The following is a 144,179-nucleotide window of genomic DNA, read 5'->3' on the forward strand; positions in this document are numbered from 1 at the left end:
TGCAAAACTGTAAACACAACTCATTGCTTTACACTCAGTATGTCCTTCATCATCATGCAATCCTAGGCCCGTACAACACTGCACACATCATCACATTTCTGGACACCCTCCACACCATACTAATCCATAATGACCAGGGGCCAGAGCAGCCCAAGTACGTCATCATCTGGGACAATGTTAGTTTCCACCGGGCTGCTGTGGTTGGTTCACAGATCACCCACTTTCCATCGCACTCAATTTCCCCCCATACTCTCCATTCTTGAATCCTATTGAAGAATTCTTCTCTGTATGGCATCGGAAGGTGTATGATCGCCAGACGCACCAATGCAGACCCCTTCTACAGGCAATGGAGGAGGAATGTGGAGACGTCAATCAGGGGTCATGCCAGGCCTGGATATAGCACTCCAGGCCATACTTTCCACCCTGCCTAGCTCAAGACAACATTGCATGTGATGTGGATGAAGTCTTATGGCCAGACCAACAAAGAAGGAGAGATGTAGCCTAATTTTTTTCTGTTCATTTTTCCCAGCACAAATGTTTTGTTTTTGTTTTGTTTTGGCGTTGGAAGGTGTATGATCGCCAGACGCATTTCCCTCATTAACATACAAATCAATTTATAACTTTTTTGAAATGCATTTTTCTGGATTTGTTTGTTGTTATTCTGTCTCTCACTGTTAAAATACACCTACCATTAAAATTATAGACTGATCATTTCTTTGTCAGTGGGCAAACGTACAAAATCAGCAGGGGATCAAATACTTTTTTCCCTCACTGTATGTACTGCAACCCAACTCACATCCTGCATTGACATCCCCAGTCAGCTGGGAAAGAGTTGCTCTTCCGTTTTTCCTTACATATCGCAGTAATGCACGAGCATCACGGTCATCAAATGTGCGCTTTTGAACACAATTTCCAACCCTATTTACTGGTGTCTTTCCCATAGATCTAAATGCAGATGTAACTTTGTGACTGAAGCTCCTGCCATTCATGCCCCAATAATGACCCCCTCTTTCAAAGTCACTTAGATCCTTTCCTCTTGCCATCTTGATCCAAAATCGAAGTCAACTGGGCCTGCTCAGCATTTTTAAACATACCACAGAGCATGATAGGATGTTAATTGCTTAATTGTATCATTCAGTACACCTGTTTGGAGACATCTGCATTCGTTATGTTCCTTCATTTATTTATTCAGGTTTTTCCTTTAATTTGTCACCCGTCTGTATATACACAATAATAGACGAACATATACACAACCCAAAGAGAAGAAAAGCTGTAGGAATCTCCTATAAAGTACTTCAATTACAAAAAAAACAAGCATGGGTAAGACTAAAGCTGAACTTTATTACAGTATCCATAATGTCAAGAAAAACACACTTTTACACTTACAGAAGAGTGTTGCAAGTGTTGGTGTGACAGCAGTTTGTGTTAGTATGCAGTTTTGCCTCTGCTATGCATAGTGAAAACAATACAGTACATCATGTACACAAAGAACGGCAGCAACAATACAATGTGTAACTGTACAGGATTTGGACTGGTGATATATTCGGGTATAATTTCCCCATACGATACCATGAGATTCAGTAGGCTCATATGGGCATTATTCCCACAACAAGCACACCCACACACACATCCTTCACTGAAGTGGTGTACAGAACACAGTTGTATATAATTGCATTACAGGTGAAAGTGCAATTGCACATCTCAGATTCCTCGCTTGGGTTCTGTTTTGAGATTTTTATTTTATGTAATTCATGCAGTATAACCCAGCACCAATGATAATAGTCAATTTAAAACATCAGCATACCATAGTATAATTATGAATTGAAGATTATAAATATGGCAGTATGGTCAGATTAAGAATGGTTCTTTTTGCTTCTTAGTAAATTGCATAAGCAGTGAAAACAATTTGCTTCCTTTTTTTAACCACTCCACCTCCAGAAAGACATGAGGCTTCTTGCAGCGGTACACTCCCTGACAGTGTTTTTAAGACACTATCTTCTCAAGATCATTGATACATTAAACAAAAGGAGAAACAATCACTTCAAAAGTCTTATCAGCATCAGTTTTAGTTCATTTGTGCCCTAGATAGCAGGAGTCAAAGCCTGTCTGCCTTGCGTTTTCTTTACATAAGCTCTTCAGACGCATTGTTAGCATTTATGCTTGATAGAAGTCGTGACCAAAATGATACACAAAGGGACCAAAGGGAAAAGCCCTGTTATTTTTTTAGAATTAGGCTAAAAATATGTCAATGTACAATTTAAAAAAACAATCCTTCTAACGTAACAGACAGGAAACAACCATAGACTCGTGACAAACTCTTTCACACTAGGCATCACACATTCCACCTTTGCACCCGACACAAGGGATTTGCAGGGCGGAAATCAGATTTGCCATTGCATAACAGTCAGAGCCATTCTCAATTATCCAACTCCCAGGCTCCCATATATGAGTCAGTACCAGGTGCTGGATATTTTATGCTCCTTTACTCAGAGAACAAATGCCCAGAAGGACAAGATGAGTTGAAGATACGCTGCACAAAAGCAAAAATTAATCAAACCATGCACTATTCTCCTTTTTTGTGCAGCATAAACCAGTGGCTATGTTTGAACGTTGGTAAATAATCATGCACGTACCCTAACTAGCATGACTTGAAAGCACAGCCATTGGTAGTAGAGATAGATATCGTTTTTTTGAAAATTATATGGTTGGCACAAAATCAGAATGAATGACCCAACAGGTAAGTGGTGTGAACAGCATAGGTACAGATGATCTTAAACATGCTTGTCCTTGTTATATGTTTAACACTTTTAACTTGAAATCAGTTTCTTTTGGAATCTGTAATACAAAACCCAGTCTTATCATTGCAGCAGGCTGTGCCGAATACCCACGTGGAATCACTAGCTGTTCTCTTATCCGAACTGTCTTTCCCCCCCAGGGGAACGAGTGAAGCAGCATTACCTCATCATTTCCTGTGCCTTGCCTGCACTGCAACATTAAAGACATCCTCTGTTCTCACTCAACTCAAGAGAATCTATTCAATTTGATTTGGTAAGGAACATGCAATATAAAAGAGCTTTAAGTTGCCTTTTGTTTGGTTTTTTCTCTTCAGCAGCTCGCCTTGTGATGTCTGATGACAGCCTCAATTGGAAAGCAAAATGTTCTGTAAACAACCAGACGCTCAAGAGGGCAAAGGGGAATAATGACTTCACATCGCTATTTAAATCCCAACCGATTAGTGTTTGTTGCGACTGATGGGCGTACAGGACTGTGTTCATTATTAAAAGGTCTTCAGGGCAACAAAGTTGTATCATATTGTTTAGATCAGATTCTGCTGAGAACTGAAACTTGCAATGAAGTTTATAATCATACAAAATCTGTTCAGAGGCATTAAAGACACAGAGGTGGTGAAGCCAGAAAACAGCATAACATATCTTATTGTACAAAGCCATGCAGTACAGCCGTTGTATAGAGAGCTCTTCTCACAGCTGCTACTTCCACAAGGAGTTAGTTTACACCATGTTTCAAATTGTTTTTCTAGGGAATATCTTTTCTGATAAGAATGTTAAAGGCGGAATGTAAGAACACAAGCTAGGAAGTATCTCAGGCCTCTGGGCAACGTTTTACTGTGGGAATTATATTTTTGGCCCAACTGAATTTTCTTGCCACCAACTTGTTTTTTTATTTAACCCTTCAAATGTTTTCTAAGATGACTTTTGACAGAATCAAATAGAAAACATAACAGCATAAACAAATTTTTAAAAAGGGCAAAGTTAGTATCAACAGGTGCTTTACAGGGCCAGGAGTTTTCTATTGTCCTTTGCTCCTCAAAAATCTAAAATCTGACATGTTCAGAAACACTGTTCTTGGGTTTCCCTCAATTCAAGCATGAAGACATAATTATCTTGTGCTCATTTGTTTTTCCATTATTCACACATAATGTGGGATTGTTTATGGGAAAAGCCAAAGTTCTGAAAGTTACAGTGCAAGGGGAACCTCAGCGAGGCCAGAGCTATAACCAGACCTTTGTGGGAGTTGATGGGTCAGGTTTTAAATCGACGGTAAGGGAACACTAATAGCCAACAAGAACAAAGTGCTTTCAGTGGTCCTTAAAGACTTATATTACACCTTCAATTTGACCTCACAGTACAATCAATGGAAATGAACTGGAGGTTTTCCTTACATATGCACTGCAATTATGGAATGATTATTAACCCATCGGTCTTATCAATCAGGACATTCACAGAAAAGACTCCAGTGAGTCTGCACAATCATTCCTCTCACATCAATCCCTCCGCTCAGACTGAATGTCAATCTGTAAAGGACACTGTCCGCAGTTCAGCCAAGCCCAGCCCAAGCAGGCTTCAAAAGAAACCAGTTCCTGTATCACACAAAGGGTACATGGGAGCCAAACCTAAAGAAATAAAGGTGCATTAAGCTGCCGAAGTGCATTTTTGTTTTTGGTTAATTTGTTTGCTTCACATTTTTCATGACTTGCTTATCATTTTATTAGATAATACATAAGCACAAAATGTTACGAAAAGAATAGAGATTTGAATATAAATAAATAAAACCATGAGGAGAAATATAAAACCACAACACACAAATACAAAAGCAAGACAACAGCTTTGGGTTAAAGTATCAGGGTAGAGAGGGGTTTATTTCAGGGGCTCCAGTGGGGTGGGTCTGGTTAGTGTGTTTTTTCTTCTGTAGCGGGGTTTGCATGTGTGACCACCCTGTTGTAATGTGCACCTCAAATTCAATTGCTCTTCCTGTTACCTTGCCATTAAAGTGAATGTGCAGTAAATTATTCATGCAGTAAGCAGTTATTCACATACAGCAGAGGGGCTACTCAGCTCAAGAGCAGTTTCAGCTGTAAGACCCACTCCAGTCCCTTGCACTTCATAGCACAATGTAAAACTCTGCTCGGGCACTCTTAAGATCTTTAGACAGAGTTTTACAAATAGGAGAAACACAAATACTCAAAAGATACAAATAAATTAATAAATAGGTTAAATAAACAGTAATGGTGGAAAAAATAGCTGCAAACAGTGCTCACTACACAGCAAAGATCGTTTTTAGAAGCTGTATTCCCGGCTTCATGTAGAAACATAGGAGTTCCTTCATGTTCTTGTTCAAGTTCTTGAAGCCCTAAGATGGAAAGACTAACCAAGTTATTTGGTCATGAAATGCAGAACCTTATCCAGTTATGCTTTTGTGCATTTGGTAAAAATCCGGACTTTCCTTCATTCGCCTTTCTTGTGACGACCGCCTTTGACAAACAGCCTGAAGATCTCAGTTCCAAACCAAGTCCAAGTGAGTTGCCGGAGTGAGCGGTGAAGTAGCACACAAGGGATACAGTAAAAATACAAAATAATACCATAAATTATAGATTCGTAAAGGAAAGTGGCTCAAAAAGGAGCAGTCAGTCTAAAAGCAGGACGCAAAAGTGCTTTCAATTTTAAAACAAGGCGTCCATATGCTCACTGTCCACATGTCTTACAATTACAATTTCTGTCATAAAATGTCCATTTACATGTGATATTCCACATCCTTTGACATCAGTGTTTGATTTAGATTTTTTACCTGGAATATATAACTATTCTGAGCATTAATCACTATGTATGTATACATCTTATATCGAAAGAGAAAAAATAAAAGTTAACCTCAAAAAATAATTTTGTAGCAAACGTTTTGTTTTTGTCAGCCTCAATAGCACCATAGTGCTCCACAATGACACCTAATTACCTTCATTTATTTGGATTTTGTGAATCCACTCCCTTCCCCCACTGCCTCACATCCCCACATCTTTCCAAACACAGTTGCAGGAGTGTGAGGAATGAGAAGAATGGATGATGCTTCCAAAAAAGGGGACTACTAATGATAAAGACCATGAATGGTACTACAGAGCTTGTTTACAGAAGTTGAGGCCTAGTCCATAGTTCTAGACAAACATGAATCAGTATATGAAATCTTGAAATATCAAACGTAAAGGAGATGACCTCAATTCTGGCCTATATATTTCATTATAGGGAGAACTTTTAACTGAGAAGTAAAAAATGTTGCTTTGGACACTGCAGAATACTAAAAAAATCTTGATTTGGCTCCCTGTTTCAAGGCCTTGTTTGATGTTGCCTGGGTGCAGCTGATAAGAAACAAAGCCCCAGCTGAAATGTACCCTGAATTTATATGTTATGTTTCAGTGTCACTTGCCACAAGGAGTGAGATAAAGGCCACCTCAAATAACTAAATTTAATGAGCACCGTAGTAACCTAAAGCAGAGTGGCAGTGGGAGATCAACTGTGTTGTGCATGGGGATAAAGGGAAAACAATAATGTGGTTATTCTGATTAGGAGGCAGTAAAATCAGTTTGTTTCTACTTTTGGTCGAAGAAGATAATGCAAAACTGCACTCTGTTAGAATATGTATTTTCATGGATGCTATACATCCTCTGCCCTTTTCAGAACGCAGAGTGTAAACATGGTCAATCATCAAAATGAAGGCCAACAGTTTTGAGAGTCACCACCGCGATTGAACACAAAGCAGGAGCTGGCCAGGCCCCCGTCACACGGATGAGGTCTGGAGGCTCTGGTCAGGGCCCTTGCCCTGCAGGCTTCCCGAGATGTTGTCGGAGTCCAGCAGTTCCACAATGCTGTACGGAGAGCAGTCCTCCAGGCCCAGCTTCCCGCAGGCCCAGCCGCAGAATCCCTTCTCCAGGTCGCGCACGGCCAGCCACCATTCGGCAAAGGCCCAGGACACCTGCGTGATGGCGGAGTAGAGCCCCAGGGACAGGGACACGGCCATGATGAGGATGGGGTAGAAGATGATGAGGAAGGGGCAGACGGTGATCTTGTGCCAGAACGTCCGCTCCTCGTTGTAGACCAGGAACACGTTGTACCAGGTGATGGTGCCATAGTAGAAGGAGGTGACAAAAGAGAGCAGGAAGACCACGGGGGCACAGGACAGGCTCCACAGCACCACGTGCGGGCCATGCCCAGCCCCCAGCCGGCAGGACCGCTTCGCCCCATCGGCGTCCTCGCCCACCTCCTGCAGCTGTTCTTTGGAGCGGTTCAGTTCCCGCAGCTCCTTCTCGGTCAGCGTGACGTGGATGTCCACCATCTGGCCTTTCTTCTTGCCCCGGGTGATGGTGCCGGTCAGAGTAACATAGCGGCTGTCAGGTGGCACGCTCCAGCCTCCTGTTGAGACACGCCACACAATCACAGTAGGCCCTGGACTTCTCAAGGCTAAATCTCCACCACCCTCCTGTTTTGACTGAAACTGCATGTTTTTATTTATGGACATTTCATTTGAGGCTTCTGCTATGATAACAGGTGATGAAGGATAAGAACTTACACATTAAAGGAGATGTAAAACAACAAGTTAATATAAAACAGTATACATTTTCATTAAATTATAAACTGCAGAAGAATTAAACATTCATGTGGGAGAGATGCCCTGCCACCTGTATTATTGTGTCTGTAGCAATCTGTACACATCTTAAACGTAATCCTCATTGTTTTTTCTCCTAATACATGCAGGTCTAGGAGCATCGAGCACTGCATCAGGAAGACATCAATAATTCACACATGAAAAAACAGGCACATGGTTATTGAATTACATGAGCCACTGTACTCGGATCACTATTATGGATGTCTTTATTAAAGTGTTGGGGAAATGGCAAACCACAAGAGTGGGGATGCGAGCGCAGATCATTTATAATTCTCAATCCTCTCCATTTTCCGAGATATAAAAGGGACTAATAGGCCAGTGGTAGGCTGTGTAGCTGCTGGGTGTAATGTTCTGCTTGCAAGTGAGAGAGAATCAAGACCAATTAGTGGCTTAGAAAGTGCAGTACATTAATGACTGGCTGTTGGCAGGAAAACCAATTTTGTAAAAAAAACTATATATCTGGGCGTGCAGGTGTAAGCTGGGTCCTCCTGTTTCTCTCAAATCCTCAATGTGTTCAGCTGTATTGAGATTTTAAATATGAATGATAGAAAAGAGAAGGTTTAGATTCAAAATGTCTGCAAAATATAGTAGAGCCCATTGTGTATTATGAACACAGTGTACCATGGATATTATTCTGTGTCTGTTTTTCATCTTCCCGACGGTCCAGTGAAAGGAAAAAGCTCCTCAAATTCCCGCCAGTGTTTGCTGGGACCTCCTACATCAATACAGTGTCTGTATTATTTTCAAAAGCATAAGGTCTCCTGCTCTCACCTTCTCCGGTGGGGGTACTGAGGAATTTGGCCCCCTCCTCGGAGCTCTTCTCCGCACCGTCCTCGCCCCCCTGGTCCTCTCCGTTGCCCCTCTCTGTGTCAGACCGGTACACGATGATGGACTCCGGCCGAGGCTCCTTCTTCCTCCTCTTCCTCCGCGTCGTGCCGGTTTCCTCGTCCTCCAGAGGGCCGCTGGCGACCTCTGACCTCCGCAGTGAGGCCAGCCTGGGGCTCTCGGCCCCCCGGCGACTCACCTGCTCCATGCCGAGTGCCCCCTGGGACACCTCCTCTCGCATTCGCGTCACCTTTCAACCTCCCTCAGGCAGCGCGAAGGACAGCAGTGAACTCCATGCTGCTGGAGCACAATACACACAGCTTCTGATAAAAAGAGGAGAGAAACGATTACTGTCGAGACCACCACAGTCGAACGGGTGCATGTTCAATGCCACTGAAGAAAAGATAAGAAAAGAAAAAAACGGAACTTACAGTTACTGGCTCAAAACTATTTGCAGGACAATCTGTGAAAAACCCCAATGCATCTGGTATATCAGTATCAACAAATCTCTGGAAGCAGCATCCATTACTGCATTACACAATTGTCTGTTTCTTGTCATTCAGTCAGGCTGCCTCAAATAAGACTCAGGATTATTTTCTCAGATGTGGTACAAGTTATTACAAGATTTAAACCTCAGGATGGTGGCTGTGCAGGAGCGATCGCAATAATATGGTACTACTACAATGCTAAAACAGCTAGACTATCCCTCTATAGACAAAACATGTCTGGTTTTGACCAAAACATAGATAATATGAAATGAAAAATTGGCCACATTGTTAAGTCTGGGGTGGTGGTGGGTGGAATGCAGAATATTCTGTAAAATTGAATGAAATCTACTAGAATATATTCAAATGTGGTTTTTTTCCTCTCTCTCTCTCTGTTCAGCTCACATTTTAATCTCACCCACTGAACCACTTCCAGAATGGTTTGGTTTTGGCCTATGCAATTATGCGGTGAGCAAATCGGAGTTAATGGGGAAAAAGGGGTCGATTCGCTCCTCCTCTTCCAGTCAACCGCTCATTGTGCAGCCCATCTTTCCCCCCCAGTCCCCAGCAGCCTGTGACACATGACATCCACGCCACTCGTCGCCCTCCGTGTGAAATGACTCATGTAAACGCTGAACAGCTGCAATTACACAAAAACCCACAGAAGGATGCGTTGTTTTATATGACATACAACATGCATGAATGCATACAGGTTACATTGGGATTTAGTGCCCGTTACTTCAATGTCCAGCTGTTTGATGCATGCAATCCTTTAAATGTCAAGGAATCATGGGAGTGTGTTTGCAGATGTGTTATTTAGTATCACATTTGCTCTACTTGTTACATGCACTTAGCAACAGCAATGAACTAAAATAGCAGCCGATGTTAAAAAAAAAAAAAAAGATGAAATTAATATCGGGTTTATATTATATAAGGTATTAAAGCAGCTGTAGGGGATAAACACACCAATGCTGATTTAAGCTGGCTAAGGTTAAAACACCTAGACAGGGGGGGAAACATTTATATTTCAGAAAAACACGATTTATTTCTAATTATTTTGTTTCGCATTGGCTGTGAAATTTGCAAATACCGACTCAATCACAGCGGATCCATCATCACACCCAAACATCCCATCTTTTGTTTCGGGTGCATGCAGAAGGGGGCAGATGTTGCTTTTCTTTTGTGGGGAAAGCGTGCCCTCTTACCTTAAAAAAGGGGCCACGGGTCCGGGTTATTCAAAATCCAAGTGTAACGGCGTTGTGCTCAATCTTTCACAAATCAATCTGCTGTGGAAGAAACCGAAATCAATACCCAGCTCCTTCCCCGGCCGAGCTTCTGCGAGTTGCCGCACAAAGGAGCCCGAGAGTCGGATTCCAGGGTCCTGTTCGCCCCGCCCCGCTGCTCTCCAACCCCAGGACCTGGCCAATCCGAGAGGGCGGCGCCGAGCGCACACAGCCGGCCTGCCTCCACAGCGAGGCTCGGGGATGGCTCTGCCCGGAGATTAGACGAAAAACGGATCTTTTGGGAGCTGGGTTATTTTTAAACACAGGAGCTGTCTATCCCCCCCTTATTTGGCATTCAAAGGCATACCCGCAACTCAATTCAAATAAATCAGGATGAATAATGCATGTTTTTGTTAACAAGATCTAATGTCTCAAAGAATATTGAATGACTGTCATGGTATAATCTATACCAAAATATGGCCCGCATTATTATATTTTATTGGTGGATGTAAAAACATGTGTTGTGCATTGATAGTGTGTATTGAATTATTGCATATTACATGGATTGTAGTCTTCAAGCCAACATAATTGTACATGAGCAATGGGCATGTCCCACACTTCAAAACCTCTGTACGCATGTATGGGTTTGACACAATCTAGGCTCATTTTAAAGTGAGCCAAGTCATCTGTTAATGACAAAACAAACAATGAACTTTTAAGATATACAAAAAAGGCTATAGACTGGTCTTTCAACCCAGCCTTCAAATGCAATTTCATTGAACCAAAGAAATGCCCGCCCTCCCCCCCAGACTCAGGGCTCCACGAAATCAGGTCAGCCCCCCCACAGGAGAATAATTCTCCACATAAAGGGCAATAACACACCATCCACCTATTCTGATTCTAAAGCCAACTGTGCCGTTTTCACATTTATTTACATTATATATGTCTAATCATTAATCATTATATTACTCGACATGTACTGTATTTAGGACTACTTTTTTATAGCGTGATATATTCAGAATACATTCTAATTTAAACTATACCTGTAACCCCCAATGACAATTTAATACAAGACAAATTATAGATTTTTATTTTATTGTCTCTTGGCAAGTGTGGTAATTTCTATCATGTGGGGTTTTAGTGTATATATAATTAAATAGTAAATACAGTTATGCCTCTTGATGTATCAAAAAGTATAATTACAGAAAAAAACTAAGATAATTTAAACAAATCAGTATAATTAACATAACATAACATACAATTAAACACACACACACAACACTTGAGAACTGGACAGCCTTCAAGCCTTCAATCAACATGGGAAGAAGGGTGTTTTTCAGGACAGCGTCACAGCTTGCTCTTCGTGATCTCTTTCAACGTGTCGGTGTTCTCTCCCTCTGGTGGCGGGGGCCAGGCGCTGTGCTCTGCTCAGAGAAAACATGATGTTCACATCAGATGAACGTTATGGCTTTCCTCACGTGGGGCTGAATTACACCTTTAACAACCACTGAACTACGACTGAAGCTCATTGCTCACAGTACCGTAAGATCAGATCAGTGTCTGGCTGAAGGTAACAGGTAACCTTCTTCCCCAGGAAGCCCTATCGTGGAGATTATGAGGCATTGTTAACGGACTCCTAATCCTTGCTGGTAATGAATTTACCCTGGAACGTGTGTGGAGTGTGTAACACTCGCTCAGAAAGCTCTCCTTCAGCGTTGACAAGCATTTTTAATTGTCCTTGCCCTAATAGTGACTTATCAGAGGAGGATAAGTAATCAAAGCCCCTGTTATGGCATTTGACAACAATGAGGAACAAAATCCCCTTTAAGAACAATTCGTTATTGCACTAACTGAGCCTTCAAACACCTTTAATGGCTCAGTGCTTTCCTCTCCTCCTGTGAATGAACTGCACAATCGTCTGAAGCCGAGCACAGATGTTAAGCCAGCAAAACACAAAATTATTTACAAAACAAAACAAAAAAAAACATTTATTCTCTAGCCAACTGATGTAGCTGCAGCCAGGAGAACAGGGAAAACAAGTGTTTACCTGGGATCTCCCATATTGATCTGTACAGACTCTGACCGGCGTCCACTTTCAGGGTCTCCCCAGAGATAAAAGAGGCAGCCGGTGACAGCAGGAAGCACACAGCAGGGGAGATCTACGGAGACAAAACACGGCACTGAGGACAGGCTGTTCAGCCCATTCCTCCTATGATCATTTACCAAGTGGTTTACATATCTATGTGTCCGTTGCTATTCAACACATGTATTCTCGAAGGCTTGTGTAACCTGTACTGCAATTTGTAAAGCCAATAAACTGCTTAGCACGGATATCTATCAAGAAACACCTCCCAGGGCACCTGACTGGAGTTCAGCCCTACTGTAATCTTCGACTTCTATCACATCCCTAAGCTAGTGAAGGCAATCAGTTATTTTTACCTTTGCCTGTCAAAGCATCAAGCATATAATACCCATTGATTCTTAAGGCATATTTCACAGTTAACCATTAACTTTGCATGAGAGATCCCAGAACAAAATGGGGTCCTCAATACCTTGAATGATAGGTGTCATAAACACTAAAAGAAACATGAAAATGCATGAAATACTAAGACAAATGTGTTGATAATAAGAACACTGGTTTCATAACGTCACAATAATACAAATAATAATAATAAACTCACCACATTTATTGGAACTTTAATCTACTCAAGTTCCTGGCTCCTGACTGATGCTCTTTGACTTGAAGTTACAGAACATAATTGAACATTTTTGTAAACAGCTATCTATCTAAGCAAGTTGAGTGTCGCATTTTTGTTTTGCTAAAGTAATTTTAATGATTTTTAAAATCCGTGCATAGCAGGGTAGGGCAAAGCGGGTTCACGTGTATTCACGTTACTCACCTCCTCTGGGACTCCCACTCTTTTAGCGGGACTGAAGGCAGCAGACATCTGAAAAAGCTGTGGCCCGTGCTTATAATTGGCCATGGCAGTTTTGGAAATGATGGTCCCCTGTGGAGAATCGAGAAATATTAAATAGCTTGATTGTTGTGCACATTTAATTTCTGTCTTTGTTGTCGAGAAAATTGCTGTGATTTATTATTACAGAACCGATCCATTTTGTTTTTATTTTTATTTTTTAAAGGCTTTAATGTAATGCAGCAGGAAGGTAAGTTTCTACACTATACTGTCAAAAAGTATGACTTCTATATAAGAGTTGACTGAATAAACAGTAAAAACACCAAAAAGACAACTGAATTATATCTAAATATGTATATATTAAATACAAATCCATTCAAACAATGTAAATCTTTCATAATGTACATTCAATTGTGTTTTTTGTACTGACAAGAATAAAGTGTTTTAAATAATGGAGATGTTTGCTGTAAAACACCTAACCTGATCATGCAATAGAAATAGTACACACTTATTTGAACTGCTTAAACAAGTGCTTTTTCACTGGTGATGACACACTGGCCTGTGGAGGCAACGTTATGGCAGCCCACTCACCGGTGCCACCGAATTGACCCGCACCCCGCTGGATGCCCATTCAATGGCCAGACTCTTGGTTAGATTGTCCACACCTGCCCTGGCTGCTCCAGTGTGGCTTTAGAGACAGAGACAGAGACAGAAGTTTAATCAAACCCATTGTGATATGGTAACCATGATCAAGAACAAAACATTGTGCACTGAGCTTTTGACAACAGATCGTTACTGACTCACAAGAATAAGGACAATTAATCAGAAGCTAGGAAAGTGTCCCAAGGCCGCTTGAAAGCTACAGTCTTTGTATCCATGATAAATGCCTTTTACACCACCTTGGATGTAGTGGCTTTTGCTTTTCAGGTTATACACTGCTGTCAACTGAGAAAAGAGTCTGAGTATGTGCAATACAATGATGTCTATTTCAACAAAGCACAATTCATGACCACAAAGCATTACAGCCTGTCTATAAACCATGAATGCGCTGGTTTACGTAAAAAACAATTAGTTGAAAAAATGAGTTTTAAATCACGGGACAGCTGGATAACTGATTTTCAGCTAGATCAATGATTTACTCAAGAGTAACACCAATAGTCTGAATTCAGTTTATTACATTTGGCAGTTTTTTAAATTAAGATCATTTATTAAGGCTCTCTGCAACCATTTTATGATGGTAAATAAACTAATAAATATATGCACTTCCCTAACTCAATAGTAAATCCTTTACCAACTTTAAACCATTTGACCAAAGCACACGGCTCCTGAAGTGGCTTGTGTAAGACCACCATCGCAGTAGTACTAGCTTTCACAATCCTGAACTCACGCCATTCCAGGGAAGCCCCTCCACATGTCCGCAATAATGTTCACAATGGCCCCTCCGTGCTCCTTCATCCAGGCACTGTACACTGCAGAGAAAGAGGTCAGGGGCTTTCACCGTTTCCTTCTCCTCAAAGTGTTGTGTGGGTTTTTTCTCCCAGAACTCTGAACTCTGCCAGGTTAACTTCTGCACTGAAACATATGACACGTGGGGACAATGCAAGACTAGCACCGACTTCCCTCAACTCATGCCGTACCTTCGCGGCAGCAGTAGAAAGTTCCGGTGAGATTGGTGTCAATGACAGCATTCCAGCCCTTGGCGCTAATGCTCTCCACTGGACTGGAGAACTGCCCACCACCATTGTTGACCAGGAAGTCGATCTGTCCGTGCAGTTTCAATGTAGATGCAACTAGATTCTTCACCTGCAAAAAGGACCACGAACGCTGACTGGAAACAACAGAATTCCCCTTTTTTTTTTCATCTTGGATACTCATGCAAAGGTACATTAAATTGTGTCAACAAACCGTGTAAAAAAACTAAAACAACATGATGAGTCTTTGCGTTCTGTGTGGAATCAACCTTTCTTCCCCGTAAAATAAATAGATTAGTATAAGTTTGTTCATTTTCCCTGCTTATTCTGGTCAGGGTTCTCCTAATATACCTGACATTTCTAGCAAAAGATAACAAATGTGCCCCAGATCAAACTGTTCCTCAATGCAGCCCACGTGGTGCCGGGTGCACAGCTCTCACTGCGTACCTCCTCTTCTTTGCGGATGTTGCACTGAATGGGGGTCACTTTGGCAGGACTGGAGGACGGAAGTCTCTCTGCCAACTCCTTCGCTGCTGCTTCCAGGCGCTCCATCTTTCTTGATGAAATGACAACATTGCATCCTGGGAGGCACAAAAAGAGATTTGTTTTACTATCAGAGATCTGTCACTGACCTTGCAAAGCTTTTTGACATTGGTTTTCCCTTTTCTATATTGTAAAATATGATTATTAGTGTTATTAGTAGTGGTAATATAAAATGCGATTTCTTTAAATCTGAAGCTGACTTTGAGAGTTAAGTAAAATCGAAGGTGAAATCAATAAATTATATTAATGATTTACAGGTTGCACAAAGGTCCGTGACAGACTATTTTGTTAATAGTTATCTATTTTTCATGCATTTGTCTCGTTAGAGGATTTTAATTATAACATAATGCACAAAGCACAAAATTAATACAGACTTAATTAAAGTGACACAAATATTGCCTGTGCATGACAGTACTGTACTTGTAGATAAAAGTTGACAGTACCCAACTTCTCTCTCTCGTCCCCGAAGGAAATGCATTTGCGCATAATCAGCCAATAATTAATAAAAAACATTTAATACAGCGACACTTACCTAAGTGCAACAACTCAGACGTAATCGCCTTTCCAATGCCACTCCCGCCGCCAGTAACAATTGCTACTTTGTTATTGAACAAGCCAGACTTGAACACACTGGAGGCAGCCATGTCTGAATCAGCTGAAGACGGGCTGATCACGTGATTCACGTCCCCAGTTTTCATTGGTCCTGAGCAGCAGCCGGAGCAAGACCACTCGCACAAGAGTTCAGCAACAAAGCGCATGTACGTTTCTCGTCATTCGGATTGCTGAATTTTAAACTTGAGGGAGGAATGGAAAAAAAAAAGGTGCAATATGTAGTGCAAAATGACATTACCGGACCTAACAATATAATTGCAAGCCTGCAGCTTGTTAAATAAATAACTTATCCTAAATGTAGTTTATCGTTTGAGCTAAGGAAGCATATTATAGCATAAGTATATCTAAAGACAAATACAGACATCTACAGTTTCTAAGATTGTTCTAATATATACAACTACCATGTAATTTATTAAGAAAAACTCAACTGTGATGTTTATGTCCAGTGTAACCAATTCTTTTAACTGGATTAACAGGGGTTCCAAAACACAAACCCCAAAACCAACCTTTACGATCTTTTTAGTTTCATAACATTTTCTGTTCTGTTGTTGTTAAATTGCACATGTAATCTGGGGGAAAATAACAACAATTAAAGTTCATAACAATATATGATTTGGGACATTTAATTTTCATTGGCGGTTGATTTTTTTTTTTTTTTATAATTCAGCCCCCCTCCATCCCATGCAACTTCTGGAAATTGGCCCTCCACCACCAGACATTGGGAACCCCTGTTCTAGAACAAACTTGCCATTACAAACCAAAATAGTTAAGATGGCCACTGAAGTCCTCTTGCTTTTAGAGTCTTATTTCCATAGGCTACACTTGCAAAACAAATATTTAATTCTAATTTTTCCAACAAAACTTGGAGAAACTATTGGTATGAACATACTTTACCCACCAAGTCCACTTGTTTTCAGATGGAGAACCAATTAAAAGAATAGAAGCCTACTCCCATTTTTAGGTAAATATCCCAGGAGGTTAACTAAGCATATACACCTGTATTACTAATGTTAAATTTAGGGCACCCGTTTTCAAAAGTTAAACCAGTAACTTGCACATATTGCATCAATGCACTAGTTTTTCAACAGATAAATCACACCCACACATCTTTATAAGAACCCAGTAATTGACAATATTTACATAAGCATACATTTGCATTTCAGAATTAAATTCTGAAAATATTGCCTTTGATATACTGCATCTCCATCAGTTGCCGTTTGATCTGCTGCTTCCCATGAGTATGTGCTGACCTAAAACCATTACTTTGCATTAATGATATATTCAGACATTGCCAGTTCTTCTGGCCATAACCAATTAGGGGCCCTCAAGAAAGAAAAAAACTCCACGAGCAGATAACACTTCACGAGTTTAAGACAAAAAACAAAAATCACAGAAAAGTGACACTTTACAACTCCTTTTATTGGATGGTGTTTTAGCCAAGATACACGGCTTAGAGTCCATGTCAGTGAAATCCCAAGGAAACTGTACAGAACAAGTTGCTTTTTGAAGAGAGGATCACAGAAGTTTACTGGTCCTTCAGCTCCTTCAGTCTTCTGATGGCAGACTTGACTGTAACTGCAGACGTTGTGCTAAGGAACAGAAAACAAATCCACTTACAACTGTAGCATTCCTCAAATATAAACTCTTTTACACTTTCAGACCATTTATTAATCTGCCCCTACATCCAAATTCACTGGCATGTTAGATGTGCAAGGGTTCATAATAAGTCTACTTTCTGGCGGTGATATTTTTAATAAAACCTTTAGAATTGCTGCTAATTTTATACAAATGTAACCTTTGTGAAAAACACTGACAGATTATGCAGTCTGCCTTTCACGTAAGCTATCAAATACCTGATGCTTTTTTCCCTTCCTTCTAGGATTTGCAGTTTCAGTACACAAAGCAACAAGAAAAGCACAGAACACATTTGTATCAATTATTCCACATACTTGTATGTCCAAGCGCCTCCAGCAACAGTCTTCATGCAGGACCCACAGTTCCAGATGCCAACAGCCTTTCTCTTCATCTTGGTCTGGAACAGAAGGTGCAAAATAAGACCACTGCTTTACTGAGATGAAGAACAGTGTGCAACCTTTGCCCTGCTGTCGTTTCTAATAGACTTTTTACTCCTTTATAATGTTCAAAAAATTCTATAAATACCAAAATATCAAGCAAGAAATGCATATTTATGAGAACGGGCATGTTTGTACAAATAAGACTATCAAGTAATGTATGCTAGTACAAACTTACAGCACAGCATTTATACAAAGACCACCCTTGATCTATGGTGACCACAGTTCAGAAATTCCAGTGTGGACTGAAAAGGGACCAGTGTGGACCAGTAGAGGACTCGTTCAGGCCCAAGATGTCCCCTCTCTGAACACCACACTTGCCCAGCACTACAGTGCTTACCTTGCCACAGAAGGAGCAGGTGTACTTGGCGTGCTGGGTGATTTCAATCTTCTTCACCATCTTCCTGAGCGAGGCACCATAACGGGTACCGTACTTCCCGACAATCCCAACCTTCTTGGTGCGCTTGGCCTGGGCAAAAATAATACGAAGAGTCAATTCAACTAATATTGTCCCGGTTTTCACACCACCAACCTCATAAAGGCCACAAACATAACTTGAGAAAGCAGGGAGCTAACACTTTTTCCATAAATCTCTTAAAAACTGGTCTAGATCTCCCCCATAGACCATTGTTATTTGCTGTAATACTAGTTTTGTTTATACTGCGGTTGCAATCCCTAAAATATTGTATATATATACATAACATCAGTCATCTTGGATAAAGGCACTGGTTTAATTAAAAAAAAAAAATGCCTTACTAAAATTTAATTATGGGCATGTATTTTTTTTCAAAGGTTTCCTACTGTAGATACTAGGCATAATACTTATATTTATGATTAATGTATATCCCCCGTGTGTAATTACACACAAAATAATAACGTCGCTATTGAAACAGGATTACATCTAACACTAGTTGTAGAGACGTGATCCTTAAATCATAAGTACATCTGTGGCTTATCTTACAATATTGTGGATGTTAATACAGGTCCAACATCATACAACAACTGGACATACATTTAAATAATGTCCTGGTTTTAGAAACACTACAGGTATCACACCGAGTATAATGACGTGCAGTCTTGCTAAACATCATGCTTGTCCAGTTTCAATGTCTTTTCACACTGCAACTAATAGCTACACAAAACCCAAATAACACTTTTAGTGGGAATTGTTCATATTTACACTGAAAACCATCACGACTCTCTCCAATTACATCGAAGGGGAAATAACTATGCATCTGCCGGTGATCGGTCGTTAGCATTCAAGTCAGACAACACAGAACATAAAAGGGATGAAAAACATAATACAAAATGCACATGCTGTCTGCCAGATTATTTGTAATAGTCCGGTTGACGTTTAAACAGAGAAAGTGCACAGCATGTCGTTACAACCCTGTCCTCTGCGGGAGAGACAAGCCGCCATTGCTCTGGAGTACGAACATTTCAGTAACCCGTCGGTTTTTCAACTAAATATCAAATTATTCATACAATTGCGTGGAAATAAGTGACATCCTAGGTCTATATAATCAATCTTTATCTTTATCCAATTTATTGGTGTGTAATTTGCCAGGATGGTGTAGGATTAATGGTGATGTTTTCATTCAGCTGAATCTCCACTCACCATTATTGGAAGAGGTTTGGGTCCAAAAGAGGGAAGTACCCACTGCGCAGTCGCGCTTTAGCAGTGTCGACTAGGGCATTCTGGGATGTTGGAGGATTAACTCTTTCGAGGATTATTGTTAGTTTAACATTTCAGGCTATAATTAACCTATATATTTTATAATTTAAAATAATATTAACACAAATGATAATGATAATAATAATAATACAATTATATATAGGCCTACAACCATAACATAAGGGGAACAGTAGCCACAACGTATAGGCTAACCAAGTCTCCAAATACTACTCATAATGTTTCTCTTTTCTCCTTCCTTTAAATTTGTCTTATGTACTTTTTAAAATAATAATAACAACAATAATGTATTCATTATAACATATATTTTCTTGTAATGATTATTCTTGAAAATCTGTATGTTGTATGATTTTTTTATACTTAAATCTGTTACCTTTAGCTGTTGGCTGCAATATTTTTCTAACCTTGCATGCAAATAAAGCTCTTTATTCAGTTCAATCAAGTTTAGACATATCGCTTTGTAATAAAGATAACGGTGGATAACGTTTTTTTATAGATAATATTAACAACAATTCCCCCAAAATGGTAATTGCTATTAACATGCGAGATTGAGCGCAGTTCGGCGGGGGTGACTCTTACGTCATCTTGTCGCGATGACATCTGTAACTGATGACGCACTTTGTATATATAAATATATATAAATAACGTTTATCGGCGAATCCTACGTTTCGGTCACCAGGTATGCTGTACAAAACAACATTTAATAATTAGTCATTTAGTTCAGCTTGTGTGGATATGTATTCAGAATATGTCTATTATTCTCACAACATAGTTTAAATTCGTCGTGGTTAGGTCTAAATATTGAAAATACACACCTAGCACCTGCCTCCTCATTGGCAGGTGTGAACATCTGCATTCTGCACTGAACATGGGGGACTCGATCGCTTTGACATACATGGACAACCTTTTACTGCGTCTGGGTGAGTCTGTGTGCAACTGGGACGTTTGTTGATATGTGTTTTGACAAACTAAGTATTAATAAATTTTATAGCTTTGCAATGATTCATTGGATCCCCCCGCCCGCCCAGCCCATGAACAGCTGCATGCAAGCAACCGCACCTCAGCTCAGGGGAATTGTGACTTCATGGGCACTTCATCTGTTTTCCGAAATTGAGATCTCTGCAGTCATTATACAGTTGTTTTTAATATGTACAAAACACACAAATTGAACTTCACTGTTGTTGTGCTTTAGTACATTGAGAGATTTAAGTTATAGAAATATATTGTTTAATTATAGCTCTTCAGACACAGGAGTTGTTCCAGAAAAAGGAGGATGTAAAACATGAGATTCAAAGTGAGTGTTTAGCATTATCATAATTTTTATTATATTTATTATTGACATACTTAACATTCCCAAGGTCTTCTGTCTCTGCTTTCTTTTTAATGTGAAAACAACTGTAGTGTAATATGCAATTCCTTGCAGTTTGTCTACTTTTGTATTGACTTGGACAAGTACAATTTGCAGTGGCTGATAGGCTAACTATTATATCTGAATTGGTAAAATGTGATGAAATAAATAGTTTTGCTTTGTGTGCTAGACAATAAACGCTATAGAGAAAGCCATTTATTTGTATGTATGCATCTTTTGTTTTTATTTAAAGTATAATTCAATTATTTTTACAAGCGTTCTCAGCAAATATCAGTGAGAAGAAGACGCATCTCCAAGAGATCAAGAAAAAAATTGATACATTTGACGAGGAACTAATACACAGAGGCAAGCTTGTTAAGCACTATAAAGACAATATTAAAAGGTGAGAGCTTCAGAACAGGGTTCAGAGAGGTCAGAGGTTTCACAACTGTGTCTGATCCACAAAGTGGTTTTGAAAACCATTGTATATAGTCAACAATGTTGTCTTCACTCGTCTTTTACCTTGTCTCAAATTCCCATCTTTAGTATGAAGGCAACCAACTGTATTCTGCTTCAGTATGAGAAAACACTACAGGCTGAATTAGAAAGATATCAAGTAAACACCAATGAAGACACGTACGTATAACTTTGGAACTTACATTAGCTGGGAGAGGCATCGAATGCAGTGCTTGCAATCTGTGTAGCATTTTATAAAGAAAACACCAATGGTTAGATTTAAGTAATTTGTGATTCACTTTACTTGATTTAAATTGTGATTTGTTTAAATATACTTATATTTCTTATATTTGTATTTTGATGGTAAGGGTAATATATTAGAAAATGAATAATCAAATGCTTAGTTTCCAACATTGAGACTCATATATTTACAATTCCCTGTCTGTCAAATGCAGGAAGATGTATCAGGAGAGAACTGAAAGTTACAAGGAGGTGTTTCAACAGCACAAAGCCCGTTACTGTCAAAACCCTCTAGCCCAGCAGCTTCTGCAAAAACAGTCTGAGCGAGATGAGATTGAACAGAGGTTGAGGACAATTGATCAACAGATAGCAGAGAGAGAGAGGGAGCTGCAGGCTCTCAGAGGTAACCCAGTTTCACCTTCTGTGACTAAGATGATTTAAACCTAAAATCTTTGTAATAGATGGTTCTCATTACATTTATACTTTTGGAATATACAGCTTTGTATTTAACATATTGTTTCCTTTTTGTTGACATGGGTTAGCATATTCAATACAATTAATACATACAACTTATATAGAGTTTAATTAGCATTTTAATACAGTTTTACCTCTGCATTCAATTACATTATTTGTTTCTATTTCAGGTAGCCCTCCTACTGCGTCACAGTACGCATCCCAGTTGTATCCTTTGACAAGGCTGGCCATCAATGTAGTATTTTGCTAATGACACCCTATGCAATGCTGGTATAATTACATATTTCTTGAACTACAACTGAATGTTATGATGAAGTACAGCATATGTGCGAATACATTTTCTCATTTTGTTTTTCCTGTGGTATATTCAATAAGCAAGTTTGTAATAGTAATGATTTGAATCCATGATTTGCTTGATCCAACACTGAAGAGAACCCACTGTAATGAAGGTGTATCTGTCTAAAATTATAAGTTACAATACAGAAAACAGTATTTCTGCATTGTAGTTATGTACTGTATTTATTGTTAATTATACCTCACCCTAGAAGTATTCATCAAACAGATGTGAGGCACTTATTAGTATTATATCTGCTGTTTTAGTGACCTGTATTTCTCTTAACTCCCCCTCTGCTCAGCGCTCCAATGAATCTGAGCACAGCTGGGGTTCAGACTGAGACAGATTCAAAATGTGAAGACGACTCGCAGCTGGAGGCGGCCATTTCCACCATGGAAGTGACACACCAGCAGGTGGCGCACAAGTGTCTGGGTGATAGAGGCTGCTTTATTATGATCAGCTTGGCTCGCATGAATAAATATTCCTCCATTTGCCCTTTTCTTAGTAATATTTATTGTCACAGTCAAAGGTATGAACCCCCACATTATTTTCACCAGCTGAGTTTGACCAGAAGAGAATCTGATTACAAAAAATGCTGTCATAATGCTTAAAAGTATTATGCAGTACTGCGATATAAATTTAGATTTGCTTAATTTCCATTGAATCAGAGCACTGCGTCTGTGGAACAGGAGGATGGGAAGGCAGGAAATGCTGAGGAACTGGAAATTGAGGAGAAAGAGGCTAATGAAAAACACAGAGAAGAACAGTAGGTTTTGTTGATGTGATGCATTCATAATCTGTAGAAAGATTTCTGATCATTGATGCCATTTCCCAAACATACTGCAAAGTGAATTTCATATTAGCATTGCTTTATTTGAACGAGTAATTGTGTTTAAGTGGCTCCTCTGGAGTGAACTTAGAATCTCCATCTAACAATATTCTTTAGCCTTTGAAGGGAGACACAGTCTCTTGCCTGCTTCAGTCTGTGGCTTGTTTCCTCCCCAGTGTTCTCCCTGGTTCCTCTTTGCCTCTTGTGGGTTTAAACAAAATGCGGACAAATTCAGAAATGCATGGTAAGTAACAAAAACTTCTACGAACAAATACATCAAATACTACTGGAGTGAAACATGAAAAAAAAAAAAACTCTTTACACGTTGTATCTTTACCAAGGTTTTTCTGTGGCAGTTTTTACCATCTTTCATCAAGTATTGATGCTATGAACAGAGAAACCGCTCGGATGAAAGTTAAACAAACTCTCAGGACTTTGTGCTGTCAGCGTGAAAAGGCTGTAACATGCTGAGCTCTCAGAAAAGCTTCAGCTCAAATGATGTTTTACAAGAAACATATTCATTTTCCAGGGCAGCTTATGAATACAAACCAGGAACAAGCTCTGCATCAAAGTGTTTTACAAGAAACACACTCTTTTATCAATGTAGCAATTCAGGAGCAGAGACCTGAGGCTGGAACAAAGGTAATATATTATTTAATTTAATATATTTGTAAGCACATTACTTATGGTCCTGTACATTTAATATAAGTAGAATTGCCTACTTTGCCTACTGACTCTGTTCTGCTTAGCAGGGGTGTTAGAAATCCTAACATAAAAACACATTCTTACACGTGTTAATCTTTAGTCTACACTCAGATGTTACAGCACAGAAGAGGGATGAATAATGACAAACAAATAAACCTCCCAGCAGGAGCATCATCCTCACCTGCCTGGTAATGCCGAGAGTGACGACCTTCAGGAGAGTGGGGCAGGAGTGGAGGAGCCAGCCCTGCCGTACACACAGCAGGGAGAAAAGAAGGAAGACAGACCCCCTCCGTTCTCCTCCACTCCCCCAGCCAGAATGAAAATCTCAGCAAGCACACCGACCTTCACGCTAAAGTAGGCCACCTTCGCATCGGAGTAATCTACCCTTTTTATACAATTGTGTGGTTTGAGTTCCTCTGCCTTAATCACTCTACCTGACTGCTCTAACTGTCTGCCAGCCTGCAGATCAGAACCCCAGCATGACAAACACTTATTTTTTTCCATTTTATGAATGTATGCCCACAGGAAATACCATCAGGTGTTTTCATTTCCACAGGAGCTCCAGTGACCCTGAAGGTTCACACTCCCCAGCCTTTGTCTTCTCAATGAGTCCTGGTCCTCAGGAAGCTTCGGCTCTGAGCTCATTCTCTGGGTTCGACTGTGATGTGTTTGGGACAGGGTCGTCCCACGAGCAGGTGAGAAACAAAAACGACCAATACAGTCACAGCAAGCACAAGATATTGGTGGCGATGAGATCTAGGCATCGCTGCTTGGTGAAGAGGTGGTCAGGAAGTCAAAACTAAAATATATATTTGTCTCATTTTAGGACAACCCATTTTCTTTCAGCAGCTCTTACTTCGGCGAAAAGGTAATTGAAATACTTCCAATGCCAACATATGCCTTGTTTTATAGAGCCATCAAAGGACAAACACAAAAAAAAACATTAAAAGGAATGGTCATTAAAAGAAAACTTTCTTCTTCTTGGTTTTCAGAATAAAAAATCAACTTCAACTTCAGGCTGCAAACAGTCTGGTAAGTTAAGATGCCGTGTTTCGGAATTTGTGTTTCCACTCATTCAAATAGTCATTTTACTATATGCATTTTCCTTGTGTTCATGTTATAACAGTGTAGAATTCACAAAGTACAACAGAATGTATTAGAGAAAAATATTATACCACAGAAGACTCAGTGTAAGAGCCTCATACCATTAAACATCCCATAGTATTACCTGAAAGGAAAATATCCAACCAAAGCAAAGGTAACAAAGAATTCCCTGGTTTTCCTAAGGCTTCCTATTCGAGCAGCTGGAGAGCGGGGGAGAGGAAGAGGAGTTCCAATTCTCCTTTCCCTCCAAGAGCTCCACCCACAATTCTCACCGAAAGGAGCAGGGCAGTGGTGACGATCCCTTTTCTTTCTCCCTCAACTTCGGGAAGTTTTAGCGAGGGCACCATTTCTCTACTGGCACAAACACTGAAACTGATCAATACAGGACAGAAACATCATTGTAAGTTTAAACAGACAGCAGTAGTGCACTGTAATATTTGGTCTTTGGACACCATTGATTTAGGAGTTAGTTCAGGTTTTAATATTCATTAGTTTTATGTATACAAATACATTTTAAATGACCGTAAAGCATATTTATGCTTATAGTCTCCCGATTTTCACTGTTCTAGAAATCTTGAATCAATTAAATTGAAATGATTGAAATGGTTTATACATTTCCTTCAATGCTGTTAACTTAATATTTGTTTTTCTTACGGTTGTAAGAGAAAAAAAAAAAAACTGGGATGTTTTTTGCAATTCATGTGTTATAGAAATGTTGCATAGTATTCCATTAGAAAATGTTTTGATGAAGATGTTCAGTTGGTAATCTAGTCAGTCAAACAGGGTGGGGTCAGTTCCTTTTTCAGATCCATTCCAATTCTCTTTCCATTGACATGAGGGTCTCTACTGGAATTGGAACCAAATTGAAAAAGGAATTACAAATGGAATTCGAATGGAAAGACTGGAACCCCAACCCTGCCATCAAAGGTTTACACACCTGATGTTTTACCTCACTTTAGTTCGCTGGAATCCTTCATTTTCACTTTGTTAAACCAGTGTTCTTAAAATTGTGAGAAGACTCATTGATAAATACATAGTTTAATTAATGATATTTATTGAAGTAAATGAATCAGCAAATAACTTTCAACTTCCTATTTTTTGTTTTCGGGAAAGGTTGAAATTGTAGGATCTTTCTTGAAAATGTCCAGAGAGATAATACTCCATTATACCAATATTAAATTTATAAAGCATTTTATACACAATATTATCTATGAAAGGTGTTTATTGGTCCCAGTGAGTGTGTCGTCTCCATAAAAAAATGTCAACCTTTCCATTTAGGATGCAGCACATAAGGTATCATAATAATACTTCTCATAAGGACTTATGGCTGAAATTGTAAAGAATATATATATTTGAATTCACCCTACAAAACAAACCCCCCAGAAAACACAGCCTTTAACACCACTGAGAGGAAACAACAGAAGCTCACTTTAAACAGTTAATCATTTTATACCTGTATCCAGGAAATATATCCACATGGGTCAACTGTGTCTTCAGTTAAAACGGTTTAATAGCTTTAATGCAATTTCTCAGTTTCTCCCCGGCTCATCAGAATAAAATAGCATTCCAGGTTGTGTTCTTCTTTATAGAAAAAAGTACAAACATTCAGTATCGTACCGAGATCCAGTCCGAGCCACTTTCAGTGATACTCTACACTTGGTCAGTTATCTGAGATGTGGAGTGTTAGCACTGTCCCTTTCTGACCATTACAACCTGTACTGGCGTTTCATTATTACTTAACAAATTTCGAAACCACGGCAGGTTAGAATGATATTACAACACTGAACAATGTCAAATGTTTAGAGGAGTAAAAACTATCGTTATTTCCCCTTGAAAAACACTGTTTAATCATAGAAATGTTTGTCGTCATTCAAGCTTTTCCTTTAACACACTGCGATGACCAGCTTGCTTAAACGTTTGCCACAGTCTGTCAAACTAAAGTATTAAACAAGTTGAGACTTTACAGAAGCAAACAAAAAATATTCGAAATATTAGATAATGAAAGAGTGATGACATCATTGTCTATGAAATCAGTCAACAGAAGAGAAGACTTAATTAGTGTTGGTTAAGAAGTAAAGATGTTCCTTGAAAGATGGTATGTAGGTGTTAAAAGGGTCAAGCTATCTGAGGTTCACAAGGTTTAGGCACAACACAGAGATACAGGGATACATTCTGAACTGGGCTGGCTGTTGGGTACAGGGTACAGCCATGGTCCTCCGGTGGAGACGGACAGAGGAGTGGAGCCTGGGCTCGGACGGAGTGGCGGGGCGGGGCTCTCAGAAGCCCGTCTCGATGCTGAGGCTCCGGCGAGTCACATGCTCAATCTCCCCGGTGACGTACTCATCAAAGCTCGTCTGGTACTTGGCCAGCATCTTCAGCATCAGACGGAGGTTCAGCCACCACTGCTCCTTGGGCATGCGGTGCCTTTAGGATACAGGTTACAGGTTTAGATTTACAGACAGATAAAGAATCCCCCCGATATTTGTTCAGTTTTACACGCGATTAATTCCCTAAACTGTCCAAAATAGCTTGAGTGCCGCAGTTTAGGAAGACACACCAGTATCATAAACTTATTATTGTGCAACTTTCAGATGATTATATAAGGACATACTGAAGCAGGAGATTATGGGCAAACGTGCTCAGATTGAAAGTCACGTATAACAGATTTCCCTAGAACGACATTAGGGCTGTTTATTTTGACCACAGGCATTCTCACAATTTTGAGAATGCAGAATGTGGACATGCATCTCAATTTCTAGAGCCAAAAACACACTTGGAAATTGTCCCACAGCCAAGAACACAGTTTTAGATACACATAAAAACACAATTTGAATAACGACGAACAAAGACACCATTACACTTCATCAGCACCCTTTAGGAACCAGTTTGCCCATGTCATTACAGTAATAGTACATTTTATAAACCAATGTGTATGTTTGTTTTCTACAATGTTTAAATTGAATACAGAAAACTGAAGGAAGTGTCCAGACAAGGGGCAGATATACTCACTCAAAGTCAGTTTGAGCCTTCAGCTCTGTGACAGGACTGTAGGACATGACTTTCCTGGTCATGCCGATCACACAGGCGGTGTTTGGAGAGTTGGCAAATACACGCCCTGCGAACACACACGGACCGATATCAATACTGTTATTGTGTAGCTGTCATATTGAATCACTAGCAAAGGAGCAGCAGGCAGTTGTGCACATCCATATTAGAGATGGGATGGTATACAACTTCCAAAAATTCAAAAATATAGCCGTAACCATTATATCACAGTATAAATCAAGCAACCTAATTCTTTATAGGTCTACTATATTTTAGAGAATGAAATAATACACTCAATTGTTTAGTATACTATGGAGCTTATTTGTCAGGCAGTGACAGCAGAAATAAGTTAAAAGTTGGCAGCCCTCATTATTATGAACACTTACCCTTTGCTCAAAAGAATGCTGTGCTGCAGGCCTCGTCTTTTTATTAGGAGCTTTATTTATTTTAAACATTGTTATGCCGCAGATAAATCCAATATACAAACATCTGCATAAATTACAGGGTCCCTGAGGTGTGTCAAAAAGTCAGATGTGTTTTCACCGTGAGCACAAACCCCATCCTGATCGGCAGAACATGGATCTATACTATAGTATATCTAAACCGCGGTAAAATGCAGCACCAGTATAGCACCCAACCGCACTACATACCCTGTCTGTAGGTTTCCTTCAGTTTATCAGTGATCCAGAGCACCGACTTCACTCCCAGCTTGGTGCCAAAGTTCCTGTCAAAGGGTGTGGGGGCCCCTCCCTGAGGAGGCACACAGAGGTCATGGCACGGCTTTACAGAGGCAGTGCAGCTAAAACACCATGTACACCAAAGACCAAAAACACAAACTGGGAAAACGGCGCGATTCACGATTACTCCTCTAAAAACTACATTTACAAAGGAAACGTCTTTGATGGACTCCTTTACCTTTTAAATGTGGGAATAAATCAGAAAATACCAACACTGGCAGAGGCCCAGTTTTAAGCTACTGTAACAAAGTCATGTGATGCAATTCTGAGCCATTCTATCACACATTAATGACAGGAGACTGTACTACTGATACAGATCAACACAGTTGCCAGTCTGCGGAGGGGTTTCCACCCTACCTGCTGCAGGTGGCCCAGCACGTTCATCCTCGAGTCGAAGATGCCCTTTCCCTCCGCTGAGTACAGGCTGTGGATGAATTCAGTGGTGTAGTACTTGTGGCACTTCTCATTCCTGGGGGAGGAGGAGCAGGAGACACACCCATGTCAGCAAGGTGACTCAGGTTGTAATTAGGGTTACAGTCAAATACACACTACCTGATAGCACTGAGAGAAACCAACAGCAATAGGATTCTCACAGAAACACACACAGACGTATGTTATACTATTATATAACTTATTATACCATTTGTATTACTATTATTCAAACTAATACAATTAGCACAAAGCACACAATTGTTCTGATCTTGAGAGAACAAATTTAGAGATATTTTACAAGTTATCAATTTAAATATATGTGGATTACTGTTACAAAAACACAGTTCCAATCTTCCAGTGAAACGCACTAGACCATATGAACCAGGTTCTTTGAATAAAGGCTATCCTAGGAACAAATACTAATAAATTATACAGCCTGTTGTTTCATGACGCACGTTCAACACGGTTTACATATTATAATGTACAAAAGCAGACAAGTCTGGGTCCACATAAGTGCTACAGTTAAAGACCATTAAGTACCTCACTGGGGTAGAGATTACCGTTCTAACAGATGTGCTCATTGTCCATTATAACAATTAACTGGACAAGGTCAGTGATCTAACTGCTGAACAGGGTGCAAAATACATTAATGCATAGTAAACAGATTGAGGAAGATACTGTGCCTGTCAACAAGAGCCTGTAAAGTGTGGTTTGGCAGACAGATATGATTTAAGAGTCATTGTTGGTGAGTATCAGCAGCCCTACAGAGGCAGACTATCTGCACTGCATGATCTACACACTGCTCACAATACAACATTCAAGAAGGAAACACTATTCAGATGATTATTTGGAGGCTGCTTCTTGTGATTAACTCTATTAGGATTATTTCTGGCCCTTCATTGTGCCCAATGCTTGTAGTCAGTTTCAGCCAATCAAAACCCTGTACTTCCTCTGTTTTAAAAGTGCAGCAGTGCCGTAGTTACCTCAGCACCAGCCCTCGCTGAATATCATTCCTCATCTTCTCTGTCAGATGCTCCACATTTATCTAGAGTAAAAAAAAAACATAAGATTACCTCAGAAGGCAGAAAAGAAGGTTTCTGCATAAATTAAAGTTATTATATTGTGTACAAAAAACACCATAATAACATAGCTTAATATATATGACATCACAACTGCTTTAAAATATACTACTGTTGGAAAGAGTTTGGTTTAAGTTACTTAAGAGTTTTCCCATAAAACCAGAAGATTTCGAATTTTCATGAATTTCCAGTGCTAAAGCAAGTCGTGACGTTCAAAATCACTGGAACGTTTGTAAGGGCTGTTCTAAACGACACAACCGTCTTAGGCCTGGCAGAACTCACCTTGAGGTCATGAATGTTGAAAGGCTCTTCAAAGATGTAGGCAGCGTCTGCGCCCACTGCGATGCCTGTGGTGGTGGCCAGGTAGCCACAGTATCCACCCATGGTCTCCACGATGAACACCCGTCTCTTCGTTCCCGAAGCCGACTGCTTGATCTTGTCACAGCTCTGCAGGAAGGGAGAGACGAAGTTCCACATTTATGAGAAGTGGCACGTGTGGTACACCCATCCTCACCTGCAGCAAAGTCCTAACTACTCACACATGGACACTGACTGGGCCATTCACAGCTCATGGTCTGAATCTGTGCTTAGATGAAATCTGCATCAACAGTTTGGAAGACATTATAATGTACGAATATAAGTGGTTTAGAGTCACAAACGGAAGCACTTCCAATTCTACTTTGTCTTTCAGTCCATGTGCCCCTCACCTCCATGGCTGCATTGACGGCGGTGTCGGCGCCCAGGCTGAAGTCTGTGCCGGGCACGTTGTTGCTGATGGTGGCTGGGATGACACACATCACGATGCACAGCTCGTCATATTGCCCTCGTGCCTCCACCAGCTGCAGGACCCCTTCATATGCCTGTGGGGGTCACACAACCAGTCAGTAGTGCCTGGGCAGTAGGCACTGGCTGCTTTGATTTACTGATTAACTACAATGGTTGACCATGAGTTTTAAAATTACAATACACTTCCTTATTAGTTCATAGTCTGTTAAAATAAAAGCATGGGATAAAACAGACAAAGCCCAATAAGCAAAACCAATAAATATACAACTAAAACCTTTTACATTACTTTTCATAGGAAAGCCCATCAATTCTGCCTCATCTATAAACGAGAAACGGTCTCAATCCTCTCTGCAGCTACATGTAGAGAGCTCAGTGTGCAAAGCCCCACATTTAATAAGGAGATTTCTGATACCTCAAACCCTCCAATCACTAGCATGGACTGGATGTTGTACTTTCTGATATTTTCCACTATCTTCTCCATGCAAGTTTTAGGCAGAGTCCTGAAACAAAACAAAAAGAGAAACAAAAAACATTGTAGACAATCCACAAATGCATTCAGTTGCCATGTCAGATAATGAACACAAAACTTCAGCAAATGTGGAGTGATTAACTGTGATTGAAAAAAGTCAGAATGTATGATTTGTACAAACTGATGACATCAGTGACCCTCAACCCAATTCTGTCCATTCAGACAACCCAGTAAAACCATCTCGGCAGTCTTACCGTTTGGTTCCCAGCAAAGAGCCTCCCTGACCAGTCCAGCCTGCTACATCATGCCAGTTCATCTCTGTCACCTGTCCATACAGTACAGGGATGTTATTACTCAGAGAACTAATGCATTCCTTTTATGAACCAAAGACTCTGCCCTGCAGTAGACTGGCATCCCGGTCCACTCACCACAACCCTAAACTGGATGAGGCGGGTATAGAATATGGATGGATGGATAACCAAAGACCTGGAAAGCTCAGGTACTTATCCAGCTGAGTTATGAGGTTGTTAGGATACTGAGGCTGATGGTGCACAATAGATCCTAGGGCTTTTGCTCCCGATTGCCCTGCCCTTCAACACAGACAAGAGTCCTTACCGCCCCGTTGGCAAGACCCTCAAAGCCATCGTTGACAGAGTAGACCTTGTGGCCTTGAGCGAGGCCCACCCTGACAGCAGACCTCACGCTGGCATTCATCCCTGCGGCCGGAGCGCCCACGTTTAGGATCGCCATGGAGAAGTTACTCTGCGGAGGCAAAGACATGAAGCTGCGGTGAAGGCTTTACTCGCAGATCAAGAGGGAAATCTATTTTAATCTGGGAAACTGAAATGTACTCGACAGTGTCAAATTATTTAGTCAATGTTTTTCTAGTTCTGTTAAATTGGGCCCCCTGGTGTGGCAAGTTCTGAGCGCATGTTCAGGAGCATCAGAAGACCATGGCATCTGACAAGTTGACAATCTAAATGTCCCTGGGTTGTCTTGGACTTGTTTATCATATGCTGTGCTAATATCCTACTATTTATTCTTTAGAATTGTAGAATTACCAATAAAGTAAGCTTTAAAGCAATTATTTTAAAAATGTTTTAGTGCAACTCTGATGTCTATAAATGGGGTTATCTGTCTGGTTGGGGGAAGGGAAAGTCACCTATATCATAACATTCAGTTAAATAGGTATTAACTTTTCTAAATTGAAAATTGTTAAACTAGTCAAATCCGGATGAATATGTTGGGAGTCATTCTGAAATCAGTTCTATTTTCGAGTTTCTTTCAACGTTTGAAAAAAACTAAAACAAACAACAGCATTTGTTAAATCAGCCAGAAGTTGGTTAGTTACATAAAAATGCTGATTAAAATGAAAGCCTTACTTTCAGTTGTTTGTTTGTGCAAGATTATTTCCCATTGGGAATCTAGGGAAAACAATGTTGGAAAAGACTTCCTCAAATCTGATTGTTAGGAAACTAAGTTTCAATGCTGTGGCTTGAGCAGTGCGGTCTCAGTACGTGCCAGTGGGACACTTCTCCAGACTCAATTCCTCCAGCGCCATTTTCACAGGGCTATTCAAAGTTTTGTCAAATTCCTAACTATAAAACAAACTTAGCTTTCATACATACACAAACTCTTCCTACCTTGGAGAGAGCAGGTTTCTGATGTGCCAGCAGTTTATAAGTGTTGAAGTTATTCTCAAAGCTCCTGTAATATAAAAAGAGAGAGAGATTAACAGAGGACCAAATGAGAGGCAGAAATATCCAGTAAATGCCAGAGGCACTCCAGTGTATGTATCAGGGAAGCAGATAAAAATCCAAGAATACCAGACAAATATATGGTGAAAAGAAGACTGCCTCCTACCAAAAAAATATGTTTTATAGGTTCACTCCACAAAACCATATTAACCATTTACTTAAAAACCATTTACTTTAAAAGTGTGAGAGAGACTGAAACCACAACTACACAATACGTATAATTTGAAGAAGAAAAAAAAACAATTCAGAAAAAGTGACATCTGAAATTCAGTGTCCTACAGCGGGATGGTGTTACGGACTATAAATGCATGAAGGGCGTGAGCCTTTACACCGTCAGGCTTGCTAGTTTCAAAAATACATTTTTACTGAGTGCATGTCCTCTTGATATGTTTATCTCTACAGGTGGTCCATGCTTCATAATAGATACTCACTTCCCACGCAACATGATGGCCTCCTCAAACCTCTTCTCATTCATGGCTTTCTGCACCTCCTTGGTCTTAAAGACATAACACAGTTCAGTTAACAAAAGAGCCCTAGTTCAGCAGTTGGGTTTCCATGCTGGTGAACAAGTCCTGACAGAAGAGCAGTGGTGCTCAGCCCTGGTCCCGGGAGCCCAACGTCCTGCTAGTTTGAGCTCCTAACTGAACCGATCATTTGCTTAAACATTATTATTCTTAAAGGTTTTCAACAGTTGGGCACTTTAAATTATTAAAGAACATGAAACACTTGAATTCTCTAGCTTTTTGTATGCTAAACAATTTTTTTATTTTTTTGTGTGCAAATGATTAGTACAGTTAAAGGTTCGATTAAGTAATTTAACTTTAATTTGGGAAAATAAAAGCAAAACAGTTGATCCCCTGGACAAGGGCTGAGAACCACCACAGCAGAAGTACCACCATAACCACTTTAACGTGGTTTCTGCTGGTTACAGTTTTAAATGCTTTTGACTGATGTTTAACTACAAATGTCCAAAGCAGGACTTGTTAGACTAGTAGAGTATAAACCAGAACTCTCTGAAATCATAACTTGTAGAAGAAGGCACGATACTACCTCTCCAGTCATTACTTTTACCAGCGTGTAAACACAGACAAAGAGGCTCAATGTGTCCAGTCAAAACATTGCCTTCTGTCTTTTTAATTTCAAAAGCAGTGGAGTACAGTTGCTGAATGGGAATGGGAATTTACGTAGTGGCCACAAATGCTGTTATCGATAGGTACATCTGAGTGCAGGTGTAAAAGTCAACAGAAGTGTTTTGGAAGTTACTATGCAAAGACAAAAAGCAATTTTTTTTTTTTTTTTTTTAAATGGGAGTTAGTGAATTACTGTACGTGTTTGTTTAAATATATATGTACAGTGAGGGGAAAAAAGTATTTGATCCCCTGCTGATTTTGTACGTTTGCCCACTGACAAAGAAATGATCAGTCTAGAATTTTAATGGTAGGTGTATTTTAACAGTGAGAGACAGAATAACAACAAAAAAAATCCAGAAAAACACATTTCACAAAAGTTATAAATTGATTTGCATGTTAATGAGGGAAATAAGTATTTGACCCCTTCGACTTAGTACTTGGTGGCAAAACCCTTGTTGGCAATCACAGAGGTCAGACGTTTCTTGTAGTTGGCCACCAGGTTTGCACACATCTCAGGAGGGATTTTGTCCCACTCCTCTTTGCAGATCCTCTCCATGTCATTAAGGTTTCGAGGCTGACGTTTGGCAACTCGAACCTTCAGCTCCCTCCACAGATTTTCTATGGGATTAAGGTCTGGAGACTGGCAAGGCCACTCCAGGACCTTAATGTGCTTCTTCTTGAGCCACTGCTTTGTTGCCTTGGCTGTGTGTTTTGGGTCATTGTCTTGCTGGAATACCCATCCACGACCCATTTTCAATGCCCTGGCTGAGGGAAGGAGGTTCTCACCCAAGATCTGACGGTAAATGGCCCCGTCCATCGTCCCTTTGATGCGGTGCAGTTGTCCTGTCCCCAGAAAAACACCCCCAAAGCATAATGTTTCCACCTCCATGTTTGACGGTGGGGATGGTGTTCTTGGGGTCATTCCTCCTCCAAACACGGCGAGTTGAGTTGATGCCAAGGAGCTCGATTTTGGTCTCATCTGACCACAACACTTTCACCCAGTTCTCCTCCGAATCATTCAGATGTTGGCAAACTTCAGACGTGCCTGTAGATGTGCTTTCTTGAGCAGGGGGACCTTGCGGGCGCTGCAGGATTTCAGTCCTTCATGGCGTAGTGTGTTACCAATGGTTTTCTTGGTGACTATGGTCCCAGCTGCCTTGAGATCATTAACAAGATCCTCCCGTGTAGTTCTGGGCTGATTCCTCACCGTTCTCATGATCATTGAAACTCCACGAGGTGAGATCTTGCATGGAGCCCCAGACCGAGGGATACTGACAGTTATTTTGTGTTTCTTCCATTTGCGAATAATCGCACCAACTGTTGTCACCTTATCACCAAGCTGCTTGGCGATGGTCTTGTAGCCCATTCCAGCCTTGTGTAGGTCTACAATCTTGTCCCTGACATCCTTGGACAGCTCTTTGGTCTTGGCCATGGTGGAGAGTTTGGAATCTGATTGATTGATTACTTCTGTGAACAGGTGTCTTTTATACAGGTAATGAGCTGAGATTAGGAGCACTCCCTTTAAGAGAGTGCTCCTAATCTCAGCTCGTTACCTGTATAAAAGACACCTGGGAGCCAGAAATCTTGCTGATTGATAGGGGATCAAATACTTATTTCACTCATTAACATGCAAATCAATTTATAACTTTTTTGAAATGTGTTTTTCTGGATTTTTTTGTTGTTATTCTGGTCTCTCACTGTTAAAATACACCTACCATTAAAATTATAGACTGATCATTTCTTTGTCAGTGGGCAAACGTACAAAATCAGCAGGGGATCAAATACTTTTTTCCCTCACTGTAGATATCCATATTCATCTACCCCATCTTTAGGGGTTGCACAAGTTCTGCTTTTGAACTTCTCAGCACTGAGCTTTGGTTGCAGTCCCTCGTGTAACAGTCTGTGATGAGAAAACTGTACAACATGTAAGGCACTTTTCACAAAATTGTGTCAGTCAATGCAGTGGTCAAGTGCAGGTCAGTTGGGTCCAGGACCCCCTGGGTGGATGGGTCTGTGGCCGGACGTACCATCTGCACACACTCCATCAGCGGCAGACGCACGGCCTGGTTTCCACAGAGACTGATGACGCAGGCAGGGGTCTCTGGAGTGGCCTCGAGCAGGGCCACCACTGCCTCCACCCCCATCTTACTGCTCTGTGGAGAGAAACAGCACTGGCACTGAGTCCAGGCTATGCACAGATAACTAATAATAATGCACCATATACATTTCTATCAAGGAGCCAACGCTTCAATAAAGAGCCAAAAACATCTCGCCCACCAGATGGTGCTGACTTAGCATTTCTAAATATAGACATTAAGAGCTACTGATATAATCTCCCACATGAGCAAATCAGCCTTTCGTGAGTTCTGGTTATAATGCTCCCATATCTAATCAACTGCACAGACTGATCTCCATGTTAACCATGAAGGGTTATCATAGTTTGTTAAAATATTATTATTAAGTAAGACTTTATTTTAAGCTTCTGATTGGCTGATGTCTTGTTATCACTTGTAGGTAACTATTTTCTCTCTAAACAACATTTAAATCTGACAGCATTTGGTGTACTATAAAACCATGAAAAAAGTCAAAATATCCAACATTGTAAAACCCCAATCGACCATAATAGTTCTGTCCTGTGGGAAAACACACCCAGTCAGAGAGTCCAAAGTCAAGGGACTTTCAGTCAATTTCCTTCAGAGCCAGATGTGCTCATGATTATCTTATCTTACAATAAAACTTTCAAGGTACCAATCAGGAATGGGAATACAGAAATAGATAAAACCTCGAAAAAACGTTTTTTTCCCCACCACCCATTAATCCTAGATTTGGAGTTTCAGCTAGACTTCAGAAGTCGACAACAAAAAGATTACAGGGTGTGAAAGTTGCACCGTATATGTGGGAATTGACAATTTTAGGCCCCATCTCTCGCTGAGAGGTGGACTCACCAGCACCCTGTCGAAGGCCGTGGGGGTGCCCCCGCGCTGCACGTGTCCCAGGACAGTCACCCGTGTGTCGTAGCCCAGTCTCTTCACCACCAGCTGCATGGAGACAGAGCACAGCTCATATCGCAGCCACTTCAACCATCCTGACACAAAAACCCAACGGCTACAGTAAAGATCAAAACCTAGGCCTAACTGTAACATTATTTGGGAATTTTAGCACTTATAGATCATTTTAAGCTTCCCAATATGTGCTAAACTCTGTCTCTTCTATAGGTACAGCCTTAAATCTGACTGCAAAAACTTCATATATTTTTTTGCATTGATATAGGTTTGAAATTTCTCAAAATGTGCCAGAGTTTGGGCTTTTATGGTCACTAGCCATCAATTTGACAGCTAACAACTATTATTTTTTCCATCTCCCAAAACAAACAGGATCTAGTACTTTTCTCTCTTTAAGAATGAAAAGGACAGTTGAGCTGTCACCATTGGGAACACGTTTCACAAACACCACAGAAACACGAGAAGCCTTGCAGTAACGTTAGAAATCATAAAACAGGCTTAATTAAAAAAAAAAAAAAAGATAACAAAAACAGAAGAGATGTTAAGAAAGCCCTAGGGAAGGACTAGGGGCAGCTTTCACACTTACGTCCTTCACGTAGTTGGATGAAATGGGTTCCCCGTTCCTGGTTTGGGCGCCCTCAGCAATGATGACAATATTCAGCCGGGAGCCTTTGCTGCGACTCTGAAGGCACGGACAGAGGAGGAGAGAGACAGCAGCACAGAGAGAGGGTGTAAGGACCTCAGCAGGAGGTTTCTTCCAATTGGCTTCTCCGACAGCACAATCATGTTAGAGTAGGGAAATGTCTACGTTCTATCTCTTGGTAGGATCTAGATTTCCCTCTCTTTTTGAATTTAGTATGTTAAGTTAGTTTCATCAAGTCTTTTCTCACTTCCCCCTCCTGTCAATTAATCTTTCTAGACCATTCATAATTCAACACTAGTTCCCCGTTTCTACTGGCAGACACATCCAGATGCTTAAACGGGTGTTTCCACTGGTTTAAGTGTCCGGACGCATCCAGGTTTTCTGGACGGTTAACTACCTAGTGCCAGACGTGGCAGTAAGTGGCCGTCACACCCACTAAGGAAATACTTTGCTTTCAGAAGCAGAGATGTGTGCTTGACTTGTAGACAGACAGGGAATATCAGCTACATTATCTCGGAAGATAAAGTGCCGTGTGGGATCACAAAGGAATTAGTTTTATTAGCAGCATGGAATGAAATAAATGCATCCATAAGTCCATAAACGTCATGACTGAAACGTGCACACTTGTTAAATTATAACCTGCTATACTGTAGCTGCTGTTACTGTATGATTGATTGTAAAACTGGTGTATTTTTTTAAAACTGTAATAGCCCTAGTTAAAGGAGTCTGCTAAATTAAGGTGTTGTTTGCAGTTACAAATCTGTAGAAAGAGTAATAAGTTAAGGGAGTCACATTGTGCCGTTAAAATTACATATCTGCTAGTACAAATGATATTTTTATTATTAATACTAAATAGCAAATATGTATTGTTATTGTTGCACATGGAAAAGTTTTCTTACGGTAACGTAATGCTTGTCTGAATAAAATGTTGTCTATATATGTTTAGCTCTTCCTAATATCTCTTCACAGAAACGTGTATTTATTATGCTGTTTACAATCATGTAAAGCAGAAAGTTCAAAAAACAAGAACAAAAGTTCGTTCTACGTCAGGCTCGATCACTCGTAGTGTTGTTTTCCGTCTTTGTTTTTAAAACGAAACACAAACCAAACCCCACAATCGCTCTGGGTTTACAAAAGGCTCTGGCATGGGTCTGACACGGCACGGATGCTTAAGCCAGTGGAAACGAGGCATAGGTTGTGAACTGTACAAGAACAGAGCTTTGATCTTCCCGAGTGCCCAGACTGCAAAATTGCTGCCACATCAGTCCAGAACTGTCAGCTAGGTGACAACATGCGCGGTGTGTCTACCTCACCACCTGCTTCTCTAGGCTGAAGTTAATGCTTAACTACTCGATACAACACCGTGTTCAGTGGATCCCTCCTTCTACATCAGCACTCCTTACTATACAAACATGGAGAATTGAAATTAGCAGGGCTCATGTCAACTATTGCCTGTTAAAAATAATAACACACATATTATATATATATATATATATATATATATATATAATTACACACACACACACACACACATAACCCACAGATTAATTTTTTTTTAGTTATTCGATATGTATGATGTTCTATTACATCAGCATTAATTGAAGAAAAATACAATTAATTTGTAATTTGTAATTTGAATCCTGATCACAGGACCTCGTAAAAAAAGCATGTGGATTCTATTACGAAAAAAGAGCCTTTGAAGATCAATGGATGTCTGAAAACGACTGTCTATAAAGGAATCTGATATATGAACTGCCAAGATGCCATGAGGATTTTGCCAATTCCTGGCTGTGAGGGGCTTAGTATCCTTGTGTCAGAACAGGTGTCGAGTATTCCTTGTCTTATAGCTCAAACACGGTGGCACTCAGCTTCAGTCAGCAGTATTTTAAATTTGGGGGTCCTACCCAAATTCCAGATTAATAACTGAACCATTTAGAACACTTATATGGGTCAAATGAACGTTCCTTCCAGGTGCTGTGAAGAACTAATGTCCCCAAGGACCACAGCTTAGCCACTGTGGCTCCAGCCCCTCACCTCTCCCAGTCGGGTGCACATGTGGTCCTCCCAGCCATCCTCCGGGGGCGCCTCAGGAATGAAGAGCCAGTCAGCGCCAGACGCCAAGGCAGAGACCAATGCCAGGTACCTGAACACAGGGCACAGGCCCAACTTCAGCAATCACAACTGAACACAGGACTAGCACTGTTATTATAGTAATCAAGCCATATTAACAGTATTTAATTTAAAGCAGGGAGTATATCTGACATTTTTACGGCAACATATCGTAGGGCACCCAAGATCATTTTAAAGAAAACACTTTATAGTAAATAGCTAATGAGCAAATAGCTGATGCATGAAATTCCCTTAAGTTGCAGGAAGAGTTATTTAATCCTCAATTGTCAAATGAATGCAATTTTCACATTTTTGGTGACGAATCAGGCATTTATGAAGACACGGACCCGTGGACGTAACGACCGAGCTCTGCTAAGTAACGGTTGTTTACTTTATTTATTTGTATTTTTACTGCACCTATATTCGTAAGGGCTGCTACTGTTTGTTAGTTACTGTCTTTCTTAGTGCAGTTTGAACTATATATTGACACAGTTTCTGTAACCAGAAACAGCTGCATTGCATACACTATTGTACAGAGAGATTGTACAGTGATGTTTTGTGCTTAGCTTCTTCTTTTCTGCAATCAGAACAGGCAGTTATGTAGAGTTTAGCATTCTAGACATTCCAAGCACTTAGTTTGGCTGACTCTGTACTGGAGCGTGAATTGCAGGCTCTGTACAAAGCAGTGTAATCCAATGCAATTCAGGTGTGCTCTCTCCCAATTAGTTATAGATGGATTATTTAACAGCCCCCCAGGACCTCCGCGCCAGCAATCAGCACCAGCAGCCTCAGTGCCCCCCTTACAAATGACACACTTACGAAGGACCATGCTTACAAAGGGCCACGCTTACAAAGGGCAGGGACAGGACTACGAGGAGACACTGCACATTAACACCAGGCAGCTATGACTATTGCTCCGATTTCTGTCCTGCTCTCTCCTTCCTCTCGGCGTGCACCTGCAAGCCATTGCCTCCCTAATCCCTATAACCTCATCTCACTGGCTCTCGCCTCCTCCTCCCTCCCCTATATTTCCCTCTCTGGAAGTCTGTAGAACTGCCACTCAGCTTCCAACAAGGCCGACTTCATCTCTGCCCTCGCATCCCACCACTCTCTGGGTTTCCTCGCTCTCTCCGAGACATGGATCTCCCCTGAGAACTCAACCACCCCTGCCGCCCTATCCTCCCCATTTGTCCTGTCCCACTCCCCTCATCTTACTGGGCGGGGAGGAGGAACATGGCTCCTGCTCTCCCCTTCTTTCCTCTTCTCTGTCCCTCCCTTTCTCTCCTCTATCACGACTAACAGCTTTGAATTCCTTGGAAATCACCTGTCCCTCTCACCTCTTCCTTCTAGTTCTATACTGTCCTCCCAGTCCACTCGCCTCATTCCTGGACGAACTTGACTTTCTTTTCTCCTCCCTCATCTCCTCCCTTGATTCTCTCTGTCCTCTCACATTCTCTCATCCAGTCTATCCCTTCTTCCATCTCTTCTGTTCTCCACTCAACCCGATCCAGTCTGCACGCCAATGAACAGAAGTGGAAGATGTCCTAACTCCCAGCTGCCCTCGAACACTACCACTCTCTACAGTCCACATTCTTCCGTTTCCCTGGATAAGGGCATCTGCCAAGAAATAAAAAAAATAATAATAATAATAACATTCTCCTCATCACTCACATCAGTCTTACTTCCAATCACTCTTTGAATGTCCTTCCTCTCTCTCTGCAGATTATTTTGCCTCCTTCTTCTCCTCCAAGATCCCAGACATACACAAGCTCTTCAACAGTCCCCCCTCCTCTCCAATCCCACCCAAGTCTCCCACCTATCAAGCTTCCTTTTCTTCATTCTCACCTCTTTCGGACCTCATCTCCTCCCTCCTCACCTCCTCGCTCCTCTCAGCCTGTTTCCCCTCTGCTTTTGAACAAGCTGCTGTCATCCCACTCCTCAAGAAACCTACCCTTGACCCCACCTCTCCTCAGAACTACCGCCCTGTCTCCCTACTCCTGCTCTCCTGGCAGTCACCAACTCCCTCAGCTGTGCTCCAGTGGCCACCCTCTCCTCAGTCCTCATCCTCCTTGACATCTCCACAGCATTTGACACCGTTGATCACTCCATCCACCTCTCCTGCTTTGTTAACCTTGGAATCTCTGGGACTGCTCTCACCTGGTTCGCCTCCTACCTCAACGACCTGACCTTACCAAGTGACAGTGAGGTTCCTCATCCACCCCCCAACCTCACCTCACAGGCGTCCCCCAAGGACGATCTTCTCACTGAAGTCAAAACAGCAGAGTCTCTGACCTCCATCCAGTGATTTCTCAAGACTTTTCAGACTGTGCTTGTAATTTAGCATTTCATTCTCCTGTAAGACTGCACTTATACAACGTTTTGTCATACTTCTTGCTTTTGCGTTACTAGCACTCGTATTGTTTATTTTGATTTCCCCTATGCCCCCTTTCCCTCGGCACTTGACTGTGACTTAACATCTTGTCTGCACTTATCAGCTTTTACAATCTAGGATGTAAGACCTTTATATTGTTTACTGTATATCTTGTATACACTTGTGTAAATTGGAATTTGGAAAATGTATTATGCCTTGAACTGCACTGTATTACTGCACTTTGCATTGCTCTTATATTTTGTAAGTTACCCTGGACAAGGGTGATAAATAAATAATAATAAATAAATAAATACATTTTAACATTGCAACCAGGTTATGCAGTAGCATAACTCTACAAGTGAAAATAAAAAGGTTTACAATGAATCTTGAATGAATCTCAAATAGAATTAATCAGGTTTTTTTTAATGGATAAAAATGTTTTTCAATACGGGGATTTGCTATTTTTATTTTTACTCAAATAGGTAATTATTCGAAAAGGTGCATTGATCTGCATCACCTGATTGCAATGAGAGAAGCATCTTTTCTAATGGAACGATTTAGTTTTTATGTGTCACTTAATTGATAAATGGACAAGTATTCATAATGGTTATTACAGGTTTAAAAGCAGGTAGGGAGAGCAGCAATAAAACATGTGACCTACCAAGCCTAAAGATCAAACAACCACAACAGGTATAATATGTACTAATTAAGTAAAGCCCTTAGCAATCTGCAGCCCAATGAATTAAATGAATGCTTCTACCCACCCACAAGTCACTGATTACAGCCCTGGCACTTGATGGCAGGTCTCAACTGGCAGCAATAAACCTCTAGCAAACCAAAAGCTGCCATCAAGTAGGAAGTTAGTAATTGTGCCCCCATTTCTTAAGCAGGTTTATAGAAAAGGATTTTTTTTTTTTTTTATCTGTATCAAATAAAACAGTATTTCTTAAGCAGAGGGTATGGGTTTCTAGGTGGAGGATGCTGCTATAAATAATGCTACTGTTATCAGGATATATTTTTCCATTTCCAACACTTAAGAATTGTAATTGCAGAGACCACTGGACATTTTTCTTTCTGTAAAATGAAAACATATAAAACTATAAGAGTTTTAATTCCAGCAGTCATTGCACTGGGTTCAGAGTACCTTTAATAACTAATAGGAAATATGCAATAGTAGAGTGCAATAACTTGTCTTAGTTTGGATAAGAAAAGATGACAAGGCCCAATAAAAACTTACCCGCAGTGCCGCCCCATGCATTCCAGTACAAAGGTGCGCTGGTGGCTGCAATACAAATGCATAAACACATAACAGGAAGTGTCATTACTATAAAAGAGGTGAGATAGAAGGGCGAAGGAGGTCGAGAATAATTATCAACTGGGCAAGTCTGGGTAGGGTGCTTTGTTGTTTTTTCTCTTAAAGAGAAACAGGATATGAGCAGTAGTTTTATTTTAGATAGTTTGTTGACATCACCACTTTGTACATGCTCTGAGAACACTTTTCTTGACCATTGTGAAATGTAGAACAATACAAAGGAGAAATAAATGGTATCACGCCAATTGCTACACAGTGTGGGGATGGGCCATCCCATGCTCTGACCTCTGTGCTGTGGTGGTGATGGCATCTATGACCTCCATGATCCTGTGCAATGCGGAGTCAGCACCGATGGTCATGTCGGTGCCACAGAAGTCGTTGTCGATGGAGCCCACCAGCCCCACGATGTTCAGGTGTTTGTAGTGCTCAGCCGCAGATTCTGTGATTCTGCCTGTCAACACACACACACACACAGTTTACTCACGGATTCTGCATGGAGCCAGCCCTAATACAGACAACACAATTACTTCTTGCAGACTGATTCACAACGCCACTGAACCCTAGCACATAGAAACTGAAATGTAATGTGTAATGTGGGTATCAAGGAACCTTTTATTTTTGTCCTTTTTCATTTACTACCTTCTTCTGGTAATTGAAACCAGAATCACCTTTTGCACTGTGTTTGCTATTAAACTCTACAACCTGAGTAAAATCTTTGCTTGATCCTAATACATGAAAAGGACTCTACTGTATTTAAAATGTCTTTCAAAAAGTTCACAACCAGTGCTATTGTTTGTTGTATGTGCTGTGTGAAACAGGGATAGTGAGAATCCAAACATTCATATCAGCAACGTCATGCCTCGTTTGATTTCTCATTAACAGATCTCTCCAGACTTGTAACAAATCAGTGGGAAACTTAACAGACGAAGGGTGAATTCCTACAGCTGTGGCTGTACAGTACGGAGGTAGGACTTCTGTCTCCACCCTGACCGTCACCCACCCTGACCCTACTCCTCCTCACCGTTGTTCTTGAGCTCCTCCAGCAGACCTCTCCACTCCTCCCGGAATATGTTGGCACCCGTGAGGCTGCCGTCCCCCCCGCACACGCACAGGTTGGTGATGCCCCTCTGGACCAGGTTGAAGGCGGCAGATAGCCTGCCCTCTCGAGTGGTGAAGGCCTTGCAGCGCGCACTGCCGATGACGGTGCCACCCTGGGGAGATAACGCAGTGTCAAGGAGGGGAGGGTGTAGCAGCAGAGACGAGGCTTGGTGTGTGTGTGGAGGGGGTGGATTTGTGTATGTATCTATGCTGCAGTAATGTAATGTGTAAGGTGGCAGGCATCAATCTAATACAGTCTATGTCTATTCAGCAACAAGGCTGCAAACAGCCTACAGTTCGGTTCAATAAAGGTTTCCATCTCCATTTTCCCCCTTGCCATGAGCTCATAGTATATTAAGCACAATCCACACTGATCTCAGCATCACTGCAACCCTGATCGGCTTATCAATATGTGTTTCTGTAGCTGTAAACATTGTCCAATTCATTTAAAAGGTCCTGTAAAATATCACATGAAAAGTCGTTACATAACTGGTAGGATAGATTTCTGAAATAAAGGCAGTAGGACATGAGATGGGGGGGGGGGTGGTCAAGAAATTCATGCAAAAAATGCATTTTCAAATCATAGCAGGGTCCTTTTGTTTCCGATTTGTATTCTTTATTGATCTAAACACCTTTAAAAACAGATTCCAAACCTGCGCTTTTCCCAACTGTAACATAAAAAGGTGATTAACTCTAGTCTGGTTGAATGGTTTAAACTCTGTAGCTTGAATTACCTTTGTAAGTGTTACTCATACACAGATCCAGAGGTAGCCGATTGAGCGGTTAACAGGGTAACTACCATTTAAATGCAAAATTAGCTGTACAAATTATGACTTTTACCAGCTCCTCTATTTACCCCCAAATTTTTTAAGCATATTTAACACACTATAGAAAGATATTTCAAATCGTTTCGCTGTAATGCAATATTAGACAGAGAATACTGCAGAGTGCCTTTTGAAAAACTTTAAAGACAGGTGAACTGGCACCAAATTAATATTGAAAACTGCTGTTGGTTTAATGCATCAAAAAACTAGAAAGAAGAAAACGCAGACCTCTGTCAAATCTGCAGGAGCCAGCTGGCTAGGCCTGGCACTTGCTTAAAAATAAAACAGATTATCGCATTGCATCCCTTCAAAGCTTCCAGAAAGCACAGAGCTTGCAGACGCCACGTACAAAGATGCAGAAGCAGATGAAAAGCAGCAGTGGGTTAAAGCACCAGAGTGTCCCTGGCTGTCATTTCAATGTAATCGCTGCAAACAACACTGACACTGAGAATATGACTGAGACCCCTTGCTGTTTTTAGGTAATGAAAAGGAACAGGCTCGGTTAGTATTTAGGTCATGACGTGCAGAGGATGCTCACATATTCAATGCAATAAACTGTTTAAAATGACACGATTCAGTAACACTATATCTGTTACCAAAAAGAGTGGGGGTTCTCTGACAGTAAGAAAAGACACCATAGCAGAAATGAAACCATAGCGTGAGAAATGGCAATTCTACCAAACACCTCCAGCACCTCTTAAATTCTTGTCTTTGAAAAATAAATCTGTCAGTAAAGGGTTAAGTGAATACCAGCTCATTGGTTAATGATCGGTTACCAGTACTCAAAAGAAAGTCGATTCATTAGCTCACCCATTTGTAAATCAATGATGCATTATAGCCAGAACCACATGCAGTAAGAAGCCTTACCAGATAATAATTTACACTAACTGTTCTAGACATGGAAGAAGGGAAGAAGACAGAGACAAAAGACAGAGAGAGAGAGCCGGAATGAGAGTAGGCTGGGTAAAACAAAAAAACACACCACTGTTATATACTCCACTGTGACTGAAGATACAAGTTAATAACTGTTTAGGACCTGCAAAGACAGAATATTTGTTGACCACACAGAGCAGAGGGAGTACTGGGGACAGGGGGGATGGATGATAAGGGCCAGAGCACTTCCACAAGACTCAATGTATGTCTTCCAGGAAAAGAGAGAAAGAACCAGCAAAGGTGGGTCCACGTTATGCAGTGTAAAAAAAAACTAATTTTCAAGGTTACCATTTAAAACAACCTGAACCTGATCCCACTAGACAAAAAATGTCCATCCCTTTCAAACATGTGCCCAATCATAGTTTTTGTAGTTTTGAGACACAGTTTTACATTGATCTGTGCAGCACCAACTTACATGAGAAAGAAAAAGATTGTGAAGACTGGTGAATGTACTTCCATTCCCTTTTTCAAAAGCTCAATATTGGAAAAATGATGGCTATAAGCTAAAGAAGTCTAAAAAAACAAAGTCTGTAAATTTCTTGGTTGGCTAAGGCACTGCAAGATCTGCGTGGGCTGAAGGGAAAGGGTTCATGGCAGTATTCCCTACTCAGGAGGGAAAGCTCTGTAAGTCGGCATGTTTTGAATTCTAACGAATGCACTCCTGTCTCCAGGCCCATTGTTTGCTAGGAGAGCCAATAACAACTCACATCTGATGACTTACCAGTTGTATGATGTTGGAAACGCTCTGCCAGTTGGCTACTTTAATGTTGTCTCCACCATCTACTAGACCCTGGTATCCCTGGAGAGGGACAGAGACAGAGCAAATATTAATTCAAGGTCAAATTATAAAAAGCATATGAAGCAATAAGAGGATTTAGTGTTGTAATGCACACCAATGGAAGGACACAGGTAGAAACACAGCTAAAAACATCTTAGCTGCACATAATACAAGCAGAAGTGCATTATACAAATCTTTCGACTAAGGTTCATACTGAAAAACATGAACGATATTCCTTGGTGAAAGAATGACACGGGCATCTTCGTATTCACATAAAATCTAAACATATAACATCTCTGATGGTGGTGGTTGAAAAACAGTTCACATAAAACAAACTTACTTCATAAATAAGAAAGACCTTAGCGCCTACATATATCCCCATCCGGGTTACAGCGCGGACTGCTGCGTTCATACCTGGAGTGGAAGACATTCGTGTTTAGTATGTTTGTGTCAATCAGTGTTGAATCAGTGCAAAAAGTGGTTTTCTCTGGGCACTCTGGAGTGAGGCAAGGGCAATCTTTTCCCCCCCAAGAACATTTCACACAGACAATAAAGACAAACACCACAAACAGTAGCTAAAGAGACACTAAACAACTTTAAAGTAGGTCTGAGGTGACAACACTGTCATATTGAGTTTGACTCACACAGTTGGCAGCTTCCCATACAACCCAGAGGAAAATAATGTATTTTTGAACACTCCTGTTCCACACAAGCAGGAATAAAGCCCCAGCACACGGTCATGTGAGAACTTGCTTAATAAAGTGAAAACATGTCCAACAGTTTTGTTCAAAAATACAAATACGAGAACTAAATAGTGCAATATTTGTCAATACAGCACAATGTTTAGGTGACATTCACATTATTAATGGTTATGTACAACTCTCAGAAACAACTAAGTGTAAACAATACTTTATTCAAATGCATTTTTTCCCTTTTTTAATTGGGGAACATTTTCACAACAATAAACTAAAGAAAGCCTAGAAGATGAATGGTGAACTCGGGCCTGAGAGCAGAGGTCGGCCTGATTCTGGATCAGAGGAACTTTCAAGGGTGACTGTTTCTTAGCAACAAGATATGCTAGCTCGGGCCAAATGGGTTAGAAAAATCAGCAATTGGCAATTCAACTGAAGGACACACAGATACACCAGGACAATGGCTGATGTACCCAAACCGGCTATGGCAAATAGCTGGAAGCAATGTGGATTTAAATTTAATTGTTAAAGGAAAGGGCTTCAGACAATTTCGACCCACAGAAACAGAGCCCTTGTTATGAATAACGGGCACAAAACCATGTCGAAAAGAACACAAAACTGTACACAATAAAAGTCCACAAGGCCTCTTTAAGTGAATGTAAACACAATTAACACACTCTGTTAACAGAAGTTCCTTAAAATTAAAGTTGAGAAAAAATCTGATTGGAAAAGTGGAACGGGTGGGTATTAAATTAAAGTCTACCAGTCTAGTCCTTAACTTTGCTAGGCAGAGGACAAAGTTATGTGCATCAAAGCTTACATATTACAGGGAAGCAAAAACAATATTTTGAATCAACAAAACAAGAATCAGCCAGTTCCTGGGCTGTAAGAACTCAACCACAGTAGAATGGTCATGGAGGCTACGCTAATGATGTCAATTTGGAGGTCAGACAGTCCAAAAAGTCTATGCATTCAGTTAGTTCAATCGAATAATATAAAATGTGTGATTATTATTAATGTATGCAAGGGATATACAATAAGTGACTCATATCAGAATGTACTGTATTCTAATTGAACTCGGGAAAAATACTTAATGAGGGCAGATCATTCAGTTGTTATACACACAGAATGAACAGTGGACATCACTGGGGGGACAGGTCTTTCTGAAATTGTGTTTATTCCCCCCTGCAAAAAAAACCCAGGTTACCGTTACATATACCCATCTAGGCTCTCTATATATATATATCCCATTCTTTCCTTGAAATGAAAACATGCATAAGATAGCAGTACTCTAGCATCAAAGCACATACTGTACACATTATATTATAACCCATGGTGAAATGTACAGAAAGAAGTTGTTATAACTTCTCAGGAACACAGATCCTCCGCACTATCCACCTGAAACATCCCTAACCCTATTTCTGCTGGTACTAGAGCAGCAGGGCGCAATATGGTGTCTGAAAGGTACAGATCCTGACAGCAGGCACGTACAGCGCAGCACACCCAGCGCGGCGGTCCGACCTCACACGTCACAGTCCCGTCACTCGCGTATTCGCACGGTCTGCGCCGAAGGAACCAGGACGTGTTCTTTTTGCGCAGATCTCCGCAAGTCTGCGCAGATCCACAGAATTCCCTCGATCCTATTGGCGGAGCAGCGCTAACACAAACGCGACCTGACGCCTCACGGGTGCAATGAGAGTCGTGGAGAACGGGTTACAACTGAGCAGTAGATCAACAAACATACGGACAAAAGTACAAATATCTTACGGCGAGAGGGAAAACAAGTCCAGTCCTGCACAATTAGTCAACGGGCACTGCTCCTAAACATGTGATGTGTACCATAAATCAGACCACGTACTGATATAGCAGCACAAATATGCATTAGCTATATATGAAGAATTCGTGCACAATTGAGCAAGTTATTATGAGCAATAACCATCAGATTGGTCTCCTCTATATGGAAGGAAGCTGCTGAATGAAAACTGGATGTACCAGGATGTTGTACATGTTGTTGTAATACAAAGTGTATTTGATTTAATATCCGTTTATATCGGCTTATTTCCGTTTGATACATAACAAATGAATCTGTGTCTTCCTTTGCTTGACACTCTGGCAGTACTGACACGCACACACCAGTGCTCGCTGCTTTCATGCTGTTGTGTAGTATGTGTTGTATTGGTGATGGCAGTAAATGTACCTTGTGCATCTCCCCCGCTCGTCAGCACAGCCATGGCTTTCCCAGCGCCAGTCATGCGCAGCTTCTCCAGGTCCACGGAGGTCATGGTGCCAGATGAAAACCTCGCACCCTCGGCCGCAAACAGAAGAAAAGAGAAATGAATCCCAGCAGCTCTGCTTTGGAAAACGCGGTTATGTTTCCCAGACGCGACAAAATGACCTTCGCTGCCGAGGCTGTCCTGCTCAGACGGGGCTGCAGTCGGTCCCGCCCTCTAGCAGGTTTGCATGATCCGCGCAGGAAAGGAGATAGGTCGCGCTTGTGCTGCGCAGATTTCCACGGGTCTGCGCAGAGCTTCAGAACTCCACCGCTCCCATTGCTGGAGTAGCGCAGATCCGAGCAGAACTGTGGAAATCTGCGCAGCACAAACGCGACCTATCTCCTTTCCTTCTCTTACACCCTCCGGCTTCCCATAACTACTACAAAGTACAAGGGCATTTTTAGCATATACTATATTGCACGAAACAATAGCACTGTCCGTCGTACCCACATGATTGTTTTATAGTAGCCTACAAACGTTCAGCATGCATTTATTTGGACCGACATAAAACTATTGCAAAAGGTTTATGTACACCTTTCCACGTTTTCATTATTTTAATGAACGTTAATCACATATTTCATAGGATTTATTTTATTCCTGAACTAATAAGGAACAATACTTTGGCAACTAAATGACTTCTAGAAATAGACTCGTCTTGCACCATTTCCCTGTGACCAGTTTCACGTCACTTGCACTTGCATGAGATGATCTGTAAGTTACATCATAGTAAAACGGTTTTAAGATGTAATGCATTGATAACCTGTTAATACATGACTGTTAAACACGAATAGTCAGAAATCTTTGTTGTGAGATAAATGTGAGATAGACATACATACCATGTTAGTTCTATTTATAATAAAGTACTTTATTTTAAACTAATTGATATGCATACCATCACAACAATAGGTTCATGTATCTATTTATATCACACCTCAATTTCATATTATAGGGATTCAAGCTTAATTAAAGTAATAAAGTCATACCTTTAACGACATCTTTAGTATGAATCATTTTACCTGTCCTACAAAAATCTAAATTCCAGTCATTCACATATGTTGCTTTAAATGTTCATTGAGAAGTATATGTTAAATAGAAAGAAAAAGGTTTATTATATTATAATCCTTACCCATACATTCTTTCTGTATTTGGATGCCATTTCATTCCTTTGTTTTCACTTGGGAGGTGATCAAGAAAAACTGACTTGCAGGGGTTGTGTCCTTAAGTTGCATCAGACTGTACAGTACAGTACTGTATTGTATGCCTCAAATAGTAGTTATCAGTTAGAACAATTAAACAACCTATCACAGGAAATTGTATTCCGAACTTTGAATGGGCAAGGCCATGCTTTAATCCAATATAATAAAAGCAACTGATTAATACGCTCATTCAAAAGTAGGTGCTCTTTGTAGATACCTATAGTATACCACATCTAATTAATTTCAGAAGGTGGGAGTACAGAATAGTGTTGTGTGTTACATTTCATTCGCCCTGGGTATGGGCATCAGCCAATGAATAAATCATAATGAAAAATAAATAATTATGCCAATAAGAAGTAAGATAAACATGAAGGAAAAAAAAGTACACGGCAGCAGGTTAAATATTTTGTTATTCTAAGAAAAACGATACTATACCAGTTGGCGCACCAATGCACACCTTAACTTGGTAGTAAACATATATGGACATGTTTACCATTTTGTTGTTCTGGCATTGGTTCCTGCGGAGGGGTTTCTAATGAAATGAGGCCAAATTAAACTGCAGCCGTCGCAGAAACGCTCAGTGCAATGTGTCACTTCAGCTTTTAGAACAGCATCAACATAAAAACAAGCCATGCATCAGGAAACTCCAGAAGATGCCACCATACACACCAGGAATACGTAGACCCTAAGAACCAGAATACGCTGCAGAGAATAAGGAATATTTACCAAGAATAATACTTAACCCTGAAAGTGACCGATTTAGATTTAATTCAAAGTGGAATCATGATAACTAACTTTACAAACATGTTCTTAGGGTAATTCAATCCAACCCGTGCTCTGAAAGAAACAGGAGAGAGACGCTTTGTTTGGTACAGTACATCGGCTTTTATTCCATGCAGTTGTTTGCTTTGATTTTCCTTCTTATTCCCACCACTGTACACGGGTTAATACAGGACATGGTCTGGTTTGGTTGATCAGGAAGCCATTCAAAAGAAGGAGGAATGGAGACAAAGAGCAGAAGAGCTCCCATAGGGAAAAAGGTGGGTCTTTTTCTCAGAAACAATCCTGCAAAGACGCATCTTCATAAGAACATATACTGGGTGACAAAAGGGCTGTCTGCATTTCTAACGTGGCTAAAGGAACACAGAGAGTTGGCTGGCAGCTCGGCAAGTGGCGTCACTGCGATGTGGGCGGGTCTAACCCACAATGCATTCTGACAGCCGCTGTGGTGGGAGAGGGGATCAGCGAGGATGACTATAAACACCACACTGGGGTTAACACTACTGCTAACACTACTGCTAACCCCTGTACAACCAGTATGAGCTGCCTGCCAGTTGACTCTCCATACTGGCCTGGCTCAGGGTGTCAGAGACTTGGGATGCCACTTTGGGCAGAATCTCCTATGTCAGACCTGCACTATCTCTTGAGTGCAGAAGGTTAGTCTATGCCAACAGCCCTTTCAGTCCCAAATGAAGACGGCTTCCATCATTCACTGACACAGCGCATTGACAATACTTATTAGGAAATGTCAGCAGAATGCAAATTAAAGCAACTGATGTTGGAAACGTCCAGAAATTAACAATGTCTGATCTACAGATATGACAGGTTTACACCATAAATTAAAATGATCTTCATGTAGGCCAGCTACAAAAAAAACAAACAAAAAAATACATTAAATTAAATTAACATATTAAAATTGAATAATTTACAAGATCTAACATGGCATTCATGCCAATAAGACATTGTCCTTCACTCTTTAACATTGTGCTGATTTACAGTGATTACCATTTAAATACACAAGCCTTTACAGACATTGTAAACACGGGGAGAGGAAGAGGCTGCATTTCACTTCAGGTTTGGTGGGACAACCATTTGAAGTGGGGGGCAACAGAGCAGGCTCAGGTTCTCCAGTACAATGCATTCATCACTGAGTAGGGGGTGTAGTAGGGGGATAAGTAAGCAGTTATTTTTTTTGCGGTATGACAGAGGTCCTGCCACACTGTTAAACGATGACAAACGGTCACTGCAATGAACACTTACTCGTTCTGGCATTTGTCCTTCAGTATACAAAGTAGGTGCTTCCTAGATTGACTGTGAAATACCTTTTGATGGTTACAGATACAGTCTTCTGTAAGATATGAGTTCTTCTGAAAGACAAGTTTTTGGCTTCAATCCAGAATTAAGGTGAAGCTACAATAAGACTACATTAAGACGGTATGAATGGAATACTGCCATCGACTGCACAATATATATGAAGAGCAGGTGGACGTGACCTCAACGTAAACTGTGTGATTGCACCCCCTTCCTGTGCAGAAGCTATAGATTCATCACTAAGTAATGCCAAAGAGGTTCTCAGCAGCACCTCAGAGTTTTGCCAGATGCCGTAGCCACACACAGCTCACTGCCCCCGTTCAATGCCGAATAGCCCTTTCGCCGTTTCATCCGCTCATCAGAGTTCAGAAGTGCAATCTGATTTATTCAATGCTGATTGGCTGATTCTCACTAGACTGAGCATTTACCCCAAAAGTTGTTGCCTAAAACGAGTAGCAGACAAGCATGTGTATTGGAGGGAGGACAAAAAGAAAGAAAAAGATGCAGTATCCCTTTTAGAGTGGAAACAGAAATGGACCTTAAGTGTAAACAGGGCATGTGAGGATTCATCCACAATGAAAAATTATCTTCCAAGCTTGAGAATGTATGGTATCTGGGGCTCAAAACATACAAACACACACACAAAAAGCTGAGCTCTGTTTTTATAAGTACATGAATCTTGGTTACTATCCCCACCTAGTGGCTAACAATATTCTGTACTTCAGACAGTGCATGCCAATTAAATTGAGCAGCACATAACTCAAAATCACCACCGCTGTATTCAACCGCGTTTAATTAAGCCGGTAGTGTTAATCACACAACATTTAATACGAAAATTGTAACTTGTTATAATAAGAAGATATGCATCTCCATAGTCAATAATCAACAATTTTGTCCAGCCTGCTAGACAATCCTGAGCAGATGGAAGAGACCTCCCTAAGATGGCTGTATTTGGCCATTATTGCTCCCTGTCACTCATACATCATAAGGACAGTTTACCTGCATTGTTTGGTTGTTTGTTCCTGATATTACCTGGCTTACTTTGCGGTTGAAAATATGTATCACTCACTAAACCTCATACCTAGCTTTAGATTTATTCCCCAACTGATATCTCCCTTCTGACACTGTTGATAAGAGTAATCAGAAACTGCTGTACAAGTCCAATACAGGAACCGTTCAGCTGCTCAGAAAAGAAAAAGTTGGATGCCAGGGCGAAGGATCACAAACAGACAGGAACATCTCAACTTGGAAGAGAAGCTGGAGAGATACTGCATCTTAAAGGAAACTGGTGGAGGATTACACAGACAGTGTGAATGGAAGAAAGTTTGTGAAGGCCCAGATCTGATGGACTCACACTCACACCTTGCTTCCCAGAGAGGCAAAGGAACTTAAACATGGTGTTGGTCCAGTTTTTGTTTAAGAGCTGCTTCGAAGACACTTTGAAAAAACTCAGAGTGCCGGACTGGACTAGAGAAAACTCAACACTGGTTTGGTTCTTGTTCGTGTAAAAGAAAAAAGGAAAAATCCCTCAAATTGAAAATAACAACAATAACAACTACAATAAACATGAGGAATCAACAGAGTAGGTAGAATTAAGTCAGCAAACTGCATGGTGAGCCGCCTCCGCTGGGTTTGGGTTGAGAAGTTCGCTGGTTTTGACTCTGCATTGGTTATCCACTTGTCACATCCAGTGGAAACACCAGTTATGCTCACTAGGTAGTCTCACATTGCAGGCCGAGCAGACATGCTTTGTGGTAAACTTTGGGGAAAAGGGCGGGGGAGCAACTGTTCATGCTGGTGTTTGAGCTTCCCTCCCCCCCCTTTTTCTGAGAGAGGTGAGATGAGGGCTTGTTCCTGTAAACTTAAGAGAGAAAAACTGGGAAAAACAGCAACAACAAAAAAATTACAGTGGTTCCCCAGTTACAGAACTTTATCTGGCTTGCAGTGCATTCTGGGAACTCCTTTACAATGCACCTACACTCACTTGATAGTGGAATGGTCTGTATAATAATGGGATCACGTTCAGCGGTCCAGAAAAAAATCCTTCTTGTTTTCTAGATTAAAAAAAAAAAAAAACATAAACAAAACAAAAAACTTATAAAAGAAGCAGCAGCAAATTCTCAGCGCCGCCTCTTAAAAAAGTACCAGTTTAATTTGAAATACCCCTGAAGGCCCCAGCACAATCACCGACGGCCGTGTCTCTGGTCCTCGTTGTGTCTTCCAGTTTCTCACTCTCGGCAAATATACTTCACACTATACATTACAAAGTCTCTTTTGTTTGTCTGTCTTTTACCTCAAACAAAAATAAATTATTAATGTTACACTAGCTACATTATTCAACAAAATTGTATCCCTGCCATAGGTAATTGAAATGGTAGCATTGCTCAGGATTGGGAGATCTGGAAAGGTTGTTTTTGTTTTTGGGGTGGGGGGGATAGTAAGGGCCGCCGTTGGCTGAAAGTTGAGGGGATTTTTAGCATTTTTGCTGTGTGATCCAGTTATTGCGGTTTTGTTCGAGGGTCTCCTAGAAGCAGAGTCATCTGCCAGTGGAGGCCGGTGCTCACCAGGTGGACGTGCCGCAGGGCTTGTTGTTGCGCACGGTGGCATCAGAGCACTCTGCCTCTGAGGAATCGCAGTCCGACTCCCCGAAGTGCAGGGGATTCTGGGAAAACACAGGGAGAGAGAATCAACGAGGCATGTTAATCGGGGTGGCTTTGCAGGAGAGGAGGCAATGAGTGAGGGCCATGATTCCCCCCACGTGTCGGCTTGTTGACATTTGAGCCAAAAACACTGAACTGACCCCTCAATTAACATACTTGTAAGGCAGTGGTTCCCAAACTGTGGGGTGCGGGGAAAGAGCTGAATGTGTAAAAAGTCAAGACGAGACACAAGAAATCCACAAGGGGATCTGACAACTGTTGAGTGCCGCCCCACTGAAATCGCATTGGATAAACTGATATCTTTTGCATCGACCTATCTCTGTGAAAAGACTTTTTCTACACTTACACACATTAAAAACAAACTGTCGTGACTCACAAGACTGGAAATTGAGTCTCGGTTATTAGATTCTTCCATATCCAGTCCTGGCCAATCAGAATAGAGGATTGTCAGGTAGCAGTGTCTGTGAAATCTGCTAATTGGTAGTTTCAGATCAAAATACACAGCAGTTTATATGAGGTGATAATTACAGTAAAATAAATAATAATAACTTGCAGCTCTAAAATATCATCGAGTGGTGGGAAACGAGCTCGCCAGGACTCTTTGCTGCAACATTTTGGAAACGCATTAACAAAAAATACATTAAATGCGAAATAATGCAATGTGACAATTGTTGCAATTGCAAGAAGTTCTGAACTTTATTTTAAAATACTCATCTAACAACAAATGTATTAAATTAATTCGGAAACATACCTGTGCGTTCAAGTTCCAGTGAAAACAAAATATATAGCAATAGCTGGCTGTGTGTGTTTTAATAATATTAGTTTGTTGCTTTTCTGTCATTGCTAGTTTCGCAGAAGGGTGTTTGGCTTTTAGGTGGGTTAACATACCAGCTGTAGATTTGTGGTATATTAATTGCACTGCACATATTATACACTTAACAGTGTTTTAATTTACTTTGTCAAAGTATTTCCATGCAGAAATTCTCTGAGAGGAAGCCATTGGTCGCGTTCTTGTAGCACCGCAGATTTCCACAGATCTGCGCAGATCTGCAGAATTCCACCGATCCCATTGGTGGAGTCGCGCAGATCTGTCATTGTCAGCCAATCACAGACAAGAATAAACAAATCCCACCTTCCTGTCAATCTTCATTACAGCTACACAGAGAGCCAATCAACCGATTTTAAAATAAAATCAATATTATTATTATTATTATTATTATGTTATTATTATTATTATTATTATTATTTTAAGTATCGAATGTTAGAATCACTTGTCGATAGTGGCCATCTTTAACGAATAGTTGAATTTTCGACTATTCGGTCTCATCCTTAATATATATATATATATATATATATATATATATCCTATATATTAAATAACTAGTAAAATTTTATAAAATGGAAAGAGAGCATTACTGTATCTTCTGTAACTATGTTGATTCAGGCTCATTCATACTAGATGGAGTCAGAATAGGTTCATGCATAGTGAGATGCCAATGTAAATGGACAGATAAAATTGTGAAAAGTGAAATGCAAACAGTATATTCATCCTTGGTAAACGTTAGGACTTTTAATTAAAAAAAAAAAAAAAAAAAAAAAAACAGGTAATATAAATATGAATGTGTAGGACATGGGGGGGCACGAGCTGTGACCCAAATGTTTATGGAGAGGGGCCACCCAGAAAGTTTGGGAACCACTGTTGTAAGGTATAAAATGTATGTGCCACTCCAAAGCAGACCTGATAAAGTAACTGAGATTGAAAATGGCGGTGGTGAGCTGTTGGTCTGCTACTATTCTCACCTCATAGTTGTGCTCGTCCGCGCAGAGCTTGCCCAGGGAGATCTGGGTCTTGACGCGGCGCACGGCGCACTCCTTGTCAGACAGGCCGTCGGACTGCGTGGAGATGTCGATGGGGATCTCGGGCGTCTGTGACAGCAGGTCATCCATCTGCTCCTCCTGGCTGTTGCTGAGGCGTTCAAGCGGCCCGCTGTGCGAGTGGTCGCTGGTGTTTCCCTCCTCGCCGTCAGACACCGACAGGTTCTCCGAGCTGAACGTGGAATAGGACTGGAAGCTGCTCATGCAACGGTGCGGCCTGGGGGGGCAGGGAGGGGAGAGGGGGTCACTTTGAGAAGCCACAGATAGGAAGGGAACTTGTGGGGGCATCTCTCTCTCCCTTTTCAAAAGCACTTGTGCCAATTCCTATTAGCTGGTTTAATTACTAGTCACACTAGACAAAGAAGATATTAGAGTCCTGTACTTTACAAGAGTTGATGGTATCCGTTTATTCACTGGTTTTGTTTTTGTTATAATGGAAATGGAAGTAGTTTTAGATAATTACATTTTATATTGAATATATATTTATATATTTCCAGAATATATCTTATACAACATCATAATGCAAGATAGTTAACTTAATTTAATTAATTCACCCGGCCAGTCTCACCTTTTGAGTGTAGACAGACACTTTCAAACTATAAACCTGGCAGTTTTGAGTATTATTACCAGCACATACTGACTGCCATTTAATAAACCATGGCTGACAGTCTTTTACCTCTGTCTCCGTGGAAACTCCACCTCACTGTCCACTTCTCCTTCCTCTTCTTCAGACGACTCATCACCGGCCTGAACAACAACACAGAGAACGGTTACTGCACAGCAAAAGCAGCACAAGCCGCCTGTCTGCTCCACGCAGATGGCTTGCAGCTCCAGTAAAAAAAGGAAAAGCAATGTAAAAAGCCAATAAAAAGAAAAACAAGACGGATGTTGAGCAGTATAATTAGACTCAAATAGAAATAATGGATGGTTTATAATCTCCTGGGTGCTTTAAATATCCTCACAATCTGTTGTTAAGCGTAGAACAAGAAAACCAGGCAACGAAATAGCAGCACGTTGCAAATGCATTATATGTACAATGTCACTCCTGTGGCTGAATGTCAGCTGGCTACATCAGATGAGTAAAGCAAGCCTGGGCATCGTGTTTAGGCTGCCTCTCTTTCAGTGACTATTATTATTCATCTTGAAAACAAACAAAAACCAAAAATTTGTCCCTTTAGAGCAGAGACCAGTAAAACACCTCCTAATAATCGCCTAGTTCTCTGACACACCTTTTCAAAGATATTAATGAAAAAAAAACACTCATTAATAAATTAAGGCCTTCAACAAGCCTCTCTCAGCTTTGTTCACTTGATTTACATTTCTGAAGATATCAGATTCAGAGATAAAGGGCCCATCTTTACCTTCCTGAGGGGCCGCAGTGAGCGGGGCAGTATGGGTGGGGTGAGGGAGCGAGGGGTGTTCTCCTGGGCCACCCCCTCCTGGCTGTTTCCCTCCGAAGCTGGAAGGCCGGAGTCCGTCTGAGGGGGAGGGGCTTCGTAGGTACTGAGCAGGGAGTAGGAGGGCCGCTCGGGGTGGCTGGGGCCTGGGAGCCTGTCCCCGGGCGTCTCCATACAGTGCTGGCAGCCTGGGAAGGGGTGCGCCTGGCAACAGGGGCAGAGGGAGCCGGGGCCCGAGCTGTCAGAGGCGGCCCTCTGGCGGGAGTCGGCCTCCATGGTGGTGGAGATGAGGTCGGGGCTGGAGCCAGAGACGCGGCGCTGCAGGTGGTCAGTGTGCGGGCTGCGCAGGGCGGCGGCCGGGCCGAAGTAGCGCAGGTTGTTGGCGCAGTTGGCCACGGCGTCCTCGCGGTTGTGGTGGTGGTGGTGGTGGTGGTGGTGGTAGTGCTGCAGGGGCTGCTGCTCCTCGGGGGCGGCCGCCACGTTCTTCAGGATCCCCGAGAACTCGCTATGGCTGCCCTTGCTGTTGCCCCGCCGGTGCCGAGGCTTGCTGCGGTACCGGGCTTTGCCTGGAGGGGTGGACACTTTGGGGCTTCCAGACAGAGGAGAGGGGGAGGGCAGCACCTCCATGTTGGGAATGCCATCGGAGCGCAACAGGTCGGGCCTACGGAAGAATAGGGAAAACTTAAAGCTCAGAACCTGTCAACCACCATCCTGTTATGTTGTTTCTCCTCCTACTGTATTTGTGAGGGTTTCTATGCAGTGTGGGACTCACCGCTTGGCTGCCTGCATGCCTGCTTTGTGTGCCATGCTGCCCTTCTTCTTGATGAGTTTCTCTACAGCGTTGGGCCGCACCATGGGCCTGACAAGGTGGCGCTTGTAGGTCCCAGGGTACTTCTTCTCCACGGCCTGCTCCCTCCTGTCAGGGGAAAACAGACATCCCATCTAAGAAATAAGGCTTCTTTCGTATTTACACACTCGCCTGGATTGGCCTTTAAAAAAAAAAAAAAATCTTCCTCCTCTTTGTTTTAGCGCTTGTGTAGTGTGGAGTAGTCAGGATACAATACCAATCACAGGGTTACATAATCCTCACTAAAGAGACACCGCTTTAGCGTGAAGTAGATTAGCCTGTTTGTCAAGTGACCTAAATTGCTTTGACAGTGTACAGTCTGGTTAGAGCTCTTTCTAGTAATATAGCCCTTTCCCTGTTCTGACAGCCAGAAATCACTGAGGAGGAATAAAAATTAAATAGGACTGAAAATGTATAGATGATGAAAACATGTTAATATGTAGGCCAGAGAGATTAAACACACATGTAGATATATCTAACAGTCCTTGAGTTAACAGAATCTGACAGTTTTCATCGATCTGATTTCTAAGGAACTGTAGTTCATTGAATTATTTACAGACATGTTTAACACTATTTATCTCCAAGTCTGGGTAATACAAAGAATCGGGCCCTAGGGCTGGGCTGTGCGGAGTTCTTGTGAATTTAGATGCTCTTGAATGTTCCAAGACTTGGGATAAGACCTCTGAGATTGTGTTTGATATCTGCCTCAATATGAACAAAGTAGCTCATAAAAGGCATATTTTTAACATAAGTACCAATAGGCTTGATTTTCCTAAATTGGAAATTATTTATTAATGAGTAAGACCGGCAGTTACATTTTAGATTATTTGTTTTTGCCATTTCTAAATTTCTGATAATTTCAGGGGGCTTTTTGCCAACATTTTGAGTTATTACAGTGACTCTCAAAAACCTATGTGCTGCTCTTACTCATTAGTAAACATGCACAGGAAGCACAGGGGGAGCCGGGGCTCTTACTTGATGAGCTCCTTCTCCCGGACCTCCAACTGCAACATGATGGCGCTCAGCTCCATGTAAAGGTTGTTAGCCCTCTCGAGCTTTCGTTCGTAGTGCTCCCGGATATCCAGAGCATGCCTAACAGAGGGGGAGAGAGAGGGAGGATGGAGAGCAGCCACACAATCAGTCAATACAGCTATAACAGCCTCACAAACTCTAAGGTACCGCTGCTTTCAAGTGTATCTAGCAGGAAAAATGTGTGTATACAGTGAGGGAAAAAAGTATTTAATCCCCTGCTGATTTTGTATGTTTGCCCACTGACAAAGAAATTATCAGTCTATAATTTTAATGGTAGGTGTATTTTAACAGTGAGAGACAGAATAACAAAAAAAATCCAGAAAAACACATTAAAAAAAAAAAAAAGTTATAAATTGATTTGCATGTTAATGAGGGAAATAAGTATTTGACCCCTTCGACTTAGTACTTGGTGGCAAAACCCTTGTTGGCAATCACAGAGGTCAGACGTTTCTTGTAGTTGGCCACCAGGTTTGCACACATCTCAGGAGGGATTTTGTCCCACTCCTCTTTGCAGATCCTCTCCAAGTCATTAAGGTTTTGAGGCTGACGTTTGGCAACTCGAACCTTCAGCTCCCTCCACAGGTTTTCTATGGGATTAAGGTCTGGAGACTGGCTAGGCCACTCCAGGACCTTAATGTGCTTCTTCTTGAGCCACTCCTTTGTTGCCTTGGCTGTGTGTTTTGGGTCATTTTCATGCTGGAATACCCATCCACGACCCATTTTCAATGCCCTGGCTGAGGGAAGGAGGTTCTCACCCAAGATTTGATGGTACATGGCCCCGTCCATCGTCCCTTTGATGCGGTGCAGTTGTCCTGTCCCCTTAGCAGAAAAACACCCCCAAAGCATAATGTTTCCACCTCCATGTTTGACGGTGGGGATGGTGTTCTTGGGGTCATTCCTCCTCCTCCGAACACGGCGAGTTGAGTTGATGCCAAGGAGCTCGATTTTGGTCTCATCTGACCACAACACTTTCACCCAGTTCTCCTCTGAATCATTCAGATGTTCATTGGCAAACTTCAGACGGGCCTGTACATGTGCTTTCTTGAGCAGGGGGACCTTGCGGGTGCTGCAGGATTTCAGTCCTTCACGGCGTAGTGTGTTACCAATTCTTTTATTGGTGACTATGCTCCCAGCTGCTTTGAGATCATTAACAAAATCCTCCCGTGTAGTTCTGGGCCGATTCCTCACCGTTCTCATGATCATTGAAACTCCACGAGGTGAGATCTTGCATGGAGCCCCAGACCGAGGGAGACTGACAGTTATTTTGTGTGTCTTCCAGTTGCGAATAATCGCACCAACTGTTGTCACCTTCTCACCAAGCTGCTTGGCGATGGTCTTGTAGCCCATTCCAGCCTTGTGTAGGTCTACAATCTTGTCCCTGACATCCTTGGACAGCTCTTTGGTCTTGGCCATGGTGGAGAGTTTGGAATCTGATTGATTGATTGCTTCTGTGGACAGGTGTCTTTTATACAGGTAACGAGCTGAGATTAGGAGCACTCCCTTTAAGAGAGTGCTCCTAATCTCAGCTCGCTACCTGTATAAAAGACACCTGGGAGCGAGAAATCTTGCTGATTGAGAGGGGATCAAATACTTATTTCCCTCATTAACATGCAAATCAATTTATAACTTTTTTGAAATGCGTTTTTCTGGATTTTGTTGTTGTTATTCTGTCTCTCACTGTTAAAATACACCTACCATTAAAATTATATACTGATCATTTCTTTGTCAGTGGGCAAACTTACAAAATCGGCAGGGGATCAAATACTTTTTCCCCTCACTGTATGTGTGTGGGCGATAGAAATGCACTCCTAAGTTAACTTTAACAAAACTGATTCACCATATTCTGTTTAAACAATTTCTTTATGCAATTTCTCATTGAATTTGGCTGACAAATAAAAATCTATGACCATCTCTTGAATTAGTGCCATGATTCATGTTCAAGGAATACACTATTATTTCCCTCCACTGTCCGGGTGACTGTCAAAGACATGGAAACAAAGCTGTAAACTGGCCAGGCTTATCTCAGGCCGAGCAGGTCTCACCCACCTGAGTTCGTCTCTCCTGCGTCGGATGAGCTCCTCGTCTAGCCGGTGGATACACGTGCCCTCACTTTTGATCTTCTCAAAGTGCTTCTTCACCTCCTCTCTCCACTCTGCCTGCAAATGCCAAGCCACACACAGTACTGCTCAATCATATGAATTGACCATAAATTCAGTTGCAGGAGTGGGTCAGGATTAACCACGGTTTGCTGGGTTTTTGTGATCTGGGAGTGATGGGAAACTTCTTATTCTTACAACACTGTAACTCGGCCTAGTAAGTCATTGTTGTCCAACTGTTGGTACATTTTATTGTGCGTGTTCTAAGTTTTCAACGGTTGTGTAAATCAGACTATGCTTTTGGTTTCTTTATGCCCGTTTCAGGTTGTGTAAAGCAGGGGTTTTCAAACCGGTCCAGGAGTACACCCTGCCCTGCTGGTTTTTATGCCAACCAAGGTCTTAATTGCTTAATATAATCCTTAATTGACCTAACAAAGCAATATAGCATTCAATTAAGCAATTAAGACCTAGGTTGGAACAAAAACCAGCAGGGCAGGGGGTACTCCAGGACCGGTTTGAAAACCCCTGGTGTAAGGCATGTAAAGGCTGACCTGGGATTTGAAGTAGGTCTCCTGAGGTGTGCCCAGAATGTCAGCAGAGGCGATATCCAGGTGCAGGAGGATCTGCCTGAAGGAGGGTCTGTTCCTGGGCTTCCCCTGCCTGCCAGAGGCCAGGGAAAGAGAAAGCGAGCACAGGGTCAGCCGCCAATATTTCCCACACTCCCCTGGCACTTGTGTCAGGAAAAAACATTACAGTGAACAGGCATCCATCATCTGCTACACCAACATAAAAGAACATTAATAAGGAGTCATTTAGAAGGGCAACAACCACTTGATTGCGGACGGGCACTACTGTCGACGCGTCTCAATTTATAAAGGACCTGCCTCCTTACCATGTCTGCTTCATTAAGATCTTGAAGCCGTCCGGACAGGTGGAGGGCACTGGGAGATGCAGGCTGTTACTGCCCACTCCCCAGATGATGGCGGAGGAATCCACATCTTTATAGGGGATTTCCCCCGTGAGGAGCTCCCACAGCACCACTCCAAATGACCTGCACAGAGAGGTGGGGCAGGAGGGCAAGTGAATAGAGGTTTAGATTCAGATGCTGACCAATGATGCACAGTTTTAGAGAAGGGAAAGGATGGGGCTCATGCTGTCCTATTTTGGATCCCAACTGACATCTGATCCACCACAACATGGCGAAAAAAGGCAATTCTATTGGGTCCTGTGTCCACAAAACACTGAGGCTGTGTACAGCAGTTGACCATATGAATGGAAACCAGGGCAGCATAGTAAGCTTTCATAATCCGGATAAGGTGAATAGTGAACACATACGGAGAGATGGAGGGGATGGAAGGGAGCGCATTGAAATTGCCCAACAAAACTGGTGCAGATGAGGGAGGACACAGGAAGCAGTTCACAGGCAGATGTTGAATGGCCAAACGAGGAGGAACTACATTTGTAAGTCAGCGATCATTCAGAGGGAAAAAAAATCAAGAAACACCCAACATGGAGCAGGCCCATGCATAATGCTCTATCAACTGAAAATGTGACCTTGGTGGTAAACAAAACGAAAGTGGACAGCGAAGGGTGAAGCATGACCTAGAAATTAAGATTCGACAGCAAGCCAGAATGACTCCCCCTCTGGTTTAGAGTTTAATAACCTAAGGCTACTTATATAAATAGGTTTGGCGTGATCTGCAGAGCGCTGTGATGAAAGCAGCAGGAATTAAAAGGTCTAATCCTATCAAAATGAGATTAAAGAACTCTGGTTTCCACTGCCCCTTACAAAGAGAGCTGGTGCTGTCACTGAGTAAAGCAATGATCGACCTTTACCAATTTCAATTTACCTCAGACATTCATTTTAAATTACATATATTTATAGCGTAGAAAAGTGCCTTCCATTATTAAATTAAACCAGGAGTTTTGGTAGGTGTGGAATACAATCTATACAACACAGAGACGGGTGGTGACCTGCAGCAGTCATTACAGAGGATTTGTGTATATATATATATATATATATATATATATATTCATAGAATATTTGATCCATTTGCATATCATATATTCATAGTTGGAGTTTAAAGAATTAGATGTGGAAATAGGACTTCCAGATCTTGGGGAAGTTAACCTGCAAGAATGGAGTTCTCAATGCTCACCAGATGTCCACCTTCTCAGAAACGGGCTCATTGCGGATCACCTCCGGAGCCATCCAGGCCACTGTCCCAGCAAAGGACATCTTGGTGCTCTTGTCACTGAGCTCCTTGGAAGTCCCAAAGTCTGAGATTTTCACAGCATCATTGTGGGTGACTAATACACTGCAGCAGGAACACAAAGGACGCAATCAGTGAGATCTAAAGTGAAGGAAAATGCTGCCACCCGTGTATAAATGGCGGCAGAAACTTTTTTGTTCCTGATTCTATCTTGGCCTCATGAAGAAGGACCATGTGGGCTGACACAAGTGAGATGGTTTGCAAGTCACCTCAGTGAGGTATTTTGTTTCTGATGCACACATGAAATGGTCTCTGATATTGTGAACTTGCCTTTAGTGTCAGTAAATATATTATGCTGGGATGTTATACTAATATTCAACTGTCTTTTAAGACCTTTCTATCACTCCTGTTCTTTTGGATAGTGTCCATTTCCGAAGCACAGCTCGGATGTATGCATTCCAAACCCCACCCACACCGAGAGACACTGCTGCTACAGAGGGGCCAGACAGCTGCCCGAGTGCAGGAAACCCGAGTCAAGATGCTCAGAATGACTTGCCGAACAACTGCTTCTTTACACACAGTACACCAAGCAGGCACGTTTCTTTTACAAATGGCCAGTGGGCTGAAGGAATTCTGAGAAACGGGAAACACAAAATCTCCAGCAGGAACAATCAATCAGTAGGAGGCATGATTGGCAAGGAGTGTGTGTGCTTTTTTGGGTTTGGTCTTTTTTTTCTTCTTGCTTTGTGTAGTAAATGTTACCCTTTGCTGCAGTAAGAAACTGCACAGAATTGTGACCCAAATTATACACTTTACAAGACACACACAATAAATAAAAGACCCAGATTAATATGCAAATGTGCAGTCCTATAATAAATGGAATTTGATCATAAATTCTTATTTTACTGGAAAATATTATCTCTGACATGTTTAATACATAATCCATCTGGAACACAAATCAATAACTTAACTAAAACTGTTTACCACAGCATTTTATGTAAATTGCTAATCACATTTCTTTTTTAAAATCTTGTATTCTGGGCTATAAACCACTTAGTATTTTTTTTTTTTTTAATGACTAAGAAGGTCTTTTCTACTGATCAAGCACAAGTTTAACCGACATTGATTACACAATAGGTGAGTGGCAGTGAAGACTGTGGAATAAGCAATGTTCTTTAAAACAGTCCTTCTGCACTTTCCACTGGGCAACAGACACATAAATAAACTGCACAGCTCATCTGCTTTGCCAGGCAAGTGCTTTAAGGCAGTTAAATACATTTGGCAACACTGATTCAATCTAATTAAAATTAAAATGGGGACTAGAATTCCATAGGGGGGCGAAGCACTGCAAATTTTACTGACACTTTTTGCACTATCCCCAAGACATAGATGGTAAACAACTCTAAGTTACATTTAAGGAAATATAAACAGGTTATAACAATCTGTATAACTAAAAACACAGGACTTTTTGCATAAAATACTTTTTGACCACTACTTCTCCTAAAAACTCTTTAATGTCTCGCGTGATGTGGGGATGTGGTGCGCTCTAGGGAAGGGTACAGGCAGGACTTACTTTGGTGATTTGAGGTCTCTGTGTATGATCTTGTGGAGGTGCAGGTAGTTCATGCCACTGGCTATCCCTGAGGCCCAGTCCACCAGCAGCCGGGGGGTGATCTTGCGTCCTGCCCGCAGCACCTCGTACAGCTGCCCGTGGGCACAGTACTCCATGATGATGCAGTAACACGGAGCCTGTGTGCACACACCCCTGCGGACACATGCATGGACATGGTGAATAGCAGAAAAAGTGGGGGGAATTGCATACTTTTCAGTCACACTGAAAGTCTTACGCATTTACTGGCCTGCTAATAACCATTATGTGAAAACAGTGGTGCAAGCTGCCCTCACCAGGTTGCACGGCATTATGGGTAAATATTTTCTCTCTCCCCTGACTTTGTTCTGAAAATCATTCTTTCCCCTCCCATGGGTGCTTTCACTTATAAAAAGGTATATATATATATATATATATATATATATATATATATATATATATATATATAGTTTGAAGAAAAAAACTGCACTGCACTGTGCCAATGTCAACAGGGGTAATGCTCACTTTCCATTTACAGATTCTCTTTACAGTGTACGAACAGATTTTAAACCCTTTCCTAAACCTGTGACCTTGTTGAGACTTTGTCCTTAGACAGTAAGGCAAACAAATACCATGGGAAACACAAAATACTGGGCTGCAGAACATTTGACACTGCAATGCGTTAACTTCGATTTTGATGGGAGTATTTTTAAAATTCAAAGTGGAGAAACAGAAATAAGGTTGTGCACGGTGTACCAGAAAAGTACATGCTGCAAACCAAATTTTCATAAGGAAAAGCTGACCAGGAGCAGTAGTGTTTTTAGAACATTCAGAGGGAAGAGAGCAAAGACATTGCATTAAAAAACAAACAAAAAAACAAAACAAAAAAAACACCTTGGTCTAGACCCAGGACAGTGATGGCTGGAGGGGATACGTACTTGAAGGCAATGATGTTGGGGTGTTTGAGTTTGCGCAGGTGCTTGATGTCCGTCTCCTTTTGCTCGCGCACCTTCTTGATGGCCACCTCCTCGGAGTGGAACTTGCCCAGGAAGACAGCCCCCTGCGCCCCGCTGCCCAGCCACTGCAGCTCCGAGATCTCCTCGAATGGCACTTCCCAGGTGTCTGTGGGAGAAACACCGCTGTCACTGTCACAGCTCATCACCGCAGGGCCGGAGCTTGGACAACTGAATCCTGATATAGTTGAAAAGCAGGTCTAATTCTTCCCAGGATTTAAAAAGGTGGGCACTGGGTGATAACGTGTAATGCAATATAGACGTCTGTCGGCCTTGTTTTTTTATGGAATATATATTATTTATTAACTCCTAATTAAACACAAGTAGCCTCTTTTTTGTCATGAAACACATTCCTTAATGAGATATAAAGACACACAAAACAGATGCGTAAGCCTGGAAAGCAGAATGTAGATCAGATCGGATTAACATAACTTCTCAGAAAGCCAGAGGGAATAATGCATGCTGGGTGGGGTCTAGCCCTGAGAGCAATGTCCCCAGTTTAGCACATCCTTGGTGCCAGACTCTTGCACCCCCCGGAGAGCTTTTATTGGGAAATGGAGACTGGTGTCTTAGACATCTTGATAAATACTTTATGGCACTCCACGCCTTGAAGGGGCCCTAGCATTCTGTGTGAAAGGAAAGCCAACGCTTAGTGTTCCCTGGGAGTTTCGAAAACTTGGTCACTATGTCGATCTGAATTTGTTTTTTCATTCTGATAATATGGTTAACTGTTGTTGCTACTATTTTTGCTACTATTTGTGTTACCCACCCTGCTGCTGCAGCTTGTAGTCTGTGGAGTAGGCCTTCCCGATGATGTTCCACACGGGGCGCAGGCAGCCGAACAGCCCCTCCAGGAAGCCCCCGCTGCCGCTGCCTGCCCTCTGGAAGTGCATCTTGATGTCATCGTGGGGGTGGTTGTGGGGACACCCTTCGCTGTGCTCGGTATGACCCACCCCGACATCCTCGCCACCGCTGCCAGACCCCTGTCCCTGGGAGGGAGGCGTCTCGGCCTCCTCGTTCTCCTGCAGCTGGAGGACGCTGTTGTCGAAGTGGCGCTGCTCGCGGGACGAGTCCTCGCTCATGCTGGTCAGGGCTGTGATGGGGGGGCTGCTCCCCAGCACCAGTTCTTCCTCACCCCCTGGTGCCAGCTGCCCTTGCTGCTGCAGGTCCTCTATAATCTGGGGGGGTGGAGGGGCAGGGGGAGAGGTGTTGGTCTTGATGGGGGGATCCCCAGTACTCAACTTCAGCTCTTCCTTCAGCTTGCCCACTAGGAGGCTGGGGGTGGAGGCCCAGGCCAGCACTTCAGGTGGGCTTCCCATGGTGCCGTGCGTGTGCATGGGATGCCGAGAGAGAGAGGGAGAGAGAAGCCAGCTCCTAACGCGGGGTCCTGCTTCTGCACAGCTGGTGGAAACCTGCAAAGGCATAAAAGAAAACTGGTTAAAACCAAGGAGTCTTTTTCAAGCATTGGTGATGTGAACAGAGCAGTGCAATCTTCAGCATGTTGGTTGGTCCCCCAAGTCATGATACAGCAGTACGAGGATCACATACATATAGGCGAGACATCTTGACTGGCTTGTGTTTCTTTTTTAGAAGCTGTCTAGGCTAGTAGTTCTGTCTTTCTCACTTTATTATGAAGCACCCTCCTTCACCAGAGAACTTAAAGACGATTGCTAAGACTACTGATGCAAATTAAATGTGTATGTCAGGAAGCAAAAAAAGTATAACACGCCCATCAACTTATTGTAGCTAACTAAAGAATCAAAGGCAAGGAAGAGAAAGTTTTCACACCCTCCGCAAATAAGGGAACAAGCAGCAATCTGTCCTTAAACAGCCTGCAAATCAGAATAGTATTCAGTTATGTTTTGCTTCTCAATCTCAGTGAAAGAAATACGCAAATAGAAAAACCCTGTTCACACTTATTAGGCCGGCCCTGGGCCGCCTCAAATTTAGTCCTACTTTTTCAAACAGTGGTTTCCAATTCCACAAATACAGATATCTCCTTATTGAATGCACCAAGCCATTCATGTGCAGAAAAACAGACCTCACCTCCTGAAGAACATATTTTTACTTGATATTTGTTTTACCAGAACCATACACAGCTGAGAGCATGCCACAATGCAAGAGAGAGAGTTATAGGGAAAGCAAGCCTTCAGCTGTTTCGAAAGAAGATAGATTCCCAGGGCTCGACAGCAGAATAAAACACAAATGATTTAGTTGTAAATACTTGTGCTGGAATTATAACATTTCAGTTGAATTAGGAGATCTGAAAGCTGAATATCTGACTGTTGGTTCTGACTGCATAACAATGGGGAGGTTAAAACAACTCTGGTTATGCAACCAGCTGGCATGGCTGCTTGTGGATTGGCTTTAGTGAAAACATGAATTTATTTTCTTGAAAATACGTAAATAAACCGAAAAGTCAAGCTGATAATACCTGCCGATAAATCACAGAGACCTAGTTTATATAAATCCAGGTCTACTACTACTACTAATATTCAACCTGCAAAAGAGAAACTAACAATTTTGATGGTTTCATATTTACACATTTATGAATTAACTGTTTGATACAGCTGCAGTCAAACATTCTGAGCACTGAATTTAAGGTTAGGAAAATATAATCTTCCAAAACGTACAGAATCGTTATGGACCACCCCGTTTTCATATTTACATCATACTGCAAAGTTGAGAAGCACAATGCAAATGAATGACAAAGGTTTTCGACCACAACAGGATATTGGGCCTCATTTATCACCTCTGGGTTGCTATTCTTTAGAAGCTAATATTTAACAGTGATAGTCCCACTTCCACTGCCATAAAGCTTTACCCAATAAAGTCGCTCTTTGAAGGAAACAAAAATAATAATAATAATGTTTACACTGAACAGAGATAATTTGCTCAGGGAAAGATGACAAAGTCCACTTGCAATGAGGCAAGCAGTGTTTGCATTTGCTTTGAACGGGCAGGGGCACGGTGACCAGATATCTCAGCCTGGTGTGCACAGCGCGCCCCTGCCACTGTGTCGGCCTGGGTAATACAAGCCTGGTGAGAGCCAAGGAGCTGGCAGGAGAGCATGAATTATGCAGGGTCACCCCTTCGCGGGGCCGCAATGATTTGACGCTGAAAGATTAAGAGGAAGGAGAGACTGTTCTCTCAGGTAACGCTATAAATCATTTCTTTCTACTTGCGAGACAACAAGGCTTATTTGTGTTGAGGCCACTCTGTAATTCCACACGGGGAGTCCTTCATGCAGATAGGTTTCAGTCAGATGGTTGGGTGGGGGGAACGTGGTTGGGGGTGCTTACTACCCTATTTCCTGTAAAAGACCACTGAGAACCTGGTCGGTGAATAGGGTAGTTGATTTCACTTATAGACATCCTATTGTTTGCATAATTACCACTGGCCCAGTATGTTAAACTCTGGAAAGACTGAAGACTAAAACCAATAATAAGTTAGAGAGTATTTATTTCACGAGGAGCCCTGATTGTCCACCTTTAATCGGATCCAGGTTCCTTTTGTTACATCTGCTGTCATTTGCCGTGATTTACTGAACTGGTGTGTGGGTTCAGGCACCAGTGACTGCATATTAGACACGCAGGAAAGAATGAAGGCAATGCTGCCATTCCAAAAGGGTTTATGTTGACAAAGCCAGAAAAAGCTGTGAATGCACACAAAGGAACACTTAGTTATAGACTAATAAATGAATAAATAAATACAATCAACAGCATGCAGTTACTTTCCGGCAAAAAATATGTACATTTCATGGGCATTTAATGGCTTTCATTGTGAACAGAGCTCATTTAGTCCAATCAAAATAAGCGGAGGTCTGGGTCGGCGGAAGTCCTGCATGGAAAAGGACAATGCTCCTTCCTAAGGGTGCCAGGCCGCTGAAAGAACTGCTTCAAAGCAAAACAGATGTCACCCCCGTCCATGCGAAATTTCTGTCCATCAATCAATCCATCCATCCATCCATCAAGTACTTCAGACCATAAACAGCGATACCGAATGCCTGAATGGCCCAATTAAAATCAGCTGCGTTTCTAATCAAACCCCTTCAGTCACGCAAAAAGGTAAGCGATCTGGACAGCAGCGAGGCAAAGTCAATGGCTTCTCTGGTAATGAGAGGGCAGCAAGGCTAACATTAATCCACAGCCCATAGTGAATTATTGATGCCGTCAGTTGCTGTTATCCCATTAATAATGGCTGGACCTTATCATCAGAGCCCCAGTCCACTGCTATCAATTACAGACCCGCGGGTCTCAGTTGATTTCCGGAGACATGCAGCACGCAATGCGAAGTGCTGAAGGACACCGTCTTCCCCTCCAAAACATTTGTGGGCCTCTCCATCGAATCAAAGTGCTGTTCTCTACACATTAAGGACATGTGAGAATGGAGAAGGCCGACCTCAGGACATGTACACCCGCTGACTGCCAAATCATGACTACAGCTCAGGACAGAACCTTTCTCAGTATGCATTGCTTCTGCTGCAAAAGATGATGGGAGTTCATTTGCAGGACAAAGGTAGATTTTTTTTTTGCAAATTGAACAAAGATGCAAACAAACAAAAAAGAGTATGCAGCAGCTGTCAATATATATTTGTATTATTGTTGTAGCTATAGATTCTTCATAAAAGCCTGCCAAGAACCTAGCTTTAGTAATCAAACAAACAGGTTTTGGTCCTGATGTCCCACAAGCACATCTGTCAGACATCCAGCAAAACCAGTTTCAAAGAGTATCTTCTGTGATGGAATTGTTAGTAGAATTATGTTTTCTTTGGTTGTTGAATGGGTAGCAGCCATTGTTCATGCTCCGTTAGACCACAGGGTATAATAATGTGATCAATGAACAATTCCATCCGTTCCGGAAGGAAAAACAAACAGAATTTGTTTGTCAGTGGAAACTCTATAGTGATGTGGAGAACAATTAGATTGTTGCGAGCCATTTGAACTACTTCTTCCATCAAAGACAACATTCCCCAATGCAGAACGCAATTAGGCGAGCACCAGAATGATTTTTGCCTTAAGCAGGCTTCAGTGCACAACGAGTATCCCAGACACTCCACAGCGACACAAACCTTCATCCCCTTGACGATTTCTTGCAATCAGCATCCATAAGTAGTTTGCATTACCATGAAAAATGACTGTTGTTTCAACAAAGAAATTACACCATAACAGCACAGGAAACACAAGAGAATACGCAAAAAGCAAAAAACAACTAAATTTGTTTTGGCTAAAGCTTCAATGCAGGTCCCCTTCATGGAACTTTATTGAAAAGTGCTTATAAAGTTAATGTGGCGTTCATCATGGGCAGTGTGCCTTTCACAGACAGCAGTGACTAATAGTACAAATACCCAGCTTTAAGGTGTGTAGCAGCAGTTGCGTTGTGAGGCAGGTACGTAGAAACTGTGCGCCCAGTAAACAAACCGGACCAACAACAGCACTCAGAGTCAGCTAAAATTTCACATGCCTACAGCTGTGCTTGAAAGCAATCAATATATTCTCCAGCCCTACTCTAAATCCAACCAGTCCTGTGGGGAAATGAAGATCCAGGGCAGTATTAGAGAGAGAGTGAGAGTGAGAGGGAGAAAGAAAGAGAGAGAAAATAATCAAGTTATAATCAATAATCAAATAATCTCACTGAAGAGAGATAGATCAGCACTAACCACAGCACGCAGTGTCCCAAATGCACACATTGGGAATAGAGACTACGATCTCCCCCCCACCACCACCACCACCACACACACACATACACTGTATTACATGACACTTATACACTGCTGGGAATAAAAGCAGTTGGTGGGGATCTCAGGACAGTGTCACTCAATCTGAGGGTTGATCTGACAGACCCCAAATAGCCCAAATCAAAGTAATTCTAATCTGATTTTAAGGTAAGAAAAGCCAGCATTAGTGCTAACCATGTATACCAGATGTGCTATTATTTCCCAATTGAAAGTCAATTTCCTAGCTGCACTCTCTACGTGTCTGGAACAAATTAAGAACATTAAAATACTTTCAGACCTGATAAATCCATTAGAATAATAATTAAGGTCTCTCGCACGTCAAAAGTGCTCCATTTGAAAACAATTTGCTTTTTGATTTCTTATCGGGAACAAGCAGCATTTCCTATTTAGTTGCTGATCTAATAGTAATAGTAATAACAACAAAATACACACCAATATATTACCTCTCTAATCTACAGATCCCCACATGCTTCATTAATAAGATTAATTAGTAAGACTTGTGAAAGACATGGATCTGGAGTTCTAATCAGTATGTAGTTCTGTACTGACTTAGAAAAGGATCCTGCAGACTGTTGGTTTATGGATATTTAAATGAATCCACAATAATTTCACTGAAGTGTTCAAACAAAAATGTGTTGGCATCTGAATGTATACATTTAAGTCACTGCTTTACAGATGGTGTAGCAGTCTTGTGCGTGTCATATTAGATATCGTGCTATAAAGCCTGGATAAAGAGATCTGTGAAACATAGCCCAAGATATAATTTCAAAAACATTATCTATCACAGACTGAGTGCATGAAAAAAAAAAAAAAAAAAAAAAGCTTTTACATTATGTAGCCAGAATACTCACAAACACATATTAGGTCCATAGAGCTATTTCAGACACCATTGTGTGTGGAATTTGAAACCCTGAAGGACGATAGACTACATCAACAGCGATGATTTCAAGCTCTGAATACCCATTATTTGCAAGTTGAAATCGCAAAACACCTTTCAGTCAGAGGCCAAGGAAAGACAACCTTTCACATCCCTATTTCCATTGGGACATTTCACTACAGAATAAAAAACAAACAAAACAAAACAAATTAACATGGCAACCACACATCCATACATTTTATACTTTCTGTAGGACAGCTTCTTCCCTTCAGCAAAAATGAAGACGACAACTGCCGAACAAGCGATCCTGCTGCTCAAGGCCTCTTTAGTCGCAACCTGTTATGGGCAGGGGGGGTGCTGACTTGGAGAAAACATCTGCTACCCAGAACAATAAGGCTCTTTAGCTTCCATTTTATCGCAGGCAGAATTCTCCCCGTGCCTCTCTCCCACAGAATGATCCAGTGCCTTCTGCTGCAAGCCTGCCCCCAGTCTCGGCTCTTGGCAGGCATATGTTTCCGGGCATTTGACATTTCAGGCCCTTGCGCAGGCTGAAGCAGATTGTATCGAGTGTGACAAAGAGGGCACCGATGTCCGCCTATCCCCACTATGGACCATACTGTGCACTCTCACTTCCTATTCATTTTCTCTGCTGATTATCCCGTGTATTAATAACTGCCACCCCTGAGTGACGGTAGGGATGTGATGTCAAGCCGTTCTTCCCTCAGCCTTTCCCCTTCGTATTAAACTGCTGGTCTCTATGATTAAAGGCTGAAGGAGAAGGAAATACTGGGGACTTTTTCCAAAGAAAGCATCCAGAGCTTCACAAGCTTAGAACTGCTTTCACAAGCTACAACTGCAGCAGAAAAAGGTGTTGGTATTTAGAGTTTTCTTTATTTTGTTTCTATTTAAGTACATTTCAGTTTCTTCTGCAACGGTGTGATGAATGACTTTGCCATCTTCGCTACATGCCCGGTCTTCATCTCTGAACTGGGTCAGTATGTTTATTTGATTAATGTCAGTAATGTTAAAGGGGAAGTAGCTGATTGGCATTAGTGAAAGTAATCAGAACTTTGGAGTCTGTTATCCCCTCTTAACCCTGAAATTCACCAGCAGTGACTCATGTGCAATGTCAGGCAAGAAGTGCCCACGCAAAGCTTTGAGAAGGCCACTAAAAGGGCTCCTCTGAAACTAGGGGGAAAAACAACAGCTGAACCCACACAAGGACTGAGGCACTGAAGAGAGAAGAGAGACCAGAACAAAAGGCTCTGCACTTTTCTTTAATTAGCCTTGTTCAACATTCATTTCCAAGACACTAACAACCAGGTCATCTACAGATCTTTTGGGCTTTTTTAAATTGTTTTATTTTTTTATTCAGGCTCACCAGATATTTATATTTAATGAATCATTGTTTGCATTTTCCTTGGTATGCTTATTTGACAGACTTTGTACTTACAAAAGCCCACATTGACTGCTTTTTGTCATTGGTTTGTCTTATTGTGTTAGCGTCTCAGCATTGAAAATACAAAGATATAGACTTATGTAACTACTATTTATGCTTCTGAATAAACAATACCTCTAGATTGTAGTAGGCTTTGGACAGATTATATATATATGTATGAACAGATTTGAATAATTGCTCTGGTTTCATTATTTTGTTTTTCTTAAGGTGTACTGTTTGCACAGGACGTAAAACAAGGCCAAATACAAAATTAGAAAATTTGTATTGCAACTCATGTTAATGCATGCATTCTTTTGAAGGCATCAACCCATGTAGACAGCATTTTGTTATATTTATTATGAGAGAGAATTATGTTAAAAAATAGGGAGATTAAATTAAAAGTTTCCTGGTGCGACCTCAAAATGAGATGTTGTGGAACAAGTGGAAGCATCTTGGGGAGGATCTTTCAGCAGTGGATCAATATAGGTTGATGATGACAATGATGTGGATAAAATATATGTATAATATATTATGGAATAGCACATAGGGTCATGCAATTGTTTGTGTACTTCTTAGAATAAGGAGACTATTTTAGTGAGAGATAAACCTATTCTCCAGCTCTGCCTCCAACTCAATGTTATCCTGAGTAAGCTACTGTGCTTTGTCCTTCAGATGAGATGTTAAACCAATGTCCTTCTGGAAGTGACACTGCAGCAGCAGTTTCTGATGCGTAATTTACCCTCTGTTCTCTGTAAGTGTAAAAACATTTGCCAAGTCTTTCATTATGATTATGACTACAATTATGATTAAGATTTTTTTAATAATAAAGAATAATCAATAGTAGCAGGAGGAGCCATATATGTGGATGAGGTTAACGTTCAAAATGCTTTTGGAATTCAGCTCTACTTATTACAAATCACAGCAGTAATAGTGGATCTCCAACATAAATGAACATCATAAAGCACAAACACCCTAAAAGCATTGTGCAGAATCTCAGAAGAGTAAAGATTTAGAGCCATCCTAATCTTGGGTCAGGCATGTGGGATGTTTCATTTGGTGAACCATTTGCAAGAAGGTGAAGATCTTGCTAAGAATGTGCAATGGAGCTCTGATATTTAAGTGGCATGCGTTGTCTATTCTTCCAGAACAGCACTGAACAACGTCAGGACTCTTTATGCCCCTTCCGATCTGGCTGCATTTCAGAACTCACTCCTCCAAAATTGCTGCAGTTCCTCCAACCTGACGCCTGAGTTTGTGATGCTGTTCTTCAGCCCCCGCTCGGTGAGGGATTGGTATTCAGACAGTGTATGTTATACATCTCACTTCAGACACGAGACCTGCATACACAAGCACACACACATACACACGTACGTACGTGCAGGGGGCGCGCACGCACATACCAAACATCAATTTCATTCATAAAACCCACGCAAGCCCTGCATACGGTGGGGGGAGAATTCAGAGATTCATGAATGAGGAGGCAGGTACCACCGGCTCGTCATCAGCTGCTGATCTGTGTCACACATTGACGCACATCCAGTGCAGCGAGCACTCAAGACAGGGACTCATGATCAATCCCCACATTACAAGCCTCCCTCACCCACCCCCCGCCCACCCCCAACATAAAAAAAAGTACACTGCAGAAAAACATCACCCTCACAAACAAGAACCCTATCTTCACATATGCAGCCTGTCTCTCTGGACATTGCAGTATAATTTGCAATCACCACTAGACAGTAACATTCAAACATACTTATATAATATACAAAAAACTCACACAAGCCCTGATTTTTATATATATATATTTAAATGCTACAGCCAGAAGGGTCATGATATTGGCCAACACAATCACAGTGTATCTATGCAAATGTATTTAAATCAATCATTTTTATTTTCAGGAATTAAAATTTACCAGTCAACATAAGTGTGCTCTACTACTGCTCCAGCCCCTGCCCCACTGACAGGCACAACTGATCAAAAGCTTAACAGGAATGTCTCGGAGCGGTAACAAAGGACACGGAATCACTGGCTCCGGAAGAAGCCTGGTAGAAAATTGCTACAAAATAGCAATGTAAGCCCTAGTACAGGAAAACAAACTACCATTTTCATAGAAGAAGTCCAGGAGTATCATAATTACCATATCCACAATGGACAATAGATCAACCACTGACGTACAATGAGGAAGCAAGGGCTAAATTAGGCATCTCTATGGGGCCAAGCCAAATAATTAGCAGCTGCAAAGACTGCTGCAGGCTCTTGCAATTGCCTTGACTTGGTAATATCCAAGCTACACTATATAAAGACAAATCAATAAATACACTTGCTGCTTTTTGCACAGAGCCCATACCCTCCTCGACATACTTAAGCAAAACAAAGAAAATAAAGAAATAAATACATTAATAGTAATCAGGACATACAGAGAAGACTGCAGCCCCAGGCTCTATATACGACTGCATTTTGATAGAGGGTTGTTATTCTTTGGTTGGGTGGAAGATCACAGCAATGTTAAGGGGGATAACATTTAAAAAAAGAAAGAATCGCAAATCCACAGTTAAGTGGGTCCCCCCTGCTGCAGCCATATTAGAGAATAATTACAGCCAGTCAATCAGCACAGCCATTTGTTTCAGCTGATCCGGTCTCTACATCCGTTCGTAACGCCAAAAAGCTCCAGATGCTACGAGCAGTCCTGCCCCCATTATGTAAGTCCGGCTTAGCACCTGGGCAACAATGCCAGCTTAAAGATGGTTAAGGGCCTTAGTCAGATGTGGGGCAGAGACGGAGAGAATAGATAAAAATGTGCAGATTTATTATTTCTCATTTGTTTTCTTTCCAACAAAAGACACTGACATCCTCGCTTCCCTTTAAATGCCCCCACCCCCCCGCCCAATTCTCAAGACATCTGCTCCTCTCTCTCTCGTTCTCCAGCATCACTTAATCGCTCTCTGCCTGTCCTTCACCAAAGGGCATCAAAACAGCGACGGCATCCGACACGAGCATCCCCCGTTAAACCGAGACAAACGCACAGAGCCGCACAGTCGCACACACAGGCACACAAACCACAAGCTGCATCTTTCCCCGCTAAATAAATAAAAAGGAAGGTTTGAGCAGAGGGGACTGCTGGTTACTTACAGCTGACAGAGCTCAGATGCATGGTGCTCCTTCTCTGGCACGGTGTGGTGGAAAAAAAAAATAACACAAGGGGGAGAATGGAGGAGGAGGAGGAGGAGATGGAAGGACGGTGCAGAGAAAATTCCTCCCACTCGATTCTGCAAAAGGAGCGGCAAATTGGCTGTATGTGCTGACGTCACGCTTTCATGAATGAAACGGACTGTTTGAGGATTCGGCTCCTGGGACCCTCTGGTGTGTGCAGCGAAAGAGGGGAGGGGAGGGAGGGCAGACAGAGAGCCAATAGAGTCTTTGTACCAGCAGGCTACCTCCCCACCGAAGTGACATTGGCTGTAGAGTTCAGAGCAGAGCGTGTAGGTTTTGTTTGTTTGCGTCTGGGCTGAAGCAAGTGTGTGTGTGTGTGTTTGTGAGGCAACTGTGCCTTTGAAAATAGATATTATAAGCTCTTACGCTATCTCTGCTTTCACTCTGTGTGTAGCCGCAGTTTTGTGTGTGAGTGTGGGTGTCTGGATGGAGAGAGATGGACACAACAGCAAATTTAATGATGGTGTCACAGCATGGGATTAAGAGGTTTGGAACAAAAGGCTTTGTGGTTTGATGTGTGACAGCTCCAGAACCACAGTAAAAAAAAAAAAGAATTGTTACTGCTGCTTTCAAAGGAAATCCTTTATACTAGCACTTGACATAACTGCTGTTTTAAAAGCTACACTCATTTTAGTTTAAGTATCAGGAATTAGGTTTTAATGCCGATTAGTAGTCAGTCATTTTCAACTTTCATTGTGCAGTGCGGTCGGCTAAGTGGGTATCAGTCCATCAGGTGCAAGCTTCCTAACCATCTAAGAACTTTGGTTTTATTTATAGCACTAAAATTAAGAAAGTCAATGAGTTATGCTGTCAGAACATCTGGTGAACAATAGAATTACAGCTTGAAGACAGAAACAATAGAGTGAGTGGCCATACACCAAGGGAAAAGTGAGTTGACTGGCACATGGAAATGAGATGTTAGAGACGAATTACAGGGCGGCACCGCATGCCATTGGGACTGTGGTGAACGCAACGCAGCAATCTATCCGAGTGAGGAATGAACCTGGACTTTGGGAGGTGAAAGCTTAAAAAAAAAAAAAAAATTGTCAGAGAGCGGTCCTAATTACCCAAATGTGTATAAAGCAGCTGAATCTCTGTTGGTATACTATTGCTGTGCCATGCCTTTACTTACATCAGCTGCTAACTTTTAGAGAGAACCATTACAGATATACACTCACCTAAAGGATTATTAGGAACACCATACTAATACTGTGTTTGACCCCTTTTCGCCTTCAGAACTGCCTTAATTCTAGGTGGCATTGATTCAACAAGGTGCTGAAAGCATTCTTTAGAAATGTTGGCCCATATTGATAGGATAGCATCTTGCAGTTGATGGAGATTTGTGGGATGCACATCCAGGGCACGAAGCTCCCGTTCCACCACATCCCAAAGATGCTCTATTGGGTTGAGATCTGGTGACTGTGGGGGCCAGTTTAGTACAGTGAACTCATTGTCATGTTCAAGAAACCAATTTGAAATGATTCGACCTTTGTGACATGGTGCATTATCCTGCTGGAAGAAGCGATCAGAGGATGGGTACATGGTGGTCATAAAGGGATGGACATGGTCAGAAACAATGCTCAGGTAGGCCGTGGCATTTAAACGATGACAATTAGCACTAAGGGGCCTAAAGTGTGCCAAGAAAACATCCCCCACACCATTACACCACCACCACCAGCCTGCACAGTGGTAACAAGGCATGATGGATCCATGTTCTCATTCTGTTTACGCCAAATTCTGACTCTACCATCTGAATGTCTCAACAGAAATCGAGACTCATCAGACCAGGCAACATTTTTCCAGTCTTCAACTGTCCAATTTTCGTGAGCTTGTGCAAATTGTAGCCTCTTTTTCCTATTTGTAGTGGAGATGAGTGGTACCCGGTGGGGTCTTCTGCTGTTGTAGCCCATCCGCCTCAAGGTTGTACGTGTTGTGGCTTCACAAATGCTTTGCTGCATACCTCGGTTGTAACGAGTGGTTATTTCAGTCAAAGTTGCTCTTCTATCAGCTTGAATCAGTCGGCCCATTCTCCTCTGTCCTCTAGCATCAACAAGGCATTTTCGCCCACAGGACTGCCGCATACTGGATGTTTTTCCCTTTTCACACCATTCTTTGTAAACCCTAGAAATGGTTGTGCGTGAAAATCCCAGTTACTGAGCAGATTGTGAAATACTCAGACCGGCCCGTCTGGCACTAACAACCATGCCACGCTCAAAAGTGCTTAAATCACCTTTCTTTCCCATTCAGACATTCAGTTTGGAGTTCAGGAGATTGTCTTGACCAGGACCCCACCCCTAAATGCATTGAAGCAACTGCCATGTGATTGGTTGGTTAGATAATTGCATTAATGAGAAATTGAACAGGTGTTCCTAATAATCCTTTAGGTGAGTGTATGTGGATGGCTACTGTAATGCAGCAGCTAAATGTACAATTTCTCTTCTTCTTCTTTCCCAAGTCTTTAAAAGGTACACACTTGATCTGTGCAGTAAAGGGGATACTCGCAGTTGGGAATGCTAGCTCACTCACATTGCTGTTTGTGTATTGCGGTTGCTGGTCTGATGTCATAAAATACATATATGTAGCATGTGTGGTCAGAGCCCCGGCACGCACTCAAACCAACATCTCAGGCGCACCTCGGAGCACCGTACTCACCATCAGTGCGGCAAACCTGCTATACCAAAAGGTCAATCGCCCGAAGCGAAGTTTGTACACTCTACCGAGTTCAGAGAGATTATATTTTAAGCAATACTGAAGCACATGGATACAGCTGGCAAAAACAACAATAATAATTGGGGTTTTAAATCACTGAATAGATGCATTGAGACAGTTCCGGAAGGTAGATTAACATGTGGTATTCATACCCCTAAAGGACTCTGCTGGAGCATAATTTCTCACAACTTCAAGGCACTGTGATTAATAATGCAAGTCAGCCCCTCCAGGTGGTACCTTAATGTTTGATTGTTTCAATTCGCCCCCTTTTCTCACTGCCCCCAGGTAGGTGAAATGCACAGAGTATTTGAAACCACCAGGATTCCTGAACACTATACAAAGGACTGCACCCACAACAATCAAAGTGTTTTCTCATATGGAGAGGCACGTCAACATAACCAGCTTATTGATTCACCACAAATGTTGATCCCTCGCGCCCTCACCATGAGTGTCAGCAGACTCTTTCACTTCTGCATTAGGACAAAGGTGCATCACAGACCGAGAACCATGCCTGTCTGCTTACCCAAGATAAGAGAACAAACAAGCTCAGGATTCTGATTAAGGTTCTCATCACGCCCTTCAAAGAAGATGCAGCGCGCCACTGCAATCCAGGCAAGACGCTTGTCAAACATGGTCACCGTCACCCAGTAATGAAGTCACCAACAGCTCATTAAATAAATACACACTGGCTAATGGAGTTGTCCATGGTTGTGATATCGTTTGCTCACTGGGAATCACCAAATCAAAGACATCTTGTATTTGAAGTTTGCAGGTTAGATGGTTTTTATGCCCCTGCTAAGAGCCCTGAATGTAAGAATACTTCTTTTAGTCCCAGTGCTTGGTTATATAAGGCTAAACCACCCCAAGGGCCAGCTGGACTCTCAGTCTTAATGCTTCACGAAAGTAAATTCATTTCACCACAGGCAGAGATTTTCCCACTCTAATGGCAGCACACAACAAAGCCCTCCTGGGCCCAGGCGTTTTAAAAATACTCATCTGTAATTTAGAAATCAATCAAAGAAAAAGGACAACAACTTTGCATAACGGACCCAACGTGACGTAACCATACAACAGCAGTGACCCTCTCAGTTGTGACTCATCAAATTAAACAATCTGGACTGTGGAATGAAAAGGGAAAGCCAAGTGCAGCACAGAATACTGGAAAGAACAAACAACAAAAATATAAGAGCTAAAAAAAAAAAAAAACATCCACAATGAGACTGAATGGTCGTTTTTTATTGTGTGACCAACAACACTAATGAAACATATATCTTGATATGTTTTGAGGGCACAAGAAAGGGAATTTCATCAGTGATTTTTTCTTTCTTTCTTTCTTTCTTATTAGCTGTACTAAGAGACCAACAAATTAACAGAAAAGCTATTTTGCAGGTTTTTAATCCAATAGTTTCTGAGGATTGACTTTAACAACAATAACCTTTTCTACATTCATTTGTATCGCTAAATCACAGGTTTCCTTGATTTCTCATTATGATTATTATTGTTCTCTCCGACAGGCTGCATTACATTTACTGAAACCTTTACAAACTGCCGAGGGACGTTCTGCATCCCACCGCCTCTAAATATCGATACAATTTGAAAGGAAGGGGGCACCTGAGAGTTCATTTTTCAGATCTGTTTTATTACTTCTCCTTTTATTTAAAAAAACGACCAGGATGACTAACGTGCCAGCACACACATTTATGACGTAGGTTGAGAAAAGTAAAAATAAAAATCAACTTCTAGCTCTTGAAAAACAGATGCTCATGACTAACCAGCTAGACCCCCACAAGGTCAGTGTGCTCTTAGTGAAGGTCTAGGAGGGCTAAGGGAAAGCAGTCAAGATGAGTTGTTCTCTCTAGGCCAAGAGAGGGTGAACCCGTGACTGAATTATTTAGTATTAGGCCTCTGGCAGGGGTTAAACGGTTATGATTAGGGAAATGCAGCGGATTTGCATCTGCTTCAGTTTGGTGCCCTTCGAAGGACCTCTCACAAAGACGCAGAACATTCCGGGGTGATAAAAAACACAAGGTGAGAATTTATTTAGTTTTTTTAATCAAATATTTCAGTAACCTACTCTTGCCTAAGAAAAAATGGCTTTAGTCTACACTTCCATTTCATTACTGCGGAAACGAAGCAAGATGTAAGCATTAGGGTTGTTCCTACATACAGTGTCCCATCACTCAGTCAGTACTCCCCTTTGAAAGTATTGATAGTGCCTTTTGTGATCCAGTGATATGTTTTCATAAGTTTCCAGGTGAGTGATGCGATTACCTGTCCCGGGGGTGACGGTCATGGCACTGCCTGTTGGGTATTTTTCTGTGGGGTCTGGCAGGACTGCAGCTCAGCTTACACAACGTGCCAAGAGCGGTCTGTGATTTCCCTCACCTGTCAGGCAGAGGAGAGGGGAGAGAGAGAGTGGGGATGTGGTCAGAGTCTGAGGGTGCACCATGATCGCAGTGCCACAAAACAGGGACAAACAAACAACAACAACAACAAAAATATAATTAATCAGTCTCCTGTGATGACCAACTTATCGCTGTATCAGTGTCTGCATGGAGATACTGCATAATGTCTTGTCTGAGCAGAGTCACAAAATCTAAATCCTGAAATAGGAAACTCTGACGTTGACACATGCCTAAATGCCTCATTTTAAGGGGTCAACTTGTCATATCTTTCTATGGTTCTGCTTTGTCAAATACAAAACAAGCATTAGCTGAGGGTTACAGATTGAGATGGGCCTGTGTGAAACCACCTTGTGTGTCCATACATTTATGGAATCAAAATACGGCTACCTAACAATGTGGCCAAACTCTAAAAGGATTGAAACTGGTTTCAGTTTGTGATTACACAGATTATAAATATTAATTGATATGTCATTCGTGAGTGTATTGTACTGTTTCACAGATTTGGAGAACAACATAAGCAAATAACACAACCCTAAAATTTCATTGGCCTGTAAAAAAGCCATATATATATTTTTTTTTATATATAATGCACCATCTGGATTTCAACAAAGGGGACCTCACAATATGTAGGCTACGTATACCAAGTTTTACTTCAATTCGACAGACAGTTTCAGAGAAGGTGTGGTTGGGAGAGATTTACTGTAAAAGTTGTGGAGAGTTGGACAGTTCATGTAATATGTCCACCAGGCCATGTAACTGATGGGTACGAAACTCATCCTATACAAACACAGCATAGCCCTCTACCACTGTATCAATTTTGGTAGACTATGTGTAACACTTAGCCTAAGCTTTAAAAGTTTTCAATGTTTTTGCATGTAATTTTATTTGTTTGTGACCGCAATGTTTTTTAATGCAGCCATTTCCCTTTTGCAGATCTAATAGATACCATGTACCATGTAGGTAAAGTTTGAGCATACTAGGCATTACAGTTTCAGAAAAGTAGATGTTTTAACTGTTGATGGAAGTTTAAACAGTGGACTTGTACTCATTTGTGAAGTTTTATCAAATATACTGTATTCCAATCCTCACCAAATGTATAACATACCTGACACAGCACATACAAAATAATAAATTGGCCCAAGGCAGCCATGTCTTTTATTACAGGCAGTCGCCTTGAACAAACTTGACAGAGCACCAAACTAGAGTCATGCATGCAAAGGTTCAGCACAGTGGGTCTTACAGTTCAGGAGAAGTTGTCACTGGAAGATTTTAGAGTGACGCAACATGGCTGCCAAATCATGTGACTTAATTTGAACAAATCTAAACCTAAACCATAAGGGATCCTTGTGCGCTAAGTTTCAGATGCATAGCACAAGTGGTTTTGGAGAAGACGGCTGTAAAAATTCACATTTAATGCAATTTGGCAGATGACCCATGTGACTGGTCTATTTTCAGCACAGCAAAAAATCCCATTGGTGTTCAGAAGTCTGGCAAGTTTTATGATTTTTGGAGCACTGGTGTGGGATTTAGAGGCTTTGGTAGTTCTGGTTTAATTAATATATAAAATAAATCATAGACAAAATAATAGTATACAGTGAGGGCCAGAAAAATGCATTTCATAAAGTTATAAATTGATTTGCATGTTAATGAGGGAAATAAGTATTTGACCCCTTCGACTTAGTACTTGGTGGCAAAACCCTTGTTGGCAATCACAGAGGTCAGACGTTTCTTGTAGTTGGCCACCAGGTTTGCACACATCTCAGGAGGGATTTTGTCCCACTCCTCTTTGCAGATCCTCTCCAAGTCATTAAGGTTTCGAGGCTGACGTTTGGCAACTCGAACCTTCAGCTCCCTCCACAGATTTTCTGTGCTTCTTCTTGAGCCACTCCTTTGTTGCCTTGGCTGTGTGTTTTGGGTCAATGTCATGCTGGAATACCCATCCACGACCCATTTTCAATGCCCTGGCTGAGGGAAGGAGGTTCTCACCCAAGATCTGATGGTACATGGCCCCGTCCATCGTCCCTTTGATGTGGTGCAATTGTCCTGTCCCCTTAGCAGAAAAACACCCCCAAAGCATAATGTTTCCACCTCCATGTTTGACGGTGGGGATGGTGTTCTTGGGGTCATTCCTCCTCCTCCAAACACGGCGAGTTGAGTTGATGCCAAGGAGCTCGATTTTGGTCTCATCTGACCACAACACTTTCACCCAGTTCTCCTCTGAATCATTCAGATATTCATTGGCAAACTTCAGACGGGCCTGTAGATGTGCTTTCTTGAGCAGGGGGACCTAGCGGGCGCTGCAGGATTTCAGTCCTTCACGGCGTAGTGTGTTACCAATTGTTTTCTTGGTGACTATGGTCCCAGCTGCCTTGAGATCATTAACAAGATCCTCCCGTGTAGTTCTGGGCTGATTCCTCACCGTTCTCATGATCATTGAAACTCCACGAGGTGAGATCTTGCATGGAGCCCCAGACCGAGGGAGACTGACAGTTATTTTGCGTTTCTTCCATTTGCGAATAATCGCACCAACTGTTGTCACCTTCTCACCAAGCTGCTTGGCGATGGTCTTGTAGCCCATTCCAGCCTTGTGTAGGTGTACAATCTTGTCCCTGACATCCTTGGACAGCTCTTTGGTCTTGGCCATGTGGAGAGTTTGGAGTCTGATTAATTGATTGCTTCTGTGGACAGGTGTCTTTTATACAGGTAACGAGCTGAGATTAGGAGCACTTGTTGTTATTCTGTCTCTCACTGTTAAAATACACCTACCATTAAAATTATAGACTGATCATTTCTTTGTCAGTGGGCAAACGTACAAAATCAGCAGGGGATCAAATACTTTTTTCCCCTCACTGTATGTTATCAACATCATTCCAAAGGTGCATTTCTATTTCCTGCATTCAGTTAAAACCTACAGCATTATCATAAACTAATATCCATACATAATTATCCCAACGAGACCACTGACAGCTAGGCCAGGTCTCCAGCTGTATGTTACCTTTGGCTTTTGGTGAAGAAGCATGAAAAACTCACGGTCGTGTAAAGATGCATTTTATAATGAGTAAAAGCAATTAATAACAGCACATTAAATGCTTTCAAGTCTTTCAGGGGATTTCAGGGATGCCGAGTGGCGCTGTTAGAAAAGCCCAGCAGGGATGAAAGGTTGGAGAGTAAATTCAGAAGAACCTCTTACATAAAAAAAAAAATGGTGAAGAATATTTCAGTCTGCTTACATACAAGCAAAGACAGAGTTCACACACTGCTCACTTCACACACGGGTACATAGAGCACAACTGCAAATACTTCAAGCAGTGCACACAAAAACTGATATTTTACAGCAGCCTTTACCACTCAGCCAACTGCACACGTAGCACACAGCAAAACAATCCAGTTCTCCCGCTGGAATCTGGCTCTACCAAATTATTTTACACTACAGAACAGAGAGGACTGTCGGTTTCAGGAATAGCAGCAGAAAGCAGGCAGTATCATAATCAGTAATATGTCGGTTTCTGTTCCTTGCAGGGAGACTGTTTAACCAGTTCTTTCAGTTTAATATTGCAATTTAAATGTATAAATTGAAAGGTCTGATGTAGTTATCCTCTGCATAATGTGGGTTGTAGTCGTCCTCACACACCTGTTTATATGTGTGTGTGAGGGGGTTAAAATTATTTTTAGAAAGAACAGTCTGGATCGGGGTTGGCCATGGCAGGGAATTCACCGCCACGTCGAGGGAGAGCCGGGAAGCAGGAGAGCCACGGGGAGCCACCTGATCACTGCAGGCTTCTCATTAGACAAGCCCGTCTACAAAGAGCCCGCACCCCCATTGCTATCAGACCCCGAGCAGATGCGCTTAGAATCTACACACAACAGAGGGCTGTGCTTCATTAGCCATCCAAAACAGGCAGAACCAGATCAATACAAAGAGAGGGGCTGAAACAGATGCTCCCAACCCATTTAAAGGAGACAGATTTGAGGAGCATGTGGCCGCCTCTGTGAAGGAAAATATCAAATCTCTGCCCTCAAGGCCAGTGATTCGGTTGAGAGCGGAGTGTGGTTTCATTAGCAAAATGCAAAGTAGGATTATTTTCATGCTAACTTTTAAACTTTTAATATAAATAATAATATAAGTGGCATATTTTATTGATTATGTTTGAGGTTGTCAAAACATTTAGTGTTTAAAAGCCATCCCAAAAAACAAACAAACAAAAGTCAAAGTGTTTCTTTATTGTGCGGGACATCAGCTGGTCCTTGCACATTTCTTTTCAAAGAGATTTCGTAATTAAAAGAAATTAAATGCATTTAAAATCACTATTTTTAAACCCCTCCACATTTGGCCCTCACAGTTCAGAGTGACACTTCCAATTTACAGATTTAGGGGACTTCTCTGATCTGCATATGAATAACTTTACACACGAAAAGGGCATTTTTTTGAAGGCACAGCAGACAGCCATTTGCAGATGTGACAAAAAGCTGGACCACTGCTATAGTAGTTCTTTCCTATAACTGGGACTAAAAATACAATGGGAGAGAAGGAGCTATACTCTTCACATGCTTATTTCAAGTTCAATCTGTCATACGTCGAATAATTCAGAGATATCCTTTGGCAGCACAGACCCTTCATAAAGGATTTTGGCTTTGCTTAGGATTCAAGAGAAAAGACAACAAATCATCCCTTCCAGCTCATCTGACAAAAAACTTTGAAGATTAATGACAGTGCTTGCTCTGTGGAAAAAGGTAGAGAAAAAAAAAAAGTGTCTGGACTTTCTCACCTGAAACTGTCCAGCTTGCAGCAGCAATCTCCCCAAGCATGAATTGTTTCACTATCGGCTTCAAAGTGACTTACTCAGCCGGTTTTGCATTTGCAGCACTTGAATGGCTAGTTTATAAAATCGCTCAAATTCCAAAGGTCGGATTGACACTTATACATTTCTCTCCCAAGTTAGGCTCCTGAGGGTTTTGGTTTATGCAAACACATGATGTTTATTTATTTATTATTTTGCAAATTGCGAATCCACAATGTCATTGCTGATTACAGGGAAGGTCCGTTGGGTAGCATGTAAGTGTTACATAATATGCTGAAGTCCACAAGCAAATCATGCTAGTGTTTTGTAAATACACCCAGCCTCATTGCCTTAACAGTCTTTTTATTATAATCTAAAATCCAACAAGGAATCGTTAAAATAGGTTACAAATACATGTATTATCTTAAGGTATCATATAAATGTTATCGCAACTAGGCTGAAGACCAGAGCTTGACAGCTACCCCTGAAAATAAATCTCAGAACTGTTCATAGGTCATTTCAGACTTAGTCGACCCTCACAAATAAACACTAAAGTCAAAGTTGCAAATCGTTAAAACAGAATCGATCCTCTGTACAGTGTCCAACACTGATAATATTCTGAGGATGCGGTTTGAACAGCGTCAATCTAGAGCAAAGCTTCATCAAAGACTGCTGCGTTGACATTTCTGCTTACAAAGGCAAACCTAAATCAAAATGGTAATACTATTTCTGGTGTATTATTACAAAATCTCTGCTCACTCACCCTATATGAAAGTAGCAAACAAAATAATATGATTCAGATATAATTTAGAAGCAAACCTATTTATGTCTGTCAAATCTGTGAAATCAGGGATAAGCGTTTAATGTAATGCACCACTGCCTTTTCTGGTCAGCACCATTAGTGAAAACAAACTCAAACTGCAACGTCACAGAGAGGAAGTGTGCTGCCCGTTTCTAGCTGTCTGTTGAGTTTAATTAACAGACAGCTGGCTCAAGACATGTTTATAGGTAAAGACCAAAATAAATACTTTTTTTTTTTTTTTTTTCCTCTCTTCAACGACCTGATCCAGCCTGGAGGCCTAAGCTCATAAACACTTCTCTATTTGGAACCTAGTTTAATACAATTAGAAACAACACACAAAGAAAACCCTGAAGAGTGAGAAACAGGAGGGAAAAGGCAAACTTTAACCATTTAACAAGTTCTTCAAAGCAGGTCACAGAAAAGGCCTGGCTCGGCTCGCTCCCCTAGTCAGTGAGTTGAGAGGAAGTCCCTTCACAGCCCGACATGCTCACCTGAAAATCTGTCTGTGAGAGTGGAGAGTCGGGCTTGGGCTGGCAGGCAGCAGTGCAGGAGTGCGGGCAGTGCTGTCTGTACCAGGAAGGCTGCAGACAGGACCCCCTACCTGCTAACCCTTAGGCTGGTGTTATCCACACCGACTGGGCTCCGTTACAGGTCTTCATTACTATTTCACAAGCATCGGAACAGCAACACTGACAGCTCGTGTGTCCCCAAATTAATAAGAAAACAACTCCGATCGGCTGCCACGGCTTAACAGTGTTTACTGTCTATTATTCCCACACACGGGTGACTTTCCAAGAAGAGCCAGCATGCACGCTCTTTAGCCTCACGGACTCTAGTTTCAGGGGCTGGTGCAGATCACCTGACTCCCAAATCCAGCCAAGAAGCAAAGACTTTGAGGCAGAACATTCCACCATGCCTGGGAACTCGGTGACATACTGAGACCATCAGTCTCAACAGACAGTCTGCTCTGACAGTAGAACAGTCAGACCATTTAAACTTATTAGGTTTTAGTTAGTCTCGCACTATGATGACAGCTGACACCTACAGCTACAGGTGACACTGAGAAGCTACACAACAATCCACTGGCTCACTGTACAAAACTCAATCTCAGCCAATCCCATGAGAGCACAGTATTCTCCCAGCCTTAGTTGGCCACCTGCTCAATTCAACTCCTAATCTGAAATGTGTCAGTAGGTAACCGCAACCAAAAAAGCCAGAAATATGTTTTGACAATGCCAGTATAGTTTGCAGACCATTTCAACCATCACACATACTTAATGATAAGGATTTCATTTAGGGTGGATGTAAGACATATCTGACACGACGGATGGGGTTGTTTTTGTTTTTCCAGTTTCGAAGGGCAGGACAAACGTGCATATTTTGCATGGCTTCATAGCCAGCCCGAGAGCTGTGGAATGTGAAAATCCCAGCACACTGAATTTGACAGTTGGAAACCAGAGCCTTCGGATGACAGACGAGACCACAACACATAATGAAATTCTAAGATTACACTGCCCCTAGAACTTCTAATGCACAGGATTAGGCAGTTATGTAATAAATGGCATTGTTACCCATTTGGAAATGAATGTATCCATTTGAAATGCACAAGAAATTATATTACAAGCGGACCCTTTAAAAGACACAAAAAGCCAGTGGTCATTATGCAAAATAACAACAAACACAATTTATGGGACTACATGCATAACCGTAAACTCCTGCAATACCGGAACGTTTGCGGCTCGAAAGACCTGCCATTTTTTTTTATATCCGATTACAAGTTAAACAGCAAAGCGGAGGAATAACTGAAAGCCACTCCAGAATCCCACTCTAGAGCCGTCTTATCAGGATGTACATCAGAGACGTCTTTATTTAAAAACTCATTAGTGGTACAGTCTTATTCTATTACCGATAAAGCCCGGGGCAATTATTCCTCTCTCAATCCAGCTTCCAGATGGTTTGACCTCTGACTCCAGCGCATCTCTTTCCTACTCCACTCGTGTGCATTAATGTGATCTCCATGAGCCACTACAGGCTGCGTTATTTACAGGGCCTGCAGCGAACAGCACTGCTGCCCCTCTCAAAAGAGCTGCATTAGTGCCAATGGTGCAGCACTGTGTGTATCACCCGCATCATGTTTTAGTGTGGGGGCTTATGGATTCATCAGAATAAAACCAGCTAAAAACGAATGGATTTTTCTCATCAGAGGAAGTCGACACATACAAATCTGTTCTGTCACATGCGTGGCGGTAGTAAAGAGAGTAAAGTGTAAAAACTACAGCCCTTTATTGACTGAGCATACTGACCAATGCTACTTAACAGACAGAAATTCAGACATGTTTTTGTAGAAATAAATAACAAGCCAGAAAAAGAAGAATCTAAAAAAAGGCCAAAGGGAAAAAGTGGCATTCATGCAGAAATCTTCACTCCATTCCTTTTGTTTGGCTTCTTCTGCTTGAGCAGTTAGAGAAGAGATGCCACACGAAGTGTTCACACACACACACAAACACACACAGTAGAGCCAGCAGGCCACTGACAAACCACTGCTTATACCCAGTAAGAAAACAGCAACAACAATTAGAGACACACACACACATATACAGTGACGGAAAAAAGTATTTGATCCCCTGCTGATTTTGTACGTTTGCCCACTGACAAAGAAATCATCAGTCTAGAATTTTAATGGTAGGTGTATTTTAACAGTGAGAGAGAGAATAACAACAAAAAAATCCAGAAAAACACATTTCAAAAGTTATACATTGATTTGCATGTTAATGAGGGAAATCAGTATTTGACCCCTTCGACTTAGTACTTGGTGGCAAAACCCTTGTCGGCAATCACAGAGGTCAGACGTTTCTTGTAGTTGGCCACCAGGTTTGCACAAATCTCAGGAGGGATTTTGTCCCACTCCTCTTTGCAGATCCTCTCCAAGTCATTAAGGTTTCGAGGCTGACGTTTGGCAACTCGAACCTTCAGCTCCCTCCACAGGTTTTCTATGGGATTAAGGTCTGAAGACTGGCTAGGCCACTCCAGGACCTTAATGTGCTTCTTCTTGAACCACTCCTTTGTTGCCTTGGCTGTGTGTTTTGGGTCATTGTCATGCTGGAATACCCATCCACGACCCAGTTTCAATGGCCTGGCTGAGGGAAGGAGGTTCTCACCCAAGATCTGATGGTACATGGCCCCGTCCATCGTCCCTTTGATGCAGTGCAGTTGTCCTGTCCCCTTAGCAGAAAAACACCCCCAAAGCATAATGTTTCCACCTCCATGTTAGACGGTGGGGATGGTGTTCTTGGGGTCATTCCTCCTCCTCCGAACACGGCGAGTTGAGTTAATGCCAAAGAGCTTGATTTTGGTCTCATCTGACCACAACACTTTCACCCAGTTCTCCTCTGAATCATTCAGATGTTCATTGGCAAACTTCAGACGGGCCTGTACATGTGCTTTCTTGAGCAGGGGGACCTTGCAGGCACTGCAGGATTTCAGTCCTTCACCGCGTAGTGTGTTACCAATTATTTTCTTGGTCCCAGCTGCCTTGAGGGAGACTGACAGTTATTTTGCGTTTCTTCCATTTGCGAATAATCGCACCAACTGTTGTCACCTTCTCACCAAGCTGCTTGGCGATGGTCTTGTAGCCCATTCCAGCCTTGTGTAGGTCTACAATCTTGTCCCTGACATCCTTGGACAGCTCTTTGGTCTTGGCCATGGTGGAGAGTTTGGAATCTGATTGATTGATTGCTTCTGTGGACAGGTGTCTTTTATACAGGTAACGAGCGGAGATTAGGAGCACTCCCTTTAAGAGAGTGCTCCTAATCTCAGCTCGTTACCTGTATAAAAGACACCTGGGAGCCAGAAATCTTGCTGATTGATAGGGGATCAAATACTTATTTCCCTCATTAACATGCAAATCAATTTATAACTTTTTTGAAATGCGTTTTTCTGATTTTTTTTGTTGTTATTCTGTCTTTCACTGTTAAAATACACCTACCATTAAAATTATAGACTGATCATTTCTTTGTCAAACGTACAAAATCAGCAGGGGATCAAATACTTTTTTCCCCTCACTGTATGTATATATACACACACACACTCACCTAAAGGATTATTAGGAACACCATACTAATACTGTGTTTGACCCCCTTTCGCCTTCAGAACTGCCTTAATTCTACGTGGCATTGATTCAACAAGGTGCTGAAAGCATTCTTTAGAAATGTTGGCCCATATTGATAGGATAGCATCTTGCAGTTGATGGAGATTTGTGGGATGCACATCCAGGGCACGAAGCTCCCGTTCCACCACATCCCAAAGATGCTCTATTGGGTTGAGATCTGGTGACTGTGGGGGCCAGTTTAGTACAGTGAACTCATTGTCATGTTCAAGAAACCAATTTGAAATGATTCGACCTTTGTGACGGTGCATTATCCTGCTGGAAGTAGCCATCAGAGGATGGGTACATGGTGGTCATAAAGGGATGGACATGGTCAGAAACAATGCTCAGGTAGGCCGTGGCATTTAAACGATGCCCAATTGGCACTAAGGGGCCTAAAGTGTGCCAAGAAAACATCCCCCACACCATTACACCACCACCACCAGCCTGCACAGTGGTAACAAGGCATGATGGATCCATGTTCTCATTCTGTTTACGCCAAATTCTGACTCTACCATCTGAATGTCTCAACAGAAATCGAGACTCATCAGACCAGGCAACATTTTTCCAGTCTTCAACTGTCCAATTTTGGTGAGCTTGTGCAAATTGTAGCCTCTTTTTCCTATTTGTAGTGGAGATGAGTGGTACCCGGTGGGGTCTTCTGCTGTTGTAGCCCATCCGCCTCAAGGTTGTACGTGTTGTGGCTTCACAAATGCTTTGCTGCATACCTCGGTTGTAACGAGTGGTTATTTCAGTCAAAGTTGCTCTTCTATCAGCTTGAATCAGTCGGCCCTTTCTCCTCTAGCATCAACAAGGCATTTTCGCCCACAGGACTGCCGCATACTGGATGTTTTTCCCTTTTCACACCATTCTTTGTAAACCCTAGAAATGGTTGTGCGTGAAAATCCCAGTAACTGAGCAGATTGTGAAATACTCAGACCGGCCCGTCTGGCACCAACAACCATGCCACGCTCAAAATTGCTTAAATCACCTTTCTTTCCCATTCAGACATTCAGTTTGGAGTTCAGGAGATTGTCTTGACCAGGACCACACCCCTAAATGCATTGAAGCAACTGCCATGTGATTGGTTGGTTAGATAATTGCATTAATGAGAAATTGAACAGGTGTTCCAAATAATCCTTTAGGTGAGTGTATATATATATACACACACACACACACACACACACACACGGAAACGCACACACACAGCTTCAGCTCTGGCCCACACCCAAAGTTCTTAGGAACAGCTTCATTTCTATTCCTTATAAACACAGATTACCCTGCATAAATTAATTCATTATTGAATACAAATAAAACTACGCAACAAATAAAACTACGCAAACCTTTTTTTCCCCCCCAATACACTTTTCTTGTTAATTTTTTCCAAGTTATTTATTTATTTATCAATAACCATTCAAGAAGAACAGACATCTTTCAGGAATGTTGTTTATGCTGAAAAACAAGTAGAAATCAAAGTCTGTTGTCTGTAGCTGTATGTCAGGTATTAAAAAAATATATCCCTTTCCATTTCTTTCTTTATTTTTAACAATAAAGCACTGATTTTTTTGTACACTTTCTGGACACAAATTGGGAAAAAAAAACAAAAAAAAACTCTTCAAATGACAACAATTTGATTTGTGTTACCGTTCAAACATTAGATCAAATATGTTCACTTCTTTGCCAGGAATCATTTTAGCCACTTCTATGATGCAGACCACTGCAGAAATAGCTACATAAACAAACCACAGAAATAGTAGCTCAATTCAGAAATAAATAGAAAAAGCAGGTGAATAAATAACATTTCTAAATAGTTTTTTTTTTTTTTTTTAATAACAAAAATTACAATATCCACATCAGCATGCAACTGCTACAAGAATACAATGGAGAGCATACCCACAGCATTGACAGTTATATAAGCAGTAATAGCAAGTGAGTAGGGCTGGAATAATCCCAACTGCCTGTACTTCAATAGTATAGCAATAAAATGATTTATACATTAAAAAAACATTTTTAATGATAACTTACAAAGAAATACCCGTTTTAGTTTCAAGTAAAGTAGACAATATTACCAATCTATGCTTTTGGCTCTGGTAGACTTCTACACAACCAGCTGCAAACATCACAAATTTCAAGTATTCAATAAAAACACTCTTTGATTGTCTTCCTCCTTTGAAAATAGAAATACCAGTATCTTCAGCAAAGGGTAATCGCTAGTCTGACCAGTACTTCTCGTCCAGTGCACGAGGATCACCACAGCGATGCCCTGAAATCAACTTTGTTGGCCCTCTTTAATGTCTCCAACGTCCAGTTCCTGGTTTCAGATGACTGGTTACACACCAGTTAGTCTTGAGTTACGTGAAACTAAAGTAGTCATTTAGTAAAATAAATGGACCAAATGGACCACCAACAGAGTATTCTTCATTCATCAAGGTTTTCCGTTGATCAGTGTAGCATCCTGTGAGGGATTCCCAATTCAATAGCAATGATGAAGAAAAGTCAAGCTGTCTGGTGCATAATTTGCAAAGCAGAAGCTACGGTAAACTGCATTGTTTATTGCATAATGTAAAGGATGATATAGGAGTGTCTGAATCCCTATTCAAAACCAGACTGAACACTATTCTGTTTGACTAGACCTATACATTTTTTTGTAATCACTTAGACATTTTATTTTGTTTAAGAGGTTGCTTTATAAGTTTTATTTGATTGATTGATATAAAATACTTAAATCCGTATATTTTCCTATCAAGATGGAACAAAGGCAAGCACGATCAATACAGCACTGTCCCGGTACTCCCGGAAATGAAATGGACCAGAGTGGGACATTCTGTACTTGAGGTAAGCAAGATGTAGGTCAAAGAAAAATTTGCAGAAGAAACACACTTTCACAGAGAACTCCTTAGGGCCTGCCTCCACCTCTTCTCAGAACTCGTTTCAGCGTGCCATAACTCCTACCAGTAAATGCCTGAATATAAATAAACATGTATCGATGAAATGTCTAGTGATAAAGGATCCTTCACACAGGTTTCTGGCATTTGTGCAATTTTTCCTTGCTGTCCACCTTGGGTTCATGCTATGGATGCCAACATCACAGGCACAGATGCATTAGTGTTGGCAGACGGTTGATGTCTGCACCCCCTGCTGCCAGAGGATCTTTCCAATAACCATGTTAATATTGCTCTCTGAATAGTGCCTCTATGAGGGATGCTGGATGGCAAACACAGCACATTTCTTTGATATACAGCAAAACGAGTTTGGTGCACTTTGGAAGGGAAAGCTTCAAAATGCTTAACGTGTTCTTCACACCTGAGGAAATACAGGCAGCCAGTTTCTTTAGAGCTGAAAAACACACTGATGTTGCCATCTCTATTTAGTTTTATTCAGGCATCGCATTCTTCCCCTACCCTCCAGCATTTTGAGAATGCAGTGTGCCTTAAGAAACACAGATGTGTGTATTACAAGAAATGCAGCTTCAGAGATCCATGCCTGTTGCAGTTATTTTGTAGAAAAGTATGTGGGTCCCACAACTGTCAGTTTAATCTTCATTTTCTCTTCATTATAATATATTTAAAAGGTTGTCAGAAACTCAGTTGAAAATAAGTGTAAATAACTCCTTTATGTCAATTTGCTGAGCAGACAGTTCTAAATATGACAATAAAGCTATAATTAGCCAGCTGCACTAAACGCAATGCTGTCCGTAATTACAGACATATGCAAAAAAACAACCTCATGAGCAGTAACCATTAGATATCCATTTTGGCAGGCTGTTTACAGTAAGGAATACAATTTCACTGAGACTATTAGAGCTGAAGATATCTTGCATAATCAGAACTAATTTTCCCAATATATATATTTGTAGGAAATCACTCATATTCCTTGTGAGAATTTGTATTTAAGCTGTTGTTGGATTAAAAATAAAACTAGAAAAACAACTATTTAATGTCTTGTAGGCTGATTGTGTGGAAGTTTGTTTATTTTTGATGTACATCATTCAGGAGACGATCTCTCAGAATGTGTATGTAGGCAGATTGTAGTCGTTGCACTGACTGCCCTCACAGTAAGGTAAGTACACCTTAAGACATTGAATGACTTCAAGGCTCATAGTCAGACTTAAGAGATTGAAAACCAGGTAGGGAACAGTGAAAGATCCCTTCTAAATGCAGACTCACAGACTGAAAACACAAACCAACAGAGAAATCGTCAAATAAATACTAACTGCCTTATAGTTTATAAGCATAAATGGTCACTGTACGCAAATAGCATGCCTGAAGGTGGACCCAAGAATGCTTTGGTTTCCATAATGATCATGCAGTTTTCAACCAGAACCACTGTGCTATATCCGAGTAGTGGACGTATGGAACAAACCACCAAACCAAGTTATGGAAGCCAATTCACTGCAGGCCTTTATTCACAACCAGGACAGCAAGAATGTGTGAATAATCTCCTGTCTCTGGTAACCTTCACTCCAACTTGAAAGAAACCATTATGTGAAATCATTATATAAATCCTTACCAAAAAATAGCCTAATCTTTTTCCCACTTCTTGTAAAATGTACTTTGGTTTTTGCAAACCCCTGTTTTACTGAAAACTGTTTTTTTCCATGAGTGATGAAGGGAACCTGCCAATCAGATTGAGTTAAAATCAGGGGCCTTTTACGTTAAAAGCAAATGCTTGAGGGACCCAAGACCAATCTCGACCACACATTTTCATTGAAAGAACACACATAGAGGATGGCAGCCTTTCTAGGTGCCTGCTAAATGAATGAATACTGCCAAAGGCAGAGCTGTTTTGTTTACAGGGCAATCTTAAATATAGAAACTTGCTGCCTGGGTTGCTCAGAACAGGTATGATTCCCCCTCTCTCATACTAAGTGCAAAACAACAGCCCAAATACATTCAGTCAAATGAATGCATGGCTCTCCCTATGCAACCATCTTTATTGCATTCCAAAGAAATACAAAGCACAGTGACAGTGGTGCCCCAAGCTTTGATCAGGCTATAATGTACATTCTGTGGATACCTTCGCTGATGAATAAACCTGGATTACCAGAGGCTCTTAAGAGCTATAGCTGGGTCTAACCAGCATAAGATAAGACTCTCTTTCACTGACCAATTTACAGAATTACAGGAGACATTTAAAGCACCAGCATAGCATGTTATTTTGATTTTATAATAAACACTTAGTGCTGAACTACTGCTATTTATAAATGAGTGCCGAAAAACTATAATTAGCCAAAAGGTATTTATTAGATGAGAACTATACTGACTTATATTAACTGGGTAAAGGATGAGATCCACCAGTCGTGTCTAGTCCCTGGGCTGGTCTGCAGAATATGTATACAAAGTCAGTGCTGGGTTAATTATATTAATTATATTTATTGTCCTGGGGTACAGTCTGTTCTCACTAACTTTCAAATAATAGTATTTTTAGGGGCACTGGAATGATGACACTTATCTTACCACTGTAACTGTCTGAGTGCAAATGAAAGCCAAAAGTGAGAGTGAGTGGGGGGTTGGGAGGGACCTTGCTTCAGAAAATAAGATACTAAATTAGTGTTATTTATATAGTCTAAGTGCATACTATTCCCATCAACATACTTTAGGATACAACCAGTAGCAAAACTACACAGTAGATACATTTGATACACAGTTTTAGAGATTTGACTTTCCCCCCCCTTAGACCACGTATACAGAGAGAAAATCAAGACACTCCCTCTTTGGATTCCATTCAGCTTCATTCTGTGCTTGTATTCTTCATTTCAGTGGCCATGAACTTTCTAAATAGAGCCATTACAACAGCCTAGCCTGCCAAAGCTGTATAATTATATCAACATATGCATGCACGAGGTTTGTATTCTCCTACAGACAAAAGCCCATCATATACAGAGATTTACTCCTCTATCTATTACTGTCACAGGACCACACTGAAACTCATGCCTCACACGCCAATCAGGTCTATTCTGCATTTAGCCACACCACCTTGTTTTGCCTGCAGTCATATATAATACCCTTCAAAAAACAAATACACATGCAACAGCGTGAGATGGGTATGTTGTCCCAGCAGACAGCAAACATCAATGAAGTGAAAACACAAGAAACAATCAAGTACAAAGGCACAGGAAAAAAAGCAATGGGGCCTGTTCAGTATACCATTACGGCCCATTTGGCACTTGGCACGGTGTGTGCTCTGAGCAAACCTGCCCATTTATTACATAGTACAGAGTCCACAACAGAAGGAGGGGTTATTTAGAATAACATACATTGCTATAATGTCCAAGGCTTGGTGTAAACTTTGGACTGCCACCCCAACTGATTTCTGCACAGAGCGAGAGACAGATTTTGTAATAACAGAAGTCTGCAGGGAGTCAGTGTATGTATTTGTCCGGACTGCATTAAGCCTTACAGAGCAGAACACTTCATTTTTTAGACCCCCCCCTTCACCAAAAAAACAACCTGCAGCTCCCCCTCTGGAGAGCCCACTCTGGACACCAAATTGTAAATTGCTAGTCCTGCTCCATCAAAAGATTTAAAAAAATGAAAGTGTTGAAAAATCTCTCACACACTTGAGTCTTCAGCTTTATATGTTGGCAATATAATACTAAGCCACCACAAAGTTATTTCCAAAACAAAATCAATAAAAAAAATAAAAAGCCTATATAAGGACTGCAAATACAAGCAGACATTTTTCTATTTGTATGAATGTTCAAATCAAGAATAAATAAAAGTAAAAACAGAGGAACAGTGATCTACTGTCATAGACCAGAGCAATTTAGTCTACTAATATACAATCTATGGCACGGCTCAAATTCGTGTTACTCAGCGAGTCTTCTGCTATTCTGGTTGCCAGCAATTAAACACATTAATTAATCATTAATTAAAACTGCAACTGAATCTGAATCGTGTACATTTCCCACAAATAAGCAAATTCCTCAGTACTGCATTTACAACCAGGTTATATTGAGTATCCTAAAATACAACAATGCCACGTCGGTCAGTTGTCAGATCACACACAAAGCCAACAGCCACGAGGTTTGCCCAACTCAGCCCCTGGCTACTCTAACTGCTTACATACCAATACGCATGTGCTTCAGGGTGTTTTAGTACCAGTCACCTTCCCTCTGAAGCCTTAAGTAAGCACTCCTAAACATATACCAGCAAAGGAAATATTCAGGAATGGTTCTCCATTGACGACTCAAGTTATTTTTCCTTAAACAAAAGTTATAGATTAACTGAATGCACTGCTGATGACAGTCGAAACATTGTTTACGTCATTTCTATCACTGATCACTAACTATATACAGCTCACAGACACACAACACAGTGAAATGACACTCACATCCATCCGTGTTGTAGCGCATAGCCCTGCCGGCACAGGAGCACTGAATAAAATCAGAGTACAACACCGGCTCTGCACATCACCCCGGGGAGTATAAACAGATGAGCCACGTCTATAAGATTGGGATAACGAAAGTGAGAATGGCAGCGTTACATCAGAAGGATCGCCATTCCCATTTACACTATCATTTATATTTCCGAGGAATTAAGCAGGTTAAGTAAACACGTTTGCCTTGATCTTCAAAGCCTGTACCTTAGTTATAGATTTCGCTGCAGAAAGAAGAGTCTGCGTCTTGCTGGCTCCGTCTCCTTCGGCTCGGTCTTGTGAGCTGCAACGTCACTTCCGTGTTGGCGTCGCGCACACCTGTCACCTTGCACCTGCCTCCGGGAATCCGGGAAACTGCGGTACGGGCTAAGCGGATTGGTCGAGTTGGCGCAGTGCAGATGTCCGCAGTGCTGCGCAGATCTGCAGAATTCCGCCGATCCCATTGGTGGAGCCGCGCAGAACTGCGGAAGTCTGCGCTACACGAACACGACCGATGTAAAGTAGACGCAGTAGAGAATAGGACTGAATGTACTGTATAAATCAGTTGAATCTTTGTAATATCAGAATGTCGCTGAATATTGAATACCAAATACACAAATACTCTAGTATTGCAGTGGACTATTAAGTACAGTTTATGGTACTGGACATCATCCTATATTGTATTATTCCATATGCACGATTATGTCCGGAACACAACCGAAAGAATTAGAGTAAAACTTTGTTTACCGATTGTTTAACGTTAATGTTTTTATCGATGGGTTTCTTCCTCACACCAATACAATATAGGGCTAACCACTTGCATTAAGACATTGCAAGAGAATTATAAGTTGCATAATGGTGGCGGAACGTAGAGCAGATGATCAAAATAATTAAATGCAGTAACGGATGCATTAAGATGTTTTTTCACGCACATAATGAGTGGGGTAAGAAGGCTTTCACTACAAAAAGCAAAACACTTATTTTAACACCTGTTATTTACGGAATTAGTCACTATTAATAGCATCGTCAGAAATGGACCAACATGTCAGGCAAGTGCGATTGGTGTCATGGTATAGTCTGAGGGTTTAGAAATTAAAAATCAAAAGGTGAGGGGATTTCCACTGCCTCGAAGAGCAGGTGTATCTGGCAATGTGAGGTCACGTACCTCGGGCGCAGGTACGCAGTTCTGCGCTGCTCCGCCAATGGCAGCGCAGGAATTGCGCAGACCTGCTCAGATCGGCGATACAAGCCATCAATATTTCTGTACCATAGATAGCGCAGGTCATGGGCACAAACAGGCCGAGGGTGTGGGACCGATACTGCGCTGACAACACTGCCCATCTCCGAGGAACCAATGAGAATCGTCGAATGCAAAATCCCCGATACCAGATCATGTTTTTCCATGCAAGACTACTAGTAGATGGTACAAACACTTCCAAATAGTATTCATACATTCACTTCTGAATAGCAAAGTCTCTACAAAAAACTAATTGTAGCTATTTTAGCACTATTAAAAACTAATTTGAAGACATAAAAACACTCCCCTTTAATAAACCAAATAATATAATGTTATAGCCTATTGTACAGTTTATTTATTTTGAATCCTATTAAATGAAAGTTACAGGAACCGGAATCTGTAACACATCCAAAATACTCTCAACCTGTATTTTTAAATTGTGTAGGTGTTTTTTTAATCCGCTTTCTACAGCATAGTAGAAATAACATTTGCAATGTGCATCCACAATATACAGGAAGTGGTGTGTATTTTCTTGATCACACTTTACAATAATGGGCACAAATTAGTTTTAATTGAATTATGAATACCACAGGAAGAACACCTGAATACAATCCACTGTATTGGAGTCCTACCGTTAATCACATGTATGACAAGGTTAGGAGTCAGGAATAGGGTTAGGGCTCAGCCAGTGTGTTCTGAAGTTGAACCATGTAAGTGCAAGAGGCATTCATGTTATTCCTGTAGGATCCAGGCATTAATTACAAATAATGGGCACCAGTTCTTAAATGGTGTTACCTTTATAAAACAACTTTACTTCATTCAAAATTTAATTGCAATTCAGGTTTTCAAAAATTTTACCTATTGATTTCACAGATTGTCCTTGGAGCTGGAGTATTTAAGCACTAGGTGGCAGTCATCAGCAGTTTGAGGAAAGCATGATTTTACATCAACTAAAATTGGTGTGATTTCGTTAACACATTCACAAAAAAAAAAAAAAGTTACCTTTGATGAAAGCTGATAACATGGAATCATTGGCTAAGGTGGTTTCTGTTATGCGGACACTCACTGCCTGCAAAAAGGAGTGAATGTTTGAGGATTCATTTCTGCCAATATCTAAAGCCACATGAAAGATGGGACAATTTGGCTCAGACACTTCATCCGCCGAGGTCAAGGAAACCCCCGGCAGCTTCTCATCAAAATGACTCACGCTCTTTGTTCATCAGCTCAGTTTGTCCGAGGATGAAACACACCCACCCATGATGTCATGTACCAAGAATTTTTTTGTTTCACCATTTAGGAACACCTGGAATTCATATTATCCAGTGCGTTTAAAGTGAAGAAACCCAAAACAATCCTCAGTGCAGTCACTTTTATTTACACATTACATTTTTTTTTTAAAAACACCAGGGACTTAGTGCATTGGATAAAAGCTAAAATTATGCAGTTATGCATTAAAGCAATGCTATACAAGGAAAATTTGTCCCAACCAGATAATGTACATTTTGCCCTGAAAAGTGTAAACGGCAATGGTTGTGGGGTAGAAGAGAGAAAGTATAGGTGTATTAAAAGGTAACAAAAAGTGTTAAGACCCCTACTTTTAAAATTGAGAAGGACATAGAAGTGCAAGATAAAGAACAAATTATAAAGTGGTCACCCCCCCCACCCCCACCGACCAACAAAGTTTAAAAGTAACATCTTTAAGGGCTTTAATACATTGGGACATTTTTAGAATAAGACCGAAGTTCACCAGCTAGTGTGTGTAACGGTCTGTATATTTATATTAAAATCAAGAAAGCAAAGTCTACCATGCTACATAGATTGTCAGCTGCAAGTCTGACTTATCCAGCATTCGGGTCCAAGTTGTATATGGTGGAGATCAGCCACTGTCTGCAGGATGTCTTTCTGGTAGGCACACAGAGGGGCTTGGTCATTCACTTCCTGCCACTGCACCTGCATTCCTGAAGCACTTCCTGCTGAGCCCTACACAGCACAGGACAAAACCGTGTTAATTACAGTGTATATCCAGAAGGAAGAGAACCAATAGGACGTTGGTCTTACAAATCAAGGGCACTTGAAATATACATTGACATACGGACAACCTTGGTAAATCCCATCCCAGAATGTAACCATGACTGAACTTCAATATCTTTGCCCTGAGAATGCACATCAAATCACCAAATTAAAGCCCAATAATCCACGCTGATCCTGTACTTTTTGTCGCAGGCCATCTTAATAAAAATCACACTATGTGGTATAAAAATGAGGTGCCCAATTGATAAACCCTCACCATTCTGCTCAGTTCCTTGTGTACCACGTCGGTTCTATCAAAGTGGAAGTTGTAAACAGTGGTTTCCACCCATGAGTGGTCAGTATTTCTGAAGTCATCCACATAACCTTCATACACCTACACATACAAAACACAAAATTCACAAATCGCTAGAATGTCTTCAGCTCATTTGTAGCCTGGGGTTTACTCAAACTCCCCCTCATGCTCACAGTCTGGGACTCATAGGAGTGTTAATGGTTTCATAACATGGATGAGGCATGGAACAAGAAAGTATGGCCACATGGGTTGCAAACCAAGTACATGGACCATAAAGGAAACCCTAAATACACACCTTTCCCTGATGAAGGGGTATAAGCAGAAGTACAGAAAGGTAAGCTGAAGATTTAAATCCATTTGGGCTGCATTAAAGATGGTTCTGTGCCTCAGAGTCGCATGGAGCTCAATCAGGCAGGTTCTCGTTTACCTTGGCACTAGTACGCAGCATGTCAGTGATTCTCTCCTTCAGCTTCTCACTCAATATCAGATTCAGCCTCTTTGGTAGGTCCTCATCCGGCTGGAGAACTCCCTGTAAAATTAAAAATCAGGGCAAAGACTTTTAAACCACAACATAAGATGCAGGTTCCTGGAGGGCTTTCCCCATGAAATGTGGCATGCAGGAGTCAAATTAAATCAGACATTAGCAGATCAAAGTTTAGGAAAGTGGTTTAAAATGGATAAAAATCAACCTCACCCCTGGAAAAGACCAGAGATCACCTTCCTTTTCCCTGACAACGATGAACTCCAGGAGTGACACCTCAAGCTTCTTCCAGCTGGAACAAATTTTTATTATTTATGTTTTTTGGTTCAAAATAAAAATGACAGATGTGGAAAATTCAAAGAGAAAAATAAGGAACAGATCAACTTTGTTTAATAAATTTCCATTAATCTAGAAAACAAAAACAAAATCATGGAGGCATTTACAGAAGTTGTCCCAGGACTTAATTAAACTTTGATCTAATTGGACCTTTTATTCCAACACCAGCCATTTCCCACAAGTTGCTTCTCCAGTGACGTTCTTTTATTTATTTAACCTCATAACTCCCTACTTCATAAATCTGCTTCAGTGCCTCTGTGGAGTGATGGTGCACAGCTTACCGTGTGATGACTGGGTCTATGGCCTGGTTTGGGCCTAGCCGATACAATGACCCTTTCCCCTCAATGCCAGTCCTTCCTACTGGGTTTCTGAAAACATTCCAGAATTTAACATTTTCCATTAATAATTAAACCTTTATGCATTAAATAAAAATTAATTACTTATAGCTTACCTGAAATGATCTGTGATAAGATTGTCCAGCCTATAATAAACAAAAGTTATTCATGGAAGAATTGTCTTTCCTGCTTTGCCAGGTACAGATCAGGCTACAACAAAATGGTTGATAGTAGTGCTTCCTAAATGAGGATTTATACACAGTATACAAGGCATTTAGTTTACGGAGTGACCACTGAGAGTGACAGTGGAAACTGACAAAGTGTTTTGGTTTAATATAGTTTATATTAGAAAAGAAATGTTCATTGCTTAATACTAGATAACGGTTGGAGGAAAAGTTGCAAAAGACAGGTGTACAAGTGACTAAGGAGGCTTCGTCCTGGTAAAATGACAACTCACTCTAAAGGATCTGCGTTTCTTGAACTGGAATCATTGTAAACAGTTGGTTGGTAAAGAGGGAACTTCACCTGCAAAACATCAGAAGTTTAGGGATTTTGGCGTTCAAAATTAAAAACTCCAGGCAGTGTATTTGGTCTTGACATTGTAAAGTTGACATTTAGGTGAAGGAAGAGTAAGCCATACTATTTGCTGTGTACACTCAGATTCTTAAAGGTTTTAAATTGTTGTAATAAAAAGTGCAACACCGAAGGTTCGGTACACAAACCACCAACGCATTTCCTCCAAACTCCCAACCCTGGTGCTGGAGTCGGTCTACTGGCTTTCACCCCAGCCCCACGGTCATCTGCTTACCTGAAGGAGTTAAACCTGTATAAGAGTGGAAGACCACTGACCAGGTGGGAAGATGGTTCATAGTTCAGTTACGTGTTGAATTAAAAGCTCAAAACACCTGCAGACATGGAAACTCTGGGAAGCATGGTCACAAAAATCATGGCAAAAGGTGGCTATGAATAGGACTGATGGAAAAATTGGTCTTTAAATCAAGTGGAAGAGGAGGCAATTGCTGCAAGTCTAAAGCCACGTCTAGTAAAACTAGAAGCATTACGCACCTCCCAGGGAACATACTCCTCTGGAACTGGGAATCGCATCTCTGTGGTGCCGGGGTAAATGAGCTGGGTGGCATTGACGTGCTGCTGCGGTTTCTCTGGTCTGGCTTCCGGTGATGGTTCTAGCTCATCTGCTTCTGTGCTTTTGAGCCATACTGCAAAAGGCAAAGGGTTCCCCAAGATGGCCATTAGACAGTGACTCGCCTCGTGAAGAGGAATGAGAACGACCAGAGCGGCTGCCTGGCTGGAGATCGGCAGTGGAACAAGCATTTCCAAACATTCGACAAGAAAACCACAACAAAACCCTCCAGGAACTACCCCTCAATACCTGTGCATTAATACATTTGAAATTTAAAATGTTAGAGGTCCATGTGAAACCAACAAACAAAATGGGAGCCCTAATACAACATCGCTGATGTTTCATGCCTTTGATCAAAAGACATGTCCCCTTCTGAAATGAGCATTAAATTCCTTAACATGAGCATAACATTTGGCCTGATGTGAAATTTGGAATAGCTTCTCTACACTTTTCAAAATCACTTATTTAGGTAGCAGTTTAAAATATAAATGCTTTATAAAGCTCACAGTCACAGGATCCAAGGAAAATAAACGGGACTTACAAAGCATGGGGTCATCCACTGAAGACTGCAGGACACTGGTCTGCAGAGCATTCACTATCCATTGTAAAGCTATATTGGACTCTGCAACCTGTGTAGGAAAACATGCAAGTATTCCAAGATTAGTGTGCAATTACTGGAACTAATGTGAATTTAAAATGATACTTTAATAGAAATCTCTATTGCAATCATACAAATGATCTGTGGTTTTAGAAGGAGCAGGAAAACCCAAACCTGCTTTTCCAGGTGATCCAGCTGCTTTGCCACAGAATCAGTGTCTTTGCCCTGCTTGCTCTCCAGCAGATCCACTGCCACTCTGACCCTGCAGGAATTGTCAATATACGAGGCAAGCACTGCAGGCAAACTGCACCTCACTCGCCCAGAGAGCTTGGAGATCCACTTACAGTTTGTCATTACAATTACTACAATATACTATACATCAAATATAAAAACACACCTCTACCCCGATAAAGATTTGTTAAATGCAAATTTGGATATAATATGGTAAATTTAGCCAATTGGTAGCACTTCTATTAGTACCATAGTTAATACACTTCAGTATCTCAAATATTTTAATTAAAGAAAGGAAATTCATTCATTAGTTTTGCAGACAATTTATAGCATAGAAGAAAAAAAAGTGAGCAATAGGTGAGAAGACGTTAAGATTAGTCTCCCAAGGACTGTTATATCGAGGTAGAGGTATACATTAACATACTACATTGACTATGAAATATTAGAGAATGCTACAAATAACTAGAATTAGAGGAATATTTTACAAACAATACAGAAAAGCATATTTAATAAATACAAAGTTACCACCACTATACAGATGTAATAAAGAAGTTACAAAAAAACACAAGTTACTATAATATAGTATAAAGCCTCTTTGAAGAGCAGTAACAATGCAAACAGTTGACATTGGTCTGACCACTTGACCCCAATCCTGCACCTCAGGAAATCTTACTTCTTGGCTGTGTCCAAGATAATGTTCTCAGTACTCTGGCCCTGGGCCTGACACCGGCTCGCCAGGTAGTTCTCCTTCATGAAGGCCTCCCACAATATCTCCACCTCCACGTCCTCTCTCGGCTTCTTTGAGCGGTCTGACATGATAAAATGGGGAGAGGGACAGCTCATCACTAGGGGACTGACCAGTTATTAACAGGTTACCAGTTGAGGAAGACCCATCAGAATCCCATCAACTGGGAGATCATGCCATTCCTGGTAAATTCCACACAATACAACCTTTTGCTGCTTCAACTAGACAAGGAAAGATTTTGGATATTGGCTGATATGATAGCCTAGAGTCCTGAATCAGACAATGGATTGGGATTTCATCTTCCTGGTTAGACTATGATGGCAAGGGCCAACATGTGCTGTTGAGCCCATAAAATCCCTCACAGAAGCCCCTTAGTCAGGACAAGTAGAAAGGCCTACAGTGAGGGAAAAAAGTATTTGATCCCCTGCTGATTTTGTACATTTGCCCACTGACAAAGAAATGATCAGTCTAGAATTTTAAAAGGTAGGTGTATTTTAACAGTGAGAGACAGAATAACAAAAATCCAGAAAAACACATTTCAAGTTATACATTGATTTGCATGTTAATGAGGGAAATCAGTATTTGACCCCTTCGACTTTGTGATTGCCAACAAGGGTTTTGCCACCAAGTACTGAGGCCAGACGTTTCTTGTAGTTGGCCACCAGGTTTGCACACATCTCAGGAGGGATTTTGTCCCACTCCTCTTTGCAGATCCTCTCCAAGTCATTAAGGTTTCGAGGCTGACGTTTGGCAACTCAAACCTTCAGCTCCCTCCACAGATTTTCTATGGGATTAAGGTCTGGAGACTGGCTAGGCCACTCCAGGACCTTAATGCATTTCTTCTTGAGCCACTCCTTTGTTGCCTTGGCTGTGCGTTTTGGGTCATTGTCATGCTGGAATACCCATCCACGAACCATTTTCAATGCCCTGGCTGAGGGAAGGAGGTTCTCACCCAAGATTTGATGGTACATGGCCGCGTCCATCGTCCCTTTGATGCGGTGCAGTTGTCCTGTCCCCTTAGCAGAAAAACACCCCCAAAGCATAATGTTTCCACCTCCATGTTTGACGGTGGGGATGGTGTTCTTGGGGTCATTCCTCCTCCTCCAAACATGGCGAGTTGAGTTGATGCCAAAGAGCTCCATTTTGGTCTCATCTGACCACAACACTTACACCCAGTTCTCCTCTGAATCATTCAGATGTACAGGCCCGTCTGAAGTTTGCCAATGAACATGTGCTTTCTTGAGCAGGGGAACCTTGCGGGCGCTGCAGGATTTCAGTCCTTCACGGCGTAGTGTGATACCAATTGTTTTCTTGGTGACTATGGTCCCAGCTGATCATTAACAAGATCCTCCCTTGTAGTTCTGGGCTGATTCCTCACCGTTCTCATGATCATTGAAACTCCACGAGGTGAGATCTTGCATGGAGCCCCAGACCGAGGGAGACTGACAGTTATTTTGGGTTTCTTCCATTTGCGAATAATCACACCAACTATTGTCACCTTCTCACCAAGCTGCTTGGCGATGGTCTTGTAGCCCATTCCAGCCTTGTGTAGGTCTACAATCTTGTCCCCGACATCCTTGGACAGCTCTTTGGTCTTGGCCAAGGTGGAGAGTTTGGAATCTGATTGATTGGTTGCTTCTGTGGACAGGTGTCTTTTATACAGGGAACGAGCCGAGATTAGGAACACTCTTAAAAGGAGTGCTCCTAATCTCAGTTTGTTACCTGTATAAAAGACACCTGGGAGCCAGAAATCTTGCCGATTGATAGGGGATCAAATACTAAATTTCCCTCATTAACATGCAAATCGATGTATAACTTTTTTGAAATGCTTTTTTCTGTATTTTTTTGTTATTCCGTCTCACTGTTAAAATACAACTACCATTATAGACTGATCATTTCTTTGTCAGTGGGCAAACGTACAAAATCAGCAGGGGATCAAATACATTTTTCCCCTCACTGTATGCACAATACGCAGGTAAGTACCAAATCAATTTGATAACTTCAATGCAGAAAAATCACATTGGTACAATTTTGACAGGACTGTAGCAAACATTCTGGGGTGGGGAACCTTATAGCTATATATTGCATTTTAATTTAAAAAGATCAGCAGTTGTATAGAACTTCATCCCTTGCAACTGAATACATTTGAAATTTGTCACTCTGCAACTGCACAGATGGACTTGAGTGGCCCACTATTACAAACACACTGTAGGTCAAGGGAGACCAAATAAATGTCAAAGAACACCTGGGAGATACAGACAATGACAGGTCTGTGGTCTGCGAGTAGTGCCAGCACTCCCTGAACTGCTATTTGCCAAATGTAAAAATCAGTAGATTGGTTTAAGTAAATATCAATTTAAAATTAAAGGTACACTGGTAATGAGTACAATTGCAAACAAAACATGTTTAAGGGTTACTGATGCAGTCTACCAAAACTTCATATTGTATTGTAATGGCAGGCAAATCAGCAATTCTGTGCGACTGTGTTGATCTTGGGGGGGAAGAAACACTCAAATTAGGCCATGGTCAGTGGTCTTTGCTAGAAAGCACTTTTGGAATATCTATACATTTAAAATAAAATCATAGTCTGCAAAAATTGAGAAAAGTCCCATTAGTAGACAAACTCGCATGCTCTCCAGACCATAGGGATACATGCGTGTTATCTGTCCAACTGCATTCCACAATACAAAATTGAACTGTATGGTTTTGTTGGCATATTTGCTAAACAAAGCTATACATATTGGTTTTCAAAAGTTGCAGTTTAGACCCAGTATGAACATTTACATCCATAAATTAAACCACTGGAAACTTGGCACATAGCGACAAACCAGATTTTGGGCACTCCCGCCAAAAAAGGTTCTTCACCCCTAGGATAAGGAGTCTGATGAAGAGGTAGAGGTGGCTGAGAATGATCAAGGGCGGGGGGGCAGAGGGCCGGCTGTGGTACTCCTTGATCAGTTGGTAGCGCTGGAACTTCCAGATCTGGTCCGTGTTGTCCTGGACCTCTTGAAATGTGTAGCTGTGAAAGGCAAATGGGTCAAATGCACTGTGCAGTAAGCATATACAGCTTTTATCCTTGAGTTTATGGATCATATAGGACTGGATTCCAGACCCTGCTTTAATAGTGACCCTAATGGGTGTTGTCTCTTATGGTCCATCTGTAAAGAATGGAGGTAGGTTTATTTTCCATTTGTGGTCACATTGTATAAAGTGGGAGGCAACTGCAGTACTCACGTAAGCATTGCTACCAGCAAATTGAGCAGCAGAATATTGGCGAAGAGAAGGTAGACACAGAGCAGGGTGGTAGTCAACCACACAGGAAAAGCTGGGGTCTGGTCACTATTGAGGACTGGGCACCTGGGCTTCAGTGGGTCGCTACCAGTTAATGTGCACTGGCTAATGTCAAATCCAAGGTCTAAAATAGGTGTGGAGGAGGGGGGGGGGGGGGGGAAAGTCCATCTTTATACAATGAAAAATAATGATCAAGGGTAAGATTAAGACCGCATAAAACACTGCGCCTGAAACACTGTGGAAGAGAACTTAAAAGATAAGGCCAGAGTCCTAAATAGAATACAAAGTTCTGGTCACTTTTACAAAAGATTAGAACCATTAGATTAGTCACAAGAATGAGAAGAAATTAAATCTCAAATGTTGGATAGAAAGGCTTTAAACATTTTGGGTATTAAAGCGGACTGGAAACCAGGTTTTATTGCTGCATTAAGTTTTCCAGGGTATTCAAAATAGGCTTTAGTATACGGACAAGATTAAATTTGGGGAAATGGAAAATCAAAAGTTAGTGACGGAGGCATTTCTGACTGAGGAAACAGATTCCATTTTGGTTAAAAATCACACACTTCCCCCCCACCCCCTTATAAAAATCTGCTGGATGTGAAGAAACGCACCAGCTGGTATGGCACTTACGGTCAACGTTGGAGGGCACTTGTCCAAATACGGTCAGGTAGGGCTCATACACAACACCTCGTAATATCCAGTCCAGCCGATCCTCATTTTGAATCAAGATGGCATGTTTGGCCACTCCATAAGCCAGTACAAACACAGCCAGCAGGAACATGAAGAAGAACATGTCCTTCATCTGGGGGGGTGAAAGCAGTGTCAATTTGGAAGAGTCAATGTGGTCCAATGGCCAGATTTTGTCCAAAGAAATCCAGATGCATTAGCTTGACAAAAAAGATCTGATCACTGATGCAACACAAATGACCAACTTACAGATAGTAATGATTGCAAGTTAAGCTCGTTTCACATTAATATGAAGAGAGACTTCTCCTTACAGACTTTGATAAGATAAGCATGAAATTCATTTAAAAAAAATTGCTTTCGGTTTGAATCCCACTCACCATTCTCTTCACAATGATGATCTTTGGCCCTAGAGTTTTGCTGACTGCAAAGATAGCCAACAGTCGTAAGCAAAATATGATAAAATCGAAGCAAAGGATGATTTTCCCAACATAGAAACCAGAAACCGTCAATCTGAAATTATAGAATGAAAAAGCCACAAGACTAGAGTTGAAATTGTCTAGGACTTTATGCGCTAGAAGTACGATTATGCTTTTTTTCCCTCTTTTTATAAAATAGCTCAACGTCAAAATCCACTGCTCTGCCATCATGGGTCATCTAGTGATTCGTTCCAAAGCTACTGGACTGAATAAGTGTTCTTGTTCCTTTTACTACCACCCGAATGAACCACTTTTCCACCAGTGTAACTACATTTCTCTTTCAGAGCAAAGTAACAAAGACCAACCTGCATACAAGCCCAGGAATGAAAAATAAAATTGCCAGAATATCAAGCTTGTTCCATATGTCACTGATATAGATCCTTGCCTTCCTTTGGAAATGAAACCCATCTGGATTAAACAGCTGCCCACAGAACAAAAAAAAAAAAAATGGGTTCAGCATGTCTTCAGGCTGGACCATGGGAACACCACTGCATTATAGAATGTATTAAAGCACAGTAAATTGGAAAATCAAAAGACCTAGATGATGCATCTGAATTTAACTCCTCTCCCATGCAACCGATACATAAACAAGCATGCACTGCCAAACATGTCTCAAACATTCCTGCACACCAAAAACTAGGTCATACCCCAACTAATGGGAACATATTGCTAGTGGCACTTTAAACCACACAGTGATTGGCTCACCTGCCGAATCTCCTCAAACACTAAAGAAAGAACCCACACATAGAGCAGGATCTCCCAGCCAGAGGGGGTGACCTGGAAGTTCATCATCAGGGTGTAGGCGAAGAGGCAGAGGAATATGAAGTAGGATATTATGTTCCAGTAGAACTTGACCACCGGGGAGTTGAAGAAGCTCAGAAGACTGGCGAGGCAGCTCAGGGGTCGAGGGTAAAGCTGCTCCTGGTTCGAGCTGAAGAAACCAGAGCAGAGACCACCGTGGTAAGTGGAAACCCCACAATACATATGTGATTAGCAAATCCCAGATTTGTACGTAAAGTATAACAGGATACACGATCAAGGAAACCGTGGGACTGAAAGGACTATTATAGCAGTTACACTTCACACCGTGATCTACAACAGTGTTATTCAATATTTTAATCTCCATTTCTTCAGTGTATTCTGCAATAGACATTTTGAGGTCATCTCGCCAGGGCTCAGACCATAACTCAGCCATACCAAAAACCATTGATTCCATATGGTCAATGTCCTCTTTTTCTCTCCTGCTTCCTTTGACAGATGGGATGAAGATGTACCACGTCTTAAATATTGCATGCATATACTGGTTTATTACCCATCTCAATAACTATAACAATTTAGCATTTTGGAATTGGATCAAATCTAACAATGCTTAAAATGTAGAAACAGGGTTGTCCATTCAAAGAATTTTGAAATTGGACCAAAGATTTAGATTTCAGAAATCTTTATTTAAGGTTTTAATATAGATGCATTAGAAAAGGCAGAAACCTGAATGTGATGAGACCAGTGCAGAGGAGAGGGAAGAACATGCATAGTAACATCTTCCACATTGCCATGTCCTCTGCCAGCCCCCCAAGCCACATCTTGGTCATGAAAGCCTGGGTAGAAAAATTCCAATGATGGTAAAGCACCATTTCCAAGAAATAACCATATCCACACCATGCATCAAATTGTTTATATACATTATCTTACAAATATTTGGTTGTTTATATTCAGTGCATCCGGAAAGTATTCACAGCACTTCACTTTATCCACATTATGTTACAGCCTTATTCCAAAATGGATTAATTTCTCAATTCTACAAACAATACCCCATAATGACAACGTGAAAGAAGTGGGTTTGAAATCTTTGCAAATTTATTAAAAAAAAAAAAGCACACATACACAAGTATTCACAGCCTTTGCCATGACACTCAAAATTGAGCTCAGGTGCATCCTGTTTCCAATGATCATCCTTGAGGTTTCTACAACTTGGAGTCCACCGGTGGTAAATTCTGTTGATTGGACAGGATTTGGAAAGGCACACCTGTCTATATAAGGTCCCACAGTTAACAGGGTTTGTGCTCTGACATGCAAAGCCATGAAGTCCAAGGAATTGTCAGGATTGTATCGAGGCACAGATCTGGGGAAGGGTACAGAAAAAGTTCTGCAGCATTGAAGGTCCTAATGAGGACAGTGGCCTCCATCATCCATAAATAGAAGTTGGAACCACCAGGACTCTTCCGAGAGCTGGCCGCCCAGCCAAACTGAGCGATCGGGGGAGAAGGGCCTTAGTCAGGGAGGTGACCAAGAACCCGATGGTCACCCTGACAGAGCTCCAGCATGTCTCTGTGGAGAGAGGAGAACCTTCCAGAAGAACAACCATCTCTGCAGCACTCAGGCCTGTATGGTAGAGTGGCCAGACGGAAGCCACTCCTCAGTAAAAGGCAAATGACAGCCCGCCTGGAGTTTGACAAAAGGCACCTGAAGAACTCTCAGACCATGAGAAACAAAATTATCTGTTCTGATAAAACAGAGATTGAACTCTTTGGCCTGAATGGCAAGCGTCATATCTGGAGGAAACCAGGCACCGCTCATCACCTGGCCAATACCATCCCTACAGTGAAGCATGGTGGTGGCAGCATCATGCTGTGGGGATGTTTTTCAGCAGCAGGAACTGGGAGACTAGTCAGGATCGAGGGAAAGATGAATGCAGCAATGTAGAGACATCCTTGATGAAAACCTGCTCCAGAGCCCTTTGGACCTCAGACTGGGGCGAAGGTTCATCGTCCAACAGGACAACAACCCTAAGCACACAGCCAAGATAACAAAGGAGTGGCTATAGGACAACTCTGTGAATGTCCTAGAGTGGCCCAGCCAGAGCCAGACTTTAACCCAATTGAACGTCTCTGGAGAGATCTGAAAATGGCTGTGCACTGATGCTCCCCATCCAACCCGATGGGAGCTTGAGAGGTCCTGCAAAGAATGGGAGAAACTGCCCAAAAATAGGTGTGCCAAGCTTGTAGCATCATTCTCAAAGACATGAGGCTGTAATTGGTGCCAGAGGTGCTTCAACAAAGTATTGAGCAAAGGCTGTGAACTTATGTACATGTGCTTTTTTTTTTTTTGTCTTTAATAAATTTGCAAAGATTTCAAAACAAACTTCTTTCAAGTTGTCATTATGAATTAATTTAATCAATTTTGAAATAAGGCAGTAACATAAAATGTGGAAAAAGTGAAGCGCTGCGAATACTTTCCGGATGCACTGTAGTCCTTAAACACAGAAGGCTCTGGGCAGGTAGTGTGCTCTAGAAGATACCATCAGATTAAGCGATTAATAGAGGAGAGGGACCTGTGCAGACTTAGACTGACTGAGCAGATTGCAGTTTCTAACAAAACAAGATCCCAAAGAGTGTGAAGAACCCCACCTGGACGCCTCCTTGGGCCACAAAGCTTGTGTTGTAGGACTCTAGAGCCAGGCACAAGCAGCTGGTTCTACCCCAGGCCTGGGAGGGACGGATCAGCAACTTCTCAGCTCTCCGCTCATCTCTGGTGTAGCACTCTGTGAACACACCTGCAGAGCAAAGAGATTCATCAACCCTTATTAGACCAGCGGACGAGGGGTGGACAGGGTCCAGTTCCTGATAATGGGCCCACTCAGTCATTTGGTAAAAAGGTGTACATTAAGGACAGAACATCCATCTATGGGAATCTCCAAGTCAAAGCTCCATCAGTAAGTGGTCTGAAACTTATCATTTTCAGTGCATCCCACTAATTTGCAAAACATTGCCATTTTCCTTTAGCCACCCATACAAAGCAATGTCAATGACTTTTGAGACTGAAGAGGAATATTCATGACATGCCAAATCATGGTGAAGAACTGCATTTCTTTCCCCGTTTGTCAGTGTGAACAAGGTCACGGTCTCGTACGTATGCCTTAAATTTACCCCAGTTTAACCATCTAGGGGTTTTCCTGAGCATTTCTCAATCAGAAACCAAACTTCCACTCGTCACAGAACAGATGTGTGGGCATGTGATCGCTCTCTCCTGTCTGGTGTGCATAAGTGCCTGTAGTTTGTAACTTCTCCAAGACCGTTCAAGAGGCAATCTCAAGAACATCTTCCTTGCAGCTGCTTGTAATAAAAACCTTTTGATTGTACCTCCAATCTCTGGATTTCTGCAATTCTAGGATTTTGAAAATGGGAGGAGGGTCCGGGGGCCTCCCCAGGAAGTTTTGTAAAATGGATTTTTAAAACTCAGTTTGTAAGCGAAGATTTAATTACAAGGATAAGCTGGGCTATTCTTAACAATCCAGCAATAATGTACCACCATATTTGCTAATACATTAACACAAAATCGACCGCAGCAATACCTTATAACACAATAGAGACAACTTCTCCACCCACCTCACCCCCAAAAGTGCTTCAATATGGACACCTTCCCTCCTCCTCCCCCTTTAAACACTACACATTAAGAAGCCCCTTTTAATCCATTAGCTAAAAAGTTACTGCTCTACTGATAGTGAGCAGAGATAACCAGAGCCAGCTAGGGTTACAATAGCTGAACTTTAAAAGAGGACACTCCAAAAGGTTTTTTGCATTAAATGTCTGAATAAGTTGAGTAACATTCAATCCCTGGACCCTTATGTAACATACAGTGCAAATATATCAAAATATGTATAATGTATTTGTTCAATACATTGTTGTATGGCAAAAAGGTGCTATAATGCTTTAACAAGAAAAATCACCTCAAGTTCAAAGATTTTGAAGATCATTCATAAAGGAGGAACTCAATGGCAATACTGTACCCATCGCATGTTTTTCATAATGATCGGCTAGATCCCTCATGTCATTTGACTTTTCACCCTCCTCCTCTTCCGCCAGCTTCTTCAGGATCCTGCTGGCTGCTAGGGCTGCAGTGATACAATCCTTACACTGCAAAGGTGAAGACGTGAACATATTAGACTCGGCTTCCACTCAGAAATAGCGAGTGTTGGTGCCGAGGACACAATACAGTACAGATGTTTTGAGTGTGCTGGATGGACCAAAGAGCAAGCTGGACTGCCAACAGGTCCTCAGCATGGCAGGAGTTCTCCACACCTGGTTTCCATCCTCCTACTTACCTGTTCCCAGAAAATCTCTGCCAGCTCTCTCCTATTCTGCAGAATAGCCCAGATGAAGAGATCCCGTGCTGGGTCCTCTAGCGTTTTCACTGGGGTCCTTTCACCCACAGGGGGTGTCGTAGGCACCTGCAAATAATGCAAGGAACAATTGTTGCTTCCCTATGAATGTGCATTATAGGGTGCACTTCAGCCACACAATTATTAAAATCAAATTAAAATAGAAATGGGGGTGCATTGGTTTCATATTAAATCAGAGAGGGAAGTCACACCTGCCATTCAAATATGACATCCACAACTGTGGATTAAGATCTCTTGGTTCCCAGACATCAGCCAAAATAAAGGAAAAGCAAATGCATAGATTGACACTATCCATGAGAGGCTAAAGGATACATCATGTAATCCAGAATAGAGGAATCTTAAATTAGATGATTGAACCATTAACACGTGAAGTTTATTACAATGAAGTATATTTCAAAAACAGGAATACCAAGTGTTGGAATAAATAGGCCAAATACTTTAGGTAATTGCAAACTAATTTTAAACATTAACTTCACCATTACAAACACTTTAGTTCTGATTTGTACCATTTCATAGATACAAGTACAATACAGCAGTACCTACTTCCAATTTTGAAATTGATACATCCAAAAGCTGTGTTATTAATTGCCGTTGATGCCACAACATTTTAGAAATCCCACAGAATGATTTAAAATAGTGTATAATTGAACTTTATAGACCAATTTAGTTTTTGGGAGTTGTGCTGTGGTTAGTAAATAGATCAAGACAAATCAAGAATACTGGAAAGATTTTTTTTTTTTGAGTAAGTCCCAATGTGATTTCCCACTTTCCCAAAATGTTATAGGAAAGGAAGTTTTGTAATCAGAAGGGTTTATACAAGTAAGACAGTTGCTACCTTTAGAAGGGACTTTGGTTCCTACACACATCAAATTTAACCATGCAAGGCTAGGTTTTCCCAGATATGAACAGGCCATTGATGAAGAGGTCACTTCAATTCCCCAATTTCAGGTTAATACTATTCCATTACATTATCAGCTTCTCCAGAATCAGAACACATAGGGCTACGCCCTTCAGAAATGGCCGGTGTTGGGCAGTAGCATCACTACAAGTAGAGCCGTTACTAGTTTAAGTACATTTCTCAGTAGAGTGGTGGTAGCATTGCCGTTTTCTGAATCAAATCGCTTTTCAGTAGCAAAGCGATTATTGATCAAGTAGTGCAGGAACATCCACACAAGCTACATTTCCCCCCAAGCATTTCTGAAGCTCAAGCTCAAGTCTGAAATACAACTACCAAGGATCAGTAAGTGACGCCACCACCATACACAGACCTGTGTGTAGCCGACAGAAGCACTTCTGTATGATGGGGACATCACGTACCAATCCTTGGGCTGATGCCTGAGACTTTGCTGCAGGGGAATAAACACACGCAAGATTGAGTTTACTTGATGGAAAGATGGCAGAGGGTGAGGACGGAGAGGAATTGATCCCAAGAGAGTCGCCATGGCTGTACCTCAAGAAATGCCCTCAACTTCCAAGACGTCAAACACGAATGAGAACACACATTCAGGCAATTCCCGAATAAGCCAACACAACCATCGCCAACCAAGCTAATCACCATTATTCAGTAAAGTCTGCAAACACCAGCTAGCAACTTGTCAACAGCTAACCACTAGCTAGTTACATTTGTTTCCCCCCCCCCACTGTTGGAGAATAAAAATAGTGTTGGGAGGTAGGGGAGGGTGCAAGAGAAACTTAAACCGTACATATAGGAGTGAAGAGGTGGGGAAAGAATGAGGGAACAGAGGAAATGTTGAAGTTTAGATTATTCTGAAATTATGACTTTTAGTAGTTTTTAAAACATTGGAGAGGGTTCACCCAACTAAAATGGCCTCCACGGAAATGCACCAAGAGGAGCACACCCCAGAATGAGGAGGAACACCCAGTTTCCCCTCATATAAGGCAGTGTAGCACAGTATTTCAGGGGTGGTAGCTCCACCTAACCCAAGAGCAATTTGACAAGTTGATCCTTAACTTCATCATTCAAGGACTGCATCCACTTCACACTGTGGAAAGACCAGAGTACATTGATTTATTCAGAGAGATTTTACCCTCCAGGCATTTGATGTCCAGGAGAACATTGGGAAGAATGCTTGTGGATGAGCATTTAAAAACAAAAACAAAAACACACACACCCAATGAAAAGCACACAGTCTAAGACTTTGTCAAAACAGAACCATGCATGTACCACAACAAATGCATGGTCAAAACAACAGAAGCTTCCTTGGGGTGACTATCCACTGGATAAACCAAGAAACAAAGCATCTGCTCTGGGGCATTAGCCTGTCGCAGGATCATAGGGCACCACACATGATGTTTGACCGAGATGTCGAAATCTCTGTGCAGGTCTTCCAACATAAAAGACAAGGTGACCGTTACAACCATAGATAATGGTTGTAATTTTGTGAAGGCTTTCAGCATCTTTTCAGAAGTTCAAATAACCATTCAAGACAGAGAAGAAGGGACACATGGTCTTCATAAATGTCAGACATCTTAAATGAAACCGAAGACTACAGTCTCCGACCTCATCAGCGATGAGCCTGCCATACCCTCAACCTGGTTTCCACAAGAGACATCGAGGGTGCTTTAACCCAGTCAGAACCCTTTAAAAATGCATCGAGATCAACGATTGGCAAATGCAAGGTGGAACTCCACTTGCCATGCCATGGAGCGCTTGAATACCTGTAGCCTGACAAAAGAACAAAACCTCCAGGAAACCTGCGAGAAGCTTCAGGTGACTCACTTCAAATGTAGCAGAACTCGCCTTCATACAGGAGTATGTTCAGGTAAATATTACCTTTATTTTGATATGTACTTCAGTTAACTGGTGTTCAGGTACTGTAATCCATATATCGGATGGAACATAAATGCAGCCACATAGCCACAACCTCTCAGTGAGCTTACTAGTGTAGTGAATTTCTCCCAGGTTATTAACTTAATGTTAAACGACTACTAATTATTAGGATGATTATGAATAACATTGATTACCGTTACATTTGCACAATAATTCTCATCTTTTAGGTTATGGCGCCCCTGGCCAAGGCCCTTGACGTACTACAGTCCATTAGAATGTGGGCACCAACACTCCTGTGTAGGCCAATCTCGATTCTGCTCGAGAAGATTGAGCAGATGAAACATGAGACCAAACTACATCACTATAACCCACTGGTAGATGCCATCAATAGTGTGAAGCAGAGGTTTGGATACATTTTTCAAGATGCAAGGTTGCTCATAGCCTCATCCTATGTTCAGATTGGCATACATCCCCAGTGGATGGAAGGCTGATGTGTCAAACCTGAAAGCAGAAGTAAACCTGCTTCAAACTCGATCTCCAGATCACATGCAGACAGATGGCGAGGACCAAACTGATGATGGCGATGATGGGAAGTATCCAGTTACTTCACGGAGAACAAGAACAGTTCTGAATTAAGTGGACAGCTACTTGCAGTCAACCGAAACCAACCTTGTCAATGCATTCCAAAACCTGCCAATGAAGATCTTCCTGAAGATCAACACAGGAGTCCCTGCTACTGCAGCGTGTGAACGACTAGTGTAGGAAAATACATTTTCCGACTAAAAAGAGAAAGTCTTTCCGATACAAATTTTGAAAAGCTTCCATTGTGTCGTGTGAACAAACACCTCGTGAGAAGGATCAGGGTCCAGCCTGGTCACCTCTTCCTCTAGTGAGGAGGAAGCTTTGATATGTAGTGGCAGAAACTTTGTTTCCATGGAGAGAGAGAACACACTTGGAGGACTTTTTTTTTTTTTTTTTTTTTGCCATGTTGTTATGGTTTGGAGCAGGTCTTTATTCTATTGCTACTATGGTTTGAGCACAGTTACCGAGTTTTGAGTTAACTTACAGTTTGTTCTGGAAATGTGCCCAAGTCTAAATTGAGCACACACACGTTTTATTATGTGGAGCACATGTTTTTTGTTGCCAAATTGGTTCTGGAACAGAGAGCAATTGTTTATTAAAAAATAGGCATGCAAAATTGTTCAGTTCACAGCTTGTTTGACAGTTTTATTGATCGAGATAGCATTGACTTGGAATGAAGTTGGTTCAATATAAATTAAGAAAAACGTAGTAAAGATGCAAGATGTAGTAAACTACTTTTGCCATGTTGCTGTAGCTTAGCTTGAGACATTTCCCTGGGGGGTAGCTTCAGTGTATTGAAGCTTCATTTAAGATGTAGTTAACTGGTAGCTTAGCTTACTAGATTTTCCAGGTAGCTTGCCCAACACTGGAAATCGCTGTATTAAAAGGAGGCTACAAAAAAGCCCATGCCCACACAACATCCTCTAGTACTTTATGATTGTGATCCTAAGCCTAAAAATCAAATCTATGGTTATATAACCATTTCCCTGGACACAAGATTTGGATAAGCATTTCTCTGAGCACTTACCGTGATGAGAATGCCACCCTCCAAGCTGCGAGAGGCAGCAGGCTTGGGGTAGAGGGGCTGGGTGAAACTGCCCAGGAGCTGGTGCAGCTCATCAGACACCAGGCCCATAGTGATCCCATCCTTGTGCTTCTGTGAAATCTTGCGCAGGATGAGGCTGCTGGGCTGCAGGTGGTTGTACAGCTCTAGCAGAGTCTGCTCATTCATTAACTCATTCAGACAGACCCCATTCTCCAGGAGCAACTTCACAAAATCAGCCTCGTCCCCAATCAGAGCCGAGAGCATGGCTGGGTGCAGATCACTGGACTGAGGGTGGGGGAGGGGAAGGAAGGGTGAGGTTTTAAGTTCTCAAAAGGCCTTAGTGTATTACACCCCTACCCCACTCCCTTAAGGCTGGGGCACAAACCTTTTGCAAGAACAAGACCGACCCTTACATTCCTAAATAGAGTTTAGAATAGAAGAGGTTTATTTTAGTTTATTATAGATTATTTTATCTTTGGTTCCATCACTTAAACCTTTACAAAACAAATCCACAGTGAGTTTATGAAGATTAGGAATTCTCAATTATATTGAAGACCCAAACTACAGATCACTACTTGGTTTGACCTGAAGAAAGGATAATTGAAGTCCGATACTGGATAATGAATGTGGATTTACACAGAAGTCTTGAGGGTGAGCAGGATTAAAGCAACAAGCTGATCTACACTCACCTAAAGGATTATTAGGAACACCTGTTCAATTTCTCTTTAATGCAATTATCTAACCAACCAATCACATGGCAGTTGCTTCAATGCATTTAGGGGTGTGGTCCTGGTCAAGACAATCTCCTGAACTCCAAACTGAATGTCTGAATGGGAAAGAAAGGTGATTTAAGCAATTTTGAGCGTGGCATGGTTGTTGGTGCCAGACGGGCCGGTCTGAGTATTTCACAATCTGCTCAGTTACTGGGATTTTCACACACAACCATTTCTAGGGTTTACAAAGAATGGTGTGAAAAGGGAAAAACATCCAGTATGCGGCAGTCCTGTGGGCGAAAATGCCTTGTTGATGCTAGAGGTCAGAGGAGAATGGGCCGACTGATTCAAGCTGATAGAAGAGCAACTTTGACTGAAATAACCACTTGTTACAACCGAGGTATGCAGCAAAGCATTTGTGAAGCCACAACACGTACAACCTTGAGGCGGATGGGCTACAACAGCAGAAGACCCCACTGGGTACCACTCATCTCCACTACAAATAGGAAAAAGAGGCTACAATTTGCACAAGCTCACCAAAATTGGACAGTTGAAGACTGGAAAAATGTTGCCTGGTCTGAGGAGTCTCGATTTCTGTTGAGACATTCAGATGGTAGAGTCAGAATTTGGCATAAACAGAATGAGAACATGGATCCATCATGCCTTGTTACCACTGTGCAGGCTGGTGGTGGTGGTGTAATGGTGTGGGGGATGTGTTCTTGGCACACTTTAGGCCCCTTAGTGACAATTGGGCATCGTTTAAATGCCACGGCCTACCTGAGCATTGTTTCTGACCATGTCCATCCCTTTATGACCACCATGTACCCATCCTCTGATGGCTACTTCCAGCAGGATAATGCACCATGTCACTAAGGTCGAATCATTTCAAATTGGTTTCTTGAACATGACAATGAGTTCACTGTACTAAACTGGCCCCCACAGTCACCAGATCTCAACCCAATAGAGCATCTTTGGGATGTGGTGGAACGGGAGCTTCGTGCCCTGGATGTGCATCCCACAAATCTCCATCAACTGCAAGATGCTATCCTATCAATATGGGCCAACATTTCTAAAGAATGCTTTCAGCACCTTGTTGAATCAATGCCACGTAGAATTAAGGCAGTTCTGAAGGCGAAAGGGGGTCAAACACAGTATTAGTATGGTGTTCCTAATAATCCTTTAGGTGAGTGTATATAGGGTCTTCCATGGGCAAAACTGCAGTAACTCTGCAGGTTGAAGTACACAAGATGTTACTGCTTTGCTTTCGGTCACTTGCCTCACTTTGCAGAAGTCAGAAAAAGCAGAGTAAGGTGGATGGAAGAGGGATGCAAACCTTCCATTGCCGGTCCTTGGTGAAGATTTCACTCTTGGCAATGTCCACTCGATTCCAGCGCACAGCCAGCTCCAGCTGCCTCGCCCAGTTCTGCCTCTCCTGGGAGTCACTGGTTTTGGAAGCTGGGGCTTTTCAAGAAAGAACCCAATCAGTACGATTTCCAAAAGGGGGATATGAAAAGCAATTTCCGAAACCCCATTTGGGTCACCTACCACACCGTCATTGCCGGTTTTACACGAAATATAACATGCATCCATTTGCTGCAGCTTTAGAAAGATCTAGAAATATTTGCATTGAGAAGTGCTTTGCAGCTTTTATTTTATTCTGTTATTTGATTTCTCTCCTTTAGGCATTTGTCTGTTAAACAATACCAGCTAACAGTTGCATTTGACAGTTTGTATAGGCACAGCCTTCCAAAATGGTTTCAGAAGAGGTTAAGAGTGCTGAAATGCTGAATAAGTCAGCAAACACTTAAGACTGAAAAAGACTGACACAGTACAGTTTCAGGCATGGGATACATTATGAAAACACTGTGGTAGGATCCTGCATTTAATAGGAAGTAACAAGTATTGTGATGGAGCACACAGTTTTCTAGTATATTATCATAATGTATATAATTCAGTCCAAGACTGCATAATTAAACATCTTCACAGCAGACAGCCATCCGTTTTAGAACGTCAGTAAGTCAATGTTTTTTTAAATGGAAACTGGCACAGTTTTTAAGATTGGGTTTATGGGTTTAATGCAGATTGCAGTTACCGATTGCATCTCAGACCAAATTGCAAGTCAGCTAATTTTAATCTTTCCATGATAGGACAAACAGCCTCATCAGTGAGAACTCATACCTTTCAAAAGTGCTTGGAGAATGGCAACATCCACCTCATTATGGCCCGCTTCGTCCATTCGGAATACAGTCAAAAGCTGCCGCATTCGGATTATATCTTGAATCTAAGAGTTAACATTACTGTACATGCTATTATGTCACTATTACTCTGCTCTGTACAGAGTGCACATTTTAGTTTTCCTTGATTTTAATCTCCATTAGCCCACCCTGCTTGACCCGATCTAGGACCCACTTTACATTACCTTCTTGGTCCATGTGATGATTGTCACCTCATCGAAAGTGTCATATTCCTTGGTGAAGTACCTCTTCAGTTGTTTCTTGATGACCGAGACCCTGATCTGAGACACGGGCAGGTTGGCCACCTGAGCAATGACATCAGCCACCCGGCCCGAGCCCTCCAAGATGACACAGGGGGTGCCGTTGATCATGGCATTGTAGATTGTCTGGCAGGAGATCACACAGCAAACCACAGGATTGGACTTGCAAACTCAACCCAGAGGACCATTACACACACTTACCCTGGTAAAATTTAACATTGGACTTAAATATTTATTAAGGTTTACGATGCCATTACCATTGGCCTGTAATACAGTATGTACAGATTTCTGCAAGTGCATACCCAACTAGGAGACCGTTTCTGTGATGGAAAGGACCAGGAAGCATCATGTGGGCTTAACCACATGCATGGGATTTATTCTACAGGCAATTGAACCACATGGGAAAGGAGTCCAAATTATCACCCAAGACTCACATCCAGTGTGCCAGGTCCTCCCTCAAGCACCACACACACCACGGGTATGGTTACTCCTCCATCTTCAGCAGCAACCCCTAGGGAAGGGAAGACTTGCGTTAAACAGCAACAAGAACCTTATAGAAAACTGATAAACTGAACTAAGACAGAGGTCAATGTCACCTATTTTCCCCAAGGGCTGCATGCTGATGAATTTCTCCAGCTTGCTCCTCAGAGCAATCTCCACTCCGTAACTGCCATGAGTGCCGTTGTCCACCAGTATAAAGTGCGAGTGGTTGTTGTCCAGACAGGACAAGTGGCCCTGGGTCTCTGCATCCAGGGGGTAATGTCCCGGGAACTTCCCCTGAAAAGGAAGCAGCAGAATGGTTTAGGACATTTTCTGGTTCTGGTGAATAAGACTCCTTAACTGGAATCTACCAGAAGAAAACTGAAGCACAAACCAAATGTAAAGCCATGCTGTAGAAATGCAATACGCGTCACCCTTACATGAAACCTGTAGAATATCCTACTACACCCAAGTCAACACCATGGACTGATCACATCAAAGCATTAAATAGTTGTAGTCAAAGATTCACCCCTTTAATTTGAAACCATGATTTAGGGATGCATTTAGATGAACAAATGGTTCCATTATCAATTGATCAATGACAATTTCTTCATGTAGTTGTGAGAATGCAATTTGCCTCCCTCTGCTTTAGTCACTTTTGATAAATCATGAACATGGTAAATATGTGCATTAGGAGCTGATGCACAAAAGCTTGGGGTTTTCAAGTTGCAGACTCCATAAGCCATACCAAAGACCAATGTCTTATTTCTTATAGAGTGGATATGTGCAACTACACCAAGTGTACAAAACATTAGGAACACCAGCTCCTTCCACTTCAGTGTAGATTAAGGGGAGGAAACCAGTTAAAGGAGGATATAAGCCTTAACACAACTGAGAAATGCATTGGGTAGGTTTGCCATTCAGAGAATGAGTAGACAAGATTTAAGTGCCTTTGAATGGGGTATGGTAGTAGGTGCCAAGCACACCATTTTGAGAATGTCAAGAACTGCAACGTTGCTGGCTTTTTCCACACTCAAGTTACCCCATGTGCATCAAAGATGGTCCACCAACCAAAGGACTTCCAGTCAAAAGCAGGCCAATGATCAAAAATGGCTCATGGATAGAAGAGGCCAATGAAGGCTGACAATTTGTACAGAGCAACAGACAGGCTACAGTTAGTCGTCATCTGACAGTCCACTACAACATTGGTGCTGAAAGACCAATAAAATAATGCACAACTTGTTGTACCTTAACAAGAATGGGTTAGGGCACCAATTACCTAGAAGTTCCACTTCTTTCAGAAAAAACTGCAGTTGCAGTGCGCTAAAGAATGAAAACACTGGACATTGGAAGATTGTCAAAACATTTTCTGGTCCGATGAATCCCAGTTCCTGCTATCCATCAACTAATGGATGTCTTCAGTAGGACAATGTCCCATGCCAGGCTAGGATTGTCCAGGAATGGTTCCAGGAACATGAAAGGGAATTCAGCTCAATGCAGTGGCCTCCACAGTCACCAAATCTCAAATCAAATTGATTGACCACCTCTAGGATGAGATGAACTTGTCGGAGTAGAGATCGACTATCAGCTCACATTTTTTGCACAAATCTGTTAACATCCCTGTTAGTGAGCATTTAAGTCGTTTTTTCATTACATAGGTAATAGGCCACCAGTTTTGTCAGCATTGGCGACCGTTGCTGCAGTCAGCAAGCCAATTGCACACTCCCTCAAAACTTCAGACTTGAAATCCATAGATCAGGGCGTAATGAATTTCAATTGACAGATTTCCTTATATGAACTAACTTAAATCTTTGAAATTCTTGCATGTTGCATTTATTTTTTGTTCTGTGGCCGATTCGGTTCTTTGTGAACTAAATGTGCTCCAAGAACATAGTAGAAAGTTTAAAAACATGGTTTATTTTTGGCTCAACATGTCAACAAAGGTTGGATCAACTATCCACATCTCCTAGTTGTCTGTAAACCAGTGTAAATAGGTAATGTGTTCATGTACTCTTCATTGCCTTCTGCTGCAGCTCACCTCAGGGTCCACAAGATACTGGCGGTTGTGCACTGTCCCCCAGGTTGCTATGCCGATAGTAACAATCTTGCCGTCCTTGGAGACGGTGCTCGTGGTGTAGTCTTGCACTGCTGTGCCCACATGCTTCATCACTCCAGTGTTCGTGCCCCCTGTCAGGATCCATGCACCTGCACACAAACCACATAGCTTCACTTCAGGGACCAATACATTCAATGGGTCACATTATCATTCTTGTATTGGATTACATTGAACAGAAGGCATTCACTCAGAACAGGCCCTCTGCATGACAGCAATATTTAAATGGAGTTCCACGATTCAGATTTTCCATTACACCATCAAGAGTAAATTAACTACTGGAATACACTAACCTACAACAGAAAGACCACTCAGGGTGAAGGCATATACTCATGGGAAGATTGCTGCACACTTAAATTTCTCTTCATAAGTTTGGAATTGCCAGTTTTGGGTTTTAAGTTTTAGGAATTGCGAATTGTGCCGATGCATCTCCGCTCATTGCCACATCCCCCACCAGGATGTGGAGGTGGAAGTACGACTGGGATCCTCCCATCATTTTACACACTGCAGGTTATACAGCATGCACAGGAGGTTCAGCGCCAATAGGAGGAGAGGCACATCCCTCTCGGTGGCAAACCTGCAGGCGCACAGGTAGTCGGCAGGGGATGCTCGTCAACAATGAGCCGAGAGTCCCGGCTGATTTAGCCCTCGCTAGCCCAGGTGGGGCTGGCCAATTGCGCACCACCACTGAGCACTCCCGGTCACAAATCGGCAAATGACAAGCCGAGGTTCGCCAGCTTGATCCCGAATCATATGGCGCAGTCTACGCTTTTACCAACTGAACCACTTGAGCCCATTTGCTGCAATTTCAATATTCCTAGAGAATTCCTTGGTATAATATTAAAGCTTCTTAGACAATTTTTTCAATAAAGCACAGGGAAACATGGGATCCTGCTAAAACAAATATAGGCCAACAGACATACAAGGGAAGGTATGGTCCTGCCACAGGAACATCTTAATTTCTAGAACTCCATAATTGCAAAAATCAGACCTGATTTTGTTCAGTGTAGCCACAGAGCACTTTACAGATTGAGAATTCAGGAGCTGTATGAAGGCTGTGCTTGTACCTGTAGTGTGAGCCACCTTGATGAGCCCTCGGCGGAACATGCTCTTCAGCCGGGCCTTCATGTAGAAGTTCTTTGCCCCACCAGTGACAGAGATGAGCAGGTTGGGTGGACTGAGATTCCAGTACTCGGTCACCAGCTGATAGAGGGTCGCAGGGGAGGTGTCTGAAGACACTCGCACAAACTGTAAAAAAAAAAACACCACATAAGAGGGTATGACAAGAGGCCCAGTTCACAGTGCCTGGCTTACATCAACTGGTAACATTTCCTTTCAGGTTAAACTGCAATTGTATAAAGTTTAATTTTGAGCCAGAAAGGGTTAGTGTCTGAACAACCTGTCATTTATAGAATGATGGGAGTGATTGACAGACCCTAAATTCTACCAGATTGTAATTATATTAATACTCTGCCAATATATTCCAAAAGAATACACAAATGCAATTTGTGAACCAGTTATGAATCAATTACCATTATTCATAGGATCTGTGATACTTTGCAGTGGACACCAACACTTCTGGTCCTGCCATTTCCATCACAAGACCACCAAACCCAGTAACAGTCCAAATAATTGCAAACATCTAATCTGGTGCATCAGAAAATGCCTCACACTTCTAACCCCTGTCCTCCCTCCTCTACAGACTGGTGATGCTACCTTCCCTTGAGTCAATGCCAACCCCAATAGATAAGCAAACATTGTTCAGGGTAGTTATGGTGTGAACAGGGATCACTGGAGGGAATGTGGTGGTCGTGATAAACAGACTGATCAGTACAGAATATAAATGGGACCATACTGCACCTTGCCAACTTCCTGCTGTGCTCCAGTGAACATAATCTCGCCGAACGCATCAGTGGGACCCTCCCTGACATGTCTCTGCAGTTTCCACGTTTCACCCAGGAACTCCTCTGACTTTAAAGCTTCTACTGAATGGAATTCCTTCGGATATCCACAATGACATCTTCCTTTACTGAAAGAGCAATGGCATTACGTCACTGCATGCGTTTGCGTGTTCAAGCTTATGGGACTTAAAAGTAAAGCATAAACGTAGCTTTGTCTGCACCATGGATAGGTATCTAGGTGGAAAGACTCATGTGAACGGGGTCATAGATTTAGGCTGGCCCTGGGCCGGGTCAAAAATAGTCCCGCTTTTTGACTCGGCCTAAATCTCTCGACCCGGCATCTGTACTAAATGTGAATGTGACGCGCCGGGCCCTGGGCCGGGTGGAAAGCGTCAGCGTGTGACGCAACTCAAGCCCCGCCCCCAGAGACGCCGCTTTGTCCCGCAGAATAAACACAGAATAAACACGGGCACAGACACAGCTGCGCCGCTGCAGGACTCACAGTATTGTCTCTATTGTTTGAGTGTCATATCGATCTATAGCCTTAAATGTACTGATACACTTTGCTAGCTCACATCTTTATATATATTTAAAAAGTCTAGGCTAAGTAATGAGTTATAATGATGTAAACAGTTCAAACTACACGGTCGATTAAAATAAAAGTGTGTAGCTGGTAAACTTGCTATTGTTTTTTCTTGTACTAAGTATGATTGAAGTCTGGAATTTAACAGTATGCATTTTACACGTATAAAATATGTGAACGGGACCATAACTTTATTATCCGAATTTTGCATTAAAACGATACAAATTTTAACCGAAGCAGGTTTCCATTCAAATCAGTGCATTTTAATACGAAAAGCTGTTCACTATCCAATCCGAAATGCGATTATATTGAGCTGAGCAGTACAATCACAAATGCCAGCGTTGGAGGTAAAAACTGGGAGATGCAGAAATAAAAGCGCGGGTTACAATGTGGATGAAGATAAAATATAGACCCGAACAATAGCCAATCAATATTAAGTTGCGATTATAAATACATCGCATACACCTGTAATCAGGCCTAATGTCCTGAGTCACTGGTTTGTTTGAGCAGATTTGTTTATTCCCGTCATGCATTTCGTTTAGCCCTGCTTTTCGCCCGCATGTGAACGCACTTACAGTGAAGGAAAAAGTATTTGATCCCCTGCTGATTTTGTACGTTTGCCCACTGACAAAGAAATGATCAGTCTATAATTTTAATGGTAGGTGTATTTTAACAGTGAGAGACAGAATAACAAAAAAATCCAGAAAAACGCATTTCAAAAAAGTTATACATTGATTTGCATGTTAATGAGGGAAATGAGTATTTGATCCCCTATCAGTTGGCAAACGTACAAAATCAGCAGGGGATCAAATACTTTCCCCCCCCCCTCACTGTAGGCCTCCTAAAACCGCAAGTGTGAACAGGGTGTCTGAAGAAAGCCGGCCTAAATTTGAGCCGGCCTAATAAATGTGAACGGGGTCCGAATTCCCAGATGACATTAAAACCAAATCCCTTCTTCCCATTCACCTCAATCTTCCTACACATTGGAAAAAACCTAGCTATATACCTTAAGTAAAAACCTCTGGATTATATTTTTACTCTTAAAATGTCTTAATTGAGACTTTCCAAAATTCAAGTTATATCAGAGCCAAATCATATGCAGCGGACTGTGGTATTAATTTGTCAGTTATTAATTAACCTGGTCTAATTTTCTAACCACCAAGGTTATACTTGGGTTTAAGGAAGCAGTTGCTCTGCCTTAGAGAAATCTTCAGAGAGAATTGTCACCAAGTTAATCCACACAATTTAACTGGGTTTTTTGAAAGTATAAAAGTTACCGGACCCCCGAATGCACCGATTAAAGCAAAAAACAAAACAAAAAAACGTATTGGGTTTTAAACATGCAAACAGACCGTTACGGACAAGCGCGTATCAGAGCATCTTTAATGCGCCGCGAATACTCCGTGCTCTTGGCAGTGGAACTGTTCCTCAGTTAACTGGCCTTTCATGCGTGATTGTACTGATGAAGATCAATGCTTAAGCAGGCTGTAAACCCGGGCTGACCCACATCGAAGAGCAAATAAAGGCACAAGTGAAAAGTGTACCTGGACTGCTCCACGTAGTACCGACACTCCTTCTTCTTGATGTTTTCTGTAATCCAAGCGATGGCGTATCGCAGAAAGCCGGTACCAAGGGGCACGGGTGTGAAGGTTCTTGTGCTGGTGGCTACAAGAACCTCCCCACAGTGATCCCTTTTGGAGACCTCCATGCCCCACAGTGGTGGAGGAGACCGGCTCTCGCTCAGCTCTGCGATGGCCTATTCTAGCAACAGCGTAGAGGCGCTTTGCTATGGTACCGTCACCCTCTACGTCTAGTTTTATATGTTTAACACATTCGTGGTTGTTTGCACGTTTATGTGATTTTGCGAATGGATTATTTAACACACTATTCGCGATTTTACGCGTTCATTCAATGCATGGGTTTCATGCACGAGTTTAATTGATGGCACCTTATTTGCCTAGCTAATAAGCACTGATTACGACAAGCCACAGCCCACATTCATTCTTACGGGGATGACTAATATAGTGAGTGAGCGCTAGTGCGATCTGCTGGTTTTATCCGTTTTATTTATTTGTTTATTTATTTATTTATTTTAAAGACAGGTACTGTAACAACTGAGAGCTGGTGAAGAATGAAAGAAAAACCAAAAGTAAAGAACAGGTGAGACGGGCAAACACAGAAACAAGAGACTGACAGCTAAAGAACATGGCCAATGTAATGTAGGCAGACTACAAAATACTTCTGAACATACCGTATAAATCAGTTGAATCTTTGAAATATGATGTCGCATGTGGCTGAATATTTAGTAAATACACAGTATCCTCTACTGTTATTATAGGTAGGCTTCCAGGATTCATGTCTGGAAGCCTTTTGGTATTGCTGGGATTAGGAATATTATTGTCTATAAAACTATAAAACACAAACGTTGATCTTACTTATGTTTGCAGTTTCTTACACAATTTCTTTATTATTAATTTGTTTGGTGGCAATTTTGTGCAAGGTTTAAAATTGTTCATATTCTCCTTCATATTCTTATACTTGTTTCCTCCAAATCTTTTGTAGGCTTCTACTCTACCCAGTTTAGAACAGAAATACTCTCATAGGCTAATAGCTGGAAAGTCAAGGTTTTCTTCTGCATGGTATTTCATTCCTTTTCTTTTTCACACCAACCTTTTACCACTTTTTCCACATTACCAACTGGGCATTTGTGTGGATTTTATTTTCTGGTCCAGACAGCATTTCTAGGACATATTCAAACATTTTCCTCAATTTCCAATTAAAGACATGCTTCTTGAAAAAAACTGTCTGTAATTAAAGACATTTATCGTTCTTGTAGCCTTAATCCGAGACTTGACTGAATGCATTGTTTATAATCAAGTTAATCTATATCAATTGACAGGAAATTCCCTGCAGCTTATAGTTGTAGCTCTTTGTTTTTCTTCTGTTTGGGTATGATTGCCTCGATTTTTGTGGGAGGATGAAACGCACCCACCCCAGAAGTTCAGGAGAAAGGACTACTCTTACACTTGGAAACAATATTCTTTTGAAAGAGATGTGTCATCATTCAGGAACATCTGGAATTCAAATGATCTAGGGTGTTTGAAATTAAGAAAAAAATCCAAAACAAACCATCCTTGGTGCTGTCAATCTGTATTTAATTTATTTTCTCATAACTTTGGAATTACTTATTTTATAAAAAGGGGCACTGTGAACAATTGTGTATTTTAAAAGTAGTATATTAATATAATAACTGATGATTGTATAAAAGGGGAACAATGGTAATTGATACAGCATTGGAATTATACAATTCACTGAAATGGGCTTACATGCCATTGGTGATTTTAAAATCATTGCCAAACCATTTCAAGTTCAGTGAAAGAAGCTGGTGTGCAGCTCATCTCAGAGGTGTGCTGTAGGACTGAGGTCAGGACTGAACCCCTGCATTACACTCCCAGCTTGGTGACAAAATTCTAAACACTGGCAGTACACAGTTGTCTAAAATATCACAATATATACTGGCCGACATCCATGGAAAAACCCTGTACACAGCACAATCCAGGGCTTGTCTCTGCACTCACCAATACAGTGTACATTGTAACAAAAAAAGGCTGGGCATTTGTGTGGACCTTTATTTTTACATCCAAGTTATGTACACAATATAAGTTAGAGGCAGGCTCATTCTGAGTATCCTGGGACACTTATGCTGCCGCTCATTGCAGTGTGTCACTCATCTCCCCTCTCTAAAGGAGGCAGAGCTTAGTGCACCTTAGACTCTAGGTTCAGTACAATCCTACCAGCTGCCAGCAATCACCTACTGCCAGTAAAACTCATACTCATAAAAAAAGATAAAAAAAACACCATATATTGCATTGGATATAAGGTACAATTATGCATCAGTTGTGCCCATGTGCTCTCATTGTACAATCAATAAATTATATATAAGGAAAATCAGTCCCCCAACCAAATTAGTACAGTTTGCTCTGGAAATACTGTTGACAGCAAAGGTTGTGAGGTAAATTTTGTCACATAATACATTATAAAGTATAGGTGTATATTACAAGTAACAAGTAGAAAAACAAAGGCACAAAATGTTTAGATCCATGTTTTATCAAGAAGGACCGGGAAATGTACAGCTTTGAAGCTACTACCACATGATTTGGCAATAAATTAGCCCAACATACCAATTTTTATGCAATTGTTAGGTCGCATTTTGCTCGCGTCATCTGCCTGAATCCAAAAATATTTATTCAGGTTTGACAAGGACAAAACGGAGAAAGCGCTGAAAAAGCTGACTTTTTCAGGATATTTAAATAGCAACTGCAGTTTCTCAATTCAAAATCTATACACTGTCGTTTTTTCAATGCAGTTGTAATTGGTATTGTAACATAACAGTTGCTGGTCAATCAGCCAGTGTGTTGATATTCCAGCACAGCTATTGTTTATGAAGCTATTGTAGAAGTCTTAAGCCATCCCCCATAAATGGTGCACAGAGCAATGGGAACAAACCACATTTCAGTTGATCACAGCCCTCCAAATGATATTACAGCACAGAGTCATTGCAAGTTGGTCAGATTTAAAAAGCCTCTGCATTGATCTACTTCAAAAGATATAACAGATGTAACAGTTTTCCAGTTGTATAGCTCACACCATTGCTATTATGAAGCGATGGGCATTCCTCTTCCAAGTTTTAAAGTGTAACATGCCTTTAAGGGCTTTGGTACATTGGGACACGTTTATTTTAGAATGAGAAGGAAATCTGTCATCTGTTGTTTGTGTGTTATACACACAGCTATATTGATATTACCAAGAAAGCAGGAACCATGGGAAAATCTCCACAGTCAGTAAGTGAGTACAGTGCTACAGAGATTGGCAGCTGCTTGCATTTGGTGTGACATGGACTCAGCCAGCGTCAGGGTTGTATATGGTGGAGATCAGCCACTGTCTGCAGGATGTCTTTCTGGTAGGCACAGAGAGGGGCTTGGTCATTCACTTCCTGCCACTGCACCTGCATTCCTGAAGCACTTCCCGCTGAGCCCTACACATCAAAGGACAAAGCCGTGTTAATTACAGTGTATATCTATAAGGAAGAGAACTAATGGGACATCGGTCTTACAAATCAAGGGCACTTAATTATCTATTTTAAAAAGGATACATTACATACTAACTGACAGCCTTGGTAAATCACATCCAAAAATGAAAAAAAAAAAAAGACAATGTACTACTAAACCATTTACTATGCTCTAAGGATGCACAACAATCACCAGATTAAAGTCCTATTATCAAAACTAACCCTGAACCTATTGTTAAGGGTTATCTTAATAAACCACACTCAATGGTTTCCCCTGGAATAAAATGAGCTGCCAGATTGATATTATAATAAACCCTCACCATTCTGCTTAGTTCCTCGTGTGCCACATCGTTTCCTTCAAAGTGCAAGTTGAAAGCTGTTGTTTCCACCCAGGCGTTGTCTGTATTTCGGCAGTCATCCACATAACCTTCATACATCTATATACACAAACGCACAGGAAACGGAGAGCAAATTGATTGTGTTCAGCTTGTTTGTAGCATGGGTTTTACTTAGATTCAATCGTATGCTCAGTCTGTGCTGCAATTTCATTTTGTGTTGTAGAATCTGTGGAGTTCCTCAGTGCCCCTTACAAAGTTCTCACTGACTCTTTGCTCCTGTGCTGCAGTAGATGCTCAAGGTTTAAGGTTGATCAGATTAAGGTGATGTATGATTAAGCGCTCTCTCCAGGTATTATAGGGATTAGTGTATATGTGAGACGCATTGCTTGGGAGTCTCCTGTTAATGGTGTCAGAACTTCAGTCATGGAATAAAGTATTTCAATCCAAGTACAGTAGACTAACCTTGCCCCAGTTCTTCCTTAAAGGAAACGCTAAATACACACCTTTCCCTGATGAAGGGGTATAAGCAGAAGTACAGAAAAGTAAGCTGAAGATTTAAATCCATTTGGACTGCATTAAAGATTGTTCTGTGCCTCAGAGTCGCATGGAGCTCAATCAGGCAGGTTCTCGTTTACCTTGGCACTAGTACGCAGCATGTCAGCGATTCTCTCCTTCAGCTTCTTGCTCAATATCAGATTCAGCCTCTTTGGTAGGTCCTCATCCGGCTGGAGAACTCCCTGTAAAATGAAAAATCAGGGCATAGACTTTTAAACCACAACATAAGATGCAGGTTCCTGGAGGGCTTTTCCATTAAATGTGCTGTGTAGGAGTCAAATTAATCACAAACGTTAGCAAATCAAAGTTTAGGAAAAAGTGGTTTAATTGATTAAATCAAGTTCTTAACCTACCCCAGGAAAAGACCAAAAATCGTCCTCCTTTTCCCTAACAGCGATGAACTCCAGGACTGACGCCTCACCAAGCTTCTTCCAGCTTGAACATCAAAAATTCCAGTCACACTGAGCACTTTCCTTATAGCTTTTTTTTTTAAATCAAAATATAGACAGACAGAAATGTGGAAAACATGCATATTAAAAGAGTAATTTAGAACGGATTAATGTATTTAATTTCTATTAATCTTGTAAACAAAACAAATAATTTGTTCCCATGTCCCAAATCAAATTGTCCCATTAAGACTAATGGACACTAATGTCTAATTGGACACCTTTTATTCTCACACCAGCCTTCACAGGCTATTTCCCACAAGTTGCTTCTCCAGTGACGTTATTTATTTATTTATTTAACCTCATAACTCCCTACTTCATAAATTTGCTTCAGTGCCTCTGTGGAGTGATGGTGCACAGCTTACCGTGTGATGACTGGGTCTATGGCCTGGTTTGGGCCTAGCCGATACAATGACCCTTTCCCCTCAATGCCAGTCCTTCCTACTGGGTTTCTGAAAACATTCCAGAATTTAACATTTTTTGTTCTAGAATAATTAAACCTTCATGTATTTTATTAAATAATTATTATTAATTAAATGTAATATTTACATCTTACCTGAAATTGTCTGCGATAGGTTTGTCCAGCCTATAATAAACAAAAAGTTATTCATGGAAGAATTGTCTTTCCTGCTTTGCCAGGTACAGATCAAATGGTTGATGGTAGTGCTTCTTGAAGTAGATTTGTCAGTAGGTGTACAGTGTTAATACAGTATACAAGGCATTTACAGTTTACAGAGTGACCACTGAGAGTGACAGAGTGGAAATGCACACAGCTGTAAATTGCATTTTGCTTTGAACTGTACTGTATTATTGCACTTTGTATTGCTCTTATATTGTGTAAGTCCCCCTGGATAAGGGCATCTGCTAATAAATAATAAAATAATATTTGTGATATCCACGGTCTGACAATTCCCAGTTCTGCCACTAGGGGGTCTCCCCTGTCTTAGGTTTTGTCTGTCTTCTCTCCCTGATCCCGGATTTCCAATCATTCAATTACCTCTCCCACCTGTATATTGTTTATTTGCTCATGAGCTCTTGTATTTAATCTCCATTACCACACTACTTTGACGCTAAGTCTTGTTCACATCTTTGCTGCAATTCCCAAGCCTCTTACTCTTAAAACGTCTACTGCCTTTCTAGTGTTTCGACCCCTGCTTTCTCCTGTGTTTACGTCTTTCGGATTTCCCTTCTAGTGTTGTTCGCTCGATCGCCTGACCTCCTGACCGTGACCTTATTACGCCTCTTGCCTAACCTTTTGTACCTCGTATCGTATTCCTGGTTTATAACCTGCGCTTGAATCCCCTAGCCTTGTCTGTAGTTTTCCATGGGCGTTACAATAATAATATACTGTTTTGGTATTATATAGTTTATATTCAAAATGTTAGGGAAAAAAAATATATATATAAAAGTGATGTTCATTGCTTAATACTGGGTAACTGCTGGAGAAAAACAGCAAACACACAAGACAAACTGTTTATTGTCTGGTGTACAAGTCAATAAGGAGGCTTCGTCCTGGTAAAATGACAACACTCACTGAACAATATCTGTGTTTCTTCTTGAACTGGAATCATTGTAAATGGTCGGTTTGTACAGAGGGAACTTCACCTGCAAAATGTAAAAACAAGGCAGTGTATTTGGTCTTGACATTGTTAACATCTGGTAATGTCAACTTTGCAAACAATAGGAAACAAAACAAACCCACCATTTTTCAATTCCATACAAATTAGCAGATCAGGAGGGAAATAATATTTCAGGAAGAGTAAGCCATACAATTTGCCGTATCACTCAGATTCACTGATTCCACTGCACTTCCTCCCAAATCCCAACCCTGGCACTGGAGTCTGTGTCTGCTGGCTTTCACTCCAGCCGCATTGTCAGCTACTTACCTGAAAGAAACTGACATGTTTAAGAGCTGGAGACCACAGACAAAGTGGGAATAAGACAATTAAGCCTTATTCACACTGGCAGTTTGAAGTGACTAAAATCCGATTTACTTTCTGACTGTTCAAACAGCATTGACAAGTGACTAAATGGAAGTTCTGAGCATTCAGACTGTAGTCTTAAAACTGCCATCACTATGCTATAGTTATAGGGACAGGATCCTGGGTAGTGTAGGTGGTGGTGCTTTGTGAGGATGATGGGTTGTTTGGGTCAGGAGCGCATTCGTCGAACTTTATTGCCTAAACACCCTAAGAGAGATCAGGATAAATGAGGAGTGGGTACTAAAGGGACTAGCAGAATTAAAAACAAACATTACCTGGGCCAGATGGTATATTTCCAACAGTACTTAAAGAAATGAGGGAAATTATTTATAGGCCGCTAAGTCAAATATTCCAAATGACACAGAACAGGGGATGTGCCTGCTGACTGGAAGACCAAATGTCATACCAATCCACAAGAAAGGGGACAAAACTGAGCCAGGAAATTACAGACCAGTCAGTCTCACCTGCATTACTTGTAAAATGTTGGAAAAAATTATTAGACAGAAAATAAAGGAGCATCTAAATGAAAACCATATTCTTGGAGATAGTCAACATGGGTTTAGACGAGGCAGATCATGTCTTACTAATTTACTATAATTTTTTGAACATGCAACTGCAGCTGTAGATCACGTGAAAGCATATGATATGATAAACTTCGACTTTGAAAAAGATTTTGATAAGGTTCCACACCAAAGACTGATCCTCAGATTGGAGGCTATAGGCATTCAGGGTAATGTAAGTAGATGGATTATGAACTGGTTGATGTCTAGGAAACAGAGGGTGTCGATTAGAGGAGTTGCTTCTAACTGGAGTGAGGTTGTTAGTGGAGTTCCACAGGGATCAGTACTAGGGCCTTTGCTTTTTCTAATCTATATTAATGATCGGACTCTGGGATAGTTAGCAAACTTGTCAAATTTGCAGATGATGCTAAAATAGTTGGCTCAGCAGATACAATCTCGGCAGCACAGGTTATTCAAAGGGACATAGATAATATTCAGTTGTGGGCTGACACCTGGCAGATGAAATTCAATGTAGACAAGTGCAAGGTTACGGAAGCGTATTGCTGCCACACGGAAAAAAATATATATATCACGTAATTACGTGATAACTATCACGTTTTTACGTGATAGGGAATTATTACGTTTTACGTGATAAGGAATTATCACGTTATTACGTGATATGGAATTGTCACATAATAACAGACTGAACTACAATACCGGAGACAAAACAATGATGTCAGATGTTAGGGATTTTCTACGAACTTACTTTAGGTTGGGATTTAGCCCCAGAGAAATGTTACAGTATTCGGCTCATGTACACCATGTCATAATAAACATTAGGACACTCAGGTGTATCCGAAACAACGATTATTTTGCAAAATGTTTATCTTAAATTAAGTAACACGTACATTTATTGTGCAAAGGTTGACATTTTAATTAAAGTTTTTTAACAAAGCTGTTTTATAAACGAAATCCCATAATACTGCAATTTCACTATGGTAAAATACTGATTATACTAGACATTTCAAGGAATGGAGGTCATATATTCAGAAAATACACATATTAAGTTCAGCATGTGCATAGGCATGTTTTGTGCGTGTGTCTATGTATGTTTGTTTTACTCAAGATAATAATAATGTGTGAATGTTACAAATAATTCATATACACTCACCTAAAGGATTATTAGGAACACCTGTTCAATTTCTCATTAATGCAATTATCTAACCAACCAATCACATGGCAGTTGCTTCAATGCATTTAGGGGTGTGGTCCTGGTCAAGACAATCTCCTGAACTCCAAACTGAATGTCTGAATGGGAAAGAAAGGTGATTTAAGCAATTTTGAGCGTGGCATGGTTGTTGGTGCCAGACGGGCCGGTCTGAGTATTTCACAATCTGCTCAGTTACTGGGATTTTCACGCACAACCATTTCTAGGGTTTACAAAGAATGGTGTGAAAAGGGAAAAACATCCAGTATGCGGCAGTCCTGTGGGCGAAAATGCCTTGTTGATGCTAGAGGTCAGAGGAGAATGGGCCGACTGATTCAAGCTGATAGAAGAGCAACTTTGACTGAAATAACCACTCGTTACAACCGAGGTATGCAGCAAAGCATTTGTGAAGCCACAACACGTACAACCTTGAGGCGGATGGGCTACAACAGCAGAAGACCCCACCGGGTACCACTCATCTCCACTACAAATAGGAAAAAGAGGCTACAATTTGCACAAGCTCACCAAAATTGGACAGTTGAAGACTGGAAAAATGTTGCCTGGTCTGATGAGTCTGGATTTCTGTTGAGACATTCAGATGGTAGAGTCAGAATTTGGCGTAAACAGAATGAGAACATGGATCCATCATGCCTTGTTACCACTGTGCAGGCTGGTGGTGGTGGTGTAATGGTGTGGGGGATGTTTTCTTGGCACACTTTAGGCCCCTTAGTGACAATTGGGCATCGTTTAAATGCCACGGCCTACCTGAGCATTGTTTCTGACCATGTCCATCCCTTTATGACCACCACGTACCCATCCTCTGATGGCTACTTCCAGCAGGATAATGCACCATGTCACAAAGGTCGAATCATTTCAAATTGGTTTCTTGAACATGACAATGAGTTCACTGTACTAAACTGGCCCCCACAGTCACCAGATCTCAACCCAATAGAGCATCTTTGGGATGTGGTGGAACGGGAGCTTCGTGCCCTGGATGTGCATCCCACAAATCTCCATCAACTGCAAGATGCTATCCTATCAATATGGGCCAACATTTCTAAAGAATGCTTTCAGCACCTTGTTGAATCAATGCCACGTAGAATTAAGGCAGTTCTGAAGGCGAAAGGGGGTCAAACACAGTATTAGTATGGTGTTCCTAATAATCCTTTAGGTGAGTGTATACTGCGTATATGTATGTTTCCACCCAGGCTAAAACGATAGTCTGACAATATACATACTGTGCATTTGTTCAGGATAATTAATATTGAGTAGTTTCTATTTTTAAGTTATTAGATTATTACTGTTGTCTCAATAGAATGTGAGATGTCCCAGATTCAATTTGATCGACATGCTCTGTTTGTCCATGATCACATACATATTCCTGATCTTCAAATAGTAATGTTTGTAGGAGCCATTATGTATTAATAAACATTTATAATAATATTTTTTGTTTAACTTGTATTTCTGCATGTTGCATTGAGTATACATAATTCAATTATTTTTCATCAATAATATCTGGACGCATGGACTTTGATTAAAGCGAAACGGTGCGTTGCTATTTTCACAGATATTTTTAAGATTGATTGTGTTTGTGATTTAAAATGTTATTGGATAAATATTGAGTTAGTCGCAACCTAGAGTAATTTCGTACAAAATCCTCAATGTCTGACATCATTGTTTTGTCTCCGGTATTCTAGTTCAGTCTGTTATTATGTGACAATTCCCTATCACGTAATAACGTGATAATTCCCTATCATGTAAAAATGTAATAATTCCCTAACACGTAAAAACGTGATAATTCAGTCACGTAATTACGTGATATATATATATTTTTTTTTCATGTGGCAGCAATACGCTTCCGTACAAGGTAATACATGCAGGTAACAGAAATGTCCACTATAATTACACTATGGGAGGTACAGATCTAGATGAAGTAACGCATGAGAAAGACCTAGGAGTCTATGTGGACTCCTCACTTTCTCTATCCAAACAATGTGGGGAAACGATAAAAAAGGGAAACGGAATGTTAAGGTATATTGTCAAAAGTGTAGAATTTAAAACAAGGGCAGTAATGTTCAGACTGTACAATGCACTAGTTAGAGCTCATCTGGAATACTGTGGACAGTTCTGGGCTCCACACTTCAAGAAAGATATCGCTGCTCTAGAGGCCGTTCAGAGGAGAGCAACCAGACTTATTCCAGGTCTGAAGGGAATGTCCTACTGAGAGACTGAGGGAACTGAACCTTTTCACCCCGGAACAGAGGAGACTACGTGGGGACTTGACCCAAGTCTTCAAAATCATGAAAGGCATCGACCACACCAACCCAGAGCAGCTTTTCAGATCAGCAGGGACACACATGGAAATTGGGCTTCATGACATTCAAGACGGAAAACA

General features: G+C 41.4%; 8 protein-coding genes across 11 annotated transcripts in view; 1 reads left to right on the top strand and 7 right to left on the bottom strand.

Annotated features, from left to right (window-relative positions):
* Positions 1–1,321: 1,321 nt before the first annotated feature.
* Positions 1,322–10,766, bottom strand: tmem169b (transmembrane protein 169b). Its single transcript, XM_066687885.1, has 3 exons — positions 9,962–10,766; positions 8,218–8,594; positions 1,322–7,193 (listed from the first exon to the last, which is right to left on the bottom strand). Exons 2-3 carry the CDS (start codon positions 8,510–8,512, stop codon positions 6,562–6,564), a joined length of 927 nt encoding a protein of 308 aa, XP_066543982.1. The 5' UTR covers positions 8,513–8,594; positions 9,962–10,766; the 3' UTR covers positions 1,322–6,561.
* Positions 10,767–10,797: 31 nt separating this feature from the next.
* pecr (peroxisomal trans-2-enoyl-CoA reductase) lies at positions 10,798–15,919 on the bottom strand. The gene is made up of 8 exons (XM_066687681.1): positions 15,661–15,919; positions 15,033–15,166; positions 14,532–14,697; positions 14,282–14,363; positions 13,486–13,582; positions 12,880–12,987; positions 12,027–12,138; positions 10,798–11,403 (listed from the first exon to the last, which is right to left on the bottom strand). The coding sequence occupies exons 1-8, from the start codon at positions 15,884–15,886 to the stop codon at positions 11,327–11,329; spliced, it is 1,002 nt and encodes a 333-aa protein (XP_066543778.1). The 5' UTR covers positions 15,887–15,919; the 3' UTR covers positions 10,798–11,326.
* Positions 15,920–17,138: 1,219 nt separating this feature from the next.
* rpl37a (ribosomal protein L37a) lies at positions 17,139–19,513 on the bottom strand. The gene is made up of 4 exons (XM_066687682.1): positions 19,431–19,513; positions 18,153–18,281; positions 17,690–17,772; positions 17,139–17,329 (listed from the first exon to the last, which is right to left on the bottom strand). Exons 1-4 carry the CDS (start codon positions 19,431–19,433, stop codon positions 17,266–17,268), a joined length of 279 nt encoding a protein of 92 aa, XP_066543779.1. The 5' UTR covers positions 19,434–19,513; the 3' UTR covers positions 17,139–17,265.
* Positions 19,514–20,150: 637 nt separating this feature from the next.
* Positions 20,151–26,036, top strand: LOC136712017 (protein SIX6OS1). Of its 2 annotated transcripts, XM_066688686.1 has the most exons (15): positions 20,151–20,425; positions 20,743–20,799; positions 21,130–21,256; positions 21,400–21,489; positions 21,765–21,952; positions 22,194–22,230; positions 22,659–22,770; positions 23,026–23,123; positions 23,363–23,430; positions 23,716–23,828; positions 24,055–24,245; positions 24,448–24,586; positions 24,718–24,759; positions 24,884–24,923; positions 25,179–26,036. In XM_066688686.1, exons 1-15 carry the CDS (start codon positions 20,374–20,376, stop codon positions 25,328–25,330), a joined length of 1,506 nt encoding a protein of 501 aa, XP_066544783.1. In that variant the 5' UTR covers positions 20,151–20,373; the 3' UTR covers positions 25,331–26,036. The 2 variants fall into 2 exon arrangements, with proteins under 2 accessions (XP_066544783.1, XP_066544784.1); XM_066688687.1 differs by lacking the exon at positions 20,743–20,799.
* Positions 26,033–50,631, bottom strand: LOC136712016 (ATP-dependent 6-phosphofructokinase, liver type). The gene is made up of 22 exons (XM_066688685.1): positions 50,390–50,631; positions 47,841–47,914; positions 47,444–47,521; positions 44,889–45,078; positions 44,153–44,318; positions 43,793–43,837; positions 40,110–40,218; positions 38,019–38,114; positions 37,376–37,468; positions 36,458–36,583; positions 33,732–33,796; positions 33,187–33,250; positions 32,159–32,305; positions 31,798–31,868; positions 31,487–31,574; positions 30,996–31,148; positions 30,571–30,735; positions 30,193–30,254; positions 29,135–29,246; positions 28,691–28,790; positions 28,005–28,110; positions 26,033–27,419 (listed from the first exon to the last, which is right to left on the bottom strand). Exons 1-22 carry the CDS (start codon positions 50,472–50,474, stop codon positions 27,272–27,274), a joined length of 2,343 nt encoding a protein of 780 aa, XP_066544782.1. The 5' UTR covers positions 50,475–50,631; the 3' UTR covers positions 26,033–27,271.
* Positions 50,632–55,811: 5,180 nt separating this feature from the next.
* map3k13 (mitogen-activated protein kinase kinase kinase 13) lies at positions 55,812–102,240 on the bottom strand. 2 transcript variants are annotated; one of them, XM_066687668.1, is made up of 15 exons: positions 102,158–102,240; positions 84,716–84,829; positions 69,243–69,885; positions 68,399–68,582; positions 67,446–67,637; positions 65,819–65,977; positions 64,552–64,710; positions 64,211–64,319; positions 63,610–63,719; positions 61,507–61,623; positions 60,457–60,600; positions 59,649–60,345; positions 58,964–59,034; positions 58,213–58,504; positions 55,812–56,414 (listed from the first exon to the last, which is right to left on the bottom strand). In XM_066687668.1, the coding sequence occupies exons 3-15, from the start codon at positions 69,808–69,810 to the stop codon at positions 56,313–56,315; spliced, it is 2,904 nt and encodes a 967-aa protein (XP_066543765.1). In that variant the 5' UTR covers positions 69,811–69,885; positions 84,716–84,829; positions 102,158–102,240; the 3' UTR covers positions 55,812–56,312. The 2 variants fall into 2 exon arrangements, with proteins under 2 accessions (XP_066543765.1, XP_066543766.1); XM_066687669.1 differs by lacking the exons at positions 84,716–84,829; positions 102,158–102,240 and adding an exon at positions 79,655–80,434.
* A 2,280-nt stretch (positions 102,241–104,520) lies between these two features.
* LOC136711670 (transient receptor potential cation channel subfamily M member 2) lies at positions 104,521–133,492 on the bottom strand. 2 transcript variants are annotated; one of them, XM_066688057.1, is made up of 31 exons: positions 133,233–133,492; positions 131,065–131,233; positions 130,272–130,452; positions 129,130–129,296; positions 127,208–127,388; positions 127,046–127,122; positions 126,537–126,737; positions 126,296–126,398; positions 125,451–125,578; positions 123,387–123,689; positions 118,909–119,034; positions 118,594–118,720; positions 117,215–117,360; positions 115,296–115,405; positions 114,516–114,741; positions 114,116–114,231; positions 113,712–113,844; positions 113,278–113,449; positions 112,591–112,771; positions 112,185–112,375; positions 109,285–109,420; positions 108,555–108,642; positions 108,324–108,411; positions 107,707–107,858; positions 107,099–107,166; positions 106,758–106,787; positions 106,588–106,674; positions 106,184–106,262; positions 105,917–106,018; positions 105,454–105,570; positions 104,521–105,146 (listed from the first exon to the last, which is right to left on the bottom strand). In XM_066688057.1, exons 1-31 carry the CDS (start codon positions 133,394–133,396, stop codon positions 104,988–104,990), a joined length of 4,308 nt encoding a protein of 1,435 aa, XP_066544154.1. In that variant the 5' UTR covers positions 133,397–133,492; the 3' UTR covers positions 104,521–104,987. The 2 variants fall into 2 exon arrangements, with proteins under 2 accessions (XP_066544154.1, XP_066544155.1); XM_066688058.1 differs by lacking the exon at positions 105,454–105,570.
* A 1,401-nt stretch (positions 133,493–134,893) lies between these two features.
* Positions 134,894–144,179, bottom strand: part of LOC136711937 (transient receptor potential cation channel subfamily M member 2) — a 44,456-nt gene continuing 35,170 nt past the window's right edge. Inside the window, exons 26-32 of the mRNA XM_066688531.1 lie at positions 139,630–139,700; positions 138,652–138,681; positions 138,461–138,547; positions 138,003–138,084; positions 137,730–137,831; positions 137,077–137,193; positions 134,894–136,723 (exon numbers count right to left, since the gene is read on the bottom strand). Coding sequence (XP_066544628.1) covers positions 136,598–136,723; positions 137,077–137,193; positions 137,730–137,831; positions 138,003–138,084; positions 138,461–138,547; positions 138,652–138,681; positions 139,630–139,700 — 615 coding nt within the window. The 3' untranslated portion in view covers positions 134,894–136,597. The remainder of the gene's footprint in view (positions 136,724–137,076; positions 137,194–137,729; positions 137,832–138,002; positions 138,085–138,460; positions 138,548–138,651; positions 138,682–139,629; positions 139,701–144,179) is intronic.

Source organism: Amia ocellicauda, chromosome 16 (genome assembly GCF_036373705.1).
Source record: "Amia ocellicauda isolate fAmiCal2 chromosome 16, fAmiCal2.hap1, whole genome shotgun sequence".
NCBI lineage: Eukaryota > Metazoa > Chordata > Actinopteri > Amiiformes > Amiidae > Amia > Amia ocellicauda.

Bases quoted from the DNA above. Each gene is read 5' to 3' on its own strand.
- tmem169b (XM_066687885.1), bottom strand. From the start codon at position 8,512: ATGCGAGAGGAGGTGTCCCAGGGGGCACTCGGCATGGAGCAGGTGAGT. The intron at 7,194-8,217 runs GTGAGAGCAGGA...GTGTCTCAACAG, and splicing joins CAGTACCCCCACCGGAGAAG to GAGGCTGGAGCGTGCCACCT.
- pecr (XM_066687681.1), bottom strand. From the start codon at position 15,886: ATGCGCTTTGTTGCTGAACTCTTGTGCGAGTGGTCTTGCTCCGGCTGC. The intron at 15,167-15,660 runs GTAAGTGTCGCT...TGTGCCTCCCAG, and splicing joins GTCTGAGTTGTTGCACTTAG to GATGCAATGTTGTCATTTCA. The intron at 12,988-13,485 runs GTGAGTGGGCTG...GATTCTCCACAG, and splicing joins GGGTCAATTCGGTGGCACCG to GGGACCATCATTTCCAAAAC.
- rpl37a (XM_066687682.1), bottom strand. The intron at 17,773-18,152 runs GTAAGCACTGTA...CTTCTGTTCCAG, and splicing joins CCTGCTCCTTCTGTGGCAAG to ACCAAGATGAAGAGAAAGGC. The intron at 17,330-17,689 runs GTATGTGGAATA...TCTGTTCCTTAG, and splicing joins GGAGGCGCTTGGACATACAA to CACAACGTCTGCAGTTACAG.
- LOC136712017 (XM_066688686.1), top strand. From the start codon at position 20,374: ATGGGGGACTCGATCGCTTTGACATACATGGACAACCTTTTACTGCGT. The intron at 21,953-22,193 runs GTAACCCAGTTT...TTTCTATTTCAG, and splicing joins GGAGCTGCAGGCTCTCAGAG to GTAGCCCTCCTACTGCGTCA. The intron at 22,231-22,658 runs GTATCCTTTGAC...CCCTCTGCTCAG, and splicing joins TCACAGTACGCATCCCAGTT to CGCTCCAATGAATCTGAGCA.
- LOC136712016 (XM_066688685.1), bottom strand. From the start codon at position 50,474: ATGACCTCCGTGGACCTGGAGAAGCTGCGCATGACTGGCGCTGGGAAA. The intron at 47,522-47,840 runs GTAAGTTTGTTT...GTCCCTCTCCAG, and splicing joins AGGTCTTTCTTATTTATGAA to GGATACCAGGGTCTAGTAGA. The intron at 29,247-30,192 runs GTAACTACGGCA...CTCCTCCCCCAG, and splicing joins CAGCGAGGGCTGGTGCTGAG to GAATGAGAAGTGCCACAAGT.
- map3k13 (XM_066687668.1), bottom strand. From the start codon at position 69,810: ATGCACACGCACGGCACCATGGGAAGCCCACCTGAAGTGCTGGCCTGG. The intron at 65,978-67,445 runs GTAAGTCCTGCC...TTCCTGCTGCAG, and splicing joins AGAGACCTCAAATCACCAAA to TGTATTAGTCACCCACAATG. The intron at 64,711-65,818 runs GTGAGCATTGAG...CTCTCTGTGCAG, and splicing joins TCTGAGAAGGTGGACATCTG to GTCATTTGGAGTGGTGCTGT.
- LOC136711670 (XM_066688057.1), bottom strand. From the start codon at position 133,396: ATGGAGGTCTCCAAAAGGGATCACTGTGGGGAGGTTCTTGTAGCCACC. The intron at 106,675-106,757 runs GTAAGCTATAAG...GAATGTTTTCAG, and splicing joins CTTATCACAGATCATTTCAG to AAACCCAGTAGGAAGGACTG. The intron at 106,263-106,587 runs GTAAGCTGTGCA...AATTTGTTCCAG, and splicing joins ATAGACCCAGTCATCACACG to CTGGAAGAAGCTTGAGGTGT.